Source organism: Falco biarmicus, chromosome 2 (assembly GCF_023638135.1).
Source record: "Falco biarmicus isolate bFalBia1 chromosome 2, bFalBia1.pri, whole genome shotgun sequence".
Classification (NCBI taxonomy): domain Eukaryota; kingdom Metazoa; phylum Chordata; class Aves; order Falconiformes; family Falconidae; genus Falco; species Falco biarmicus.
This window is the reverse complement of record NC_079289.1, coordinates 47,200,066-47,344,244: the sequence shown is the minus strand read 5'-3', so window position 1 is coordinate 47,344,244 and position 144,179 is coordinate 47,200,066. Positions and strand designations below refer to the sequence as shown.

At 38.5% G+C, this 144,179-nt stretch overlaps 1 protein-coding gene across 8 annotated transcripts; it reads left to right on the top strand.

Annotated features, from left to right (window-relative positions):
- The first annotated feature begins 47,891 nt into the window (after nucleotides 1-47,891).
- RBM26 (RNA binding motif protein 26) lies at nucleotides 47,892-122,448 on the top strand. 8 transcript variants are annotated; one of them, XR_008820453.1, is made up of 24 exons: nucleotides 47,892-48,385; nucleotides 61,282-61,400; nucleotides 61,942-62,078; nucleotides 62,965-63,053; nucleotides 64,107-64,345; nucleotides 65,961-66,221; nucleotides 68,838-69,077; nucleotides 70,559-70,726; nucleotides 71,074-71,214; nucleotides 72,223-72,334; nucleotides 73,116-73,275; nucleotides 74,598-74,762; nucleotides 78,851-78,982; nucleotides 80,556-80,627; nucleotides 83,763-83,891; nucleotides 86,081-86,155; nucleotides 86,788-86,958; nucleotides 93,088-93,192; nucleotides 95,658-95,867; nucleotides 97,876-97,962; nucleotides 101,303-101,416; nucleotides 105,957-108,790; nucleotides 109,151-109,245; nucleotides 110,608-122,448. XR_008820453.1 is itself a non-coding variant. In XM_056329874.1 (22 exons), exons 1-22 carry the CDS (start codon nucleotides 48,315-48,317, stop codon nucleotides 106,044-106,046), a joined length of 3,060 nt encoding a protein of 1,019 aa, XP_056185849.1. In that variant the 5' UTR covers nucleotides 47,892-48,314; the 3' UTR covers nucleotides 106,047-122,448. The 8 variants fall into 8 exon arrangements, 5 of the variants coding, with proteins under 5 accessions (XP_056185849.1, XP_056185847.1, XP_056185850.1 ...); XR_008820451.1 differs by having other exon boundaries at nucleotides 109,151-122,448; XR_008820452.1 differs by having other exon boundaries at nucleotides 105,957-109,245.
- The last annotated feature ends 21,731 nt before the right edge of the window (nucleotides 122,449-144,179 follow it).

The following is a 144,179-nucleotide window of genomic DNA, read 5'->3' as shown; positions in this document are numbered from 1 at the left end:
AACTACTTTAAGCAGGAAGTTGGCTTAAAGAAACCACTGGGACTGAATTTCTTAGAAAGAAACAGCAGGAGGTTGGCTTAGTTTTCTTCATCTATTCTCCTTTTTTAGACAGCATAGGAAATGCCAGAGCTATTAACAGGAACACTGGACAACTTTTAAGGTTTTGTAGCTGAATACAGAACTTCAATTATATTGTCATCATCTTTGTTCAGCGTGTATATACATGTGTATAGTTTTGTAAATCTGGTCCTTGGATATGTCCAAATACTATGTGGATATATCTGAACCAGCTTTAAATGCCATTACTGCAACACAGAGCTCAGGGTGGGAAACATCTCAAATATTTGCCTTAGTTTAGGATGGATTTTGCAGTCTGCATGGGTCTCTATACTGCCACAGCTATTTCCTGTTAGTCAGAGACAGTTTGAAACTAGTTCAGGTATATTCTGACAAGCGCGTCATAGCTGTGCATAGCTGTACTTTGTCTAAATTGGTAGCGTGGTCAGCTCCCTATGTCTTTGTTGTCTCCCTTACAACTTACACCCATTACCTTTGCTGGCCACAAGCACAGTTATAAAGCAGGAGACCATAGAAATGAAGGAACGTTATCTGCCAGACATAGGTGTCCTTCAGACAAATTCAAAGAGCCAGAGCTCACTTTAGCAGCAGTACAACTTCTTCAGTATAGCTTGGTGGTTTTGCAGGAAAAAAAACAAGCATAGAGAGCTGCCACTGCAAGATGATGGCTTAGCCAGTTTTGTGGAGTAAGCAATGAATCTAGAAGAAATGGTACCGACTCTATAAATAAAGGCTGAGGCAGCGTGTGTCACTCAGAGTAGATTCTTAAAAAGTTGTATTTCCATGTAATGTGACACAAACTGGATGTTGCTTGTGAAGAATGAATGCAAAGGCTGATGGTGCTTCACACAGGTAACAGAGGAGTGTATAACAGTGATTGTGAAGGATCTGCCAAGTCCCACGTCTTTGGAGGGGCACGTGTACTTTAAGATAAGTCAGTACAAAGCAGAAGAATCACAGGAGTAAACACATGAGTGTGTGCCAGTTTGAAATTGTTCTCCTTAGAACTAGTTTGTCCCTTTAAAAGCTATGAATTTATAACTGTTTTCTGAAAATGCCTTGTAATAAAATACAAACATTTAAGTATTTGTGTGTAACAAACACTGATGGTGGAGACTACCTAAAAAAAAAAACCAACCAAAAAAACCCCCCCAAAAAACCCAACCAAACAAACAAAAAACCCAATAAGTAATTACAATTTTTAACAATCTATATGGTGTAGTTTTTCAGTCTTTTTTCAGACACAGATCTGTTGTTAGAAGCCTAGTCTTGACAGGAACCAACATGTGCTGTTATGGAAATAAACAATGTTTAACAAACAAAAAAATCTCCATATGGCTTTGAAGTTTCCATTTAACAAATAGGGTTGAATGGAATGTGTAGAAGTCAGGCAAAGCCGATAAAACTGATGACAGTAAAGCAGAAATACAGAATAAAGAATGTAAATATATGCCAAACTGTGAAGGAATGTGGGAAATATGTGAGAAAATACCTCCAGCTGGAAAACAAAGAACAGAAAAAGAATCCCCAAACCCCTGAGATATTTTGGAAGTAATGGAGGCAATGGTAGAAAATACATAGGGCAATGCTTTGTGCATTAGAAGTCAGTACAGATGGATGCTGCAAGAAGTCGTCCATTGCCATTATGAATTCCTATTTGGACAAGACATTTCCACTGTGATTTTGGCAATACTTATCTTTTTTGTACTATCAATAAGGTATGATTAAGTAGAAAACAGTTTTAGCGTGTATTCCTTAGGAAAAAATATTATTCAAGATCTTCAACGAGCAAAAAATTGTTCAGCCATTAAGCTGAAAGCTACTTTGTTTTTAAATTGGTTGTACACAAAAAATCCAAACAGTTAAGGCCTGGGTGTTATCTGAAAATCATTTTGTTGTACAACTAGAAGAGGAAAGACCAAGTAATAGATGCACAGGTAAACTCATGCCCTTGTAGTGCCAATATTGCTTTAAAATATTAACTGCAATACATGGTCTCTGTCCTACAGGAACAAAGGGAAGCTGAGTATATATTCGCAGCAAATTACTGCTAGGTCAATAAGTCTAATATATTGGCATTTATCCTAACACTTATAACACAATATAAAAATCTATTTGAAAAAGCTATAAAATGAAAATTGTCTTTTCAGTATCAAAATTATGCTGACCATTCAAATTAGATATCCTGTGACACTGCACTGCACAGTACTGATAATGGTTTTGTTCTAAATAACTTCAGTCTGTTCGTCATTATCTATAATATATAGCTCTTGAGCAGGCTCTAAGCCCAAATCGATTTTCTTCTATATAAAAGAAAGCTCTGCATAAATTATAAGACTCTTGGGTTAGGAACCACCCTTTTATTCTGTGTTTGTAATACAACTGCAATAAAAACCACAGTGTTGGGCTGTTACAGTGACTCCCTGTAATGCTAACTTAATCTCTTTGAATGTATGTCAGAATATAAATAAAAATAGAGCATTACTGTGCCATTAACCACCATATCATCAACCAAACCTAACCAGCTGCAATGCTAACTCAGCCTGAATTCTGTCTAAGGCCCCCTGCCTCAAGTTTCCTGTTGAGTAAGCTTTCTGTATCTTGCAAAGCCCTTCAAATGACTTTTACAGGATTTGTGACATGCATAGTTTTTACCTATTAGCTAGAAAGCTGGTGGCAGTTAAAACTGTCTGAATATGACCACTTACCTGAACAGGTAACTTGTTAAACATGGAGAAAAACATTCTTCTTCCCTGGTCTAGCATGGTAACAGTCAAACAACATGTGTCCCATTGTCACTATTTCAGCTAGAGGCAGGTGCCTAAATTTTATCCAGACATACCTCAGGAACTAGCAAACACATAGTCACAACTGAAATTAAAAATTGCTCCTCTTTTCTATATTCTTCTTTTGAAAAGCATGTAGCCTTCTGGAAAAAATGGCTAGTTCTCTGAACCTGTGTAGAAGTATCCATCAGCAGCTGAGCTGATCTAGGACTGCAGTGACAGAAAGTAAAAATGAATTTTGAGAAATAATCTTCAATGACAATTTCCACTGAAGTTAGCTTTTGTTCAGTTGTGTGATGCATGTGTGTAGCCTCAGGCATGATATCTCAACATTCGTGTCAGTTTTGAGGCAAAAAAGACAGTGCTATGCTTGAGTGTCTTAAATGCTGCTGGGAACGCACAGAAGTACTCTAAACTGAGCAGTTCAGTAAGGGTTTGATCCTGTACATGGTTATGTGTTTAGCTAAACAGAAGGAGGAAGGCTTATCTTGAAATATTTGTCAGCTGTGTTGCCTAGATTTATTCCACTACAGAGCAGTTACCACACCTAGATGTCGATGTTTCTGCTACAGGTCTTTGCATCAGATCGTGATATCTGGGTGTTTTTTGTAGTGAGTGGAGAAAAACAGGCACTTTCATGATGCAGTTCAGCTCATTCTAAGATAAATGCCCCTGGGCACCACTGCAAAGCATCTGGCTTTTTCTACATTCTCTCCCTTGGGTTATTTATACACATGGATGAGATTCCCCTGAGCCTCTCTTCTTGCAGAACAATCACAGCTCTCTCAGCCTCAAGGAGCCAAGAAGGAAGAGTCCCCTCCTGGACTTGATACTTAAAAACAAGGAAGAACTGGTCAGGGCTATGAAAGTTGGAGGCAGCCTTGGCTGTACTGGTCATGTGACCACTGAAGTCACAGGATCCAGGAGGATTCAGAAGGAGAATGATCCTAAGAGGAGGAAGCAGGGTAAAAAGCAGGACCACAAACCTGCATTTCAGAACATCAGACTCCAACCTCTTCAGAGATGTTCTTGGAAGAGTCCCGTGGGATGTGACCCTGGAAAGAAGAGGGGTCCAGGAGAGCTGGTGATATTCAAAGATCGCCTCCTCCAAGCTCAAGAAAGGTCTGTCCCCACAAGTAAGAGATCAAAGGCAGCAGGAGTCCTGCATGGGTGAGCAAGGAGCTCCTAAATTAATTCAGACATAAAAAGGAAGTGCACAAGATGAGGAAGCTGAGAGGTAATCCATAGGGTGTGCAGAATTTATCTTTAATAAGGATATGTTTCTCAGAAAAATAGCAGAAGGTACTTCATCTCAGTGTTGGAGCTTTTTCTTTTTTTTTTTTTTTTTAGGATATCTCATTTGATTAGCCCTTTGTGGCTGTGAAGTTCAAGAAAAGGCCACTTAATGGCTGATTTTGCTCATCACAGAATAGGGGGGAAAAGACGGAAGAGGGAAAGTATATTCAAGAGCTTAATTCTAGCCATAAGAGACTGGTGTCCTGTACTTCTGGAACTGTGTTCACATGCCAGCCATACTCTCTTGGAGGTGAAAACCTTGTGGGCGTCAGCCACCATGCTAGTTCTGCAGTGCTGCCGTAACAGAAAAAAAACAACAGGTGCCCATCTCAGAAAGGAGAATGAGTGACTGAGGATCAGGACCATGGTATGGTCCTGCCATAAGTCTTTAACTTAGTAAGTACATTGAATAAGAATTAAGTGAGCTTATTTTCATGTCAATTGTAATACTCCATGGTGGGAGCTCCCAGAAGTGCCAAATCATGTACTGACAATACTGCTATTGTATTGACAAACAGAATAATGAGCAAGATGGTGGGAACTGAAAATGGAAGCCTCTGTAAAATCTGCAGGCAGTGTTAAGTCTCAGAAAGAAGAGAAGGCACCAGATCAGGAGAAACACATGAAAAATTATTTGCAAGAACCTTGGGAAACTTAGAAACCTACAGATGTGAGGAATCATATTTCCTAAGATGCTGGCTGATACTTTGAGAGCGTTTGCCTGGAACTAAGAAATAGTCCTTCGCTTCACATACTGAGACCTGAGATTGCTTTCCTAGGTCATATTCCTCTTGACCATATCCCAACTCCATTTGAAGGACAGATTCAGGCATGCATTATACCAAATGTCTTAGCCTTCAATATATACTGTACCAAGTTTCAACAGAAATGAAGTCCAGAATTACAATCTGAATGGGACCCATAATGTTTTCCAGCATTTTTTTTTTTCTGGTATCTACAACTGGAGATGAAGATCTGGATCCTATGCAAGAATCCCAGCAAAAGTGAATCTACATGTAGGTATAGTGACAAGTCAGCAAGTACTACAGGAATATGACTACAACTCAGGGGTCAACAAGCAACACAATGTTGTTCAACTCAGCAGACAAATGTCCGCTTGGAATGACATGCTGGTCTTGACTGTTTCTGCTCTGAGGCAAATGTCCCAGTCATGAAGGAAGTGTGGTATTTGTTGGGCTCATTTGGACATCAGAGTTACGAGTGATAGAAAAGTTGGTTTCAAATGTGTAACATACCATTGTTCTGGTGTATGAGCATGTGTAGATAAGACCAAGGTGTTCGCATTTCAAAACAGTTTTACCAAATGTGCCTTTCAGGATGACTTTTAGAAATGTTATTTGATCTTAGCACTATCCCAACTATGTAAAGAAAATGTTAATAATTAATTCTCATTGAAGATCAAGGAATACATCGCCAGGATTCAAAACATTCAGGACACTATAGGTAGGACTGGCTGAGTAGCTCTCCAGGCTCTTCAGCCTTAAAGCCCAATGTATACAGAGCTACCACTACAAGCAGCAGGCTGCAGGTTCTGTGTTAAGGTAGCAACAAAGGTATTAGGACATGTCAGGATTCATTTGGCCTTGTCTCGACCTGCCTAGAGGTTGGGTTTCGTTTGTTTAGCTGTAAGAGCAGTTGTCTGATAGACAGGTGACTGTTACCTGATTTGTTTCAGCCTTTGCTTAGCTTTGTAGAGTTGGTGTAAGGCTTACTGTAATATACTTCGTAATAAGTAGATACATGTAGTTCTTCTTTCTCTAGTGGTCTATCTCTGATGCTGGAATAAAAAACAATGTACAGAAGTACAGGCATAGGATGATAACTGGAGCCTTGAAAGTGCAGACACAGGATGATAACAGGGGCACCTGGGTCATAAACAACTCAACAGTAGTCAGTTACTGGCCTCCAAAGGAATGTAACCTTGGGCACTGGGTAAAACAACTTAGAGGTACAGGAGCAAAGAGCAGGTATCTGATATGTGTAAAACATAGCGTACATAGTAGATTTGGATGTAATATGGGATTGTGAACCAGTGAATAAGGAGCAAGTGCACTGCGTTAGCAAGTACATAATAATGACACTAAGCAGACTCGAGAGTGAGGAAAAAGAAATTATGAATACCAACATTGTAATTTCAGAAAAGAGGAAGAACACTGCCAACATCATACCTCTTCCATGGATGATTTGCCATGACACCCTCCCCTCTAAATAGAAGCCATCAACCCTAGGATGTGATCTCTGTGTGACCAGAGTGACAGTGGAAGGGTGAGTGTAATAGCAGAGAAAGGGACATTTGCTATAAAGTCTGGGTATTTTGGTGTTTGCTGTATCATTATTGGAATGAGCCCCATTGTTTGGAAAATTTGAATTATAATTGTTAGTATCATTGTGCACAGACTAATAATAATTCTTTGATTAGACTGTCAAGACTTTAATTAGACTAGCAATAAATTCCCAGTTCTGCATAAAATATGTGTGACCCACATAAACTGCACAAGTTGTAGCACACCAAATTGGTAGGGGTGACTGAAGCTGTAATTCAAATGCAACAAAATAATAAGAAGTTTGAGGAGAATGTGGGCAACCTAGACTCCTAAAATTCAGTGCAACTATCAACCCTATTGATTTGATTTCCAATGGCTGTAATGGGAGCTTGGGCATCTAGCTCACATATAGGCATCTAGCTATACCCTGTGTGCCTTCAAAAAACTAAGGAACGTGTGTTTTGACATTCTTATCGCATAACTGAAAAGATCCCAGATAAGCATGAGAAGGATTTGTTTTTCTCCTACCATGGGATTAGCAGTGGATTCCTGGATGCTAAATACAAAAGTCAGGGTCACAGAATCATTTATGTTGGAAGGGAGATGCGGAGGTCAGCTCATCCAACTCTGCTCAGAGCAGGCCTGGTTAGATCAGGTAACTCAGGCCTTGCCCAGTCAAATTTTGGGTATCTCCAAGGATGGAGAATCTGTTTCAGCTGGAGTACACATTTCCTGCATTCTCTCTGTTGGCTGTAAAAAGGGTTTCTTTGCTAGCATTAGACAAGGCTTAACGAAGTGTTGAAGTACTTGATGTATAATCATGCTAGCACAGTTGAATGTGTCATGTGTTGGTGATCTGTGTCAGAGAGAGGATGCTGCTCTAAATGTCCATGATTTTTATTGTCTGACTCAGTATAGCTATACTGCTTTTATAAACCCCAGTTTTCTTCCTCCTTCAGCAGTTTTCGAGATGCAGTCATAACTCTGAGCAAGCACTTAGAGGAAAGCTGCCCTCACATAAACTCCTCATATATTTTTTAGAAAAATAAGCCAATGGACACAAGAAATTTGGAATCCTACCAAGGCATGAATTTTTATAGCACCAGATATTTCAATGAACTAGAAGACCATCTGAACCAGATGCCCATAAGAACAAAGAGCTAAGAAAGACAGCTTTTCAGGCTATTTTCTGAATCATAGAAATGAAGATACCAGTTAAATAGGAGAGAGATATTTTTGTAATGGGAGCCTAGGGATATGTCACAGAATTAGCCTCCACTAATTCCGAAAAGGCTACTTATCACCAGAGCAGAGATAATGTAGAAAGTTCAGATTTAACAAAGGAAAAAGCAGTATAGATCTTTGCTGTAACTTGTTACTCTGCTGTTTCTAAACATTATAGCTAGCATTTATTACTGAAAAATGTAGTGATTCCTATGTTGGAGAGAATAACAGTGAATCAGTCAGTATTCAGGAAATCAGCACTGGTATCCTGTATCTTTTAGGACAGAGAGGCTGATACCACACTCTTTTATACTACTTTTGTCCAAATCTAGCTGGCAAATTAATATACCCAATATATCAAGTTGCTAATTCATTTCACCATTAGTACCGTTGCCACTAACAGCAAGTAATAGTATTTAGTGCCTGTGTTTGTAAACCCCATTAGAATTGGTTTATGTGATCATCATCTCACAGTCATGCTACAAGATCTCTTAAATCTGAAAAACTTAGATTAAATACCTATACCAGAAAAAACCAAATAAAATCCCAAACAAACAAACTGTCTATGCAAAAAAAAATTACTAGGGCAAAAACGTTGATGAGTCAGTCTCTCGATGGCCCCAATACTAAGTGACTGGGTTACTTCCCAACAGCGTGAATAGGAAATAAACCCACTAAGTGGTGTCTAGGCTTCTTTCATTCTTTGTGACTTCAGTACAGAAGTCTGGCAGCATTCAACACACAAGTACAATCCCAATGCATATTGCTAACTAGAATATGCCTTAAATATGTGCACTATGTACACCACAGCTGGAATATTCATAGTCAAGTGTTCAAACTTGGTTCTTCAGAAAAATAAACCACTATAGTTGACTTTGTATTGAACATCATGCAGAGTTCAAGATTTGGAATCCCTGACTCCAAATCTGTGATTGACTTATGCCCACAATAACCAAGAAAAGATGGAGAACCACAACTTCTCTCTGCTGTTTTCAGAAAACAAAGCAAGCAAAAGTGAGTGTAACAATTGCTTGTCAGTTCTGAATATTCGCTCTGTGACTCAGTATCTCTTGTAGACTGTAAAATATGCCATGACTTTATCTTTTTTTTCTTCAAAGTGCAAGGTGTAATCTAATTTTATCTCATAGTAACACAGAGACAATTATACAAATTGTCCAGTTTCCCTTTATGAGAGCAAAACAGAATAGGCATCTGATGTGCAGCACCTCAGCACGAGGTATCTCAACAAGAAGGAGACTACAGATGCAAAAAGACATAAATAGAAGGTTTTTGGTGTTTTATGAAAGCACATAAAGTTAGTTTTCTAAGGCCATAGGAAGATCTTAAATGTCTGTCTTGATTTTAAGACAGCTGAACACACACATATTTGACAGCAATGAGAGTTTAAGGTTATTTATGAATTGCAGGTAAATGAAGTGGAATTGCTATTGCTGTGAACATTGCTACAGAAAATTCATAAAGGCACAGGAATGAACTCTTCCTGAAGGACACCATTTCCTTCCTGTAAATTTGTATGGAACAAAAGCAAATTTCCTGAAAAAGATCTCATTTACCTCAATGAGAGCAGGATTGGGTACATAAAAAGGAAAGAGGATAGAAACAAGGTTACTTAGCAGCTAACTGTAGGAGGAACTATGTTTTCCCTGGCTACTACACAGAAAAGCTACTACATTGTCTGGCATTCCCCTGAAGCAGTGTCCTTGTCTGCACAGAGGTTGGACGAAAGCTCTTGCATCACCTTTTATCAGAGGGAGGCACAATTGCTAAAGAAGTTGTGCCAAAGTACACATTAGTATTTGATTTTTTAAAAATACCATTGTGTCCAAATGGTGAAGAACAAATACAATTTTATATTTTCCTGTCTCTTTGTACAATAACATGTTGCCACTTCAGCCACGTATGAATAATTCATTCAGTGAATCACTATAATTCTTTTTAAATTAGTCTAGAATAATATAATAGTGCCTTTTGCAACAACAGTTTGTACCACAATAGTAGAACTTCTTAAGGTTAAAACAAGCAAGGCTAAAATAAAGATCTTTGAACTGTAAGGGCCAGGTACTTTGCATGTCCCTAACTGTTTTGATAAGCACAAAGGCATGAAGCAGCTATTAAAACAGTATTTATAAATGTCTCTGAAATAAATTCTCAGGTGTCACCAAGCTGTTATATTGCTCCAAAACTTCTTTTTTTACTTTTTTTTTTGTTGTTGTTGTTTATAATTATTTTTTCGAATATGCTAGATATCCCATGCATCAGAACACAGACCACTGGAATTTAAAACAAAACATAGCTGTAAGACAGTATTAACTTATGGCAGTTATTAGACTTGTCCCAGTTCATGGAAAAGTGAGGCTCAATTACTGCAATTATTTCCTTTGATTGTCTTTCTTCACATCATAGTTGTACTACATAACTTTCCAAATCAACTGGAAATGCTAGATTAGAAACAAACAAACAAACCAACAAACAAACAGAAAACCCCATGCTTTTTCCATCATTTGAGACTCTAGGTGAGGATCATCTGAAATGCCTGGGTTACTCAAGACATCTTCATAGGGCTGGCTGAACTTGGGGGATACCTCAGCTTTTTGAGGTGTCAGATGGCATCTATCCGAGAAACCTGAGGGCCTTTGAAATGGTGACTGAAAGTTGAGGCAACTGAATCAATATTTTGTATCTTTTCTAATTCTCTTTCTTCTCTCCACCCAGCTCAGAAAGCCCACACAGCAGCCTCTTAAGAAATGAAGATGGAGCTCACAGTAGCAATTTGTTTTTAAATGATAAAATTATCAGGCAGAGTGGCTTAAATTGTCACAGAAACAAATCATTAGTGAATGAAACAGCAACAAGCTGACAACAAAGGCCCAGCCGATGAGTAAAATTCTGTATAGATACGTAACTATTTTGATTAACAATCTGCTATTACAAAAAAAAATGCCAAGGCAAATAATGGGTGATTTTAAATTATGTATCTCTTACATAAAGGAGAAAAGGTGTGTAGGGAGACATCATATCCTGAAAAAAGACTTCTATGCTTGCCTTTTTCCTCAGTTCTAGTGGTTATCTAATAAATTAAAATCTTTCTCCCACAGGTCTTACCTCATTTCTATTCTTGGACTATTATGAAAATCATAACACTACTTCCACACATATTTTATAAATTGAATAAATGGTAAATTTTAGAGGAGACAGCACAAGGAATTAAGAATACTGAGAACAGCCAGGACTTGAGCTGTCATATTCTCTTTCCTAACCATTATCTGGCTCTGTTGGAAAATACCTTTTTTCTGGGATTTGTTGCATAATAAAGTTTGCTCCTATAATATTTCTTCCTGGAATCTGACTGGGCTCCAGTCAACCATTAATGAAATGCAAAATCTGTGAACAGTAATTACAATAGTCTAATAGCCTCTTCCTCTCAACCATTTAATATTTAAGGAGTATCTTTAGCTTGCATTACTCGTATTGACTTCTGTTCTATATTAGATATGTAGAATTTATAGATATGCTTTACATATGCAAAATGATAAGTTCAGAAGATTCTTTGAAAAATTATGATGCCAGCTGGCGGCCACTTCAACTTTTCTCTGTCAGAATACTAATAAGGGAAGTTGACTGTGAAGCACTGAAAGGCAGTGAAAAAAAACCACCTTGGCACAATAAAGAATAGAAAAAATAGCTGATTTGCTCATAAAATACAGTGTTTTGGAGGATTTCAAATAAAGATAGAGATATAAGATAATATTAGTAAAACAGGCCTGTGGATTTTAAAACCATGTGAATGTTATGGCTGATCTTGATGCAAAGAAGGCCGTCAGGTAATATGGCAACAGTAATGATATGAACAGGATTTTGATAAAGGCTAGAAAAGAACAACTGTGAACTGGTGTGCTTCAGAAATCCTATGTCTTTGGAAACAATCTCTGAAAAATGTGGTAAGGCAGGAGAGAGGCCAAGGACGGCCTTTGCCTCTAGGTCATACAAAATGATCCCTCAGGATCTTGCTTCCAAAAGCTGCAGATGAGAGGGTAAGAACAAGACACACATATAGTGACACATCCCCAAAGTATTTGCCTAGGTCCCAGCAACCTGTTGCTTACAAACCATATGCACCATCTTTATATCTATCAGTCCCTGGTCAGATTTTCTTAAATAAATTTGTTCATTGCTTTTTGAACACTTGTGATATTTTAATATTCCAGTGGCACATGGCCCAGACTTCTATGTTGTGTGTAGAAGTATTTCCTTTTCTGGGATTTTGTTGGCTTTTTTTTTTTTAATGTCACCCATCACCTTTATTTGATACCCCTTGTTTCTTTTTCTTGAAGGGACAATGAGCAGTTGATCCCTATTCACACTCTCCACCCTACTGATGTAGACTGCTGTCATTCTTCTATTGAGCCTCCTCTTTTTCAGACCTCCTAGGTCTAGTACTTGAAAAAGCCGGTGAAGAGCTGGTGGTAAAAGCACTGCATATGTAGCTCTGTGAAGGAGATGGAGTAGGGCAAAAGGATTATGGAAGATATTATCACTGACCTGGAGAAGATATGATGGAGAATGAAAATGGGCATATTTTTGTTCAAAGAATAGCTCTAGAACAATGGAGAGAAGATTTGAGTGAGCTTCTTAATTATCTTAATAGCAAACAACTTCTTGAAGCAAATATGGTAGAAATATTTTTTAAGATAAACTGAAGAGGAAAGTAGAGTGGTTGGGAACAGCAAGATAACGGATACTGGTAAATCTCTTATTGATTATTAAATACATAAGATAACAAAAAGACTTAACAAGCTAGGTTTAGTAGTCTGAAGACATCTCAGTGGAACAGATAAATACTAACACATACCAATTTATGAGAAAGCATGATGAGATTAAATCAAAAGGTTATCATGGCATCTGTACCATTAATGCCATCTTCATTACATTATCCCAAAATCAAAAGAAATGAGAAAGAAATATCAATATGGGATTTGGAATGAAGGTACCCCTGGGGGATCAAATATTTTACATTTGTCAGCTACTCAAGGAAAACATGGAAAATACTATTAAATATATTGATTTTATCAAATCTGAAAAAAAGCACATCATAACATTCTGTAAAATAGCCTTGAGTTTTGATGAAAAATCTGGAATCTCAAAACATTTGAATGATAAAATTAAGTTCTTGGAGCTGAAAAACATAGTATGTAGGTAGAGAGGGAAGTCTCTCTTCAGTGTTGTATTTGTTTATAAGTACTCTGGGATATACTCTATCAACTTTAAAGAGACTACTGAAATAATAGTTTAATAGAAATTAAAATTTTCAGAATATCACAACTGCAGAAGAGTTCTACCATCTTTTTAGATACGCTAATTATTTACTTATGATAGGAGATACATAAGATGTAGCAAAAAGAATTATGGGATTATAGGAAAATGAAATTTAAGATCAACAGGAAGAAAATGAGACTTATTGTTATAAGCCGGCAAATTGTATTCACCACCAGCCTGTAAACATGAATATCAGTAAGTTAAAGCAATTTAAATGCCTACAAGCATTAATTGAGAATTATTTGGAAACAGAATAAATTAAGGCTTGGATGACAGGCAGAATACCTGTAATTATTCTTCAGATATTTTTAGCTCCCAAAATTAATTGCTAAAGACTCTTTCATATAAAAGATTCTTAAAAGTTTTGTTTTTATTTGAGTAAGAAAAGCAATTCAATACATTACAGAATAATGTACCAATTTATGTTTGGGTTAGTGATTTTTTTTTCATTACATTTATAGAAATGTAATTTTTGTTTGAATTTTTTATCCCTTCTTCCAGAATAGCTTGAAATAGTAAATAGGTTCAAAAGGAGGAACATGCTCAAGTGTCATTTTTGTGGGAAACAGGCTGATTCTTTCACTTTCCCTGAATGTTTTTCCACTGTGGGTTTTTAAAGGACCATCGCCTCACAATGAATGCTGAAGAATCTGTGTTCTTTAACAAAAGGAAAAATTTGAGACAGTTGTTCCAACCAAAAAACTAAAGTAGAAGTGTGTGATGCAATGCTGTAAAATACAACTGTTCCATACTACTACAATTTGAAGATTGATGAACATCAAAGTACTTGAGTGAAAGATAGGTGCCTCTTGATATTTTCACAGTTCATTAAGGCCAAAAGAAGGTGTGCACTTCAAGGAGTAAAATCTGAGCAGTGGGGTTATTTCCCCCTCTTTAAGCATCTAATATGAGGCTTTATTTCACATATTTGCAGCCTAAAAGGTTCATTAACTAGTTTTTAGACATAACCTGCTTGAAAATGCAGTGCTGTAACAAAGAGGGCAAAAGAGTATAAGCAAACCAAGTCAAGTCATTTGTGTTGCTGTTTTTGTCACAGATGTTTGCTGGTGATAAACTAAGTCTTTCTGTGTGCATAAATTATGTACAAATAGGCAATGGAAGGAGCATTTTGGGCATTTACTGAGCTGACAGAGGAGGGGAAAGCCAATACAGCACTCGGAGGGAGTGATCCAGCTGGCAGCTGGCATGTCTCCTAGCCATCAAGTTTCCTCCTGCATTAAGGAAGAACTCTTTGCCTTGTACTTGTTCAGTTATTCAGGCCAACATCTGTTTAAAATTAGGTCTATAATTAGCTCCTAAATCCATACAATCAACTTAAGCAATCGGACTTTCTGAATTGTCAGGCATCTGGAAGTTTCCACATCAGCTGGCTGGATTATATTAAGAAATCAGATGTACCAATGACTGTTCTCTGACGCTAAGTGCAACTGGCATGGAGCAGCCCCCACCCCAGTACCTATGCAGCTAGGCTTTCCAGAACAGGGTGGCCTGGCCTGACTTGCCAGTTGGGAATGGTCTCTTACCCAAGCCATTACCCAAACCATGCCTGGGAACTGTTAGAAAGCTGGGCCAAGCCCAGGCCTCTCTAAGGGATTGTACTCGCAGTGTACTGATATAAAGTGTTAAGTTACGGTGCCTGAGGATTCTCCCCAGTCTTTGTAAATTGCTAGCACAGGCATGGCTAGTAAGCACTCCCAAGTGCTCAGGATTTCTAAAAACAAGGCCTCTTGGTTGTTGTTTTTTTTTTCTTTTACTGTTCCAGTTTGGAAGAGATTAGCCTAAGCCACTTTGTTTCTTTACTAGTATCAGTGAGAAAAGACCTTCCATTTTATCTTTCCCACTAGGCTACAATGTTTTTCCCAGCTTTTCAACACCTCCCTTTCTTAAATACGGGGTCACACATTAACCTGTGAAAGTTAGACATGGACTGGTGCAGTATTTTGGAGATTGTCTCATTCCTTGTACTTTACTTTTTAGGCAGCCAGACTGTGATGCTCTTGCTTGTATTAAACCATATCTTACCCTGACTATTATGCTGGCGTCAGTGTGATTGCTTCTGGTGGAAATAAATAACAATGATGAAAACCACTGGTATATGTAGTTTCCAGGAGTCATTCCCCACCTTATTTTCCATGGGTTTATGATTTTTTCTGGTCACTGTCACATAGCAGCTGAAACTTGGAGCCTTTCACAACATAATAAATCAATAAAGGAATGGAAACATAGATCACAATGCCGGTTTAAAAGTTAAAAATTAAAGATGTCCATGGTAAGACTGAAGCTCTATAAAAAAGGAAGAAAGATCAGTCAGCCAAGTATTTGCATCCCTTCATGCCCGTTTAAGCTTTCTAGCAAAGATAAACATATAGTTATTTGGCTTGAAAGACAAAACATCATGAACTTTTCAAAGACAACCTTTGTGAATTGCTTGGTTTCACTGGTAAGCAGAAATGTATCCATAGTTCCTTGACTATCTTCAGGCTGATTATCACCAGCACAAGTAGGTGGCATGAGATATACTGATGGTGACTGTGTCATGTGAGGACAGAAGGACTAGTCAAAAGAGAACCGCCATCAGGATTATATGAAAGGAAACTTAGGGACAGGAAAATTCTTTGATTTAATTGTCATTAAAGAGTTGGGTCAGAGTATAATCATATGTTTTAAGTTCCAGTTGAGTTGTCTCAATACATCAACTGTGCAAACACAGATAGATAAAGAAGATGGAAAATATTTAGTATATTTTTCTCTGCTCTTCAGAGAGGCTTTTGGTCTTTTTTTTTTCTTTCTTTCTTTCTTTTTTTTTTTTTTCCCCTCCTAAGATGACATGCAGGGTAAAATTCATCCTTTTACTATGCCAGTAAAATAAGCAGAACTGAACTGGAGATTTTTTCCCCAAAGCATATAAATGTTTAATGTTTATACTGAAAACTTCCTTACAGACTGTATCATCATCAGTCAGACTAATGTGGATATTTCACATATATAAGATCTATTGAAATCTCAATTCCAATTTTTTCCTCTAGAAGTCTTCATGTTCAGGCTGTGCAAAGAGCTGCACATTGATTTTGAGGCTTCAAACTCCATTTGAAACTCTATATTATTCAAAATGTGTGTGTGACATCAGTAACACAATTACAGGAGTAAAACCTGGCAAAGTACAGCAGCATTACAAACAGGCGCATAAAACAGTTGTACCTTCTCATATACCTACAATATTAATTTTCTTCATTTTTTTGGGGGGGGGTAGGGGTGCAACAGCAAAACCAAAATTGAATATGTTATTAGGACATTTTAATGGAAATTATAAGTAACAATCACAGTCATTATCAAAATACTGTTTTTTCTAAAAAATGAAACAAGCAAGAATCAAGTATGATTTTATTATTATTCATAGCCATACAAAAAAATCTGGCTAGGCACTCCAGCTTACTGCTTAGTGAGCTTTTCAAATAAATCAGGAGTGAAATCTATGTTTCTAAACTTCCCTCATCTCTCAGATAGTCACAGGACTTGAAGTGGTAGTGTCCTGATCAACAGTCACTTTCTGTTTTATTATAGTATATTTTGCAGGGGAGGGATAAACAACAGAATGGGAGTAATTGTTTGCATATTTGAGCTTTAATAACTGCTTTAATAACTAAGGACATTAATATCAGTTTTACCAATCAGACGTTTAATGAAAAAATAGAAGGCTTGAAGAGAGCACATTTTAATACTATTTATTTTAATTTTTGTCATTCAGGTAGGTGATTGTTCATAATATACCCTCAAAAGTACTGACTGGTTCAACTTACTGGCAAGAAAAGCTGCAGAGTTCGGTATCTAGAGATAACTCAAATTAATCATTGAACTGAGTTCAGCAAAGATCATGAAAAAAGATAACAAAAGACTGAGCTGTGAATCCTGACAGTCTTTTCTATGAATGTCTACCAGAAATACAATCAGTTATTTAACCTGCTACAGTTGTAAGAAAAATGTAAAGGAGGAAGAGAAGTCTTTCAATCCTGAATGGGTAATTATAACAATACCAGCATGAAAAAAAGTAAACCTAGCCTAGCAAGACCTGTCTTAGTCCACTCATGGTCAAGACTCAAGATCTGAAAGAAAAATTCTGGAGGCATAAAAGTAATTAATTTTGCTGAGTGTTACATTCGGTTCCTATACAGAAAATGTGACTCCTCGCTTTGGCGGTCTTCAGGACAGTAACTAAAGCATGTTAGTACAGAAAGACTTGTGTATGGCAGATGTTCCAAAGAAGACCTTGCAACAGTGATAGCATCAATGCTGTCATGTAACAATAAAAAGACAATTTTGCACAGTATTTGCTTTCTACAACGGATCTGTGACATAATATAGAAGAAGATCTTCAGACATATTAAGTGTAGGTATTGAGTGAAGCAGGTAGGAGGGACATTTTTAAAATACAGGTCAAATATTCTTTCAGGTGATCCTTCAAGGCTTATCCAGCATGTTTTCCCAAGTGTAAAATTTACATGGGAACAGTACTTTTTAAACCATTCCTATTGAGATGTCTGAAACGTAATAACATGTATAAGTTTTCAAGACTGAAGACGAAAAAATAGGATGATTTGACTTCTGAAGGACAGTATTTTCACAAGGTGAAAAATGAAAGCAACATTATTTGGACGCGTATCTGAGATATAATTTTATCTACTTAGTTGTTAAAGATTTGGGAGGAGGTTTATGTTTACACTTGTGTTTTAAAACAGTATTTCCTAGCTTTATCTCTCTGTTCCTTTTCTTAATCATGAAAAGAATGTGTCCATGCAAATGCCTCCTATCTCCTTGCAACTTGATCCAGCATAAAATGCACTCTCATTTTAGAGGCACAGACATATAGGTCCAAGTACCATCCTAACCCTAAGGAAAGCTGAACATATTTGAAAGGTGCCGAGGATTCTCGCTTTCTCAATACTCCCAGGCAGTAGGGTTGTGTATGTAACTAGTGTTTAAAGCAATGCAAGTACTCAAACTAGCTAAATCATAGACATGTTGGACTAATTGTATTCTTCAAATTAAGCACCCACTTAATTTGTATGAAATTACAGGCATCAGATCTTTTCATCCAGTATTTTGGTTTAATCTATATTGTTTATACCAACAAATGTTATTTCCGTGGATATGGTTTTTTTTCCTAATTTTAGAATCAGAATCATTTAGGTTGTAAAAGACCTTTAAGAGTGACAAGTCCAACCATTAACCCAGGATTGCAAAGTCCACCACTAAACCATGTCCCTAAGCACCGCATCTATGTGTTTCTTACTTACATGGATGGCGATTCCACCACCTCCCTGAGCAGCCTGTTCCAATGCTTGACAACCCTGTCAGTGAAGAAATCTTCCCTAATATCCAATCTAAACCTGCCCTGGTGTAACTTGACGCCATTCCTTCTCATCCTGTCACTTGTTATCTGGGAGAAGAGACTGACCCCACCTGCCTGCAGCTTCCTTTCAGGTACTTACAGACAGCAATAAGGTCCCACTGAGCCTCCTCCTCTCCAGACTAAACAACCCCAGTTCCCTCAGCTGCTCCTCATAAGACTTGTGCTCCAGACCCTTCACCAGCTTCGTTGCCCTTCGCTGGACACACTCCAGCACCTCAGTGTCTTTCTTGTAGTGAGGGGCCCAAAACTGAACACAGTGTTTGAGGTGCGGCCTCACCAGTGCTGAGTGCAGGGGGACAATCACTTCCCCAGCCCTGCTGGCCACACTGATACAAGCCAGGATGCTGCTGGCCTTCTTGGCCCCCTGGGCATACTGCTGGCTCATGTTCAGCTGGCTGTCAGCCAACACCCCCAGGCCACTTTCCGCCAGGCAGCAGAAATTTTGTAATTTGTTACATTGTTATAAATAAAATTTCTTATTTAGGAGGTATTTTCCTTATAATAGGTTAGCAAAATAGACGCAAATCAGTCTCTAAATTAGATTTTTCTGTAATAGTTCGGTACAAAATTAATGTCAATACATATGAAGTGCACAGTTTGCAATAATTATGGAAACAAAATATAAATGCCTATGAATAAGATGCCAAAAATAAAAGAATGGTAATCAGTCCTTATTTCTGTGTTCAGAAATCTTAACTTCACACCCTGTTGTGAATTAGCAATGTAAACAAACTTCAAGAGGGAATACACATTCCTCAATCACATATGTGCCTTGGGGCACTAATGTTTGAAGACAAAATACACCATGTAGAAGCAAGAGATGTCAGGAACACCAACAGTTTCAAATGCAGTATCACATTCTTGCTTTGAATTAGTATGAGCAAAGATTTTGTTGAATGACAAAGAGAACTAACATGCAAAGTGATAGAAGAAAAGCATCATAAAGTGTCTTGGTATAATTAATATACGTGAAAAACAAGCTACAGGTCATAACACACAGAGATAGTTTTGAAAAGTCCAGAAATCAGAATGGCATTGACACACCATCAGATTTGTGGACTATTTGTAATAAAAATAGCCAAGAATAGAAAGGGTGCTTCTAGCCAGTTTAACTTTGGGATATTTTTCTCCTGTATAGGTGATCCACACATTGAAATTGATTGAAAAATACTGAACTTTTTCTGATTTATAACCTGAATAGGATATTCAAGGGAAAAATCAACAGTATTATCCCTATAAGCAATTCTCCATGTACTTAAGTGCATTGTTTCTTGCCAACATGGTATTGGTAACGTAAATATGGCAATATTTTTTGTCTCTATAAAGCTACAAAATGTAGGTATAAACAGATTATATCAGAGTTATTGTTACAATGGTAAAAGGGGCAAGATGCTGTGGTAGCATGAATGTTATTTCTGTAGCCTATTTAAAAATTGCATAAAGAAAGGTGTTCTTAAACAATTCAGTTTAAAAATCAGGGTGTGTCCCTTTGCCACAAACCAAAGTCCCAGCAGAAGCACCTAAATGAGCTAGTTATAATTTTGCCAGTGTTGAGACAAGCTAGTAATAGGCTTAATAGCAGCTGGACTGTTTGCTGAGGAACAGGGAGAACTGGCCCTGTGGTTTGTCCAGGAAGAAGCGATGGCTCCATGGAAGCAGAAGCACAGGGCAGAGGGCACAGCCCCAGGCAAAACATAAGGGGCCAGAGAGAGAATTGGGCAAGAAAACAGCCAGAATGAGCAGAGAGATGGAAAAATCCTTACCCTACACATTTATTAGTTTGGTATCAATGAGGATTTGGATTTAAAAAAAATAAGAATTTGGGGAGTACATTTCAGATTTCACATATCTTTTTGGGCAAGTGCTATAACTGCTATGATGCTGTACAGAGATAACTTCTTTCTTCCATCCCCGGTATCCAACTGGGCCCTTCAGGGATCACACAGACCCAGGATGGGATCCACCTGACCTGATTTTGGACACTTAACATGTTGATAATTAGATCCGAGTTAGCTGTCTGGACTACCTTCATAGTGAAGAAACAGTCAGTTGTATGGCAACATTCCTCTCAGTTAAAATAAATATTCATAATAAATAAAACAAATTAATCACTTCAAAGAGACATTGTTAATCATAAAGGGAGCCTAAGGTGGCTGAAAGACACACAGATCATAAAAGCACAGGATAATTAAGGCTGGAAGGGACCTCAGTAAGTCTCCAGCCCAACCTCCTGCTCGCTGAGGTTAGGCCAGGTTGCTCAGTGTTGTGTCCAGTCAAGTCTTGGCCACCACCAAGGCCAGAGATGGTATAACCTCCCTGGGCAGCCTGCTTCCCTGCCTGACTGTCCTTATGTGGGGAAAAAAAATAAATCTTTCCTGTACCCAGTCTGTTTCAGTTTGTGCATGTTGTCTCTTCTCATCCCACCATGCACTGCTGTGAAGAACAAGGCTCCACCTCCTTTCTCACTTCCTCACAGGCACTGGGGGCTGCTGTTAGGTGTCCCTGAAGCCATCGCTTCTCCAAGCTGAACAAGTTCTGGTCCTCAGCATCTTCTCACAGGCCAAGTGCTTCAGCCCTGACCACTCATGGCCCTCCACTGAACGTACCTCAGTTTCCTGTACTGCGGAGTCCAAAACTGGATGCAATATTCCTAGAATCATAGAAAGGTTTGCGTTGGAAGGGACCTTTAATCATCTGGCCCAACCCCTCTGCCATTGGCAGGGACAGCTTTCATTAGATTGGGTTGCTCAAAGCCCCATCCAAACTGACCCTGAACACTTCCAATGAAGGGACATCCACAGCTTCTCTAGGCAACCTGTTCCAAAGCCTTACAACCCTCCTTGTAAAAAAAATTCTTCCTTATGTCCAATGTAAAACTACTCTCTTTTAGTGTAAATCATTGCCTCTTGCCCTGTCACTACAGGCCTTGCTAAAATGTCTCTCTCCATCCTTCCCGTAGACCCCATTGAAGTATTGAAAGGTAGCAACAATGTCTCCCCAGAGCCTTCTCCCCAACTTGGAGAGAAAATAACCCCAACTCTCTCAGCCTTCCTTCACTGGAGAGGTGTTCCACCCCTCTGATCATGTTTTTGGCCCTCCTCTGGACCCGCTCTAATGGGTCCATGTCTGTCTTGTACCAGGGACACTGAGACTGAAGCAGTACTCCAGGTGGGGTCTCATGATGGCAGAGTAGAGGGAGAATCATCTCTCCCAACCTGCTGGCCATGCTTCTTTTGATGCGGCCTCTTTTGATACAGTTGGCTTTCTGGGCTGCAAGCACATATTGATGCCTCATGTCCAATTTTTCACCTCCCAATATCCCCAAGCCCTTCTCTCCAGGGCTGTTCTCGATCCCTTCATCCCCCAGTTTGTATTGATACTGGGGGTTGCCCCAGCCCAGGTGCAGGACCTTGCACTTGGCCAATATGAACCTCTTAAAGTTCAACAAGGCCCACTTCCCAAGCCTGCCAAGGTCCCTCTGGATGGCATCCCTTCCCTGTAGCATATTAACTGCAACACTCAGCTTGGTGTCACCTGTTGTCTCACTGAGATTGCGCTCAATCCCCCTATGTCACTAACAAGGATACTTGTCACAGCACTCAAAACTAGCCCGCTGCAACAAGGTCTTTTACCATCCCATACCAAGTTAACTTCAATAAGTAGTTAGCACACCTTGCCCTGGCACAGCCACCAATCCCCCACAAGGTCTCAAAGGTCCATCTACTGTTTGTGGTGTTTTTTCATACTCTTCAGGCCGGTCCCTTTGCTTCTCACCTCTGCTGCCTTCACCTCATCTCTCCTAATCTAGGACACACTCTCTCTCCTCCCTTTGCTTGTTCCACATCTCTTATCTTTACCTGCTCCCCTTAGAGCTATTTAACCACTTAACAGAATCAGCCACACCTGCACCTTATCTACATCAGCCAACCCACCGCCCCTGAAGCCAGCCCACAGTTGTATATTATCAATGTTAATTAACCCAGCTTCATTCCTCTACAGATACTGAACAGTATCTTTATTAAATCACGTCCCTCAGGGATCTGTATCAGTCTGTACTGATACAGACCCCTGAGGGACACTGCTTGTTACTGATCCCTCTTGGCCATTAAGACATTGACTGCAGCTCTTTGAATGTGGCCATCCATCCAATTCCTTATCCATCAAATAGTCCATCCATCAAACCCATAACTCTCCAACTTAGTGACAAGGATGTTGTATGGGACTCTATCAAAGGCATTACAGAAGTCCAGGTAGATGACATCATTTGCTCTTCCCTTATCCACCAGTACAGAGCCACTCCATCATAGAAGACCACCAGATTAGTCAGGTGTGATTTGCCCTTTGTGAAGCCATACCGGCTGTCTCTAATTCCCCCTCCTCCGTCCGACATCCTGTCATTTAGATGTGGTCTAACAAGCGCTAAGTGAAGCAGGGGACAGTCACTCCCCTTGACCTACTGGGCTCCCATTAACATTGCCCTGGATGCTGCTGACTGTCTTTGCTGCCAGGGTGCACTGCTGGCTCACATTCATCTTTCTGTCCCCCAAGGACTTCTTCCCACAGCTGCTGCTCCCCAGGCCATTGGTCCCCAGCCTGTATCACTCACTGCTGGAGGTTCTTCCTTCCCAGAGGCAGGATTTTGCATTTGTTCTTGCTGAATTTAATGAAATTCCTGTCGGTCCACTTTTTTTCCCAGCCTGCCTAGGTCCCTCTGGATGGAAGCCCTGTCTTCCAGCTTATCTGCTGGTTCCTGGACTTTGGCATCTGTCAGCTGAGAGTGCACTGCATTACCTCCTCCAGGCCACTAATCAAGATGTTAAACCGGACAGGTCACAGCATAGATCTTTACTGTTATCGGCCTTGAAGTAGAACTGCCCTCTGACCCCATCATCCAACCAGTTCTTTACTCATCTGGTTGTTCACTGGATCATAGCATCCTAGTGGATACAAGAAGATTATGAGAGACAGCATCAAAACCTTCCTAAAGCCAAGATGAGTGTCATCCTGTGCTCTTCACTTATTCCTAAGTCCAGCCACCTTATGAAGGTGACCCACCACAGAAGACAATCAGGTGGGTCAGGCATGAGGTGCCCATGGCAAATCTATGCTGACTGTTCCCAACACCTTCTTCAGGTTCATGTACCACAAGTTTGTTCCCAGAGGACTCATTCCATGATTTTCCCTGGGGACAGAAGTGAGCCAGACTGGCCTATAGTTGCCTAGATCATCCTTTCAGACTTTTATAGATGGATGCAACATTTGCCTTCCTCCAGTTATCAGAGATTTTCCCTGGTCTACATAGCTTTTAAAATATGATAAAAAACAACCTTGCAAGGACATCGGCCAGCTCTGTCAGCACTCAACGATGCAGCCCTGCATGTTGCATGGACTTGTTTAGCATGAGTCCTCTGAAGTAATCCCTGACTTCATCTTCAGCCACAGCTGACTGCTCCTCTCCTCCTTGAATCCTGTCTCTAAGCTCAGGGGCCTGGGAGACCTTGCTGGTGAAGGCTGAGGGAAAGAAGTTATCAAACCTCTTGAGCTTCTCCGTGTCAGTTGCCACCTAAATCACGCACCGCCCTCAGCAAAAGGCCCATATTTTCCTTCGTAAAGTCCCACAATTTTCTTGTTGACCATACAGACATAAAACTAGATATACTGAATCACAATTCTTGATAATGTCACTGCCTTTGGGGCAAAGGCAAGTTAGGAGTTAAGCACAGTATGCAAAATAGTACTATTGTGAATGCCTACATTACTGCAGCTTTAGTTAACTATTTCATTATGAAGAGAAGTATCTTTGATTACTGCGGTACTGAAGGTACATTTTTTTAAAAAGGTTTATTTAACCTTTATATTAACCCTATTTAACCTTGTCTAAAGTGAAAAAAAAAAATTTGTAGGCTCTGAAGTCCCATCTTGTGATGTACTCCATGATTACTCTGCACTCAGGGCCTGATATTCTTTGGGTCTAATGTCCTGTAAAATACACCGTACCGGTGCCAGCTCTGGCACATCTGCAGAGTAGATAGCCTTCCACTTTATTCAACTAAAACAAAATAGTTATTCTATCCATTTGACCCTTTCACCACTTAGTGAGGGGAAGCAGCAGTGGATCCTTTACTTGAGAGGGGCATAAGCTGACAGTCATTGGGGTGAAACACAAAGCTGAGGGCATTTTTGCTTAACGTCACAAAACATAAATATGCCATGAGAGTGCCATGGGTGTAGGAGGTTATGCAGAGCACTGGTCAGCTGTCCTTGGAGGGGTCCAGAACCTGTTTGCTTGCAGGACAGGAAGAGCTTAAGTTCACTGACTTCAAAAAATGTATTTACCTGAGTATGGTGGAGCAGCTAGCCGAGTCCAGGCTGAAGGAAACACTGTAAATTCATGGCTGTTTCATTATCTACTCCATTCTGACCAGCAGAGTCCTAAAGGGCTTAGAAATCTTCAGCATATTGAAAATACCCTAGTAAGCTGATCTATGGCTTTGGCAAATCTCTGTTTCTACTGTCACCTTTTCCTACCTTTTCTCTGTTTGCACTTTACAGCTTTATTAGCCTAAACTGTCACGTACAATATATTTGTTCAGAGCCCATAGTCATTTGGGAACTCTAGATGCTTTAAAATTATGACAGTGATCGATAATATAGAAAGTGTATGCACTGAATAAACTACTATCTCTTATACTACTTGTACTTTATGTTATAGTTTTACAGAATCCTTACAAATTTATGAAATGTTATGTCTAATTTATAGCACATGTACATACCAACCTCCATAGGCTAATTTGAGATGTAAGGTTAGTCTGGTACAGTTTTTATAGGTGATAAACCATTCTAAAATTAGCTTGCTTTTTAACATCTGCAGGGCAGCACTAATGCACAAAACACAGCATGAGATCCAGAAGTATTCTGCATCATGGATAATATGTCAGCATCTGTTCTCACATCTTCAATTTTAGCACAGAATATTAAGACAAAAAGTATGCAAATCTTTTACCTGTTGGAGGGCTTAGTTACACACAGTTATTAAACAAATCTGTTAGTTAATTTGCATTTAGTTGAAAGTCCACTGTATATGCTTAAAATAAAATGCGACTATAAAGCAATGCAGTGTTTCAAGCTAAAGCTGTGACCATTTGACAGTTTGCTCCTCTTGCATGATGCGCAGTGATGGTTCTTGCATTGCTCAGGATCAGGTCACTTCAAAAAAATCACTAACATTTTCTCACAGAAACTGGAGGGAAAGATCTGGGTGGAAATAACATCTAGGTGCTCTGTGTGGCCCAGCAATCACTGTGTGCAGCAGGAAGGAGCTAAATGGTAGTGGGAAAAACAAGGGACTTGAGGGTTAAATGACGACAGGAAATGCCTCAATTAAAAAAACGTTTCTGTTTAGGATAAGACTTTAGCAGCCATGTAAGTCTCTGTGTCTATGTCTAGCCTGACCTGCTGGGGTCATGCTGTGGGGTCCTGAACCCCTGATAAAACAGACATGGAGGCAGCTGTGGCTCTCTGGTTTCTGTCAAGTCTCAGTACCTCTTTCTTTCCCTCAGAAATGACGGCTTAGTAGTAGATATGGATGCCAGCATGGGCCCGTGTCTCATAGCTGGCTGTGCACCTGCCCCAAAGAACGTGGAAATGTATCTGGATCTGATAATGTAAACATTACCATTGCAGTCACATACCATTCCAAGTAGTGAAAATGCTTCACACAGTTTGGTCTGAGCACAGAAACCCTCCAGTACTGTCACCAGCTCTGTGTAATGGGCACTTCCAGATGGGAATATGCATCTGCTAGTCACCCCCAGGGAACCTGGACCACTTGTCAGCTAAGTGATGGACAGAAGGCTGGTCTTGCACAGAAATCATGCAACTGAGTTCAGGTCTTCTTGTATAACTTCGACAAAGCGCTGCTCCTCATTTGAAAAATGGATCTAATAATATTGGTATTTTCTGTCTAGCTTGTAAACTTTTCAACCACAATCTTTCAGTATACGTTGGCATTCTGACTGACAAAGTTCTCAGCATCAGATGGAATTTGTAGCTATTTAAAAAATGGAAACAGTCAAGGAGAAAACCAGCAACATAGCATTTGGCCATGTTGCTAGCAACAGTGCTGTTCCAATACTTGAGATGAAACATTGACTAATAACAAAAAAAACTGCAGCATACCATTATTTGGAATAATGCTGCAAGAATCCTTTCCTGATCCATTTGTCCATCATCCCAGGACCCCGACCATGGACTTTCCTCATCACTGTGGATTTGCCTGGAGATCGCTGGATGGTGGCTGACCTTGGCTGCTGTCACAGACATGATGCCCACCCACCGATCTGACTTCCCTGCACACCAGACCTCCCACATCCCCATGGACATATCCAGCAACTGGGACCGCTGCCTGACCCAGTCGCCATCACAGCTCTCCTCTTTCCTCTTTGTTTGGGTGTCATGGGACTGCACCCCGTTGGTGAGTCACTGCCCTGCCAGCCTCACCATCACTCCCAGATGCCAGCCACCCACCCACCCATCCTCCCCCCCCCGCCCTTGTGGAGCATCCTACGGTTGTTGCTTCCTGACAGAGCCTAGCTGTAAAGCAGTCAGCAAACACAGCTATATATTGAGCACCAGGAGATGCTTATGAGTACTCTTATTATAGGTGGTGCTACAGATTTTTTTTGGAACTGCTTGTAACTCGTTATGAACCAAACAACCCTCCCTCCTCAATGAACTCTCTTCTTAAAATACATATTTTCATTTTTTTACCCCCAATATGGCCTTGTACTTTACTGCTTTGTGTGTGCCTCAGAGTATTATAAGTAGCTAATGTTTTGGATAATGTTTGGGCAGAAACATGGCTACTTTCTTTGTATTTTTACAAAACCAACACACGCATTTGAGGATCAATAACTAACAGAAGTATGACCTCTAACTAGAAAATGCCAGAATTACAGTGGAAAAAGGCCAAGTGTAGTCAGTATGTCTGACCAACAACTTAATTATTGTCTAGCTATATGAAAGTCCTTTATCTTCTATTCCTGCTTTTTATCCTTCAGAAGAACAAACAATTATTGAATATATATTGGATTATTTTGGCTACATATATATTGGACTATATATAGCCCAATATAAACTTGGGCTATATACCCTTGAGAAAATCAATAGAAAACGCCTGCAGGTTTTTGTTAAATGTTAAGATGCCACTACTTTAACTGCACTTATTAAAATGGTTAGTGTGTGTGTGTGTGTGTGTGTGTGTGGAGATTAACTGTACTCTACTTAAATTACAGTTTAGTTAGCTTTATAACTTTTGCCAAAGAAAAATTAGATTATCTCTTTCAAAGTTATTTTGTGCCCTTAGCTAAGACTGCCCACTGACTCCAAATACAAACTGACTTTAATGGGGCCATATGTGAACTAATTTAACCCACTTAAATCTGGCTGGGCTTCAGAGCCAGCTGGTATTTTCCTTGGATGGCTTAGCTGAGAACTCCTCAGTGAAGCTGGGTCCTCCTCTTGCTCCCTCATAATTTGACACAGCATTTATTTGCAGGCTTTCCACACTGCCCACCCTCTATGAATAAATAGTGAGAACTGGTTTTTGAATCAACAAGATTATAGTAAGCGTTGATAGCAGCCAAATTCTAGAGCTGAAAGGAATAATAAAGGAATTATTTCTGTAGAAGTCCTGTTGTAATCTGTGACTGTAAACTGTATTTGCAGTATTTTTATTAATCCTATTATCCTTATCAATATTTTTAAGACTTCCAATACTATTTTATGTATTAATTTTGCAAAAATTCTCTGAATATCAAACTAATTTGTAGCCATCACTTTCTGGTTACAGATAAATATGGAAACATAAATAGGGTTATAGCAAGCAAATAAATTATTATTTATAAAACATTTTCTTGCCTCTAACTCCATGGCTTAAATTTTAAAATGTCACCAGTTATTTTGAATGAATTTTTGGGAGCCTCACCTGAGTTACAAATGTTCCTGGTTTTCAGAAAATGCTACGATCAGAAAATACTAAGCAATCACCCTGTGAAAATCTGCCCCTTTTCAGGTATGTCTGAGACAAAATTGAAATTTAGGTACTTGAAACCACAGGGTGATATTTGAAAATGTAAGATAAGCATAGAAGAAATTCTGTTCTTACTGAAAGTCTTCCTAAAATTGATTGACTACTTTAGGGATAGTATTTTACAGGTTCTTAATGTAATAGTTGCTCAACAAACAAGAAACTTTGTTAGTGCTGGTTTTTTAAAACAAGGCATAGTATTAAGGACTTTAACTAGCAGAGAAGCTTCCCCTGAAAATTTTCTATGCATCCTACTTCCTCCATTCAAAGCTCTGTCCTTCGGTTTGCTTACATTTTCTTCATTAGATTAAACTAAACCACATGTATCTTAGTATATTTATAGGAAATCTTATTCCCTCAAGGATACCCTTTGCTGATGATTGCAATTTCTATTTTTAGTTGAACAACATATTTACTGAGTGCTGGTGCCAGTGTTTAGTTTCAGATTTGTAACGCAGTCAAGGTTTCTTGAGCCAACAGCTTTATGGACATATTAGCACGGGTGATAATGGAGATGTCAAATACTTGCGCACAAATCGTGTTTATTCTAAAATTCTGCTAGCTTCACTCGTTATAATGTGCATAGGATTTCTTTTTGTTAACCCTTGTCATGGTTTAACCCCGGCTGGCAGCTAAGCACCATGCAGCCACTTGCTCACACCTGCCTGGGCCAGAGGGATGGGGAGGAGAATCTGGAAGGAATGTAAAACTCGAGGGTTGAGATAAGAACAATATAATAATTGAAATTTGAAAAAAAAAAATGAAAAGATCAACAATAATAATAATATAACAGTTATAATGAAAAGGAGGGAGAGGGGGAGAGGAATGAAATCCAAAGGGAAGGCAGGAAAGAAAACAAGTGATGCACAGTACAGCTGCTCACCCCTGCTGACCGATGCCCAGCCAGTCCCCGAGCAATGACTGGCCGGCCCCAGCCAAGCTCCCCCATTTATATACTGAACATGACGCCCCATGGTATGGAATACCTCTAGGGCTAGTTGGGGTCAGCTGTCCTGGCTGTGTCCCCTCCCAATTCCCCGTGCCCCTCCAACCTTCTCACTGGCAGGGCCCAAGGAACTGGGAAGTCCTTGATGTAGCATAAACATCACCCAGCAACAACCAAACCCATCCGTGTGCTGTCAGCATTGCTCTCACACCAAACCCAAACCACAGCCCTGCACCAGCTACTGAGAAGAAAATTGACTCTATCCCAGCTGAAACCGGGACAACCCCCAAGTAAAATATGCCTATATTAAAAAAATAAGCAATTACAGATATCCAATTCTTTTTTCAAAACCTGACAGAGTTTTAATTTCAATTAATTACATCGCAGGCTAGCCATTACCATGCTCAAATGGTTAATGTAAATGCCTGGTTAGGGTAGAAGAGTGTCTGTCAGTGGAACCGTCTCCCATGAGCATTTTGGGAGAGCCCTCTAGTGGGAAAAGAGAGGTTTTGGAAGAGGTTTTTTTCTGTCACGACTGAAATACATGATGGGCCTACACTGCAATTTGGGGAGAGAAAAGAAAAAAAGGGCATTTTGCTTGAATAATCAGAAGTTAGGTGCACAATATCCCATCGTAGATCAGGCCAGGTCAGAGTGCTTTATGGATCTATATGAAATGTGATTGTCGTCTTCTGCGTGTCTTCATTCCTCTTTTCCTAGAGGAACACACACCCCTCCTCAGTATAGGTTTCTTATATTAGATGTGCTGCACCTTTTTTTTTAATAGCAAAACACTGCATATATTTGCATAAAAAACAGGTATAAAGTGCTTGTATAGTTATTAATTCTTCTAGGAAGTAATTTATTTTCAGATTAGCTCTGAGAAAGTTCTGTGTTCTTGCTATATCAATGTTTAACATTTGAGCCTTACTAAAATCCAGAAAAACTACATCCACTGCCTTCTCTTCATCCACTATGATTCATCCATTCTGATATGCTTCATCCATTATGATAAGCTTCACCTTCCTCAGTGGCTGCAGAAGAAAATGTAAAGATTCCAAAAAGTGTTAAATAGGAAACCTTCATTAACCTCACATTACTATATCAGCCATTGACTACAACACTTGGAGCCCTGCCGTACAGCCAGTTCTTCACCCAGCGCACCACAAACCCACTCATCCCACAGCTTGACAACCTGGCCAGAAGAATGCTGTGAGGGACAGTATCAAAGCCTTAATAAAATCCAGAACAACTACATCCACCGCCATCCCTTCACCCACTAGGTGGGTGACCTTATCATAGAAGGATATCAAAGTAGTTGAACTGGACTCTCCTTTTGTAAACCCATGCTGACTATGCCTGATGATTGCGTTATTTTTTAAACACTTACCAGGATCACCCATTATGGTCTTCTCCATAATTTTTCCAGGAACTGAGGTTGAACTAACAGATCTGTAGTTTCCTGGATCTTCCCTCACACCATTCTTGTAGATTGGAATAACATTGGCTAGCTTCCAGTCAGCAGGCACTTCCCAGACTCTCAAGACCTTTGGCAGGTGATTGAGAGGGGTCCTGCATAACACCCGCTAGCTCCCTCAGTACTCTAGGATGTATCCCATCAGGCCCCATAGACTTAGAGTCACTAAATAATACAAACATTTAGGTTGTAAAAGACCTTTAAGAATGACAAGACCAACTGTTAACCCAGGACTGCAAAGTCCACCACTAAAGCACATCCCTAAGCACGGCATCTACATGTTTTTTAAACACCTCCAGGGATGGTGATTTCACCACCTCCCTGGGCAGCCTGTTCCAATGCTTGACCACCCTGTCAGTGAAGAAATCTTCCCTATTGTCCAATCTAAACCTGCCCTGGTGCAACATGAAGCCATTTCTTCTAGCCCTGTTGTTTGTTATCTGGGAGAATAGACCGACCCCCACCTCACTACAACCTCCTTTCAGGTAGTTGTAGACAGGGATAAGGTCTCCCCTGAGTCTCCTTTTCTCCAGACTAAACAACCCCAGTTCCCTCAGCTGCTCCTCATAAGACTTGTGCTCCAGACCCTTCACCAGGTTTGCTGTCCTTCTCTGGACCCACTCCAGCACCTCAGTGTCTGTCTTGCAGTGAGGGGCCCAGAACTGAACACAGCGTTTGAGGTGCGGCCTCACCAGTGCCCAGTGCAGGGGGACAATCACTCCCCCATCCCTGCTGGCCACACTGTTTCTGACACAAGCCAGGATGCTGCTGGCCTTCTTGGCCACCCGGGCACACTGATGGCTCATGTTCAGCTGGCTGTCAGCCAACACCCCAGGCCCTTTCCCACCAGGCAGCTTTGCAGCCGCTCTTAGCCAAGCCTGTAACGTGCATGGGGCTGTTGTGACCCAAGTGCAGGACCTGGCATTTCTCCTTGTAGAACCTCAAATGATTGGCCTCAGCCAATCAATCCAGCCTGTCCAGATCCCTCTGCAGAACCTTCCTAACTTAGGCAGACCAACACTCCTGCCCAACTTAATGTCATCCACAAGCTGACTGAGGGTGCGCTCAATGCCCTCATCCACATCATTGATACAGATATTAAACAGAACTGGCCTCAATACTGAGCCCTGGGGAACACCACTTGTGACCAGCTGCCAGCTGAGTGTAGCTCATGACTGCAGAAGTTACTGACCAGCAGAACCAGGAGGAAGGGAAGGGAAGGGGGACTCACCCAAATAAAGACACATCAGATATACATTTGCCACTTAATTTCTTTAAAGAGATTGTAAGACATTTTAGAAAGAAGGTCATATGAAGAAATGCTAAGAATGGCAGACAGTCCTTACAATGTGTTTCAGCAAAAGCAAGGAGAAGAGGGAGGTACTGGTCATTCAGCCCTATTACAAACAAATCACCATGTCCATACTCAGATTTGAGACAGCTTTGTTTGCAGATGGCTGGGATGCCTGCTATAGTTTCCTAATGGCATTTAAAAAATCTTTTCTTTAGAAGCATTTTGGTTGTGTCCTTGCTATGGAAAAAAGAATGGGGCACAACTTCATGTTGCAATGTGTTAGCAGAGACTCTGTGTAGAACACCAGCAAATAGTCAGCTGTGTGTGCAATAGCACCATTGCCTCTGGTTAGTAACTTCGGACCAAATGCTGATCCGCAGTTCTGAATTAACCACAAAGGCAGGGAAATGAATGGCAGGGAAATGGTAGGAAAGACCACACCAAATTCTCACCATCTGATGTTTCTCCCTTTTGAGTGTATAGGCATCATCTTTATTTAAAAAATGATACAGGGATTATTTTTTTTCTAAACCCCTTGGTTTTGCCATAATTCAGAGCTCCTAGCATTTATGAATGTAATTGGCTAGGACAGCGAATGCTGAGGATATCAGGTGAGCCTTTGCCCATAAAGAAAAGGTGACATTGCCTCTGAAAGACGGCTCATGCCAGCTAAAAGAGTTGCACCTCAACTTCCATGTCCTGAGGACTCATGCACAATCATTGCCAGACCTGCAGGTCTGCTGTGCAATGTCTTTCCTCTGTTGTGGCTGGCACTTGTATTTTTCCTTCTGAAAGGAGCTCAACCCCATTAGACGTCATGCAGGGCTCAAGTATCAAAATGATAGAAGCTTCTTAAGTATTTGGAGCTTTGGGAGAAGCTGGTTTCAAAACTCTGGTTATGACTGACAGAAAGGGCTGTGTTTGCACCAGTCCAGAGAGAACTCATCTGCCGGAGGAGAATGGAGAATGTTTCATATAGCTGATTTGGAGTTATTAACCTAATGGAAACTGCAAGCTAGTCACGTTTGAGCAAGAATTATAAGAAAGGGTATTCTGCTGTGTGCTGCATGCAAGTTCTTGCACTGACTGAAGAGCAGCAGTGGGTCTCCCTTTGTGTATTGAGCAAGTTGGTTCAGCATGGGTCTGCCAGGAATGAACAGCTGTAAATAAAACCAGGAGAGTTTTATTGTCCAGCATGTCCCTTGTATCCCTCTCAGATGATAAGACACTGCCATGCATATCATGCTTCATATAATCTGAAGTTCACATGCCAGCTCCACCGCAAGGAGATGTGGAGCTGGTGGGCATTTGCTGGAGTTGATGAGTGAGCCAGCAAGGTCTCCTGTGAGGGGTGGGATGGTGTCTGAGGTTGGGGCAGGGCTGCTCCAGCCTAGTGGGACATGACTGAACTTGGCTGGCTGGAGCAGGAGGGCATGGTTGGTGCCTCTTTCCTTGCCTCCGCCAAGGTGGTGCTGGGGCTGCATCGTGCCCCTCAAAGCCCAGGCACCAGAGCTTGTCCAGGGAATCCAAGCAGCAAAAAAAAAAAAAATAAAAATCAGCACCTAAAAGGAGAGAGTCAGAAAGCATTCATGAAACCTTGGAGATGGGAAAAGGCATGACTGTCTCCCATTCCTTGGGAATTACACTTTAAAAAAGGGGTCATTCCTGGCACAGGAGAGAGAACCCTTACTGGCAGTGACTACAGTGCTGCTTTGGCCCCTTTTCAGCCCGTGCCATACCCTCAGGGCACGGCAAGTTGACAGAGCTGTGCAGTGCCCCCTTGCCAGGCAGTGGGGCTCGGCTGGGAGTCCCCGGGGAGCTACGCTGTGGTCCTTTCCAAAACCCAAGCAGCAGCGTCCCTCATTGTCCCATGCTAAAACTGCAGTTTGCAGTCAAATACCTTTTCCAATTGCTTTTTTTTTTTTTTTTTTCCTCCTTCCCTCAACCATCTCAGGTGAAGCGTGAGCTTTTTCAGAAGTGCAATTTCTCAGTGTCTGCAGCTGCTTGGAACAGCTCCTTGCTGCGTCTGGGATTCACCCAGCACCAGCGAGCGCTAGGGTTGCCAGCTGACGTGAACAGAAAAGTGGGACTTTGCCTCTTACAGAAAGAGTAGTGGGTCCAAAAGCTCAAAATTGTGAGTCTTGTGACCTTGCTGGGGTGTCTGCTCAGCCTTGCACAAACAAAGCTTCAACAAGTGCAAACTGCCAATGCTGGAGTGGTATGTTTCTCCAGAGAGAGATGTTCTCCCAAGGGCAAGTGCATGCTTCCTGCCTGGGGTCATCACGGTGCATCTCAGAAATATTTCCTATACTCAGAGCAGTGTTCAGAGCTTTGAAAGACGGACAGCAGAGTCTGCTACACACCTGGGCTCCTTGTTCTTCTTGCCTGCTTGGATTTCCACAGTTAGCTCTCTCTCCAACTTTACCTTCTTCCTGCCTGGCTGCCCATCGCTCCCCTCTTCACAACCAGGGTTTCTCTTTCTGGTTTCTCATGAAGACCTTAGCAACCTTTCTGTTCAATAGTATTGTTAGGCATGTAAAGCCACAATGAACTTGAACCAGTTCTGCTCTTTATAAAAGCTAGCTCATCTTATCCTGTCTCCCTGGACAAGCTCTTCAGGTGTTTGTTTTCTGGAGTGACTGGAGGCACCTGCGGTGGAAATGTAGAAGTTAACAGGTGGCAAGGACCTACCTGCCCAATGGCTACCTTAGGACAGGGAGAAAGGGGATGCACCCTGGTGACAGAGTCCAGAGATGGAGTAGTCACAGAACTCCTCCATCTTTGTCATTTTTCCTTAACTCCAACATTCCAACACCAACTTTGTTCTTCACGTAATGCCTGGGTGAAAGGTGGTAGTTGGCACTGTCTTTTAGACCGCAATGTCCAGAACATCATAGGGAAACTCCAAGAAGCAAAGCAGAGCAGGATAGTGCAACCCAGGAGGTTGCAGACACGTCCAGCTCACTTCCCACTCTTCCTGGGATGCTTAAGACAGTCGGCAGAGCAAAGAAAGCTGTCCTTCTTCCTGCTTGAGCCGGTCTTGTGGTCTCTTTGGCTCTGAATGTGTGAAGCTAAGTCAGGAGAAGGTAAAACCCAAAGCTGTTTTGTGATGTTTTATGGGAAGAAAGGAAGGAACGGAAGGAGGGAGAAAGGAAGGAAAAGGAAGGTGGGAGAGATAGAGGGAGAAAGAAAGAGTGAGCAGCACTCCCTGTAAGCTCTCTTGGAGTGGTGGTAGGAAAGCATTTCCAGGACTGCAATGCCTCCACCTCACACAATGTATATTTGCAAAGATGAGTGTCTGAAGAAGGATGTATTGGATGGCTAAAAAGTGAGATAGGGGAGGGAGGACACACAATTTTATCATTGCATCTGCCATTGGCATTTTGCAAGGGTTTCTGGGCACCATATAACCTGGCTTTTTCGATTCCGCCTTCGCAACTGTCCCTTGGCATGTATTGTGCTTCAAAGCAAAGCATCGCACCATTCTGCTGCAAGAGCAAGACAACATCACTGTCGGGACCCAGACACAAGTGTGGACATTCTTGTCACTCAACAGCTGAGCGCAGGGGCTAATGGGAAGGCAGAGGGGATCAAGGGATGATTGGGGCCTGCCACTGTACAGGATCTCTGTTCCCTAATAGCCTGTGTGTGCTGTCATTAACAGCTGCCCTTTTGAGGAAGACAAGGCCTTGAAAGGACTTGAAATGAACAGGTTCACAGATGCCATCTAGGAGGACGCAGATACTTTTGGTAACTCCTATCGTAACTTGATGTAGGTATATGTAGGGGAAAACATGGTTTAAGTATGACCACAGCTTTTGCAAGTGATTGAGGGTTGCCACTGACAGTGAAAAAGCAGCCGAGCCCTCTTGCGTGTGACACCAGTGAGAGTCAAGCTCTGCTCTTTGCATACAAGCTACTTTACAGGGTGGTGACTGACGGTCCAAGTGACTTTGGACTTCTGGAAGTTCTGCTGCTCTCTTGACAGTGTAGACAAACCAAAGTGCATGCCAAAAAGCAGTCACAGGCACCTGTAGCTTCTCAGGAGAAGCTTCTGGCTGAGGTGGGAAAAGCTGCTCTTTGCCCTCTGTCCTGGTTTCAGCTGGGGTAGAGTTAATTTTCTTCTTAGTAGCTGGTGCAGGGCTGTGGCTTGGATTTGGTGTGAGAATAATGTTGATAGGACACTGATGTTTTTAGTTATTGCTGGGTAATGTTTATACTAACAAGGACTTTTCAGTTCCTTGGGTCCTGCCAGCGAGAGGGCTGGGGGAGGATGGGGAGTTGGGAGGGGACAGCGCCAGGACAGCTGACCCCAACTAGCCAAAGGCATATCCCATACCATATGATGTCATGCTGTGTATATAAACCGGGGGAAGAAGAAGGAAGGTGGGAGCATTATGGCGTTTGTCTTCCCGAGTAACGGTTACACGTGATGGAGCCCTGCTCTCCTGGGGATGGCTGAACACCTGCCTGCTGATGGAAAACAGTGAATTAATTCCTTGCTTTGCTTTGCTTGCATGTGCAGCTTTTGCTTTACCTATTAAATTGTTCTTATCTCAACCCTTGAGTTTTACATTCCTTTCTGATCCTCCTCCCCATCCCTCTGGGTGAGGGGGAGTGAGTGAGCGGCTGCGTGGTGCTTGGTTGCCGGCCGGGGTTAAACCACAACACTCTTAAGAGCTTCACAAGCCCAAATGTACACTGACATTTGTCCTGCCTCCTGCTACAGTAGCAACCAGGGTCCTGCAGCTTGAGGGGCTTCCCGTCACATTACTGGTGATAGTGGCCTGGGATGGAGAAGTGTTATTTAATGACAATTAAAGTGACCGTGTAAAAATTGTTTTGTGTGCTGCCTGGCAGTTTATTTTGAAGCCTTTTCGAAGGACAGCTAGAATGGATGCTGTGTTAGAATGGGACAGACTTGGTTCCTGTCACTGCTGTGCTTGCTCCTGCCACAAGTGGAGTGGCTGACCCAGCTGCAGTCAGTGGGGTCATCTCCTTTTCAGAGGGAACAAGTCACAAAACAGAAAATGGAGAAAATAATGTTAATGGCTGAGCATTTTGTTTATCAGAAGAACCTAGAGCTGAACTCCACCCCATGAACGCCTTAGCTATGTATCCTTGAAACCTGTAACTGAAAACATGTAAACTGTAAGCTGGTGAAATGTGGCTTTTTTATGTCAGGAAGAGATGGAGTGTAAATTAGTAAGTAGAAATTAGTGAAGCAAGCATAATTTAGTCTGCCCATCACCTAAAATTGTACCATTGGTTCTATATCACTAATATTTTATATTGTTCTATGGGTTGAAAGACTATAATTTCTGGGTTAGAGTATAATAGACTATAGACTATTTCAGTTTTAAGAGACCTGCAATAATCATCTAGTACAACTGCCTGACCACTTCAGGGCTGACCAAGAGTTAAAGCATGTTGTTAAGAGCATTGCCCAAATGCCTCTTAAACACTGACAGGCTTGTGGCATCGACCACCTCTCTAGGAAGCCTGTTTCAGTGTTTAACCACCCTGTTGGTAAAGAAATGCTTCCCAATGTCCAGTCTGAACCCCTTCTGGTGCAGCTTTAAACCATATCCTTTCACTAGAACGAACACATCCTTTCACTGGAATGAACACATCCTTTCACTGGATACCCAGGAGAAGAGCTTTGCGCCTCCCTCCCCACTCCCCCTCCTCAGGAAGCTGCAGAGAGCAATGAGGTCGCCCCTGGGCCTCCTTTTCTCCAAACTAGATGAGCCCAAAGTCCTTAGCCACTCCCCATGGGACATGTCTTCCAGCCCTTCACCAGCTTTGTTGCTCTCCTCTAGAAGCATCCAAGGACCTTCACATCCTTCTTATATTGTGGGGCCCAGAAATGCACACATTTCTTCAGCTGAGGCCACACCAGCGCTGAACACAGCAGGATAATCACCTCTCTGACCGGCTGGTTGTGCTGTGTTTGATGCACCCCAGGATGCAGGTTGCCCCCTTGGCTGCCAGGGCACACTGCTGACTCACGCTGAGCCTGCTGTCGACCAGCCCCCACAGACCCCTTTCTGCAGGGCTGCTCTCCAGCCACCTCCCCCCCAGTTTATACTTGTACCCAGCGGTACTCCATCCCAGGTGGAGAATCCAGTATTCGTTCTTGTTAAATTTCATTCCACTGATGATTGTTCAATGTTCCAATCTATCCAAATACCTCTACAAGGCCTCTTGTTCCTTGAAAGAGTCAACAGCACCTCCCACTTCAGTATCATCATCAGACTACTGGAGGTGCATTCAACTCCTGCATCTAGATCATTGATAAAAGTATTGAACATTACTGGCCCTAGAACTGAGCCCTAAGGAACAGCACTGGTGACTAGTCACCAGCCAGAGGTAAACCCATTCACTGCAACCCTTTGTAAGTAAGAAGTTGAATTGTTAATCATGGCCATCACTGTGAGACTCCATGATGCCTGGACTTGGGCCACTGACAATCTGTAGAGAAAAATGACTTCTGGAACAGGATCTGTTAATCTACAGATAACCATAGACTGGTGGAGTTAGCATCTGTAGTCTAGTGACACTGCATGATGCTATGCAAAGAGGGAAGGACCAGGGCTTGGTCTGTTGCAACCCATTGTGCTTCTGGGATGTTGTGTCTCCAACACATCTTCGATGACAATGACTTCTGTGCTGGCTGATAGAATATGCACTGCCATGTTCCATTCTGTGTTGAATTTGATAATGTTTGTGGCTATCTCTCTGGCCTGTTTTCTCTCTAGTGACAAATTACAGAATTACTGCCTGGGAGCTCAGCACAGTATCCAGTACTTCTCAAATGGGGACTGCTACTGGTGGGTCCTCTATCAAAGGATTTTACTGTGAGCACTGTATTGTGGGCATCTCAAAATGCCCACTTCTGCCCACCAGAAAACTGTCCATCTTACTGAGATTTAACAACTTATTCTCCATCTAGTAGCTAACAAAAATGTTCTTTGGTTACAGGGCATACCTTCACCCTTACAGTTCTTAACAGGCATTTACAAATCCTTTTCCCTGCTGTGGGGTTCTATGTGCGTTGTGTCTGTTTGGTTCTCTTTCTTTTTTTCTTTCCTGTTTCTTCTTTTTCGGTAATTGTTTAATTTTAAAATTTGGGAATTCTCAACTAAACTCAAATCACTATGGCAGTAGGGCTATGCTAGGGATGAATATGCTAAATGAAAAGACTCCTGTGGGCTGCAGTTTCATTGGCTTCAACACAACTATGCTAAGGTATAAACTTTTGGATTTGTGAATGTGACCATTCTGCAGTATCAGCACAGGAATATGTGCTCAAAATACAATACATCCAGTAGGATATCCAGAATACAGTATAAGTAATATTCTCCTTATATTATTTCAATGCCAACCACAATAATTCTGTTTGTGGAGTTTTCCTGAGTTAATGCCTTTAGGACCTGAAGTTCAAACCTAGTCAATAGGATCTATAAGATTAATTTAAAATACAAATAAACATCATTAATGATCTGGCCACCCACAAGAATTCTTCGAAAAACACTGACTTGAGGAAAAGATTTGAAGGAACACGTATGGTACTATTCAAAAGACAGCTGTTGGCATGAACAAGAGATAAGAAAAAAGCTGGTTTCATTTAAATCTAACACAAAATCTACTTACATTTTTGTGAGGCCACAACTCGCTGGTTAAGCTTCCATTCATTTACTGGGGTATAATTTATCTCACAGGGAGTAGCAAAAAGACCAATTTGAAGAGTAAGTGCAGTATTTAACTATGCTTATACAAGAGGACGAGATCAAGATCATAATGCCATACATCCCTTGCAAATGTCCACTTTTGGAAAGAGTAATCCATACATGATCTTGGGTCCTGCTCTCACATATAAGCCAGTTTTGACAAAACAAAAGGCATAAAAGTGAAACCAAAACGTAAGAGTGGTTTTCAGTACTTGCAGAGCCATCACACAGATGATACATACTAATTTTATTCAGGGAATTCTTAAAAAAGCTTTACACAAGTCCTGCTACAGGAAAGCAGCGTGACCCTCCAATATCAACAGATTAAGTAGTAGAAATTATCAGGTGCAACAAGGCACTTTCTGATGACTTTCTCTACAAAGTCAGAACATCTAAGTTGTATGAAAAATTGTAACAACTGAGAAGTACAAGAAATTATGAGAGGTGAGATATGAGAGATTCTAACAATTTCTGTTAAAAAGTTGGAGAGAATTTATGTATCCTTTGTGTATACCTAAAAATTACTCAGTAAATACATAATCTGAAGTTAGAATATAAATATAACAACATGCTTACAGACGCGTTCTAATATTAGACTGATGTGAATCAAGTTTTTCTACTGTATTTGGATTCTGATAAGCTTCACCTTCCTCAGTGGCTGCTGAAGAAAATTTATAAAAATACCCTGTAAAAGGTGTTAAAAATCTTTAAATACTATACCAGCCATTCATAAAATTACAAACAGATTTTTTTGCCTGATACAGATTGATGAAAGTACACCGTTCTTAATTTTCTCTTAATTAAATTTTATTTTAAAATCTTTTAAAAAATATGAGAAAAAAATCAATTACATCTCCTCTAAAAACAGATGAAGTGATTTTCCCCTGTGAAATAGTTTTCACTACAGAATGACCTGTAGTGAAAGCAAGAAGAAACAATGTCTGTGCTCCCTCTTCTGGCTCTGGAGCAACAGTGACCTAAGCAAATCCCAACCATACTGACATCAGGGCTGAGGCTTGTGAGCAACAAACAAAAACGTAAAGCACCATACTGATTCAGCTTCCTTAAAGAGAAAATTAGAAGTTGATTCAAATGGAAATTTGAATATAAAATATAAAAATATTTTATTTCCAAACTTCCTGAATATTTTTCCAAAATCTGACAGTTGAAAAATATAAAAACTCCTTGCACAATGGATGACAGCCCTCGTTCACTATTTGTAATACTGCAGTAATTTTTAATAATCCAATCAGTTATAGAAATCATGATCTCTGTGGCGGGCAATCTGAAAACTTCAAAATAATAGTTTACCTAATAAAATTTTCACAAAGAAAATTTAAATAACCTTTTCAATGCTAAAATTAGATCCTTTTTAATTATTTAATTGTAAACCCAGTAACTCCCCCAACACAAACAGTAACAGAAATAAAAAGAAGATAGCCTCATCCTCTTAGGAGCAATTTACTTGTGTATTTCTGTAGGAAGAACTTGTCCAACCAAGACTTCATAGCTTCACCTTATGTGATTCTGTATACAGTAGTCTATTGCAAAGAACAGGTAGTGTAAACAATTCAACTTTCACCTCAGATATGACAGACAGTATCCTTTAAAATTCTTTGACAGCATTTCTAATACATTTAACGCGAAGCTCTTACATCTGTAGTACGAAGCCATCCTTGCTGGATTAGTCATGTGTCTTGCCAGGGCAGCCTTTAATGAAGGCTGGGATTCAGTTTTAACTGGAAAGACTATTCATTTATAGTTAAAACTAAATTAATGGTTTCAAGACAAACAGATAAAGTACATTCTGCCACTTGTGATTATTATTTTCATTTACTACAAGTTCGATTAGATAGCTGAGCCATCTCAGAGGCAAAGGAGGTTTATACCATGGCTCAGGAATGCCTTACCTCCACAGCGTGGTGCATCCTGCACAATCACTGGTTCAGAAAAATAATTTTTCTCTACACTTGTTCAATTTAATGGGAAGATGGGATGGGCATAAGGGGTAGCAGGAAGGGCAAAATCAAGATTCTGCTCGTTTCTTCCTATGGTTTGTGTTTGACTGACATCTGAAATGGAACGAATACTGTGTTTTCTATTTCTGCATAGGATTTGCATAGCAAAATACGCTAGACAGCACTGACGCAAAATTTGCTACTCCAGGAGTCAACAGTCCACGTGTTGTGCAATGTGGCCCAAAACTGCAGGAGACTGCCAAAAATGGGGCAGAGCATTAGCTGGTGTATGAGACGCACCACCAACAGGAGTTTGGAAATAACATTTGGGATGGACCTACTTAATTACTAGGAAGCCAGCCTCCCTTCCCTAGCAGTAAATCCCACACAGAGAGCACGTGCTTCTCAACACGAAAGCTGAGACCACAGTGCTGTCATCAACATCACAGCTGCCTCCAGCCTCGCCCAGGCTCATGGAGCTGCTGTGTTCCTGCAAGGCATGGTGGCCTCACAGCTGCCTCCATCACAGCAGTTTGCCTGAGGGAACTGGGGAACACGGGCGGATGCCTATCCCATGTGCAGGCACAAATCCAGGTGTGGCTCTGTCCCGTAATCATTTGCTCACACAGACCAGAATGACACAGTTGGTACTTGCTGACTGCACTAAGAAGATTTCTGGAAGATGAAGCTCTGCTGGTTGGTGTCATAGGGGCAGAGTTATGAACTATGTCTTTCCTTTCCTGCTCCACCGCATTTTGGGAAGAAGAGGGGGTATTAATTACACCCTGGGCCCTTTCTCAGTCATCCTTCCCATAGACGCAAGCAGGGGTTAAGCTTAATTTTGCTGCCATTGTTAAAGTGAAGCAATCCTGTCCATGCATTAGTACATGCTAATGAGGTTCCACAACACGTACATCTTGTATTACAAAACTGACCCATTTAATCTTTTGAAACACAAGGCCATTTAGAGATAGATAATATAGACTTAGCATAGTGTGACTTCAGAAGCGTGATGTATGTTGTTACATATCGACTACTGGTAATGCCTCTATATTTAAACAATAATAAACCCCACAGAGTTTGTAGATAGGACTTTTGACTGCAACAACTTGTTCTGCCCTTGGCTTTCAAGAAAACCTGTTAAACAACTGTTATGTCAGTTCAGATAAGCAATGCTCAATTCTATGACTTGCAATCTCAGGCTAAATGCTACATGCACCAAATACAAATACTTCAAACACCTCTGGCTTTGGGACACTGCCAAAAGCCTTTCATAGAATCATGGGATAGAAAAGGTTGGAAGGGACCTCTGGAGGTCATCTGGCCCGATCCCCCTGCTCAAGTAGGGCCACACAGAGCACTTTTCTCCAGCTGTATCACATATCTTCTTCCTGCAGCAGCAGAAAACAGGAGAGATACACAATCCCATAGCTTAGGTCTGTTGTATAGAATGACGATGGTCATGGAAAGTGATCTAATGTCCATAGCTTATTTAATGAATAAGGTTTTGTGGTTTCAAGATTAGAGAAAGACATTGAGATCTCAAAGACCATCTGCTTTGAGAGGTTTTAGAGGTCCCAGTTTTTAAGTAGCAATGGCTTATTTTGATTCAATTCCTATGCAGGAGTCAACAGTAAAAAAGCAAAGGAGTAGATTTTCATATAAACATTGATCTTTTTGAAGCACAGTCATGTAAGAGTACTACAAAGCTGACCTGCTGCTCTGTTGAAGCACTAGTAGGTGTATTTATGAAGAAAGGTAGAAGTGCCTCAGCTCTCAGACGCTCAGGAATTGACAGACATTTGCTGTTTGTGAAGGGCAGAAAGGGAAGTCTTCAGGTGGGGATCCATTCTGTGACATTATCCTCAAAACTCATATTGATGCTGAGATGAAACTCACTATAGAGCAGACAAGGAGTATCAGGAGGAATATCATTTGACCCTTCTACACAGAGCAAAGACAGTACATATACAGATGTACAGATGTACATCTACACATATCTAAATAGGAACTAAAACCAAAACCCAAAACTCAATGAAAGTACAAAGGAAAAATCTGAACAACATACAAAAAAGGATTTTTTTTCCATCAAGCCATCCTGCTGCCATCCAGCTTCATCAGCCCTGCTGTTTTAGCCCATGTGTTGATGCTAGGGGGCGTGGTATGCTGCACGGATTGTGGAACCCCTGATCTCCAGACCACCCAGTCAGATACATCTGAGGACTGTACTGCTTAAATGCTTTTTCTGAGAGACACGAGGGGCCCCAACTCTGGAACTGGTGGATTTCATCTCTATGCAAAACCAGAATCAAATTTAACACTAGCAGAAAACCCGCAATCAGAGATGAATGTTTAAATCCAATTGCAAATGCAGTTGTGTTTTCCTAAATATAAAGATAAAGCATTAGAAGGATTGGAAAAATTCATAATGCCATAGACCATTCTGCAGCTTCCAAAAAATTAATCTCACTTAAAACAAACAAAAAAAACCCAAAACCAGCCAAAAAAAAGAACCTCTTTTCTCTACGACATAAACATTGACTGATGAAAGTAGGATAGGTTTGGCAAAAAGATGGATGTGCCCCAAAGTTATCTTCTACAACTAGTTTTTGTATTAAAAAATTAAAGGGAGTTAAAAAGAGATCTATGGACATTTAACAAAATGTGAGTTTTCAAAGGAAAATATTTAACACTTAAAAATTGCAGCTTTACATATTGACAAAGATTGTTTATGAGCACAAGTCCAATGGCTTTAGAGAGGAGTCAGCAGAAATAAAATCTCAGAAATCTCAGGAAGGATTGGTATCTCTGTCTTGGCTGGCAACATTCAGCTCTCACGTGAACAGGTGAAACAATAAAAATGTGAATAAATACAAGCCATTATTTTTAGATGTCAAAGGTCACTAAATTGAGTTGATAAGACAACCATAAACCAAGCGCACACCAAACCTATGAACTTTGGGAGTTACTATATGAAAGCACCTGTACTACTCCGAAGAACTTAGCAAACTTTTTATAAGCCAAAAGGGCTGTTAGGAATCTGTAAATCTGATGCATGAATAAATAAGGGAATTAGATTTTTATTTCTTTATTAACATAACAATTTATTTATATTTTAAGACTACTGATGCTAAAATGCACTTTTTATATTAATCCACAGAATATATATGTCTATTCTTGTATTTTTGAGATTTATATTATTTAGTTCCTATTAAATGTTTGGTGTTCATAGATCACATACACGATACAGAATATCACTATCATTTAGCAGCAGGAGCTGTTTTTTTAAATGAAGGTGTTAAATTGTTGAAATCTAAGAAGAGCATGCTCAATTCTTCTTTTGCTGCTATGCAATCTTTTAAAACATTTGGGTTTTTTCTTACTATCTTCTTCAAGGCTTTAAATGTACAGGTAAGGATAAAAATCAGCATGTATTTTATTTTCCCTTTCCCAGTTCATGAATTTTACACTGAACAGCTACAAGGGAAATAGGAATTTATTTGTCTCACAGAAATATGACATTGTAGAAGTTAATAATTACTTTGACCCTTTGCACAGATTCTCCATTATGTTGCATTAAATGAAATATGATCTTCAGGATTTTTTTCAGTTAAAGTACTGATTTCATGTGTGACTGAATTTTGATTTAAGTAAAGACTATTCCTTATTTTGTGTTTTTTAAATTGTTATTAAGAACCTAAAGATGTTGTGTCTTAAATAAAAATAATCTTCTGTATAACAGCACCTTTATATTTCAGAGGAAATGGTTTCTTCAGAACTAATAAAAAAATTTACTTTCTACTCCTCTAATTCCTGCTGTGAAATTAAATGAAAATCTCCTGAAAGATGATACAGACCGCTTCAGTCACTACTGAAAATACAGAATCTAAATATTTATAAGGCCTTAAGATTTCAAGTCTGCAAACTCTAGAACTGGGTATGTCAGCATTTATTTATTTACTTTAGTTACTCTGAATATCAGCATAGAAGTGTGACAACAGCATACTTCTATCAACAGTAACGTTCAAATATTACTGCATATAGACAAGTGCATAAAATGTATTTGTGAAATCCTTTTCCTGATCACAGATTTCATTTACTTACAGTGCTGTGCTTCTGAATGGCTGGAAAGCATTGTAGAAAATGAAAAGTCAAACACAGAATTTGCTACCATTATTATATCCATGCATTTTAGGTGGGGAAAGCTTTAGAGGCTGTGTTGTCTTGCTGGCCATTGTATACTCAAGGATCAAAAGTAGTTAAAAAGATGAGAGTGAAGTGGACCAACACAGTGCTTGCCTGAATTGTTTCCACTTTTTTGCAAAGGATTAAGGGCTAGATCCAAAAACAAATTTAGATTCTTATCACAATGCCTAATTTCTATGTGTCTGCCCCTTCAAAGACCCATGAGAATCCCAAGCTTAGTGACCCTTTTTACATGTTCAGGGAGGGTTAAGTTACCAGTTGGTGACTGTGAGCCAAGGATGTTTTGGATGGCTATGGAACAGTCTCCAGAGAATTTCAGGCTCTGGTGATTTTGCTATTCACTCTCCACTATGCAAGGAAACTGAAGTATATCTTGTAATTGGGAAGTCCTCACTGAAGTACCTACTAAGCTAGGAATTTATTTGGTTGGCTTGCTACACCCTCCAGTTTTCAACAAACTTTCAGGGATGATAATCAAGCCACAGATAATTGCGTGCAGGCAGCCTTAGCCTCCTCCAGCTCTTATTTAGCTGTTTCAGATACTGTATTTCTTGACTGTCTCTCTGCTCAAGTCAAGTGCTTCTTGGTGGCACAGAAGATTGCAAATAACCCTTGCTCAAAATAACAATTGCCAATGACCCTTGCTCCATTACAGATGCAGCAAAGTAAAGCTGAGATTTTTCAAACAGCAGTAAGTACTAGTGGTGGGTTCCCATGGAAAAGATGAAGCTCGGACAGACCTTGAAGGCATTCCCATGCTGGGAAAAGAGGCAGACATCCTACCTCATACCCAAACACATCTTCTCACCTTCACCCCAGTTCTCTAAGCCTCCTTCTGCTGTATCCCGACTCTGCATGACAAACGTAGGAGCTCAGGACGCTCATGAATCAGGAGGTCAGCCAGGACCATGGTTGCTGGCTAATATAAATTAATCACCTGAAGTTCCTCTCTGAGAAAACCAGGCAGGCAGTTGGAGAGTCATCCACTCTTCCCCAAGAAAGGCAGGGTGAACCATTTCCTTGAAATACTCGCCTTTGTTGATCGACTGTGCAAAACCCCTCACTTGGGAGCTCAGGTAAGACACCGGTCTTTCACAAACCCACCAAACCAACTGAGGTACATCCACTGTGGACATTTTCCTTCAGCACTGAGTTAATCTAGAGTACTGGCAAAAGCAGTGGCATATGTTAACTTTTCATGGGAAGGCCCCGCACTGGTGGGCACCAGGTTTTTGGGGGCCAGCCCTGGCACCCCCACTGTCTCTGGGCTCCGCTCCTTGCTGGGCCTGACCCTGCCAGGGAACCACCGCGTGTGGGCTGGTGCCCACCGCAGCGCCCCATACCGCCCCTACTTCCAGAGTACACAGGCCAGCTCCCAAGTCTTCGGCGAAATTTTTTACTCCGATCTTTTTTTAAATAAACTATATTTATTTTTATTTTGGCAAACACTTGTGTGAGTTTGAGCCACGCGGGAGGGAGCACTCGCTGTGTCTCCCTTTACGCTTCTCCAGGGCGCGTTTCTTTATTATGACTGCCCGGGAGGCCGGGGGAACGCTGTTCCCTCTCGGGAGAACGGCGGGCGGGCGAGCACACCGGCAGGCGATATCCTCTGGCTGCCGGCCGGGCCCGAACGGCGGCCCCTACCGCCCGTGCCTCAGCACCGCCGCCCTCCCCTGCCGGCCCCGCCCGGCCCCGCCTCCCGGCAGCCCCCGCGCGCCTCCTGTCCTCGCGAGACTCCTAAATCTCGCGACAGCGGGGCGCCGCCATTTTACCTGCTTGCTCGCTTGCTCCGTCTGGCTCTGCGGCTGAGGGGAAGGGGGGTGGTGCGTTTCAGAGCCGCGCTCGGGGCCCGCCGCTTGTGGGGCCCGTCGCCCCCGCTGCCCTCCGCCCGCCGCTGAGGTGGGGGGGGGGAACTGTGGAGCGGCCGGACCGCGCTCCTGGCCAAGGAGCGGCGAGAGCGGGGCCCGCAGGGAGCAGCCGTTGCTCGGCTGGGTCCGCCCCCTTCGTGGCGCTGGGCCTCCGGCCCTGCCAGGCGGTCTCTGCCGAACCGGGAGGCGGCCGCGGTCTCGGCGGGTGGGGGGAGGTGCGGCGGGAGCCGGGGTCCCGGCCGGCGGGGCGGCGCGGACCCCGCCGCCGTTGTTGCTGCTGCTGCCGGGGAGGCGGGGGGCCCGGGCCGCTCTGAATGGTGGTTAAAATGATCATAGAAAACTTCGAGGCGCTGAAATCCTGGCTCAGCAAAACCTTGGAGCCCATGTGAGTAGCCGCGACCCTTCCTCTTTCTCCCGCCCCCTACAAAATAAACCTTCCCCTGGAAAAGACGGGGATCCTCAGGGGAGGGACTGCGCTGCCGGAGAGGCCCGTGAGGGCATCCCGGGAGATGCCCTCCCGGCGCCCTTCTCCCCCGGCCCGCTGTGAGGGAGCTGCGTCGTTCCCCCGTTCTCCCGGCGGCGTCCTCGGCTGGGAGGTAGGACCGTCTTTCTCCGGAGAATGCAGCTTCCCCCCCTAGCGACCGCCTTCGTCCTTCCCTTTGTAGCCCAGGGTAAGCGGGAGATAATGTGCCTGCGTGTGCAGCTCAGTGGTCCCCCCGCGCAGGCCAAGTTAATAATCACTGCCTGCCGCCTGTCCAGTGATGTTCTCTGAGAGAGCTCTGGTGCCATTGGTATGTTTTCCAGGATCCTGGGATCTTCCCAGTAGCGCTTTCCATAGACTCATCACACGTATTCTCGGTTGTTTAGAATATTTGATGCACTCTTGTTTCCCTCTCCCCAAATAAAAATTGCATCAGCAGAGCGGTTGGGAGTAGGAGCCCCAGAGAATAATTTGCCTATTTGTGAATACCTGCTTGGCCTCTAAGTATAACATTCATGTGAGTAATTGGGAGTCTTCTGCAAATAGTCAGTGTCTTCCTTCTCTGAGTAATGTTTTAGTGGAACTGAGATGTGAACTTGGTTTTCAAGGTTTCCATCTTCTGGAAGTATGGTGTCTACAGACGTTTTAGAGCAAAGCGTGCACTTGTCATTCTGAAACTCCATTTTAACATGTCTGAATTAAATTGCCCGAGCTTGATTTGAGTCAGTAGAACTAGAACTTAAAAATTAATTGTAGCATTAACTTTGCTTCTGAGGTGTTTGGCCACAGTCAATTTTACTCCGCTATCAAATGTGGGGGGGGGGAGTCTGCTTTATGGCTTTGGTAGCCATTAGTTATGTATATGTATGTATGTGTATAGTTTGTATCACTTATGCTGAAATGACTTGAAACAGTTATAAAAAACTGGGACATTTTTAAGCGAAACTTGTTTGAGGGGGGTGTGCACGCTTTTTTCCATAGGGCCTAATCCAAACCACCCTGAAATAGATGAGTCTTAAACTTAATTTCAGTGGATTTTGAATTAGGCCTACAGCAAATGACAGAGTGCCTTTACATAAAAGGTTTGACCCTTAAGACTGTGGTAGGATTATTTTATTTGCAACAAGAAATGCATCTTCTTCTAAAGGTGTAGTTTTGGGAAGGTGAATTAATCTTTCTCTTGGGTCAATGTAAGGTAATAGTAGTATAACAGAGCACATTGGTAAGGTAATACTATCTTATTTTTTATTTGGTAATAGAATACCAAAGTGCTTTGTGTTCTGTGGTAATAGATCCAGCTAGTCCTCTCGTGCAGAATGCTCCCTGTTATTCTCTGGATAGTTTTTTGCATGAGTATTCTGTTAATGGCAATCAGGAGTTCACTACCAGTATTTAGTGTGCTTGTCAGGAAGCTTGGAACAGACAATATTTAACTTTGGAAAATCATTTCCAGAATACATGTTGGTAATTTGAAGTAAGTCATGCACACTTAAGTCTCAGTTGGTTAGCAGCTGAAGATTGATATATTCGCTTCAAACAGCTTGCAAGGACCATTTTTAAGTTGTGTGGAATCTGAAACTGGAAATCCACTAGTGGCATTTACAGGAGGGCTTCAGCTGACTTCAAAATCCCTTTATTAAGTAAATAGGTTAGGTTCTTTGGATTTTGCAGATCTGTATCAAAAACTAATTTTTACAGTTTTCCTGCTCTTTCTAGAGTATTATGAATCAGGAGCTGAAGTTTTAACTTTCACCAGTGAATAATAAAAGTTTCTGTTCATAATGTAAGAAGTATCAAAAGTTTGCCAGATACAATTTAGCTGGAGGTCAGTATGGTTCATAAGTCTTTCCTTTCAAGCTGGGTTCGTTAGTGATCTGTAGTAGTAACATCTTACACTGGTAGCAAACTCAGGTTATTCCATGTTTCTCTATTTGTTTCAATATTGAACTGTGTTATCTGCTAGTGATAGTCAGCAGTTCAAGGGTGAAATCGGGATTTTCAGCTTTTGTGGTAAGTGCAATTTTCTGCTTTTTAGCACTAAAAGGACCAACATGTTTCTGTTAAATGTGGTGTGTGAGCAGTTCAAATGTAGTGGTTGTGCTGGAAAAATGTGTCATTGGGTAGGGAATTGCTGACCTGGAGGATGTTGAGTTCTCTGAATTTTTACCTTTGGGAGGAAATAAGCCAGCAGAGACAGTTAAATTAAGTTGTCATTCAGTTTTTCACAGTGCCCTGTGTAACTGCATTATTCCATTAAATGTTGGAATTGGTGGAGAAGTATTGTCATTTCCTAGCAGTCAGATACTCTTGGAGCTGCTTCTGATCTCAGCTATCTGAAATGTGTGCCTACAGCCTTAGCTTCAGGATGTATGAAAGTTTTAGTGTGCAGTTACTTCTAAAGAAATAACTGCTTTTGGTGCAGTACTAGTACAATGGGGCCATAGGTGCTGGTTATCTGGAGGTGTTACCATAGTTTGAAGATAATTTTTGACTTGTCTTTTCCTTTCAATGAAACAAAAATACTTGGCATTTTTTTTTTTAATCTCTTAGCTCTTTCAGAAACCTTTAGCTGCAAAATAGGCAGCTGAATTTCCTGACTAGACTGAGAAAGACACCACTGTATTAGATCATTATGGAGGAGTTGTCTTGGTAGTTTTAAGGGGAGAAGTGCATTTAAGAAGACAAATAAATTCTATAGACTTATATAGGTCTATATTTATGTGCTAGTTATCTAGAGCTCAGTAATTAAAGATACTTTATTTTCGAAGTTGTCCATTTCCAAGTAGTTAGCAGGTTTTAATCAGGATGTATAGCTTGTTCCAAAGGCCATAACGTGTACTTCTGAAACAATGTTTTAGAGCTTGAAGATGGCAATATCCATAAAGATTGTTTGATTTTATCATGAAGTTTTATCTTTAAACTAATTTACAGCATGCTGACTTGTTAGTGTAATGAAACAAGTGTGTTGTGTAATTGTATGAACCAACATTAAGTTGTTGGATTGCTTTCACATGGTGCCCCTGGGAAATACAGTTCATAGACAAGAATGTTTGGAGGAGAGGGATGCTGGAGGACTTAAGTTTTGGAATTTTTTGTTTGTGGTAGGTTGTTGGGGTTTTTTGTTTGTTTGATTTGGACTACTCTAAGGCCTTTGGCAAAGCTTTGGTGATCCTCCATACAAACAGTCCTTATCTGAGTTTGGTCTTGTTGCAGTGAGGCAGAAACTGCAAATGCTACCATGCTGGAGCATTTACGCTGTCCAGCTTTGCTTAAGAGGTGGTAGTTCTCTAGTAACTTTCTACTGTCCTCCAAAGAGAAGCTGCTTTTACGGTTTTGGAAATAACTCTTTAAGCAGCTCAGTTTCGTGCGCGGAGAATTACTAAATATGCACACAGAACCGTTAACGGATACAGCTATGTTAATGTAGTGCCAGTGTAAACAAAGTGGCAAGAGTATTTTTTTGTGTGCTGTGGTTCCTCTGTATTTGAGTAGAACTACTGTGTATGTTCAACTCCAGTCGACTCTGTAAAGGACATCTTTGCCTTTGTCTAAAAGGACATTTATCAACAGTCGTCTTCGTTGCTTGCAAACAGCAGTATGCGTGGCTAAAAGTGTTACACACTTTCTTGTCCATGGCATGGCTCCTGTAAAGTGTTAGGAAATAATATTAAACTTGGACTATAACCTTATGTCTGTCACTTACTAAATTAGTACTAACAAGGTCCTCACTGAGCCATATCTGTTGTGATGGATTCTTTTCTGCAAGTCCATTCCAGGTCCTGTATAAACTGTGTATGTAACCCTTGCTGGAATATCAGGATCTGGCTTGGCAGAGTTCCAAGTAGGGATGTCTTTGTCATTTTTTTTTCTTGAGTTTCTTTGAATCTCTACCTGTGGAAAAAAAAATAGCTCTTTTGTACTAATGCTGCACTTAATCATTTTGCCTTGTAAGAGATTGTAATGTTCTCCCTCTTGCCCTAATTCTTTACAGTGGAAAATTTCTTGTTTTTAATTACTTTGTGTAAAATAAATTTAATTAAAATCTGCTGCTGGCCCACTGAATTTTATTTACAGCTTCATTAAATCTCCCATATCTAATTTTTTCCACTTTGCTGCATTTATGTTTTCATGAAGGTTAGTTCACGTACTAAATCAGACTTGCAAGGAAGATGAAAAAATAATCTAAACCAATGTTTATGCAGTATTTAGGCATACCTCGTTAGTATGGCAAGATTTTTTTGCATTGGTTAACCCTGTAAGTGATCATGATGTTGTAACTACTTAAATCAGAGGGAATAAAATCCAAAATGCTTAAAGAATATTTTGAGTATATTTATCATGGGGATATTTTATGGCAGTCAAGTCAGTATGCTCTGGTGTTCAGTTAAGTCTTCACTGTTCTATTTTTGTTTGTCATACTTATAAACCTTTCTTTGTTAAATCTCATCATATACTGTTTGGCTGTTTGCATCTTTGCTCAATTGTTAATACTGTACTGGTTAGTTACTTTTAGCCGGTTACTTAAGAAAGGTAGTGAATAAAAAAGGGCTTAACAGTGGTGTAGGGAATATTTTAATAAGCCAAAATACTGAAAGAATAGAAATAAACTAAAATCTAAAACTTTGGCATTCCTTTCCACATACATGTGGCATACTAGCCTACGAATAACACTCATCGGTCCACTGTGTTTTACTCCTTTCCCATGAAACTTCCTAAGAAGTTCAGAACAATAGATGTTTCTCTTAAATTTACATACTCTGTTAACACTTTACATTAAGCTATTTATAACTAAGGTAAATAAAACACAAATACAGGCCATTGGTATGTCACTGTCTTAACACTAAATGAAGTTAGTCTTCTCTGTTATGAAACTTGATAGTTTGTTCACCTGACTCATGGAGAGCTGTTGTACTTGAGAAACTGAAGTTCCTAACTTAAGTGCTGATACTGCTAAGCTTCTGTGTAAAACATACTCTTATAGAATTAAAATGTTGGTATTTCAAGCTGTAGTTGAAAGCAGAAAATAAAGAGAAAATTATTCCTGTCACAGGAAACCTTTCTTGTTCTTGTGCTGAACATCAGCAGCAAAACTGAACAAACCCCTTGACTGTATCACAAGTCATATAGACATTATGATTTTTTTTGCTTTCTGCATTGAATGTGTATTGGACAACCAGCAAGCTGACAGCTGTTTTGCCTTATTGAGAGCTGTCTTGAATTTAGAGGTGGCATTTTAAGCTGCCAGTTACTGGCTGCAGCTGTATGAACGTGTCAGATCTGGGTATCTTGATAATTTGAACTGTTGTAATGACATCAGTAACTTATATAACAGCACTGGAAGCTGTTGCATTCCTCCATGTATTTCTATTACTTTCATTAACTCTTTAACAGTAGTAAAAGTATTATAAGGGTGGTCCTTCTCATGTACACTAGTATCTCAAAATAGAAGTTGGATCTTGCTGAGTGAGTCTCATTCATTTTACTTATTGAACACTGTAGCTTTTTATAGGTCTGTTGTAGTTGTTTTAAGTAGCAACACAACAGAATGGTACAACTGCTTAAATTAGACTAGCTGCTCTGCCCAATACACAACGTACGTACGAAGTATTTCTCTCAGCCTTGAAACATAACTATGTCCACCTTGGTTAATGTCAAGAACTGAGGACTATTCTAGAGAAATAAAAATATTAATCTTTAGGCAACAAAACTATTGAAATTAAGGTTGTAAAGTCTCAGGATCAGAGTACAAGTAACATGCACCTACGTGTTATTTCTTTACTTGTATGTCCTTTCCTTTACAAAAACCATTCACTGCGTGGAGAGCTTCAGATATGCTTTTGTGGTTTCAGTGTATTGTGGTATCTTAAATCTGTTGAACTAGATTCAGCACTTGCAACACCTTTCTGGTCTGTACATTCATTTAAAAAAATGAAGGACACCCCCCGCCCCATGTAGTTTCTTTTACCATCTTAAAGTAGTGTGTGCATGCTAGCTGTGTCCAAAGTGAAGTATAGATTTGGGGTCTTGGCATCAGTTTGAAATAAAGGCGATGAAATATATCTGAAATGAACAAGTAGTGTTTTTTTGCAAGGAAGCTTCATAGGTTTCTTTTCTGTCCTGCTCTCCCTCCCTGAAGAATACTTTTTTCCCCTCTGAGTAACTGTTCATTTTGTGAAAACTGTCAGATGGGAATTGTTTTTTTTCCTCTCACCCCGCCCCCCCCCCCCCCCCCCAAAGGTAAAAAGGTTAGGTACCCTATAGTTGAACACTACTTATGCAGATATTCCCAAAGGGCAATACACATGTTTTCTAAACATTTTCACCAGAGGGTAGACTTTGGAATACTGGATTATTTTTTTTTGTAGAAAAGTGTAAATCAAACTATATTGCCAAAAAATTTAAAAACAAGTTAATTTTCTATGTAATGTTTGCGTTTTTGTCTAATAACTGTGAATTTAAGCTACAGTTTGTTTTGCTGTGCCAGTGAGATTTTTACTAAAGGATTGTCCTCTTGTTAAACTGGTGTCTGTATTGTACAGCACCGTTGTACCAGGTCTGCACCAAATACTGTAGATACTACTTCTTTAAAAATTTGCCAGAAATAATTACTATTTTAAGGCTCCAGATCACAGTGGCTACTTTGCTTGTTAAGAACAGATTAAATGTTGAATTGCTGCATGAGGAACTTGGCACTAGAGATGTGGACTTTTCTGTGATGAAAGCATTTGGGTTTAGATATTTCAGACCTTTCCTTAAGCTAAGGAGTTCATACTTTAAAAGGCTTCAGCTTGGTATATGTGTAGGAAACCTAATTCTGTGCTTTGTCATGTTGGAAAACATTACTTGAGGAAGTCAGGCTGGAGTGCAATAGGCAATGTTAACCAGCTATTTAAAAATGTGATTTCTTCAGATACATGATCACCTTCACAACAATCATTCTTGAGTCTGCTTGCCGTTTGTTATTTCCTTGCATTTCTTCCTCCTTGTCTTGGTTGAAGAATTCAGCAGGTTTGTGGGGTTTTTCTGCTGTCGATGTGAGTATTCAAACAGGACTCCTAGTGGCCTTATATTCGGTACTTGGTTGGTGGAGAGTTCAGGGCCCTGTTGAGGAGACATGCCCAAAGTTCTCAGTTGATAGTGGAGTATTTAGTCCAACAGAGACTTTCAGATCTGCCATCCCTTTTGATACCTTTCATATTAAAATACTCAGCATATTTTGTCTTTCATTTGAATATGTATTTTTGTACTGGTGCTTAAACACGTCCTTAGGCACTAACCTGGCAAAATAGGTTCTCGGCATACTGTATTCAAAGTTTGTGTTTATTCTCTCTCAAGGTTTGAAAGATACCTATTGTATGCTTCTATTCAGTATGCTTTAAAATGGTTCTTCTGAAGTATTTGTGTACAGAGGTATTTTGCTTGTTTAGCTTATCTGCCTTTTTAAATTACTTTTAGCTATTTTGGCAAAGTCTTTCTAAATCAGTATAAGCTCTGTTGTTAATAAGGGGATTTTTATGTACAGCTACACCAGTTAAGATTTTTTTTGTGAAAAAACTTTAATAGGTGTTCCACATTGACTGCATTTTTAAGTTATGATCAACATCAGGCATCAACCTTAAAAGTCAAACTGGGTTCTCGGAACATGTTTAGTACTTTTTATTTTAGAATATTTAAATCCGAGTACTGGAAATGGATAGATTGAATGATATTTAATGAATTGCAAAGTATTCAAGTAATAATAATAAAAAAGACTACAGAGAAGTGAGTCTTCTTCAGCCAAATTACTTTCCCCTTTCCCAAACGTTCCTTAAAGCTTAAACTTACTCTAACAACTTCAGCTTTCCTCTTCTGCCTTATTTGCTTTATTTGAAATGGTAAATAATGACGCCAAAACCAGATGAGATCAGAAACAAGATTTTGAACTTTCCTGTGAGGCTTGTTGCAATTGTGAGTTCTTGCTCCTGCAGTTGAAAAAAATACATGATTGGGTGTTCCTTTCCTTTTTGAAGCTTTTCTCTGGTGGTTAGCAGTTGGAGGTATCCAGATCATTCTCTGAAGAACATACAGAGCTCTAGCAAGAGGATTCTTCCATCTGTGCCTGTATATTAAAGCAGGATTACAGGAGCAATCTCCCTTGTTTAATACAAAGCAGTAGACACTGCATATTCTCTGACTGATATCAGAGTACGGATTCTGCAGAAAAAGCCTGACTAGATGTAAAAAACATTTAGGTTTACTAGGTAGGATCATATATTCAGAAAATGGGTGTAAAAAAGCATGCTGTGGTGTTTAATTGTAGCAGGCACTTGGATGAACTTGCTGCAGTGGAAGTGAGTTAAAATTCCTTGTGCCAACTGTTTTTTGTTTGTTAAAGAAAACCTGAAAAAAGAAAATGGGGGGAAATTTATTACTGCCTGCAACACATGACTACAAAAAGTCGAGAGGATGTAAATGGTGGGATTCAGAGCTGAGAAATGTTTTCCATGTTTCAATGCATGTGAACATTAGTCCAGTTTTAGCATAAGAATGAAGTTTAGACATAAACTTCTGTCACACTTTTAATGCACAGATTCCATTTATGCACAGGTCTGTGGTGTACCACACTGTATTCAAGTTGAGCTGAGGATTCAAACCTGCATCTAACAATTGAAATTATGTATTGTTCAGTCAACACTAGAATTTAAATATAGTTTTTAATTTTGAATGCAACTTAGATTATTTGAAATGTGTAGGTGGTATTCTGATTTTTCTCACTTTTCTGAATTGCCAGTTCAGGACCTTTTTCTATTAATCTTACAATCTGGTAGAATATAGCATGATATGTAGCATCATAAATCCTTGTGCTTCACAGTCTGTTTGCTGCTATTAGCATGGGTGCCTTTCCTGTTTTCTTTGAAGTGGCATCACTAATAAAGTCATGCTGATTATAAAAGCATAGAACAGAAGACAGAGGTGTAGAAAAACTGATAAAGCTAGCCTTATGGGGGAAAAATCCATGTAAGCACAAAGATACAGCAAGCATATTGCATATTATTCACACACAAAGGCTGCTATTCTGTAAGAAAATACTGTGAAACTACAGAACATAAGAACTTGTTTTTCAGAAAAACTCAAGGCCCCTATAATCCAAACCAGCAGATTTTCACTAAACCAAAGAATGGAGAATTTATACACAGCAATTCGGAATTCAGTTTGAGTGAAAAAGTAGATAGGAACTGCTTTAAAAAAAGCAGCGCTCTCCCAAATCGTTAATGGTAATATCCAGAACTCTTAATAGCTATAAATAACAGAATTTTTCATTAAAACCTCCTGTATTCGCAGTTCTGTAAAGTTTAAATTCACTTTTTTCTTCGTGAGACCAGTTACTCTCTTCCACAACTTCAGGTTGCTGGCAGTTTAATTTTAGCAGCATCTTAACAAACAAAAAAAACCCCACCCAAAAATCCCAAAGCATTTTGTAATTCTGAAATGCAGTAAAACATCAGGCTATGATGTTAAAGCTGTCTAAAGTACTAGCTGCAGAAACAAGCATGGTCTTCATAGTAGTGCGGAGAAAACATCATTTGTTTGTGATCAACCCTTGAACAGCAGATATAAAAGAGGAGACTTCTGTTTCAAGCAGTACATGAAAAAAGAAGTCAACTTTCAGCTGCGTGAAGATCATTTGCAGTTTAATTTCAAAAAGTGAAATCACATAAAATCATACTGTCAGTTTACAAAAACACTTTCTCCGTCTCACTTTTCCACAAAATGTGTTGTGTTCATTATAGCTTAGTTAGCATCAGTTTGAAGTAATTAATCTCCTAGTATTCTCAAAATACAGTATTTGTCGAATAACCAAAGTAAATACAGTTTTAACTTGAAAGCATGTAAGTTCTACCTGTTGTGTACAGGGGAATTTCTACAGTTACATATTGAATAATAGTAAGAGAGTTCACTATGATTGTTTTGCATTGTTCATATGTGGTTGTATTGCATACAGAGTGATAAATGCGAAGATGGTGCCACAGGAGAAATTGATTCTGTGTTTTGGAAACTAGAAGTACATTTATGTACACTTTTATTGAGGGTAGTTTCTTGAGAGTATCTTGGAGTTAGGTGGATGGATTCAAATTCTGAAGACATTCTGGGACAGACTATATTGTTAAGATTTCCAAAATCACTATGACAGGGAGGCGTGAAAGCACTAATTCATTTGTTAATTTTTAAACGTTTTTATTTCTTCGGGTTTTGTATGTTTTGGGGTTTTTTTGTTTGTTACATCTTTTGGAGTCTAGGTGGCTTTCCAGACAAGATTTTTCCATTTTCTGCCCTGCTTATGACAGAGTAGTCAATTAAACTGAATATGAGGGTGTTGTATAGTTACTTGAATTCTCCAGCTCCTACAGTAGTATGTTGCAGTAGCTAACAGCAGTGGGGTTTTACCTTCTAGACTGACTCTTGGGGTTTTTTTATTTTCTTTTACTTGGTTTTCCCCCACTAAATATTGAGTCCATGTGTTGTCATTTAAATCAGTTGTAGCAGATTTTGAACAGTGACAGCTGACTGTTTGTATTATTAGATGAGAACCAAATTTGTGGAAATTGATTAAAAAAATTCAGCTAGTAACTTTATTTTATTTTTGTGGAGAATAGAAAGGAGAAGAAAATAATTGAGGATTATCATATGAAAATTGTTCTGTCCCTCCCAATTGTTTTCCTGTTATGACTGTAGATAGATAATATGAAAATAGCACAGTGACTTTGAGGCACGATTCTGCTTGAAACTGGAGAGGACTGAAAATATCCTTTAGTGACACTGAAGTTGCATTAAGTGACAGTAAAAGAAAAAAATATCTTTGCAAATTCAGACATTGAGAAAACCCTCATTGCAGCCTATGATGAACACTCTTCAACATGTGGCTTTCAGATAATCTGCTTGGATGATGTGCTCAGGTGCTAGCAGCATAGAACAGACTGCAGACCTACCAGTCTTGCAGTCGGAGATGTTATGTGCCTGCTTCCAAGATGACTTGGTGCTTGGACAGCATTTTCTTCTGGATAAAGGATTGTTAAATCTGAACGAGGGCAAACCAGATGTGATAGTTAAAGGAAAACATTTCTGAAGCATTTTCAATTGGTGTGCAGTCTGTTTTTCAATTAATGGCATATATTTGCATTTTGTCAGTGTAGTGTGAAGGTTCTTCTGTAATGTAGACTGATTGTGAACTCCCATCTCCTCTATCTATAAATAATGCAGACTAACGCAGAATACTGTGTTGTGTCCCCTAGCTGCTCAAGTTGCTTTTACAGCATGAAATTCTGCTATTGCTGGCTTTCTGGAGGATGCCATGTTTCGTTTGATGCTAAGTTATGTTTGAAGCTGTGACCTTTTAACTTCAGGGCAGTTTGTGCTGGGCCCAGGCTATCCAGAAGATCTCCTGAGGACGGCTGCCAACAGATCTGCTTCGTTTGCTTAGTGGATATGTTTGCATAGAGGATGTTGCTTGCTGTGCAGGAGATAGTTTCTTTGGGGAGAAGAATTAGGTAGTGTGATATGGTGATGGATTTGGTTTCTTCTGTCCAGTGACTGAAATACATGTCATTTAAATGATCAACATTCGGATTCATCATAAAGCTTCAGAACTGAAATTTCATTTGTTTTAATGTGGAAGAGATTGGGAACTGCTGTTTGATACTCAAATTCAGTGCAACCCCATGACCACAGTTTAATTTTACTTATTTCTCAGCTGCTTTTGTTAGAGAGAATGTACAGTGAATTTTGCTTTCTTCTTGTAGTTCTTTAAAACAGTAGTATTAACTTTGATCACCACCCGAACAAGCTAGCTGTCCAGTGTCTTAACACATGACCAGTGCCCATGTGTTAAATCTTGCCTAGTTTTGTGGGGTCTGAGGTCTTTCTTTTGTCTATGCGAAATAATGGGATTAAATGGTTTAAGAAAATCTTGTTCTGCCTGAAAAAACAGCATCTCACCATTTCATTAGTTACTGACTTTGAATTAAGAAGTATGACATGTTTTCCTGCAGTATTCTCATTTGCTTTTGCAGGTTTTACTCTACTACCCTACTACAAAGCTCATTGTAGATTACTGTTTGTGAAACATTGTAATAAAATTGTATCAGTTACGTTGAATAATGTTCCACTTTAGTGTGGACATAGAGTTTACACAGTTCTTTGTTGATGTGCATGAGACCATCGGCATCTATGCTGAAGTGCTCAGTACTTAATTGTGGATTGAATTTAGATACCTAAAATGGATAGTGATCTCCTACATTTCCTTTCATTCAAAATTAAGTTTGTTCAGTTAATCTTGCTTTTTATCATGTTCATATGTAGGTAGTAGTTAGATCAGTTCTGTGTCGCTGTATTCATTTGTAATTAGGTAGACTGACTTTTCCATGTTAATAGTCACTTAGTGTTACACTCGGAATTACTGATTTCATCATGGGAAAATTATGGGACTATTTGTTGTGTTTGCAATTTTTTTAAGGCTATTAGGCAGTTGAGGCGGTTTCTTTTTGAATAGTTTGTTCTAGTTTGCTATGAGGCGCTCTGTGCAATATTGTTTGGAAATATCCTAGGCAATTCTTTTCTGGAGAAGAAAGGTTATACTCGGCAATCTTACGAATCTGAACTGTGTCTTAAAAAATACCCCTCAGTGTTTTTCAGTTACTTGGGTAGGAAATGTTTTGGTCCCCTGTATGTATTGGTCATACCAGTTTCAGACATTAACTTCTGTATTTTAATTGTTTGGTTTTGGTTTTTTTTGTTTGGTTTTGTTTTTTTATTAATCTTTGTAGATGTGATGCAGATCCATCTGCCCTAGCTAAATATGTTCTGGCATTGGTAAAGAAGGATAAAAGTGAAAAGGAACTGAAGGCATTGTGTGTTGATCAGCTGGATGTATTTCTTCAGAAAGGTATGGTCTTTCTAAAACAGTTAAGCTTGAGTGAAAAGTCTATCTTGTTTTAATTCATTTAAACAATCTTTTACCACAGAATCGCGCATTTATCCCTCTAGCTTTGTTACTTTGAAGTTTGTAATCCAATTTTGCTAAAGTAATTTGTTCTAAAAAATGGGTGTATGCATATATCAGGTATATGTTTTGTGTCGGTTGGTATTCCTGGAAGAAAATTATGCATGTTGAAGAGTTTATTGCCAGGATTAGAAGTACTAGAGCTCTGTACAGATATATTCCAGTAATATTTTCTCAGCTGTTTTATTAAGAGACATTAAATAATTCAAGAATTTAAAACCTTTGTGAAATGTCATTATTGACATGTTTCTTGACTCTGTAAATGTTCTTTTTAAATACAAAATTAGCATCAGAGTATTTAAAAAATACTCTTGGTTGTTTTAACTATTTGGTGAATGTTGGGTAGGTTTTTTTTAATTACTTGTTTTTAAATGGGATAACTGACATTTTGAATGACGGATATTTGTACACTCTTTACTTTTAGAAACTCAGATATTTGTGGAAAAACTGTTTGATGCTGTGAATACAAAAAGCTATCTACCTCCACCAGAGCAGCCATCATCAGGAAGTCTAAAAGTAGAATTTTTTCAGCACCAAGAAAAAGAGACAAAAAAGGAAGAGGTAAGCATTGATTTTATTTTAAATGTGTGTCTTTTTTCCTCATTCCTATAGTTTGCTTATGTGATTCAACTTCATCATGTTAATTTTTTTTACTATAAATAGTCCCCAAACTTACACTACAGCATTAAAATGTCAGAAGATTTTTGCCTGGTATGTTGAGTACTGCTGCACAATTTTTCTAAATGTAAGTGGGTGCTTCAAAGCTAAACCAAAGCAGTTCTGACTCAGCAAATGTAAATAAAGTTATTGAGTAGTGTAGGAGTTGCAGTGTCACCTACATTGGTTCTTTACTCAGGATTGCTGTTGTAATTATGCTGCTGTTGAATTCAGCATAAATCCAGCCTGCCATTCCAAATGGCAGTCCTCATTCCTCCAATGGCTTTACCCAGATAACATCCTTATTCCAACAGAAGTGTTTATATTGTTCTTTGAGGCAGAAGAGTAGATTTGTCCTTTTCAACAGCAGCCTAGGTTTGGCTGTGTGAAAGTGTTTAACTGTGATCTGAACCAGCTAATCTGCTGATTGAAGAAAAGACCTTATGTGTCAGTTGTTGAATATTCATGTCTTCCCAGATGTGTCACTGCACCGTAGTATGGATTTTTGTCTACCTGTAGACATAACAGATGTGTTTTCAGTGCAGCACTATAAGGATTGCTTATTCTGCTTTATTGTCTCCCAACCCATGCTTTGATTATTCCTAGAAATAGAAATCTAATATGTTATGAAGATTTTCTAATTGCATTAGATGCAAAAATGTTGTTTCAGTTTTCAGTGTTACTGCTGACTTTTCTCAGCCTTTTGAGTTGTTTGGTTTTATTTGATTGTGCAGACGTCTCCATTATAGTGTAGATGTGTTTTGATCTAATGTACATACTTTAAATTCAGATAGTTAAAGAGGAAGAGCGAGAGAAAAAGTTTTCTAGAAGACTAAATCACAGCCCTCCTCAGTCAAGTTCTCGCTACAGAGATACCAGGTAATACCATTTGTTTAACCTCTCGTATTGTATCAGTAGATGGATTTGGATTTTTATGTGTTACTAGATTATTTTCTTTCTGTATGGTCACCTAAAAAGCCTAAAAATAAGACTTTTATTGCTTTTATGCATATGTAGTTAAATGGCAGCTGTGTAAGTGACAGTGTAAACAGTTGTGCACAGCTATCACATTTGAATTTCATGATTAATTTTTATGTTAGATCTGTGGTTTATATTAAAACACTCACTGCTTGGTATTGAGGTTGGACTGTGATGAGAGAGACAGGGAACTACTGGAGAAGGTCCAGCAGAGGGCTGTGGAGGTGGTTAGGGGACTTGGAGCATCTCTGTTATGAGGAAAGGCTGAGAGAGCTGGGCCTGTTTAGCCTGGAGAAGACTGAGAGGAGGGGATCTTATCAAAGTCTATAAATATCTTAAGGGGGAGTGTCAAGGGGATGGGGCCAGGCTCTTTTCAGTACTGCCCAGTGACAGGACAAGGGGCAGTGGGCACAAACTGAAACACAAGAAGTTTCTTCTGAATATGGGGAAAAACTTCTTTACTTTGAGGGTGACCAGAGCACTGGAACAGGCTGCCCAGAGAGGCTGTTGGAGTCTCCTCTGGAGACATCAGAATCTGCCTCAATGCAACTCTGCAACCTGATTGAGGTGAACCTGTTTTAGCAGGGGGTTGGACTAGGTGATCTCCAGAGGTCCTTTCCAGCCCTGACTCTTCTGTGATTCTGTGAATTTTAATTTAGAAGCCTTCAGTAACTGTCACCTTTTTGTTGTTTCCAGCTTGGGGAAGGTGTGGTATTAGGCAGAAGCAGAATTTTATGTATGTTTTAAAATCTTATGCATGGTAAAATTAAACTATGTAAACCAAATAAAATAATTTTTCAGATATTCTGAGAAGAAAGCAAGGGCCATAGTTAAATTCCATTTGTAGCTTTTCTCTAATTTTCATTGCCATTTCTTAAGGTTTTTAATGGTAGTTCAAGTTTTAAATTATGGCTTCATAGTTCTTGTAATTAACTTACAAAATTACATGTTTAGAAGCCGTGATGAAAGGAAAAAAGATGAACGTTCTCGGAAGAGAGATTATGACCGAAATCCTCCCAGAAGAGATTCTTATAGGGATCGATACAACAGAAGAAGAGGGAGGAGTCGGAGCTACAGCAGGAGTCGAAGTAGAAGTTGGAGCAAAGAGAGGTTGCGGGACCGAGATAGAGACCGGAGCAGAAGCCGGAGCAGAACACGAAGCAGAGGTACCAACAGTTGGTCTCTAAAATACGGTGAATGTTTCCTACAAAATTTAGACACTAAACTTAAACACTATGTTCAACATGTACCAAGATTTCCTCTATTGTTCTTGTTTCTTTGTTCAAATATAGCTTGCTTTTCTGTGGAAATAAGGGTTATGTGATTATGTTTTCAGTGCTTGTTTTGCCCTCTTTCCCACCATTCTTCTCTAATGCCTTTGACTGTCTTGGCCACTTCTAAGCAGTATTACAAGAGAGGCAGAAAAGTCAAGAGTTAATTGCATTTCATTACATTTTAGGAACTCAGAATCTGGTTTGGGAAGATACAGAAATTAATACCCATCTACAGAGGTAGAACTGGCAGAAATTACCTGTTTGGCAGCAAATGACTTGTCAAACAGAACAGTATAGTTGTGTTCTTTTTGTCTTGTCCCCTACTTGGTGTCATAGGGAGAAGCTGAAATTACTACGGTAAATATTTGCATTTGCACACATATCTGTAAGCCTTAAAACTTCAGTACAGTAGTTTGTCAAACTTCTTTAAAAACAAAGCTGTTTATTCATCTGAAAGGAATGCTTTTCCCCCCAGTAGCTGTTACTGATAAATTGGACAAGAGCATTGAGAGTCACTTCATATCTTTAGCCTGTCTTAGACAATGTAGAGGTAAAAGTAGTCTGGTTTAAGTCTCCTGTGTATTATTTTTTTTCCTGTAGAATGGGCCTAGTTAACTCAGCCTTAAAAGTAGGAATAGAGTTCCTGAAATTATGTTAGCAGATACTTTACAAACGACTTATGAACAAGCAAGTTGAACAGCATGCAGCAGTTTAACTGAAAGATTATACTGTGATTAAATCTTAAATTAAGGATTATTTTACATAAATTGCAGTGGAAATATAGAAAATATAGTGAAATCTTTATTTTTCTAAGCACATTAAGAAAAACCTGTCTTACCTACACTTACCTGCCTTCTTTTAAGACATTTTTATTAGTATTGCTTTAATGCGAGGTTATTTGAGTCTACCAACTTACTTCATAAAACAACACTTTTGTCTTAATCTGGATACTTACTGTTTATTTGATGGTGTTATTAGAAAATTCAGAGAATAGTTTGCATGTATTCATAATAAAACGTCATGTTAGTGCTGAATAACTAATACAATAACTTAAAGAATTAACTTTCCATCTGAAGTTCTTAAAATATATGCATCACTACAGAAGATGTACTCTGCAGTTAGGTAGGGTTTCTGCTTTGCTGTGGGTATAGCTGTTACTGAAATACCCCAGTGGCTGATTATGTACTTGTAAGATTATTATTTTTCTGATTAAACCTTTGGAATGTAGAATCATGGAATAGTTGAGGTTGGAAGAGACCTCTGACAGTCATGTAGTCCACCATCCCTTCTCAAAGAGATAAACTGGAGCAGGTTGCTCAGGACCCTGTCTAGTTGGGTTATTATACATAGCTCCAACAGTAGAGACTCTACAGGCACTCTGGGCAACCTGTAGACTTTCCAGTTATGATTTTCATGTTTTGAGTTGATGTGGAATAAAGATACTTAACACAGGTTGATGGCTGCTTGTGGTGAAAATGTGCAGAAAGAATCATCCAATATAACTTTTTTTTTTTTTCTCTCCCAATATTAACAGAAAGGGATTTGGGAAAGCCAAAATATGATATGGATAGAACAGATCCATTAGAGAACAATTATACTCCAGTTTCTTCTGTGACAAATATTTCGTCCAGCCACTACCCTGTCCCTACGCTGAGCAGCACTATTACTGTTATTGCTCCTGCTCATCATGGAAATAACACTACTGAAAGCTGGTCAGAGTTCCATGAAGAGCAGCTGGACCACAACTCCTATGGAAGACCTCCGCTGCCAAAGAAGCGCTGTAGAGATTATGATGGTAAGTCTGTATTTTTTTTAATTGCTTCCAGCAGCTATGATCAGCCACTTTCTGAAAAGGTTGAGGTAGTTTTCCTTTCTTCTCCTGATCTCCTCTCTTACTGTTTTTTTCTTTCCACTACACAATTCTTGAATGCAAATTTTATCCCGCTTTTTATTGACTTAGATTGAAAAATAGTGTATTTAATATATATAATGATATATTAATATTTAATTCATAAATAAAAAGGACATTTTAATTTATATTTGCAATACAATGCATATAATTATATAATGATTAATATGCATGATATATGATTAAATGTGTATAATAATTATATTTGTTTCAAATAATGAATAGTTGATTAAATGAAATATATTTTATAATTGTATTTAAAGTTATTAAAAAATCTAATTTTACCCAGATTTTGTCTTGTTCAAGCCGAATACTGTATTTGATGGTTTCAACCATGATTAGCACCTTACTGACCTCATCTTTTTTTTTTATTACATCCTATCTAAGATAATTTTTAACTAGAAAGTTCTAGAACTGCAATTTCCCATGCTTATGTTAACCTATTTTTTCTGTGTAGCTGTTGCTTAAAATTGGGTGGGGTTTTGTGCTTATTTGTGTCTTAAGGTTTCATTTTGCATGTCTTGTGCCAAAGTCCACACAAGAGGCTGCTGCAGTTGGCAGCGTCTTAGCTAAGTTCAGCCAGTCAACCTGTTAGCTTGGAAGAGATTAAATTTCCCCTGTAGTTTTTTTTTTTTTTAGTTTTTTTGTTGTTGTTGTATACCACAGGGACAAGTTCAGGATGTAGGCCAGTTTACGTTCAGAACTCTGATTAGAAATTTTTTTTTTAAAGTAACGAGCTCTGAAGTGTTGGCAGACTTGTACTTGTGAGGAACAGATTTGCCAGTATACATCACAGCAATATTGTGGAGCAGGTAGAGTTGTAAAAGTGTAGTTTTGTTGTGGAATTATCTTCTGATGCAAGCTGAGCAGCAGAATGTTGTGTCATGCTCCCAACTGTACAGATCTCTTAGAAAGGAATGAAACGTGCAGGCTAGTATACTTCTGAAATAACATCTCCAGGCATGACACTGGGACTTTGTGCCTATAACAGTCTGTCTTCAATAGCAGCCTTATTTCCAGTTTCTGAGTATGAAGCAAGTTGTAGGGTGTTTGAAAATTGTGATACAGTTGTCCTCAAATGTTTACTTTTTGTTTGGGTTTTTTTCCCTATGTTTCTGTGTGTTACTAAAATCTCTCAGTAGGTGTCTCTTCCATTTGCTTTTCTCATGGCTTTTTCGTGTCTTCCAAATTTATTAAGCTCACCTCTTCAATGGCAAGCTGGTTCCCACATATGGCTCTTCCTATCTGTACTTTCATGTTTTCTATTTGACCCTCTGCAGAACTTCTGGTTTTCCTTAATGTTACAATTTATATGTTCTGTAACTCTTCCTGAAGATAAGGTAAAGCAGACTGCTTTTCTGCATCATGTTTTGAGGAAGTGGACACTTAGCTTTCTTCCTGTTTTACTAGAGGATGTTTTGAACTTTTCCCCCATATTAATTGAATTTTATTGGTGGTTTTGTGGGATCTGTTGCTAAACAGGAAATTGTAGAATGGTTTGCATTGGAAGGGACCTTAAAAGATTCATCTAGTCCACCCCCCCTGCACTGAGGAAAATCTTCAACTAGATGAGGTTGCTCAGAGCCCTGTCCAGCCTGACCTTGAATATTTCCAGGAATGAGGCATCTGCAGCCTCTCTGGGCAACTTGTTCCAGTGTTTCACCATCCTCACAGTAAAGAATTTCTTCCTTAAATCTAATCTGAATCTACCCTCATTCAGTTTAAAACAGTTACCTTTTGTCGTATCGCAGCAGGCCCCATCTTTCTTATAAAAGCCCCCCTTTAAGTACTGCAAGGCTGCAATAAAGTCTTCTGAGAGCCTTCTCTTCTCCAGGCTGAGCAACCTCAATTCTCTCAGCTTTCCCTCATAGGTAGGAGAGGTATTCCAGCCTTCTGATCATGTTTTTGTGGCCCTCCTCTGGACCTACTTCAATGTTTTGCTTGCATGTAAAAGAAAATAATTGGATGTGTGTTCATTTTTATTTATATGTGTGTATTTTATATTTACATACGTATATATATATGTAAGTAACAGAATTTTTGATCTTACATGATTGCATTAAACTGGAAGAATATTCTAATTCTTCCTGAAATAATTGCAAGAGACAGAAAAGAATTGAATTTTCTCATGTTAGAAGTTAATCTTATACATTCCAACTTTAATAGGGGTTTCTCAATCCTGGTATCTACACTTTTTACTTAGAAACACTGGGTTTGTTTACTGTGATGACATCTAGATTTTATTCTTTGCTTTCACAGTTTGTTACGATTCAGTGCAGAATTAATTCTTCAAGAAGAAAGTCTTAACTCCTGTATTTATTCTGCTGGACTGTTAAAAATAGAGTTAAATGGTCAATTTCATTTTCTAATGTAAATTTCTGCTGGTATGTGAAGCTCTTAATATACCGACCGCTGCATTACCTGTAGAATGTCTCATATCTACTCTGAATCAAACTACAGCTGTTGAATACTAACAATTCTTTTTTGGATTTGATGTTTCAGAAAAGGGTTTCTGTATGAGAGGAGACATGTGCCCTTTTGATCATGGAAGCGACCCAGTAGTGGTAGAAGATGTGAATCTTCCTGGCATTCTGCCTTTTCCAGCACAACCCCCTGTTGTTGAAGGACCACCTCCTCCTGGACTTCCTCCCCCTCCACCAATTCTGAGCCCTCCTCCTGTTAATCTTAGACCTCCAGTACCACCACCAGGCCCCTTACCACCTAGCCTTCCACCTGTAACAGGTAATTAAAAAAATAAATCTCATTTTTTAGTAGAAAAGCCTCAATGTTACTTGGGTTGTATACAGCGCAAAAAGCTGTTTTAAGACTGCCAGCTATATTTTAGAAAGTTGTAGTGTGCTCTACAATGACATAGCTTACCCCAGAATTACTCTTTTTTTTTTTTTAATAGTAATTGTTGCAGAGTTGGTGGTTGTAAAATTTTCATGTTAAATGTGAATCTTGAACATGCAATAATATTTTAATTGTGTTTAAGCAAAAGTATGGCATGGCAAAACTCAATTCCTTCAGTTTTATAGAAGTTGTGCAACACTGCTGTTAGAGAAGAGGGGAAGATACTGGAAACAACAGATATTTGGCATTTAATTTGTAATAATAAAGTTAGAAAATTCATGACTACATCAAATTTACACCTGAAAATGTCACTTGTGATTAATTTTGAAAGTAAGCTTGTAAAGTAGCCAAGAAAGAAAAATCTCCAGCTTGTTCACTCTTTCATTGGAAAGGACTTTGGCTGAGGCACTACAAATGATATGAAGACTTGTGTTCCTGGCTCTCGTTTATAAAATAGCAGTTTAGTATTCAGTTCCCTTGTGTGGTTTAAGAACTGTTACGTTAGCTTTATGTGTGTATTTCTTTCTCTTTTTTTATTAAATTAGATGTCCCACTTGGTAAAATTATTCAAGAAAAATATATATTTGATATTGCTTGGAAGTTTCTTAAACTGTTTTCACTTCCAGTTGATAGTATATTTGAGTAAGATCTGAATGGGTTTATGTCACTTAGTATAGAGAATAACTGTATTGCTGGGATGATGAGTTCTGCCAGACATAGGATTTCCAGATCTGTGTGGAAAGTTCAAATATCTTACTTTGTATCTTTTTCCAAAACATGGTTTGGCCAGTGATTACATTCAGGGTCAGGCTTGACTGTCCCTTTTGAAAGTGACATGTTACCTGTTGTAAACAAAAAACCCCAACAAAACAAAAAAAATATCAAACCATCCAACCAAATCCCTCAGTTTTAAGAAGGATTCCTTTGATTTTTCCACCAGAGTTGTAGATTGTTTCTTGGACGTTTGGAAACGCAATTTTGGTCAAGTTAGTTATTATCACAGAATCTTTTTCTTACAGACTATTTAAAAATAATCTTGTTTCTTTGAGAGGCATTTATAAAGCATTAAAGATCTGTTAGTGAAGATAAATACTGGGTTAGCAATTAAGTTGTCCATATAGAAAGAAGGTGTTTGGAGAAGTGTTAAACTATTCAAATGCTTTTCTCTGTAGTGTTAAGTTTGGAGTCATTTGCTGGTAGGGGTGGTTTCATATGAATGAATAGTACATTATCTTGTCTGTATACATACCTCTCACCCCTTTTATTTTAAATAGCCTTAAAAACATTTCAGATCCATTTCCATACGAGTTGAGTGTAATGTAATCTAGTGGATAATACATTAATGCAGTGTTTTCCTTTGTTTTTGACAGGACCACCCCCTCCACTTCCTCCATTGCAGCCTGCTGGCATGGATGCCCCCCCAAACTCAGCAACTAGCTCAGTTCCTACTGTTGTTACAACGGGTATTCATCACCAGCCGCCTCCTGCTCCACCCTCTCTTTTTACAGCAGGTGTAGTACTGAGGCTTTGCCCACAAGGTTTGCTAAATAGAATAACATTGATTCATATTATACTGTACTTTTTAGAGATTATAATTTCATAGTTTGGGAGAATAAGTTGGCATAATTTAGCCTGTGACAGTAATTTAACACTTTTATTTCTGATTTAGTTTAGGACAGAAATAAAATGTGAATGTAAAGCATGAATCTTGACTGTGAACTAATATTCTCATTGTGTTTAAGCAGAAATCTTGGCATGGCATTTTTTTAGGATAGTTGTTATACAACTCTTCATTGTAACTGTATCTTGTAATTAAATATTATATTTGAAACCTTAGGAGTTTCAACTGCAATTTATTTTAATTAGACAATTTCTTTCTTACCAGAAACGTATGACACAGATGGCTATAATCCAGAAGCTCCAAGTATAACAAATACTTCAAGACCTATGTATAGACATAGAGTACATGCCCAAAGACCAAATTTGATAGGACTCACATCAGGTGATATGGATCTACCACCCAGAGGTATGCTCTCAAAGCTACACTTGCTTAGTTTAGCTGGGTTTCTTACGTAATTCAGGTTGAGGCAGTTTTCAGGTTGATGTAATGCTGGAAAACATTACAATTTGTAAAATCTTTCGAAATTAAGGAAACTTTTAATTTATGCTCATAGTTGCTTTGTGTGTGCATTTTCACAGGTAAAATGAAATCTCTTGATGGAGCATTGCACAGTTTACACTTAGGTGTAATAACTGGTCACTTAGTATATCTTTTATACAGAAAAAAGTTAATGTTGCTGTAACAGAATCTTAGGATGATTTTTGCTGCAGAAAGGAGGAAGCCATTTTTATCTGGTGGCAGACAGTTACATATGAGTAATCTTAACTTCATAATTCCTGTGGCCCTGAGAAGCAGTAGCAGCAGCATACAAAATGAGAAGAGGAATAAACCAATTTTTTTATGTGGTTTTGTTTACATTTGTATGTATTTGTATTTAATCTTAATATGTTTCTGTTGGTGTATTTTCAGTGAGGAGTCCCTCAATATGATTCCTGTTCTTCAGCAAGAGCCACTCCTCTCCCACCCTATCCCTAAATCTTGCTCCTAGGTGTTAGTGCTCTGGAGTACTGTAACTTTCCTATCATGAGCATTTTTATGTGTGTGATCTAATAGTAGAATAGAGATGTTAAATAGTGTGAGCCTCAGAGTATTGTACAGGACATCGTGAATCAGTGAGTGTAGTCATCTTGAGGCAGATGCCTTCTGTCACACCTCTTTTGTTTTCCTTGTGTGATGTTACTGTGACAAAATGAAAGCTATTAGCTATTTTGATCTGTCACTATTGATCAGCATCTATTGATAGTAAAGGAGAAAAGTCTGTGACCAAGATTTGATTCTGTTGAAACAAGGATCATAGTAATTTCAAAATGAAACAATTGTGCTTTTCAATGCAAATTCAGCGTGAGCAGAATACCTTTTTACTATACACAGAAAATACAAAAAATATTGTGAAATCTTTTCATCTGTTTACAGAAAAACCTCCTAATAAAAATAGTATGAGAATAGTGGTAGATGCTGAATCCAGGAAAAGAACAATTGGTGCAGGGGATGGTGGAGTTCCTACAAAGAAGACTTGGTTTGACAAGTGAGTGATCATTAACACAAGGTTGGCTTAATAGTTGGAATTCTATGAAGCTCTTTCCTGTAATTTGAAATACACAGAAATCTATATAAACTGTAAGCAAGTTAAACTGTGAGTTGTACTAAAATCACACTATAGAGTGATCTGTATTTGACTATCTTCTCTTAAAGGCAGTACAGAGGTAGCCGAAGTTGCTTTGGATGATACCACGATCTACTCTTTGAGAGCTGGAATGATCTCAGCGAAGCTGCAGTGGGTTGTTCGTTAGAGATGACTGATTTTAGTTTTGAAATGTGAATTGTATCATCGCTATTTTGGTTTGAGTTGCCAAGTATTTAACTGACAGAAAATAGAGGGTGAAGCGCTTAGTGTCCAGATATACCTGGGGTGATAAAAGGTCAGAAGGGATTTTAAGAGATTACTAGGACTGAGAAGAGCCTTGAAGTAATAGTTGTTTGAAATGTTAGTGGGGATATTCTGTGGAATAGCAGAGAAATAGTTTTTGAAGATGTTGGAAATCAGGACTCACTGATACATGCAAATAATCGTGAATTACGGATTTACGTGCTGCAGTATGCTGGGAGTATCTGTGGGGAAGACTGCAGGTGTATGAACTTGTGTGCCTTGTGCTCTTCTACATTTTTTTTAAATAGCTTTTTTTTTTTTAAGTCCACAGATCTTTCTCTCAGTATCTCATACACACATGCTTCTGTGAAACTATGTAATTTCACATTGTCTTTGCTAGCTTGCTATGGATTTCTGGCTTGATTTTTATTTGTTGCAGGCAAAATTTTAACAGAACAAATAGTCCAGGTTTCCAGAAGAAGGTGCAGTTTGGGAGTGAAAATACAAAACTTGAATTGAGAAAAGTTCCCCCGGAACTTAACAATATCAGCAAACTTAATGAGCACTTCAGTAAGTTTGGAAATTTGGTCAACTTGCAGGTAAGAGTCAACAAAGAGAAGGCAGTATGCTTTGACTTAATGATAGAGGTAGTTACTGCAAGGAGAATGCCAGTTGTTTTTTTAACTGGTTCCCTGAAACTGTTACTATTTTCCTGATTTGTTTCTTAAGCATGATCTCATTGTTTTTAATGAAATTGTCATTGAAGAAGCAGAAATAGAATGTTCTAGTCTTTTAGGTTTTGAACAAGTGTTTTCATCACAGGTAAGACTGTTAAGATACATTGTTTAAAACATTGAAAATTGATTGTAAGTCTTTTCCCTTCACCCCTTTTCATAAACCCTTTGTCTCTGAGATAAATTGTAAATACAGAAAACCTGTATTTCTCATCCAGAAAGCAACCCTGTGATATAATTGCGTTCTGTTCCCACAGTAGTGGTGGTTTGTCCCTTATAATTACTTTGTGGTGTATCTGAGTGACCCACATATATAAACAGAAATAAGCAAACAGTTAAAGATACGAAGTAAATACCAAGAACTAGGACCTAATTTAGGTTGATGTTACATATTGCAGACTGTATGTGTTATGTCAGTATTTTATATCCAGTCTCTAAGCTACTTAGTGTGATCTTTCATCAGGCATCATTATCAACAAGTCTCAGATGTTAGCTTGTGATTTTATGTATGCTTTCTTGTTTTTACTGAGAGGTTGAAGAGGTGTAATAGAATGGTTTTGTGCATACTGATACTGTACAGAATAAAGCTCCTGTGCCTGTCTGAACATGGAGATAATTTAAATCCTTCTTAATTGCTCTTAAATATTTCTTAAGCCTTTCCATAGTTTACCTAAGAATATGGGTGTATTAGCAGGCAGTACGATTCAGTAAGGCAAGTAAAATTGTGTGTGGATGTATATAGAGGCAGACTGATGTGCAGATAGATATTGCAAGCTATGCTTTTCTTCCCAAAGTTGTAATTTTGTCCTTTGAAAGAGTCTAAAATAGTGTGTTAATGCTCAAAGGAGGAAAACAAAAATTAACTTTGTTGTCTAGCTCTGATACTAGATAGGACACTTATTAACTGACCCATGGTTTTTTTTGTAGCAATTTTCTTCAGTGATTCTTCCTCTTGTCTTTTCAAAGTACTCCTATTTACAATTAGAAATACTGTTTGACTGTTTATGTATTTTACCTCAGTTTGGTTCGTTGTTTTTTTAACTGTTGTTAAAGTTAGTTAGCTTATTCTCAAGGTTGCTTCTTGACACCAGGCACTTTTAACAGAATCATGAATGATTTTACAATAATTGAGAGACAAATGAAGATCTTACATGTAGTAAGTTTTGTTCTTCTGTTTTAAATCTTAGGTTGCATATCAAGGTGATCCAGAAGGTGCCCTTATTCAGTTTGCCACACATGAGGAAGCAAAGAAAGCTATATCAAGTACAGAAGCAGTATTAAATAATCGTTTTATTAAAGTTTATTGGCATCGAGAAGGCAGTGCACCACAAATCCAAACTACTACACAGAAGGTAGAGGGTCTAAGTCTATTTTATCTAAAATGTTGTCAGATACAATCTTTTAAACATTTTTTAAAAATGTTTACAGAAAGTGAACTAGGTACTTCCGAAATAATGAACACTTCATGTGAGTCTTTTCCAAAAGTTACTCTTTTAATTGTAGATTCTTTGACCTCAGATACAAAGTTCAGGAGTTGATTAGCAAGATAAGACTGAAGGTATTTAAAGAAAGCCCTTCTGTGACTTACAGAAAATTCCACTCTGTTGTCATCTCATGTGAAGCAAGAATTGATGCTTCTGTCTGCTGAGTAATATCTATTCTGCTTTAAATGGTATAGGCTTTTTCTTTGAGGAGAAGAAAGACAGCAGAGTTATTTTTCTTGTAAGATAATCTCTATTTTCTTCCAAAAGGTGCTTGTTTTATCTAGTCCTTTCCTTTCTCTTTCTGTTGAGCATGCATACTGCTATAGAAAGTACCAGTAGAATTTGTTCTACATAAAGGTACCTGTATGTATATACAAATATACATGCATATATATGTAGAGAGAGAGGACATGCAAACAATGTAAGAGGAGAGCTGCATTAGAGAGACTGATTTGTGGGAGTGGTTCAGGGACATTTTACATTTTTAAGTGGAGAGGAAGGTGCTGATGTCCCTGTCATACAATGACAGGATGCCTGGGAATGGTTCAAAGCTGCCTCAGGGGAGGTTCTGACAACATTAGCATTTTTTTACAGAGAGGGTGGTCACACACTGCTTGCTAGAGGTGGCTGCTGCCCCAAGCCTCGGAGTATCTAAAGAGGCATGTGGATAATACCCTTTATAATATGTTTTAACTTCTGGTTAGCCCTGAAGTGATCAGGCAACATTGGACTAGATGGTCATAGTTGGTCCCTTCCAACTAAGCTGTTGTATTCCACATTTTTGGAATGAATTGCGTGGAGCACCTATTGGTAGTTGTCATGTGCATAGTAGCACTGGCAACTTTCTAAGAATATGAAACAGCAACTACTGTTGTGCAGCTTAGATTTGTAACCTGTGGCAAGCCAAATCAGATTTGTTAGCAGGAGTAGTGGCTCTGCTCAAACATAAGCAGAAGCTTCGATTCTCCGAGGTCATCTGGGTTATTGAGTAGAGAGTTTTGTCAGTTAGCTCATGGTGTGGCAAGTCTTTCTAAATACTTGTGTATCCTGCTTTATTGGATTTGCTGTTGCTGTGGAACAACACAGTCTATGCTTAGAAAATCTGAAGCAGGCTCTGTAGAAGAAACGCTTATTTATATATGCTGATATAATGAGTAAATGAGTTGTTAGAGGATTCTTTCAATTGCTGCTCTGTTTCACATTCCTACTTTGGATGGTGTATGTCATCATCATTCAGAAATAATGACCCAGTTTTCCATAGCAATCCTGCTATAGGGCGTTTTAACAGTTTTCCCTCCTCTTTTTCTTTTGTAAGAAATGCCCTGCTTTTTATCTACAAAAATGCAATTTTAACGAAACCCATTTCACCATCTCCTCAGTTGTCATCCTTTAGATTTGAGTTTTGAATTAAAATTTATAAATTTCCTTGATGCTTCATCTGAATTAGTGCTACTCAAAATGTGTTGTGGTTTAACCCCAGCTGGCACCTTAAGCACCATGCAGCCACTTGTGCACTCCCCCCATAGAGGATGGGGGAGAGAATCACAAGGGTAAAAGTGAGAAAACTCACAGGTTGAGATAAACACAGTTTAATAAGTAAAGCAAAAGCCACCTATGTGAGCAAAGCAAAACAAGGAATTGATTCACCACTTCCCATGGGCAGGCAGGTGTTCAGCCATCCCCAGGAAAGCAGGGATCCAGCACACCTAATGGTGACTTGGAAAGACAAACACCAACCATCACTCTGAAAGTTTCCCCCTTCCTCCTTCTTCCCCCAGCTTTATATTGCTGATCATGACATCATATGGTATGGAATATCCCTTTACTCAGTTGGGGTCAGCTGTCCCAGCTGTGTTCCCTCCCAGCTTCTTGTGCACCTGCAGCCTGCTGGCTGGTGGGGTGTGTGAGGAAGAGACAAGGCCTTCCTGCTGTGTAAGTGGTGCTCAGCAATAACGTAAACATTCACCTGTTATCAACGCTTTTTCCAGCACAAATCCAAAACACAGCCCCTTACTAGCTACTATGAAGAAAATTAACTCTACCCCAGCCAAAACCAGCACAAAATGGTATTTATTTTCTAAGCTCAACTTACATCTCATCAGCCAGAAGAGGGCAGTGGAGTATGTCATTGCATTCATAGGAACATTGCCTCTCTTGAGAAGGATAGCTTGAACAGTTTCGGAGTATTAACTGTGTGTTTCCAAACAAGTATCTGTATATTTGTGATTTTGCAAAATATCAATTTTAAATAGCGTTAAGTTTTTAGTGATGTTACTAGCTTCCCAGCATACCACCTTCGGCAAGTTAACCTTGATGGTTAGAGAATGAATTCCCCTTGCTACCAGGTGACAGTATTAAGGGTTCCCACTTCACAAAGAACAGCTTTTCAGCCTGTGTGAGGAGACTGCAGTTTGAAGTCTGTTACAGGCAAAAGAGGGCACACAGTGCTAAGAAAAATTTAAACAGGAAGTTAAACTTTTAAGTGCAGCGCTTTCATGTTCTTCTATCCCAGAATTTAACAGTTATCAAATTGTTCAGTCTGTAAACAGGTATTTGTAATTCATAATCCTTTCAGGAACCTGAATTTTTTCTTCCCTTTTCATTGAAATCAGTATTTGATATCATATCTACAAGTAGTAGGGAAGCTCTTTTCTTACAGTACTTCACATACTATATGTATTTGAATTTTTATCAAGATTTCTGGTGTATTAATTAATTGCAGCTGAATGAATTTTACCTGTATTTATACTGGTTTCTGGCCAGTTTTTTTTTTCCGTCAGGCACTAAAGACAGGCTTTTGGATTTTTTTCAACAAGAAATGAGTTGGCTTTTAAGTCGCCCCTTCACTAGTATCTGGTCCTGCAGAATTTCTTGAGCGTTGATGTTTCCTCAGCAGGATTACTTTGGAAATTTCTTACTGTGGAAATCCTGAAAGAAGTGGAAGTATTTAGTAAAAGTGGTGGGAGTCAACCATAATTAATCCACAAATAAAAGGCTTCTGCCAAGAATCAGAAATAATGTGTTCTCTACATCTGTCTGTAGTAGAAAAAGCAAGAAGTACTGGGCTTTAAAGGCAGCAGAAGAGATTTACATTAGATATTAAAATTTTCTAATGCTGGGGGATGCTGAAACACTTTTGCCTAGAGAAGCGATAGGACCTCTTTCATTAGAAATTTGTAAGAACTACATAGGTATATACTGTAAATGGTTTACGTATAGCTGACTTTGTCCTGGAGTGAGGGAATGGATTAGGTGACCTCTTGAGGGTCATAAATATGACAGGAAGCTTGCTTGGAAGCATGGTTTTTTGGTCTTAAATGTGTTTAATGTTTTTGTCAAAGAAAAAAAAAAAGCAACGTGCTAGCTGTCAGGGCATATCCATGGTAGGTTCAAAGATTAGCTTGCTCTTTTCTTTTTCCTCAGCCCCATGAGTGCATGTCTCCATATCCTTCCTTCTGTTTTCTCCAAGTTAAATACGTAGGAGATGAAAAGTGACATATTGCTGTAAAAAACAAGAGTCTCTATGGTACAAGTTTGTATTCTGCCTTTCCATAATCAAATGCTTGATGATGAAAGACTTCTGAAGGGAGTCAGAAGACTGGTTATCACATTTTATTCAGTTCTAAAAGGTTGAAATTAAGGTAGTCAGAGTAGACATGATTAATAGAAATAGATCAGAGTTGTTTGATCACTTCTGTGAGCTACAAGTGCAAAATAGATATTATTGCTGTATGCACTACATAGCCAGTATAACATCCTAAATATCATGAATTGTGTATTTTTGCCATCAAGTGAAAAAGTGAAAAAGCTTTTGAATGATAGAAGGGAAGTAATGTAAATCTAAATGCCATTACAGCAATTTCGTTGGGTATTTATTGAACTACATATGTAGCAACCTTTTGTTGTTAATATAATGATGTGCTTTTTTTTTTGGCGGTGTGGGGGGGTTGTTACAGGTTATACAACCCTTAGTTCAGCAACCTAGTTTACCAGTAGTGAAACAATCAGTCAAGGAGAGATTAGGTCCCGTACCTGCAAGTAATATTGAGCCTGCAGAAGCACAGAGTGCCAACACAGAAGTCACTCAGGTATGTTACGACTGTCAAAAAATCAGTTGGCATGTTTTTCTTTCTTGCATGTAATAGGTTACATAGTGTATGAATGCTCATACATTACAGTTACTCATGTAGTGCAAGTACACATTTACTACTTACATGTACATCTCATTTGATTGTGAATGGTGTTTTGACATTAAAATTTTCCTCAGTGCAATGAAAATTGGCTTTCTTACTGTTGTGTTTTAACCCCCACCAGTAACTAAGTACCTGAAGCCACTTGATCACTCCCCCGTCACCCAGAGGGACAGGGAGGAGAATCAGAAAGTTATGTAAAACTCGAGGGCTGAGATAAGAACAATTTAATAACTGAAATAAAATTTTTAAAAAAAACACCACCAATAATAATAATAGCACTTACAGTGAAAAGGAGGGAGAAGGGGAGAAGGAGTGCAGTCCAAAGGGAAGGGAGAAAAGAGAACCAGTGATGCACAGTACCACTGCTCACCACGGTGTGGAATACCTCTTAGGCTAGTTCAGAGCCAGCTGTTCTAGCTGTATCCCCTCCCAAGTTCCTGTGTCTCTCCGGCCCTCTTGCTGGCAAGGCCTCAGAAACTAAATATTCCTTGACTTAGTGTAAACATTACATAGCAACAGCTAAAAACATCAGTGTGTAATCAACATTGTTCTCACACCAAATCCAAAACACAGGGATGCACCAGCTACTAATAAGAAAATTAACTACCCCAGCTGAAACCAGGATGCTTACCCAAGCATGGTACTTAATTTTTAGTATCATAGTTTTTACTTAGGTTAAAGAAAACCCAAAACCAGCAGGCTCTGAAACTATTTCAGTATTGTTGTCTTAAAGTGCAGTGTTCAGATTTCAAAATAAAGTTGGGTTTTATCCAAAGAACTAAGAGCTGTCCTTTTTTTAGTACTTTATCTGTTAAGCGGTTAAAATCATTAGAGGCCAATGGTCAGCATCTAAATCTAAGGGTGTTTTCAGTATTTGTATGTAACCCTTGGTACAAGGAACAATGCAATCACAGTACCAATATGACTAATGATAGGATCTGGCATGTTAATCCCATTAGAAATAACCTTTAGTTTTTTATCATGTTAAAAGTATTTCATTATTAGCATTGTGCCACTACTTTGGTTTTATTTCTGAAAAGGAAGACTACCACACTTCCGAAAACATTTGTATTTTAAATTCAAACAAAAACTTTCTGCAATTGACACCTGCAAATAGCAGATTTAAAAAAAAAGAAGGTTAAGTGTATTTAAAAGGGCCTGTGTAAATGATCCTATGCCAGCTAGCATGTCATGGACTTCTTGCAAAAAATATAAAGCATAATCTTTGATTCCAAATTAATCTTTGTCTTATCCAATCTATTTATAGATGTATGGTAACTGTAAAATCAAGTATCTAAAATTCACTTTATCAGCTGCTTTAATATTATTTTCTTGTATTGTTTCTCAAAAGTCCATGGTTTTATCAGTTAAATGTGTTTTTTCTAAATTCCTAACATTTGAAATTACACAGGAAACAGTAAAATAATCATAAAGTATATTTGAACTGTATTTTGTTTTGTTTTTTTAGAATGTGACTAAATTATCTGTGAAGGATAGACTGGGTTTTGTGTCAAAGCCAGTTACTCCAACAACTGAAAAGGTAAGAGAATGTCTCATATTCTCTTTCTCTCACATTTAATTTTGATAGAATTAATAATATTATAAACCCCCTTGTGTCAATATTTTGTTTCAGAACTACAAATAGTTACTTGTTAAAGGTTAGTTTTATCAAGTATAATATATTGAAACTTAGCTTAGCAGATGGCTAAATTATTATAAGAATACAACCACATAAGACAGAAGCTGCTATTCTGTGTTTTTCATTTTAATGTAATAGGATCCATTTATTCAGTCATGAAAATAACTAGTTATGTTCCAGGATCCTGAGTTGTTAGAAGAATGCAGAAATAAGTCTTAAAAATAAATGAGTTTTGACACTACATGTGAATCTATGAAAAGTCTTCCTATAAAAACTTTTTTGGGCTTTTATGTCCCTTAAAGAGGTGATGCTGTAAATGTTTACTCTCTTACCTGGTCTGAAATCTGCAGTACTTGTGGAAAGATAAAAGTGGAAATCAATCAGTGTAGGAAGGACAAAGAGAGATGAGGTGGGAAAGGTGTGTCTGAATTGTAGTTGTGAGTTATGTATTTTGCTCAGTGGTTGCAATTTTCATGGAGTTGTTGATGTGCTTACTTTAGTAGCAGAGTTCATGAATCCACATCTATTTAGCACCTTAGAGGACAGGCTTCCTCAGTGTTTATAACATTCATTTGAGAATACTTTTGGCAGAAAGGCAACAAGTTTTACCTGGTAACAAGATTCCTCTGCCTAGGTACATATCTCTTCTGTTGGAAAATTTACGTGACCTGAAATGAATGAAGCATTCACTGCATTTCCCCCCTGCCCCCTTACAGTATGGTAGTTAATGCATTTAGTGGAATCAGACAAGTAAAATTCACTCTAAAGATACTATGGTGTACTTGGCATACAAAGGTAACAATACTTCATGTGGAGTTGTAATTGTAGAGGATGTCTCCAACTCATTTCAAGCCAAGCAGTCCACCTAAATGCATTGATCTTGGCTTCTTGCTTGCATTTTGTTGTTCAGTTGATCAGTTGCATTCGTGTTGCCCTAAATTAGTTGCAGATAAATTTCTTAATGTGTATTCCTGAACTATGTTTTACATAAATACTGTATACTTTAGAAATAGGAAGTCTGGTTCAGCTTGAGTGGAAATACTTTTTTTTCTTTTTGCATTCCGTAAGAGTTGAGTTATCCTGAAGCACTTTTCTACAAAGAGTGAATTCATGCTAAAATAGTTTTCCGCTTTGTTGTATTATAGTAGTGTTTGATTTTAATGGGCTGCTCGGGCTGATCAACAGGCTGGCTGTGAAGCAGCCGTTTCCTTTGGCAATTTTAGCAAGACTCTGAAACTTGGTTTGACCTGTTTTTACCTACTGCAGTCCCTTTACAAGGAAATACCTTGCTTAGTTTGCAAGTGATAATGCTCTATAACCATTAGACATTAAATGACTGACAGCTGTCAAAACCATTGAAGTCATGTCCTAGATTTTTGTTTGCTTCTGAGTGCAGGATTTGACAGAAACTTTACAGTAAGAGAGTATGTAGCTATGCTTCCCAAAGAGCAGGAGGAAAAGTAGATGAAACAGTCATTGTGAGGCTTTTTAAGATCTGTATAGGGATTTGCAATTTATGAAATTGTGAAGATATTCACACTGGTCCTTCTCTTGAATAGTACTAAGAGGTTTAGAAGACATCAGTGTGTTGCTTCTTGCTCTTCTGTATTAGTCGATGCAGATACATCTGCTTTGGCACCTGTCCTTATATTAAGAGATGAGGAAGCATGGTTCACTCTGCCTTGAAGACAGTTCAGGGCAGAAGGAGTGTATCAATATTTCTGTCTTTACGTGATCCTCGGTTTGTGATGTAGCCTGTCCTAAAGCTACTTTGTAATAGGAACTATATGATTGGGATGTGCATATATTAATGTGCTTTAAGGAAACTTTTAAAAACTTATTAATCTCCTTTATAATGGCCTGCTTAGAGCATTTTAATATACCCCATAACATGCTTTGCTTTTTTTTGTTTTCCTCTCCTCTCTGCACTGCCTACTCTAGAAAATACTTTACTATGGGAAGAAATAGTGTAAATAGCACAGCAAAGTGAAAAGCTTTTATATGAAGCGTTCCTGTTGTAAATTATTCTGATCTCTGGTTTTTTTCCTTCTTTCTAATGTTTCTTGGCTGTCTCTTTATTCTTCTGTTGGTGGGCACTGTATCTTATTTTATGGAGTGCATGGTGACCAATAGACTCTGCATGCATCTTTTAATTTTCCACATATATATATATAAAGTATTTTTAAACTCCTGAAAATTATACCAATGGCATAATTGCTGTGATTTGCTAACAAGGTAGACAAGATCATGCTTCTATTATCTCCAGCACTTAGCCATGGATTTTTCAACATTAACATGGCCAAAAAGTCCTTTAAAGAATGTGATAAGAAAACAGAGTAGTCCCAATCCTCAGGTATTATGGAGATGTACACAGTATACTTTAGAGAGATTGTGAAGCAGGCGACTGTGTTTTCAGTAAGTCATGGAGAAATTTCATACCTCATTACAAATGTAGGAAAGAGAACAGAGAGACATAGGAGTCTCTTCCTTTGCTGTATGATGTTGAAGACTTCCCTGTACTTGAGTTGCTGCTTGTTGATTGTGCAAGCTCTGCTTTGCACAAATGGCATATGAAAACTGTTGTATCTATTTTGGACCTTAATCTCTAAAATCATGTTGAATTTTTGCTCGGAAAATTCATGCCGTCATGAAAAATCAGATTTTAAACTTCAAAATAAAAAAAGAAAAACTTTGGTTACTCTTGGTAAAATCTTAGTCTTATGTTTCCTTAACATACTCAAATACATCAAATTTTATATATTTGAAACTTGGAAGTACGTGTGAAATCTCTATGGAATTCCATAGGGAAATACGGAATAATCTGGTGTTTATAATTCTTATATATCTGATGTGGTGCTGCCTCTTCAAAAATGGTTTCACTTCAGCAACTCCAAATATAATTGTTACACCAAATTTTTATATTTCATATCATCAAAACAGACAAAAGAAAAGACATATATTTTTAAGCACTTGTGTTTTTTTTTTAAAAAAACCTGAAATTCACTGGCAAAAAAATAAAATGATTTCCTCCTATAGGTTTTATCCACTTCTACTGGCTTGACAAAAACTGTGTACAACCCTGCTGCTTTGAAGGCAGCACAGAAATCTTTGCCTGTTGTTTCCACTTCCGTGCTAGACTCTAATGAAGCACAGAAGAAAAAACAGGTAAATTAAATATGCTTCTTTATAAAATAGACCTAGATCGGGAACTTGTGACCACTAGAGATAGTGCACTATGTATATTCATCTCCAGAGCATAGATGAAACTAGCTATAAGATTAAATTCACCATAATTTCTCTTCAAAGGACAAGAAAATTCAGCATTGTTTTATTATTTTTTCAGTGTATATTCAGGCAGTGTGAGCAGGTTTAAAACACTCTGGAAGTTAAAAATGTGAAACACTTCTTCCTGGAAGCAGAACCTCTGTGTTGAGGTAGTAATGGTTTATTGTGAGCGAGAAGGGAGTATAGTATAGTCACTATTCATCTCTCTTAAGCTTTTATGGAACTGGCATTTATTATCATCAGTAATATCAGTGTATTTTATACTTGTGACCAAAATTGTTTCTTTACTTGAGAGAACTGAGAACTGTATGACTATGCGTTTTATTGTTTTCAAACTATAGTTGTCCTGCATATAGCATTAGGTTATCTATCTCTCTCTCTTTTTTAATGTTAGAGAGGAAATACAACAAAAATGCATTTGGCCTTGAATAGGTTGCTCAATTGTAGTTTAGCTTGCTTAGAATTTTCAGAAGAGCCCAGTAAAGCTCCTTTTCCAGTTTTATTCTTATCCTTAAGAAAGCTAAATAATAGAACAGTGTTTATCTTTCTGGTTTCAAACCACAGATTAAGAGGTCAATACTAAGTTAGGTTCAAACCTAAGTATTGAAAGTTGTGTAACCATTAAAGTAGGATTTTTAGCCAATTTGGTAAACTTCTGTAACTGATGTCTAATATAATTTGAAATAACAGTTTGTAGCTGCATGTCAGTTGTGGCATTGGTCCAGACTTCAAAGAAATCACTTCCAATCTTGGAATTTCATTTCATATTTGTCCCCTAAAACATGTTTTTCAGAAATAGAGCCTTTACCTTTCAAGTTAAGATGCTAAATGCCTGTGAAATGGCAAAAAGCTTGTAATAAAATTGACTCATCATAAACAGCTGTAGGTTTGGGTTTTTTTGAGAGAAGGACACTGAAGATGTGTGAAGGGATTGGCTCTTTTTTTCATGTGCTGTTGTGCTCCTTCCTGTCTTCAGAGATTTTTATTACTATATACTAGTACTTGTGGAAAAACATGATTTTGTGGGACTCACTCCCTTCTTTCTTCCTGTCTCCCTAGTTTTGCTTAGCATTCACCCTTTTGTCTTATCTTCCCTTTCCCTTCAGAAAAATGCACACTGTATTGCAAAACTAACATTTCATGCAGTAGAATTTCAGTATTTCAGAAGACACAGAAAAACCTTATTACTATTTCTTTTTTATGGCTGTTGTACATTTACACTCTTTATATAAGATAATTCACTTGCAGTCTGATCCCAGTTGTTTGGTGATCTAGAGCTGCAAAATCATCTTCTACCTCTCAGCTTTTATCCCATTAAATAGCTTGATATCAAAGCTCCTTAATTGTTTTCTGCAAGTGTCCCAGTGTTCAAGACTTACACATTCTGTATCTGAGAGCAAGAACCAATTGCTTTCTCTCAAGCAGCATGAGTAGGAGCAAAGCACAGCAGCTGTGGCATTTCCTCCTGCTTCTCCTTCTGAGTTCAATATGTCAGATTTTATCAGTTTCAATTCATTTTGATTTTCCCATTGCAATGTCAAGATTCTCTTTTTAGCAGATTGAGCAATGGTACTTCTCACAAGTTATAGCAGTCAGACACAAGAGAGATGTGTTTCTTTGTGTAATGCTTTAATTTTAGAAAACAATATGTATTCTTTTTGCTTTAACTGTACTGGAGAATATGTTTTAATTGAGGGACTTAATTTAGACTGAATTCAATATACTGTCCTTGCACATTTAAACTCTTATGTGTTGTACCTCTTGCAGTACTGTATTATATTGCTTTCAGTGGAGTTGTGTAAGGGGTTACTGTGTACGTAAGTAGTAATGACGTCTTCCCAGCACAGATCTAACTAAGAGTAGTCATTAGATCCTTTACTAATTTGGAGGTGCATTGCTTTCCAAAACATAATCTGAAATACTGCCTGTTAGTACCTTCAGTTTCTGTTACTGATTTTTTCCTTGTTATTGTTAAGTTGCTACTGTATAGTTGTCAACTATAATTTAGTATTCTTCTGTCATTTTTTTCAAAATCTAGAAACTTTCTGTCATTTTTTTTATGCTTCTAGGAAGCATTACGACTTCAACAAGATGTAAGAAAAAAGAAGCAAGAAATCTTAGAGAAGCACATTGAAACACAAAAGGTAAAACATTAGCATTAAAGAAAGCAATTCAGTTGTAAAATCCCATTTCACTTTAAGACATTTTAGTATTTGTAAGTATGAGCTACAAAACTGGCCTGTAAAATAAGTATTCTCTTAGAATGGTATTATCACATTATTTTAAGTTTAGAGTTTTAATCTAACTTGTCTTTGTCAGTTCACTTAAAACTACAAGCTTATGCAATTTTAAGTGCAGTTGTAGTTGAAATTGCCTAATTTGGGTGCAACACGCATGTTTTTTGGGAGAAGTGAAAGCTTGAGAGTTCTACTTGACAAGAGCCGGGGAGATTGATATAGAAAATGTATGTACTGAGGCTTTGGAGGAGAAAAAGGCCAAAACGTCATTTAAGTTGAATAAAAGTTTTGTAATTATTTGAGTATCTTTAGCAAATCTGTCCAAATGAAATGGAGATATCAGATGCATTAGCAAATCAATTAGAGATTCAGACAAAGGTTTTATTGTAATGTAAACTAATAAAAGCTCCGTATGTTGAGTTTGAAGTTCACAACAAAAGAAATGCAATATTCTGTTTTTCCCTTAGTTGTAATGTCTACTGGAAAACAGATCTGTAATAGTAGTTGCTAAACAAAAATTGTTTTTTTACATTGAACAGATGCTGATTTCAAAGCTGGAGAAGAATAAAGCTATGAAGTCAGAAGACAAAGCAGAAATCATGAAAACACTGGAAATTTTGACAAATAGCATTACCAAGTTAAAGGATGAATTAAAAGGTGTATCACCAGGAGGAGGGGTTCCTTTAAAAAGCCTGAAAACTAAGACTCAGGTACTCAAGTTTTGGTCAGCTTTTTAATAAGATGAATTCACATGCTTATGTCAGCAGAATAAAAATACATAGCCACATCAGCAGTATTTAGAACCGTAGTGGTTTAATTTTGAAGTTGTCTTTGAAGTGAGGTTGGTTTTGCCTTCTTTTTAAAGGAACATATTTAATTGTAAAAAAATGCTTTTGTCTGAAAGGTTTACCCATTGTTACACGGATATTGCATCATCTGGAAAATCAAAAAGCAAAACAAAAATCATAGGATTTTTATGTATAGTCTATTGCTTGCTTAAATTTTTAATAGAAATCATGAAAATAGCATTTCTCATGCAAATGGATTGTCATTATGCAACGCAGATATCTTCTGGTCAGGTTTAATACACAAAATGCTTCATGAAATTAGTTTACTACTGTACTGATACATAATTTTCTGGGGCTTTTTATGTCACTGAAATTTTTCAATATTTTAATTTTATAGATTGAAGATTGTACTGGTCACTTTTCCTTTGATCTAGCTTCCCATGTTTGGGTTGTACTTGTGAGAGGTGTTTCTCTGTTACCATTCTTGTTAGTATCAAGCTGTAACCAGTTTGCCAACTGCTTAAAGATGTAATTTATATTACCTTTTCAAAATGCAGTATTTTGGTTTTTTATATAAAGTATTTGTTCCTAAACAGGTCACACGGTGATTAAAAATTAGGTGAGACATTGAGAAATAATGTTTTAAGAAATTAATAAGTGTTCTAGATATGACAAGCTTTTCTTGCTTTATAAAGTGAGGCAGTACATAATAATAGAAGAGCAGATTTTTGTACTGTGGATTTTCCAGACAAAAAGTCTTGATCTTTTCTGGCTGTTTTCATTCAGTTTTTAAATCTTCAGAATGCGTAGTCTTCTCTTCTAATGTTTGGGATTCTGTTTTAAAAAGATGGTGTAATGTTGCAACCTAGGTTTAATCTAAATGGATCAATAGTTTTCAGTTTGAAGCAGCATTTCTACTGCTTTATTTTACACAGGAATACAGGATTTAAAAGTAACTGCAGTGTAAATTACAGTGATGTACAATGTTGAAAAGGAATATCAAGAAAAAATACTGGAATGATGTGTATGTACTCACTGTAGCTTCTTACATCATTACAACAGTCTGGAAAAAGTTGAAGCAGTGTATTTTCATCCTGAAAATGGGCATAGACTATAATTTCTGGAAGTTAGTTCATACCTGTTAAAACAACTTCAGTTGCAGTGGAATATTCTACTGTGTTTTAGAGGGACTAAGGGTAATAATCCCAGAATTCAGGTTTTTAATCTTTTTGGAGATAAGAGATTATTTTTGATGTGATCATGTTTTTGAGAGAGAGTGGACATTCTCTGGTGAAAAAATTGTTAGAGGTCTGAAGGAAGATACTTCTGTAGGGTGAATTTGAACCATAGAAGTCCTAGAAATTGGACTAATATTTTTAAAGCTGCATTTGTTTGTTAAAGCCTTGTGTTTTTGACAGTCTTCTGCTGATGGTGTACAGTGCTTCATAAATTTGAACAGGAAAAAATAGTTTATATCAGTTTGATCCAAGAGTAACAGTGGGTTGTGGTTTTTGTCACATGCAAGGAAATTAATCCAGACCTATAGAAATGAGGAAGCAAGTTGCATTATGAAAACTTGGTAAATTCTTGACTAGAAAACGTCAGTGCAGCATTTTAACCCATGACAACTTATCCTGAGAGCAGTCCAGTAAATTCTTGGAGCGGACAAGAAAATAGTCCAGTAACACAAAATTGCTCAAAATTTTTGAGATTGGAAGGGGTCTCTGGGCATTGTTTTATTCCATCACCAGGCACCAGTAAGAAGAGTCTCTATATCTTCTTTACTCATCCATATTGAGTATTTATATACATGGATAAGATCTACCCCCAGCCACCTTCCTGAAGTTTAAACAGTCCCAGCTCTGTCAGTCTCTGCTTGTATAGTAGATGCTTCAGTCCCTTAATCATCTTTGTGGCCTTTTGCTGGACTCTGCAGTGTATGTCTTGTGCTGGAAAGCCCTGAACTGGACACAGCACTCTGTATGTGGTGTCAGTACTACAGAGTAGAGGAAAAGGATCATCTCCCTAGACCCTGATGGTGGTGCTCTTCCTAATGCAGTCCAGGAGGCTGTCAGCCACCTTTGCCAGAGGGACACATTGCTGGCTCATATTCAGCTTTTTTTCTGCTACCAGGACCCGTCAGGTCCTCTTCATCTGGACAGCCCCCAACCTGTCCTGGTGGCTTGGGGTTATTCCTTCCCAGATGCAGGACTTGTCATTTTCCATTGTTGAAATGCAGAAGGTTCCCCTTGCCCCATTTCTCCAGCATATCAAGAGCCTTCTGAATGGAAACACAACCAGCTGGTGTACCAGCCACTCCTCCAAATTTTGTATTGTCTGCAAACTTGCTGAGGGCACACTTTGTCTTACCATCCAGGTCACTAACGAAGGTGTTAAACAGCAGTAACTGCTGAGCTACACCACTAGTGACGGATCTCCAGCTGGACTTCCTGCCACCGATCAGAAGCCTTTGAACCCAGAAGTTCAGCCATTTCTCGGTTTATTTCACTGTCTACCTATCTAGTCAGCGCTTCACCCTTCTGGCTGTGAGGGTGTTGTGGGCAACAGTATCAGCAACCTTGCTGAGGTCAAGATGAACAACTTCCACTACTCTGCTCTTGTCCGCCAAGCCAGTCATCTCATTTTAGACAGTTGTTAAGGTCAAGCATGATTTCTCCTTCCCTGTCCCCAATCACCTGGTTCTTAATATGCTTGTAAATGGTTTCCAAGGTCATTTACTCCTTCCTCCTCCCAGGGATTGTAGTGAGACTGATCAGCATGCAGTTCCCCAGATCTCCTTGCCCTTCTTGAGGATCAGAGTGATACTTGCTTTTCTCAGTCCCAAGGAACCTCCCCAGATGCCATGAGCTTTGCAGTGACTTCAGCAAGCTCCTTTAGTATTTAAGGGTTCCATCCTGTTGGGTCCCAGGTTTTTGTGTATGTCCAGTTTGTTTAAATGTTTCCAAACTTGATTCTCTTCCAACAAGAGTAAGTCTTCTTGCTTTTCCACTAGTCTCAGGATCTAGAATTGCTGAAGGGTGAGTCTTTCCAGTAAAGTCTGAGGAGTGGGAGTTACAGAGTACCTCAGCTGTTCCCATGCCCTCTATTGCCAGGTCCCCTTTCACATTCAGCTGTCAGCCCACATTTTTCACAGCATAGTGTTCCTCTTGCTGCTGACACATGTGCTGAAGCCCTTCCTGTTTCTTGCCCCCTTTGCCAGATTCAACTCTAGGTGGGCTTCGGCTTTCCAAACTGGTGCCTGCATGCTCAGTTAGTTTACATTCCTTCTGTAATCTGACCCTACTGCCACCTCCTATACATCTTAGTTTTGGATTTAAGTTTTGTTAGGATCTCCTCGCTCATCCAGGCAGGCATCCTGCCACCTTTGCTTTATTTCCTACGTGCTCTGGAACTTGGAGGATGTGATTCTTGAAAATGATCCTGTCTTTCCAGCAGATATCCAGGCTCAAGGTTGTCAAACAGGAGGGTTCTTCCAGTTGTCTGAAGAAAGCCTCATCTATTTCTTTTACCTCATCAGTGTGTAGTACACACCCGCTGCAACGTCACCTGCATAGGTCTGCCATCTTAATCCTGATTCATAAACTTTGGTCTGGTTCGTTATCTGTCCCCAGACAGAGCTCTCTGCATTCATACTACGCTCTCACTTAAAGGGCAACTCCTGTTCCTTGCCACCCTGGCTTGTCCTTCTTTAAGAGACTGTATCCATCCTCTGCACCGCCCCAGTTGTGTGAGTTTTTCTGTGATACTTCTGTAGTCCCAGTGAGATTGTAGCCCTGTAACTGCACACAGATCTGATCTTCCTCATTCTTCACTTGTTGGATGTATTAGTGTGTACAGGCTGTTCCCAGAGGCACTGATTTCCCTGAAAGAATTGAGATCTTCACCCATGATGCTGTTCTGTAGGCCCTCCCTCATGTATGTGGATTGGTATGTGTGTGCTTGAGGTGGTCCCCCTTCAGCTTGGTTTTGTTGATGTTGAGGTCTCTTCTGCCCATGTCACCCTCTGCTTGGCAACCTGGTCCGCTGCTTCCTTGTGTGATTGTTGTTTTTACTTAGTAAAGCAAGGTGATATGCTAATTTGAATTACCGTTTTAATGAAGTTCTTCAACTGGTTTTTCATTGCCTTAGTAATCTGGAAAGTGAAGAAACATTCTAAGCAAACCCATTTTCTAACAAACAAATAATCTGAACTGTAGAAAAGCTGATGTTATTGATAGCTTTCCTCTCAGGGAGATTGTGCTTTATCTGTGAGCGTTGTTTTGTTAACATCTGAAAGAGAGAAAATCAGTCCCATCTGACCTTTGTGAAAGTGGGGAATTAATGGAGTCTTCTGTTAAAATTTACAATTTTGACAATTTTCTGAAAGGCTTTGCTCCAGGTTCTCTTGCATTTTCTTAGCGTTTAAAACCTGGACAGCTCAGAAGACCTTGCAAACTTGAGGCCCATGTAACTGTGCCATTATCTTTACCTATTTTTGTCATCTTCCAGTTCATGCAGTTTACAAAATACTCTTGCCTCCTGAGTGTAGGAACCCTTGCTGCCTCTTGCTGTATCTTGAAGGAGGTATTTTCTTTTTGAAACCCGGCACAACTCTATAAAAGAGAAATTTTCATTAAAAGCACTAGAAATAAACCTCAAAAGTCTTTACGCCACCAGTGTCACAGGCTGCTTTCTGAGTTCCAACTGGTGGTTATTATTGAACTTCAGAAGTGGATGTTTTGCCTTGTCATTGCAACACAGTGGGATCTGAGAGAAACACTTTCCAATTTTGAAAACTTTGAAAACCATTATACAGGAGATAATGGATTTTTTTCTGTGGTCGCTGTAGGTAAGCGGAAAATGGGGCTGAAAGGGGTTCAGGGTGAGGTTGCCAGTTGAATAATCCAGTTTTTTTCTTTTAAAGCTTTCAGGAAAAAACAAAGAAACAAAAAAACCCCTTTCTTTGTCATTCAGTGATGATACTTGGTTTCCAACTGTCACAACTGCAAAATCTTTGTCTTTTGACAGCCAGCCTTTGAATACATGCGGTGGTTTTGAATCAGTGGGTGTAAATGCAAAACTGTTTCACAATCATCTGTAATTTTATTCTTCATTTGTGATGTTACTGGAACATTGGGCTGCTGTTTTTCCCATTAAAAAAAAAAAAAAGGAAAATAAAAAAAGAAAGCTTTTAGTTTGGAACAGAACTTCAAATAAAATTTTCATGCTCGCATAAAGTCTTTCCTGCACCTGTACATGCACCTCAGTGGTTGCAATGAACATGTCTCAGTTTTGGTTCAGAGACACGTTTCAGTTTCATATATATTTTTGAACTGGCCAAAAATTTTTTTTAATGTACTGTGTGCTGGAAGACGACTCTGGGTGCATCAGTGACCAACCTTTTGTTAGCAGAGTCTTGTCACTGTGCTTTTTCTACTGTGGTCTGAACAGAACTTGGATAAACTTGGATGCTTTTACTTGATACTGATTAGAGAATGTGTATTCATTCGTAACTGCACTGCTTTTTTTTTGTGTGTGTCCGTTTTAATCTCATCATCACTACCATATGCTTTTGCGTTTTCTATTTTGTGTATCTGTAGTTCAGAAAAAGTTCCATTGGCCTTGGCTTTGTAGTCTAAAAGGTTTGACATCACCAAACTCAGATCATACTACTACACATTGAAGTTTTGTCTTGCCAAGAAGACTCCTAAACTTGTACTTGGTTTGGTTTTGAAGGTAAAAGCCTAGCACAGGAAGCAGTATACCTGCAAAGTTATATCTGTGATCTGAATTCATAAACCACAACATGGTTAAGTTTAAAATTCTGCTACAGCTTCTAGGTTTCAAATTTGCTTTCCTTAGAGTTTCTAGGAATCTGTTTTCCAGATAGAGGTGCTGTGTCAGACTTTTACCTTACCTGGAGGCCAGCGCTGGCCAAAATAGCCTGCTGATGGGAGTAAAGCAATAGATTCTTGGGTTTTATCAGAAAAATGTTTCCTTGGTAGAGAACATGAACTGTGGAACTAATAATTTACCGTAACAATTTCTTAGATGCAGAAAGAGTTACTAGATACTGAACTGGATTTATACAAGAAGATGCAAGCTGGGGAGGAAGTTACTGAATTAAGACGAAAATATACAGAGCTACAGCTGGAAGTATGTTTGTCTCTTCTTTTGTAGCAATTAACTTTTAATCAGAAATTGTCATATATGTTTATTAGCTTGTGTACTATATCAAACTTTGGAATTTTCCAGAGTGCGATATTAAGTTGCATGTAGATGGACACATTAAAAAAATCAGTTGCTGAATTCCACTGAAGTAGAGAAATAGTATTGTCTTTAATTTTGATTGCCAGTCTATTTAAATTCTGTAACTGTGATTTTTTTATAGATTTGTGGTAGTCGTACTTCCTTGAGAGTGTGGAGTGCTTTTAAATTGTTACCTGTAGGTGGTGTTGTGTTTGATACAGAAGGGGTAAAATACACTTCTTGATCTTTTATTCTTAAGTGTTAGCATCCTCCTGAGATTAACCAAAAAGGCTGAAGTGCCAAAAGTAATATTATTACAGCATTGGTTTGAAGATAAGGAAGACTTATCAAAACCAAATACAGTGTTCCAAGTAGTATTCAATGTATAGAAACATGCTTTTTCTTAAAGTACTTGTGCGTAAAGTAATTGAAAAGGCTGTGCAAGGTTCTTCATACTTCTGTCTTATTTTGAGAAACTGAATGCTGTGGGTGTCATTCTGTGTTACACTGCACTGTCTTGCCTATATGATTGTATAACATCTACTTAATCGTATGATAATCTTACCCCTTTTTACTGTTAAGCAGGCTGCTGTGTCGCTTAAAACCCTCTTGTCTTTAATGAAGTTTGGTCATGTCTTATGTATAACTACATATGAACACAGTGCACATACATATGGCTAAGTTGCATTAAAATATTACTTTAAAACTAAGTTGTTATGCAGCTTTGGTAATTGTGAAAATAGGTTTGTTAATAAGCCAAGCCAATTGAATAGAGATGATATAAAAGGTTATGTTAGCAATATATATTCTGATGTTGAGTAATATTTCCTAAGTGTACTGAAAGCTTATTTAGAAATTGTATGTTTTAGAAAATATGTGAATTGACTGATATGTAAAGTAGCAGTAGAAAAGTAAGTACTTGTTCAAGATAGTTACACTGTAGTTGAGTGTGCTAAACTTCTGCCATCTCATTGGGTCTGGAAAAAAAATGTTGCTCTTTCAGGAAGATATGTTTTGCTAGAAAAATGAATATTCTGAAGCCTTTAGCAAATACTGATCAAAGTAGATGCAGAAAAACAGGGTTATTAATAAAGCACACAAGTATGTTTCAAGAAACAGCATGAAATCTATCCCTTGTGTAATTTAAAGGAGAGATACAGATTTGTTTTTTCCCTTGGTGTTTGATTCTTCATTATTCTTAAAAATTCTTCACAAAAATTTTTATTTGCACATTGTCTTCGTGAGTTTAACTCTCACAATATTCATGTGTTGCTTCTGTGGCTCATAACCTGCTGTTCTGCTCTAGGTGACCCTGATTTTACTGTGAGAAAACCTGGACAGTATACAGCATAATCTTTAACTTTTAACCATTTACAAATGTTTTAAAAAAACAAATGCAAACCTGCAGGAATCTCATTACAAAAACTAAAAAGTGAACTATATGCTATTGTAAAATTTCATGAATAATTTCATGAATAAAGCCGTAACAGATTGATCTCTTCATGAGTGATATCATTGGCAGGTATTTAAGTAGCACTGTCACTGAGTTGTAAACACTGTAGGGTATGTTAAAAACATTGTTACGGTGATTTCATTTACCATTCATTTCCTACATCAGATCTATTTGGGTTTGAAAAGATCATTATTTTTTTTTCTTGTTCTAAATGCTGAAATTAAATCCTGGAAAGTGCTTTTTTAAAACATAAAATAACTTTGGCAAATTATTTTTTAAATGGCTGTCAGAGATACTGTCATAAGCCTTTTTTGACTTTTCTTGGAGAGTGCATGCCAGTTCTTTAGAAAGGATACACAGGTATTGTGGGAATGGAAATTAGTATGTAGAGCCAAATTTTTAGCAAATACTTTGTTATTGGTGGTGTTCATTAGAACCTCTGTTTCATACCTCACAATTCTGTGGCCAACCGGTGTTATGCTGTATTAATTCTGGTCAGAATAAAAAGTCCTGGATGGACTTTCAGAGACTAATTAAGAGACAAGTATGAAGAGACAAATTAAGTAGTTAATCACATCAAGAAAATTTGTCAGTGAAATTTCAAATGTTGTACTGCAATTTTTTTCTCCCCTGAGGAATTATCCTCCTAGATAAGGGCTCTTTTGATACCTGTTTTTAGTACCTGGTTCTCTTTTCCTATTTCCATCCTATTTTTGATTTGTTAATAATTAACAGTATTAGCTTTTTAGTGTTACTAACATGTTCACCTTTTATTATTTTAAGACCTGTAAGCTGCTCTTTCTGAGGCTTGTGTGGGATTGTGTTTTTAGGAGACATTGGAATATGTGTTTGTTAATTTTGTCTGAATACTTAGATTATGAATTTTAATACATCAATGTGTTATGTATAAACATCTTAGGCTGCCAAACGAGGGATTCTTTCTTCAGTTCGTGGTAGAGGGGTTCATGCAAGAGGTCGGGGTGCATCACGTAGCAGAGGTAGAGGAATACGAGGCCGGGGTAGAGGCAGAGGAGTTCCTGTGCATGCAGTTGTGGATCATCGACCTAGGGCATTAGAAATCTCTGCATTTACAGAAAGTGATAGAGAAGATCTTCTTCCTCATTTTGCGGTATGTGGCAATTTCACCTTTTCTGTTCTTTGGATGATGTTCTTCTATTGAATGACTTGTTTTCTATTGATTCAGTTAATCTGGAAATATTATTTAGGAATGAATCTTTAACATGATAACTGTTCATGGAAAAAGAGGATATATCCGAAAAAGGTAAAACAAAGCAGTTAACACTGTTTATTTGACTAGTTGAATAAACCAGCAAGACTAATTGTTTTGGTCTTAAAATGAAAGGAAATTCGGAATATAAAGTAATGACTTAAAAGTTTTTGTTTGTTGAGGATATATGTGAAATTGTTACAAATATTTATGTAATATATAGGCAAATACAATAAAGTGAGAAATCAAGATAAATTTATAAAAAACTTTACCCTCCACTAAAGGTTAGAATAAAAGGAAATTTGTTTATTTTGTGGAATGAATACTAAAAACATCTAGTGGCATAAATTGTGTGAATCTTTTTCTGTGTGTCCCCCCACCCCATTGTTTTTTTTCTTCAATATTGAATTGAAGTGATTCTCTGAAAGTAGAAGTCCAAAAGCCAGTAAGTCCAGTAAATTCTACTCCAGTCAGTGAACTTAATTCCTGTCTGGCAGCCATGCAAGCAGCTTTTCAAAAGAACAAGAGCCAACAAGGACCTGTGGCTCCTTTTTAAAATTAAAAATCTGACAACAAAAAACAACCGGAAAAAAACCCACAACAAAAATACCTCCACCATGATACTGGTTTTTTTAAGGTTTTGTGTTTTCAGGAGTGCTATAAATATATATATACACACATATATATGTATATGTTTTGTTCCCCTTAAATACACCACACCATACCTATATAGGGGAACAAAAAGGGAACCATCATACCAATAAGGGGAGCAAATGTACTTTCTGTAGAGATGTATGATGGACTGAACATTTGACCAATGACTTAACAAATTTTAGTTGTAAAACTAAGAACACAGAACTTCTAAATGAAACTGTACAATCCACTTGGTCAACCACTGAATGTTTCTGAGTCCAGTTTCAATGATGGAGTATAAGAAAAAACTTGGTTTTGATCTACAACGTTACATTGTGATGTAGCCTGCATTATGAACATTGCTAAAATAAATTTTGCTGGTCCCCTTTCATGTTTTTCATTTCATTATGTATCTCTTACTGCAAAGGATATAAAAATGAAGACAGAGAATCTGCCACTGTTAAGTTTGCTGTGTAGTGTCAGTTTGTTTCATAAACATAACTTAGTCTTGTTATTCTTTGGTTTTATTGCAGGTAGTATTAAACTTACTATCTTGAAGGAACAAAAATATTAACCGGAAACCTCCCTTAGTAGTGTCATTAAATAAGTTCTATTCACAGTGTTAGTAGTACAACACTGAGAAGAAATGTTATTTCATTTTACAGGTTGTGCATTTGCTGTTTTAAACTTGCTCCAAATGCCATTGAAGTGCACTGAGCTGTATTTCTGTTTCTGTGATATGATGTCACAACTCTCTGCACATCAGCAGTGCATTCCACCTGAGTACAAACGTTAGGCACTGCAGCTTACCCTGGTGGCAGCATGAAAGGTGGCAATACCATAGAGACCATTGCAGGAATGGATGGGTCAGGTTCTTAAGATGGTGTAATCCAGTTGATTTTGAAACTTTTTCTACAGTCCCTACATCTAACAAATATTTTTGTTGGAAGAGTTTCGTAATAGACTAATGGAATCATCTCAAGATCCCTTCTTTGATCAAAAGAGAAATATTGAAGCAGAACAACTTTGTTTCTGTCATAATTTTACTTCATACTTGGATTTTCTGATTGTAAACATACAGAGACTACAGCACTTTTTTGTTTTAGAAAAGCAAGTAAGAAGTAACAGTATTCATTGCAAAGACACATACGCTGATTGGCATTAAGGCTGTGAAAAGTATACTTCTAATGTTACATGACTTTTGAGAGCATTTGTTTTAAGACAGCATTTTTACAGGTGAACTGTTTCTCTAAGCTTTTTCTTAATTTATTAAAAGCAATATGGTGAAATTGAAGATTGCCAGATAGATGACTCTTCTCTCCATGCGGTGATTACTTTTAAAACAAGAGCAGAAGCTGAAGCTGTGAGTATAGTCTTTGTTGAAAATACTTTGCAACATTTAACTACTTTCTAGCTATATGATAATTCTATATTTGATTAAATGTAATATTACCAAGTATTTTAAAGCATTTTAAAGGAAATCTGACACAAAAGTTTAATTCTAGATAAAACAAATCTGGCAGTACTGAAATCCTTAGGAAATGAGGATGCTTCTAGCAAAAAGTACAGGATGTAAGAGAGAAATCAAGAGAAACACTTGGGAATTGTTGGCTGGGTGTCTTGTTTTATCTTTATTTAATTGCCAGTTTTTTTCACGTGAAGATTTGGTACCCTCACAGGCTTCCTGAAACTTCACTGACATCCTGCAGAGTGACCCTGTATATTTCATTTGGGATTAGTTGGATTTACCTTTGCCTGAAAACCTGTGATACTGTAAATGTGATTTGATGTGATGGGATTCTCTTTCCTGGGTTTGTTTTTTTTTTTTCTTCTCTGCTCCCCTTCCTTCTTTTTCCACATATTTTTTTAGGAATCTTTGTTATTATAGAGGTAACTTTTAGAAACTAAAATCCAGAGTTGACTTGTGTTGTAATTCAGCAGTCTTACATATGGTTCATTAGGGCTTATTTGGTTCAACAGGTCTCCTGCCTTACTCTGTCCATGGTATAGGCAGTGTGTGAAGCTGTGCAAAATAACGTATTTTCCTGCAAATTATTTTGTTTTCTTTATAATACTTGCATCACTGTTGAGAGTGGTATTCTGAAAATGATAGGGACTCCAGAAAGAATGGTTTCATATTTACAGTATAGTTATGCGGAAAGATTTCATTTTATGTTTACATTTTGCACAAAATTTCTATTTTTTGATAGTTAATCTTGTGGAGTTTACTTGAACACAGTTTTCATACCTGGCCAGGCACATCCCTTCTTGTACACTTTATCTTGAGATACCAATGACACAATTGACAGAAATACTGATGTTTACAAAGCAAATTGGGCCAATGGGTCCAATAGTTTTGAACACTTACAGTATCATTATGGTTATATATTTTGAGAAACAATTTGATGCATGTGCCAAAGATGCTTTGCGGAAACACAGAAATTTGGTTTGTGAAAGTCTTAGTTACAGCAATGATGAGCACTAACTATACAGATTGTAATTACTCTGTGAGAAAGGAAGTGTAGTTAATGGTACATAGTATGTACTGACTGGTAGGGAGAACCAGTAATTGACAGATGTATTGAAGGAACACAGTTCAGTGAACAGAAGTTCTGAGAGAATAAGAAATACCTGCTTGCAGATAAAAGCTGTTGTGATTAGTATACTCACAAGTAGACGGAATTAAGGTTGTCATTTCAGTTTTGGTGCTTCCTGACACCAGGTACCTCCTTTTTCAACTTCATATTCTCTGACGTTGTAGTTTATGTAAGAAATACTCTTTAAGTATTGAGCAGAACTTCTACTTCCCTGAAAATAAAAAAGGTCACCTGGAATAGTAATCTTGTTTTTAGAAAACTTAATTGAAGTCTTTAATTCTGTCAGGTGGAGTATGATTCACAACAAGGATCTTGACAGCGTTTTACTACAGATAACGGTTTATCAGCAAAATACAGTTTTACTGTTACAACTTACTTGTTTTGCCTAAAAATAGGTATGGAGAATCATTTCAGCCGTAGCTAAATTTCTGTACCCAAAAAGCAGGGAATGGAAGTATTTTGCAGTAACAAACATAGACGTGTAGTGATAGGAAGCACTTGAAAAAGAAAGTAGTGCAGAGAATGAAGAGAGATGTGGGCAGGGGGAAAAGGGAAATAGGTTTGATGGAAAGATTGAAGTCAACATTATCTGTGCGGCACACACCCCCCCCCCCCCCCATGTAACTGCAATTAAAAATCAATATGTTTTTCCTCAATCACTCTTAAATAGAATGGGTGGGGTTTTCAAGGTAAAGTTCAGAATATGTTCCAGAAAGTGGGGGTATATATTTTAGCTGGGTCAGAATTCGTGATCAATGTTTTAGATTTCTACATTCTAGATAGCACTGAAACTTTTGTCAGATGACTTTGTGTCTAATAGCACCTTCATTTTAAAATCAAAATTTTATGAAAACTGTTTGATCACATATAATAAAATCTGTATTTTCCTTTAAGATATTCTTATATATTAAATATATTTCCACTGGAATTTTGTGTTTACTACAAAAGCAGACTTTAAGACTGGCAGTTGGAGAAAGCTGAAGAAGGTAATCATTAAAAACCTCTGTTGAGGCCAATTGTGAAGTAAATGCAGATAATATTTTACCTTCTTAAATGAAAATAGGCCTAGGCTTTATGACTGTGTATGTTCTAGCCTGGAAGGAAGAGGAGGATTCCCTGTTGCAAAATGTTGCATTTTTATGTAGTGGTAATTTCATCCAAAGATTACAAGTTGTTTCTGGACCTAAATGTCACGTATAAGTACTTTTAAAAATTCTAGTTGTGTGACATTGTGATGAGACCATGGACAAAAAGCTCCTGAGCTGCATTTTAATAAGCAGGGAATCTTTTAAATTTATCATAAATTTATATGTACAGATTTAAAATTTATACCTGGGGACTTTAATATCACACAATTCATGTTCAGATGTCATTGAACATGTAATTGTTTCTACATTTCACATTATGCTGTGCTTTCAGATTGTACTATAAATCTTTTGTGACCATGACGGTTATTTCGAAATGTTGCTAACGCTGATTTATGCTCATTCATGTTACTTTAATTTGAACATACTATTTCCAAAGCAGCCACTTAATGCAGCTAGTACTTAGAAAGGCATGAATATCCCATAAGTTAAAAATTTTTACATTTCAATTACAACAGCTTTACAGGAAGTGGAACGTTTTCCAGGAGGTTAAATTGTAATCACAGAGGGGCTTTTTTCAGTTGTTTGGGGTCTTTCTTTGTTTTTTTTTTTTTTAAATATATAAAATGATTTGTATTTGTGGGGTAACTTCTTCCAGTAAGTTATGCATTAACAGTTTTGTGTCCATCTTTGAAAGGTGAAGAATCCATCAAGATAACGTTAAAAACCAGGAAGATGTTGCTTGAGTATGTTACCCGCATCACCAAATGATTTATGGTTTTCCAAGCTTATTTTCTTCTGAATATATTTTGATTATTTTCCTGAAAGGATGTGTGAATTCCATGTGCAGTGAATCAAGTTGTTTTGTTTTAACCTGTTAACAGTAATTCAACATGATGCTACTTGGATTTTCTTTTGAAAAAAACAGGCGGTTGGTTTATTTCTGGCATTTAAGTATTACTTTAATTAATTTTTCCCCTCACAAAGAAATATATAACTAAAATATTCAAACTTGTTTTAGGCTGCAATTCATGGATCTCGCTTTAAAGGACAAGAGTTAAAGTTGGCATGGAACAAGCCTGTTGCTAGTATGTCAGCTGTTGAAACAGAAGAAGCTGAACCTGATGAAGAGGAAGTAAGCTCGCTTTTTCTTTTTCTTCTTTCATTTTTCTTTTCTAAGATGAAATAACGTAGTTTTTCCAAAAGAAAATGAACTATTGGTTCATACTTCTGTTTTAGAATCTCACTCATTTTGACACCAGAAAGTGGATTTATCTATAAATACATTTCTTGTTTTCTAGGCTGTTGAAAGCCCAGGTGCTTTGTTTTTCCTTGCAGAAATATTTGATTTCCTGCACAACAAAAAGCTCTAGAGGATGTATCTAAAAAATGGAAGGAGTGGGTTTGAACTTGCATGAGAGAGCTTGATGATTTTGTCCAAAACATGGTTTTGTACCATCTGATTTAGGCATTAATTTCTTAGATGATCAAATTTCAGAATCTGATTTTCCTTTATAGAGAGATATGACTTGGTACAGGTGAAGGAATAATTTTAGAGCCTTTTCTAACTTCATTCAGACATCTGAAGTACCTCTGCTGAGTGTTAGTCTTCATCATGGTACATGAAAGATCTTAAAGTCTTGTCCAAATAACCTTAATTGGTTAAGGTAGGAATAGCGGGGCCACATTTCTTGATGCATTTAACTCCTTATACTCAAAAAACTGATGTTGGTGAATTTTGAGAAGTAAATGCCACTTGTGGAAGAAGTCAAGCAATCTTTTTTTCTAATTCATTTACTGTCAGTTAACTGTGTATAAATAATTGTCACAGAATAACTGAAGTAGAAGTACACCTTGACTTACTTGGTCATAGTATTTTGTCGGTATCTTTTTCCTATGATGTTTTGGCAGACCTACCATAGAACCAGCTTCACAAGATTGTTTTGATATAACCAAATTTTATTAGTATTTTTTACACTACATAGTATTCACTTTCTAGTTCTTTTTTCTGAAGAAAGTCAGTTTGCGTATTTGTTTTCCATCTCAAAAAATGCTGATTTCTTTTTAGCATGTCAGCTGAAGACAGGTAGACTACCTCCGCTACCATGTATTTATATTAGGCATTTGTGCACTCTGACTTATTAAATACTACTTCTCTTGGATACACAAACATCAAGCTTTGTCAGATAGTAATGAGCTGTGAGTGAACAAGAGGATACATTGGGGAATCTTGAGAGCATCTTAGGTATTTTGTCACTTCAGAGATGTGTTGCCTGTGAAGATCAACAGCAGTATTTGTTACTGCAAGGAGTCTACCTTATTGAGAGGTCTCATTGAGTAATGACTTCACTGAGACTTCTTCATTTTGCATAATGAAGGAAGGGTATGGAGGGATATGCAAACACTTCAACAGAGTAAATTGGGAAGGAAAGTACAGATTCACTAGTAGGTGAACTACAGAGAGATTCATCTTAACTCCACCTAAAGACACTAAGTGTAGGAGGGAGCCTCTGGGGTATAGGTAGTGGGGAAAAGGGAATGAAGATTGTAACAAGTGACATGCGCTGGCTGCCCTGGCAGAGGGAAAGGACAGATTTACAAACTCTAAAAGACCTCAGGCCCAGATGTGTGATGACAGCTTGTCAGCTGAGAAGTTCCTGTGGTAGTGGGATACATCTGTTCTAGGTGATGGTTGTTCTCTTTAAAGGGAGTCATCAAGTATGGAAAGAAAACTCAGGGAAAAGACTGCATGGTGTTAGTTTTTTGTAGTTCATAAGTTGATGAACTCAACTAAAACTTCCCAGATTTTGAAAATCTAAGGGGGAAGTAATGTTTTTTTATAATATTTTATATTGGGTTTAGGTGTCTCTGAACTGTCTCAGCAGTCATTCCTTGGCTAATTATTCATGTGGAAAATGTGTAGGAGTTGATCTTGGATCAAAACCCCTAGCTGATCGTTGCTTTTTTATGCTTGCTGAAATCTTGGTGATAAGAAATGTGTAATACAAAAATACTGAGTTTACCTATACTTAAGTGTTGCTGGATTCTTACATGGCCCAGTGATTACAGGTTTTTTTGGTTTGGTTGTTTTTTTTTTTTTTTTAATTTAGCATGATTGATGTACTTACCTGTGACCCTTGTCCATTTACAAAACAAGCTAAATACATGTAATTCTTTTGTCTTTTTCTGTGAGAGATTTGTTTTTATTTGAATTTTCTTCAACTGAATTAGTTCTCCTAACCTTCACCAAATTTCTTCACACGAGGGATTTTTATTCAATAATCCTTGGAAAATTTTGCATTTAAATGCCATTCTTTCTTTCTGTGCACTTTGTATTGCTTTTAGCATTTGGTTAAGGTAGTATTTGAAGTATATTATGATCCCCAGATCCCAGATAGATGAGTTCAAGAACTGCGTGTTCATGAACTGAAGTTCAACCAATTGCATAAAATAAATTTTACACAATTTTATTGTTTAAAGTTTGGGACTTTCTCAGGATTAGATTGGCAGGTGACGTAGGTTATAGTCAGTGGTCTGAGTTTCAGTCACACATTCTTTATATATGTAAAATGTCTTCTTGAGTTTCTGCATGCCTAAAATTCGAGCAATTTATTTAACTTCTTTTTATAGCAGCTGTTGGAAACACATGAAATAGGTTTCCTTCATTTTTCCATGTCTAAACGACCATTTTAGTTCAGCTGAGTATTACTGTGTTAAAGAGGGATAGCAGGCTTAAGACTTGAGTGAAACTAGATGTTTGAAAAAAGAAAAAAAGGAGCTAGGTCATTCAGCAGAATGACATTCTTAGTAATGAAACAGGGCTTCTAGACTATTTGTCAAAATATCAGGTAGATCTTTTGGACTTCAGTGCTTTAGAAAATCGCTGGTGAGCAGCCACTTAATTACAAAAGCACCTAAGCTTCCTAGATGCCTTGTGCTCTACGACTGGTTGCCTAACAAAAAAGTCGACTACTGAGTCTGGGAAGCCTGGGAAGGTGTAAGTAGAGATAAGCTTTTAATCATCAGTGGTTTGCATTTCAGGGACCTGCTGAGTCAGAGAAGTGGTGTCTTTGTAGTTGAAAGCCCTTGATAGGTGTTTAGTTTATGAATTTGTCTGGTTTCTTTGGAATCTGAATAGCATCTATAATAACCCACAACAGGGAATGGTACTGTTCAACTATGTCTACCCAGAATAAGTGTCTTTATATTGGACCTGCCAGCTACATGTTTAATTTTGATGTTCCCTTGCTCTTGCATCAAAAATAAGACCATCGTTCTCTCTTGACTTTGAGACACTCAGTACCTATGGACTCAGGTCATACTTGCCCTCAGTTACTTTCTCTCCAGGCCAGAGAATCCAAGCCCCTCTAGTTGTTCCCCTATGTGGAAGTTGTTCCAGGCTTTTTGATCATCACTACTGCCACTCAGCCTTGTGCACCGTGGAGTTCTGCATTGTGCACTGCCCAGGATGCCCTCCTTTTTGACAGCACTGTTATATTTCAGCCTGCTGGACATCTAGATGCCAGGGGAAGAGGCTAAGTCCTCGGAAAGCTTCTGTGTTTTACTCTGGCTTAAAGTACCCAGGCATACATTGACAGACAGGTTGGATGTCAATAGAGCTGCTTTTTAAAATGCACTTCATATAGACAAAAGTAATGAAGACGATAGTTTCTCCCTTTTTGTAGAAGAGTGTACTGGAAAGAGAGTAGGCTTAGTTCTAGGCTTTCTTCAGTCTAGAGCCTCACATCTCTCCAGAAGGCTCCCTAACTTCATAAATCAACCTTCATGCCTCCTGCTGAATTTTGAAATTCTGTAGAAAAACCTACAATTACTGGGACAAGAAGAATACGCAAGCAAGATCATAACTGTTATCTTAACACCTGGGAGGTTTTGCTAGGGGAAGACATCTTTGTGGTTTAGTCCATCCTTCAGGTAGTGCAGGAATTGCTGTGATAGGTGCAATCATCAGAAAAGTTCTGGTACAGGGAATAGCTTAGGTTTACACCCCCTGTGTCTATACGTAGGTGAAAATCAAATCAACTGTTTATCTATCTTTTTTTAACTTTACCTCCCTGAAGCCTGTAACTGTCAACCTGAAATGTTCAGGGTTTTGTGGAGTCTTATCAAGTTATTACGTTGTTACTGAAAGGAATTGGAAATAATATATTTTGTCAAAATTTCCGTGAACACCTGTCCTGGTGCCCTGATCTTTTAAATCTTTATATCAGTTTTACCTTTGATTAAGCTGTTAAAATATCTCAGATTCAGCCTTTTTGATACTGTGGCACAGATGGATGAAGCTCTTGGATGAATACAGGCATAGTTACTGTGAATGTGCAAAAACATTAATTTTCAGTATAGCACCTTAAGTTTCATGGGAACGTTGCAGCTTGGGCATAAATGCTATGCTGAAGAATCAGAAGAGCTTTTTAGGTATGAGGTGCATTTGTCCTGGTTATATTGAAGTCCAAAAGAAAGAAATCATGTTTCATTTGCTATTTATCAGTATATGTACCCAATATTTATACATACAGTATGTTTCATGAAAGTGTTGCTGTTTATCAGTTAAAAAATAAGTTTTCTCTTTAATAAATTCCAGATATCAGAGATTTCTGTTTTGTCTTCTGATCTTTAAAATTTTCTGACCTTAACAGTATCACGTTTTTGTCTTGAAGTTTCAGGAAGAATCCTTGGTGGATGACTCGCTGCTTCAAGATGATGATGAAGAGGAGGAGGATAATGAATCTCGTTCATGGAGAAGATGATTCAACTCATCAATGACAATGCTAGAACTGCACCTGTGTTGCATTAGTATTACCTAATGTACTTCTGCATCTTTGTATTAAAAGGGGTTTTGTGATGAAGTTGGATTCGGATATAGACTAAAAAGCAGCTGGTCAGTTATACGTTTTGAGAGATTGATGTTTGAGTTACATTTCAGTAAATGATTGCTAAAGACATCATACTAGGAACATATGCAATGTTTTTATTACATAGTTCTACAGAAAGTTACAGAATTCTTTGGGTTCTTTGTAATTTACCGAATTGGTCAAACACAAATGACCAAAAGTTGTTATAACATAGATGATTTTTGTTCTATTCCAGATACGGAATGAAAATTTGCATTTAAAATCTTTGTGAATGTTTTCAGAAATGAATAGATAACAGTACTAAACCGAAGTCTCTGAAGTTATGTATTCATAATATTGCATAGTAGTATGCTTAGGCTTTACTATGTACTAGCCTTTTGTTGGATTTGTGTACGTATTTTACCTATGGGTTTTAATGATAAAGTGTATGACTGCTTTGCATATAAGTCCTTATGACTTTAAGATGTTAAAAAAATAAAGAAATGGAATGGTCTTAAAAAAAAAAAAAAGAGGAAAAAAAAAGCAATAACCAAAAAAGCTAAGGCAATGGTCCTTCATAATGGAAAAAAAAAAAAAAAGAAAAAAAAAAAAAAAAAAAGAAAAAAGACCGTTCCAAATGGCAACCCCCACCCCCATATTCACAAAAGGAGCTCTAATCACTGTCACTTATACTAAAGTTGTATTGAATATAAAAAAATACATCAACATAATGATGTTTCATTTACATTAACACACAGGTATACTCTTGCATAAAAGCCTTTGGATGTTTTCTGAATTTTAAACTGATTTAAGTCAAAAAGTAAATATAATATTTCAACAATAAGGAATTTATTCTGTATCCATGCAGTCTGCAACTGCAGAAGAAAATTTGACCCCACAAAAATATATGCAGTACTGAAATATAATTTAGAAAAACACATTAGGAGAAGTGGAATGTTTGGTAGGTATTATTCTAAAAAAAATGTGCACACTAATGCACCTTTTTTATTCCTGTGTGTCTATGATCATATTTTTCCTTTTCAAAAGTAACACTTAGCAGAGACTAAGTTGACACTATAGTGTATAATCACTATTTAAAAATGTACATACATGAAATGTATACTTCACAGAAATACTTAATTGGCTCTTTCTAGTGGGGCATTCTGTTATGAGAGGTCTGAAGTTTCTCCTCTTAGGAAGGAGAACTGTGTATTCCTTGGCAGTAAGGGACCTCTCTTACCAGAAAGACTTGGTTTTATTACCATTTAGTGACGTTTTGCTGGTCTGTTTTCAAAGGAAAATGCATTTATTAAGTATTAGACTTACGGGGTTTATTTTTGTTTTGGTTTGCCACCCCAAACTCATTAATGGCTGCAGCATAAAACCACCATCTCATTCAGCAAATAGACGCAGGGGACAGTACTTTAGTTCACAGTATATTTTCTTTAGTCTGTGTTTTTGGTTTTTTTGGGGGTTTTTGTGGGTTTTTTTGAGGGGGAAGAGGGAAGTGGAGGAGAACTGTTGTGAATTGTGTCCCTGCCCCCTTTTTTTTTTTTACATTCCAAAATCGGAATGGAGGAATGTAGAAGTAGTAGTATCCCAGAGAGAAGAGCTCTGGCTGTAGAATTTTTGTTCTGTGCTTTTCAGTTATTTGAGGGTTTTTTGAGACCTGGATCCTGCCTGGGTTTAGGTTTTTTGTTTGATGTTGGTTGGTTGGTTGGGTTGTTTTGGTGAGGTAGGTTGGTTGGTTGGGTTTTGTTGGTGGCTTTTTTTCTCCCTAGGTCCCTGTATGTATGCATATCTTGTTGCAAAACTATGCACTTAAAATTTTCTGTATAGTCTTAGTTTCACATTGAAATTTAACAATTGACTGCCATGCTTGTTACAGTAAGTTCTAACTCTTCATAGGGAATTGTATTTGGGAAATCGATTTCCTTTTACGCTGAATTTCAGGCAAAATAAAATATTTTAAGAACCTTTTTATCCAGTGCTCTGAATGAGCTGCTCTAGTTCACTGAACTAAATACAAGCTTTCCTACTTTTCTTTTTTAGTAATATACTATATCTGAAGGGTGCCAGATTGACAGTCCGGGAGATGGAAATTTTTAGTGTCTTACAGAACAGGTACTTTTTTTGTTGTCTTACAGAAAAGGTACAGCACATGAAAGGACTGTGCATGCTGACTTAAGGTGGTTGCATGGCACGCTTTGGTGCTCAAACATGCCTTTTCACTGCAGTCAAATCAACACAAGTTAATGACAGCTATTAGTGTGTTCTTTACATGGATGCTTCTAAGGAATAATCTGAAATTGCTGTATCACATAATTTTAAAATCAGTATTCCAAGTTTGCCTGCTTGTTTCGAATTCAGCGTGGTAATACATCCATGCAAGATTAATTTGTTAATAACTGTTTGCACTCTGGCCTACCTGTAAGGGGCTGAAACATTCTTTTTATCACCTACCTCCTCCCAAACTTCCATCGTTGAAAGGCGACGGGGGAAGTCTTACTGGTGTGTATTTTGTCTCCTGCTATTATCTTGTGATGCTCTGAAGGATTGAAAGCCACCTGGATCAGAAGGGCTTGGTTTACTGTCACTGTAGAAACAACCCCAGATGTTTGTTTCAGTTGAAACCAATCTGTGATCCTGTGCCATTCAGGGTAAGAAAATGGTGTGCTATTTGCAATCTAAATGGATTCTGTATGTGTTTCTGTCATTATCAAATTACTTTCTTGATTTGATTTCTTTTTGGCTTGCTCTGTTCTTCTCTAGCGCTGCTCTCCCCTCCCTTTTTGCTACTACCTTAGCCAAATCTTGTCATTTCATTTCAGTCGGATCCTTATTAGCATAGCCTTCAGTGAAATCTGTTGTCACCTCGAGCAGCATACTTCCTTGTTTGAATCAACAAACCAAACATCCTGCTGACTTTCATTCCCTTCTGTACTTGGTTGATCCTTGTGAATGCATTCCCAAGTATGCCTCCACTGTGATTAGCTAAATCATTGTATTTTTTTTAACAGTTGTGCAAACGGAATTCCCTAGTGTGAAACACGGAGAGCGGGGTTACCTTGGTTTTCCCCAGACAGCTTTTCAGAATTTCAATGGAAAAAAAAAGGTAAACATTTAAAAACTTATTTCATTTTCCAGTTAGATTGCTATAGGGCTTGAATAAGGTTTGATCTGACGTGCAGATCAATGACAGTATTGTAGTAAACCACATTTGGTTGAATACAAAAATTTTAAGTAATCGGAGTCAGTAATTCAGACTGTATTACAATCTGTCTGAAAAAACAGTAAAATAACAAGAATACCTTTTGTAAGCATTACTTACGGCCAGTAGTATTTGTATTTTTTTCTTCTCTTAAAACTCAGTTATTTCAAAGCAGGAAAACCACACCTTACTATTCTTGTCAGCCCTTGGATAACTTGTTTGAGGTTTCTGTAGGTGTAATGTATAATTTGTAATTGTCAGTTGTCACATGAGCATAAAAGAGCGCAAAAAGACGCGCAAGAATTTGGTTTTGACTCGGGGAAGTGATTTTGGATGTTCCCTGTATTTTTTTTTTAAACTAATCTGTGAACCAGTAGGTCCCACCAAAAACAGATGGGGGGGAATGGTGGGTTTTTTTTTTTCCTTCCACCAGTCATACACTACTGTTGTACTAATACACAACATAAAGGGATATAGACCTTCTATGAAGCACCTTATTTACTGTAAATCAACAGTGGATTTTTATGTCGCAGCTGAAGTCAGTTTTAATCCTATATTTTGTACCTTTATTACAATTAGCAAATTAAGTTACAGTTAACAAATTAAGATTAGAATAACTGGAACAAAAGCAGAAAATTGAGGGGTTTGTGGAAAAAAAATGTGTATGAAAATCAACAATTTTTACTGTGAGTGGAGCGATTTCTTAACTGTATTGATGTTATAGCATTTGATTTCTTCCAAATGAACCTGTTATGTCAGACAAAGTAGAAGTTCTTGACTGAGAGTAAAAAGAAAAAAAATAACCAATCGAGCCAATATAGCTGCAAACTGATACTTGGTGAAAATGAACCGTTAGTTTTTGTGGACTCATGTAGACCACTATGAACACACTAGTATGGGTGTCACACAGTTGCCTAAATACTGTAATTTCATAAACTAATTATTTTTTGGTTTTATTTTAATATGCCTTTGCATGTTTTATTCTGAACAGTGTTTTAAATCTGTAGACATCAAAAATATTTGCAACAAAACCAGACTTCTGTGATTTTTGGTCTTTTATTTGAATTCTCTTCAGATTTAATTGGAACACTAATGAGAGGGGTTTCAAGAACATACTGCACAAGAAATGTCTCTTATTTTTCCTAATGGATCTTTATTTCTAAAATCCTTCTGTATGTGTTAAAGCTAAAGCTTATCTGAATGACAATACTTTGATCTTTGTCCATGTGAGTGAAGATTTTTATCTATCTTTTTTTCTTGTTGCAGTAAGTTTGTAATCCTGAGACCAGTTGATGTCTTTGAAAATCACCTCATCTGACCCTGTGGTATTTTATAATTTTGATGTTACAGTTTGAATTCTTGAATTCCAAGATCCTTCCTGCTTTGTTAGCATGACAGACTAATTCAGTTTCTCACCTTTCTGTGGCAAAGACTGGAATACCACATTCAGCAAATCTGTCTCTGCTAGCTGTTGAGTATTTCTGTATCAGCAACTGGGAGAAAAAATTTTTGAGGCATGTACTCTTCAAAACTCATTTTTCTGAGAAACATCTGCAGTAGATGTATTTTTTTTTTTATTTTGACCTTTTGTATGTAGAGAGGGTAAAATAGTTCTTTTAGTATTTTATGCTGTTTTACTGTTCTGTGTCAGTTTCACATAAGCTTTTTTGATAGTTATTTCATAGGTAAAAATTCTCTTAAAAAATCTGATGTTTTAATATCGTCTAGCATACACTTTTCTTTAAAAAGGGAGGGGGGGTAAAGCAAACTGGTATTTACAGTTCCTTCTGACAAACTATGAAGATTATTTGAAATCAGAGATGTTATTTATAGACCTCAAAACTCAGAACGGTGCAGATGAACACTAAGCCTAAAAAGCAGAAGTCATTCTTTAGCAACTGGGAAATGGTCTTTTAAATGCAATAGAAAAAAAGGAGCACTAACTTCTCCAAAATGTTTTCCTAATGATCTGCAGCTAGACGGAGTATTTCCCAGCTGTAAGGCACACTAACTTTTCTCTCAATACAATAATTTGCTCTCTAGGGAAATGAGAAAAGTTTCTTAGGTTTTAAAGGTAATAATTTATTCTTAATCTTGCACAGAATTTTGTGCAATAAAGATGTTGGAGCCAAAATGTTTCCTCCTTGCAGAGAAAACAAAGATTTCACAAAAATGTGTGTTGATCTATGCATGTAAAAACCTACATCCTTTGGCCAAAATCGTGTGCGTGTTGCTAATGCGTGTATGGTGTAGGTGAGATCTACAGAAGTACAGAAATGCCTTTAGGGTATAAGAACTCTGATTTTACAGAGCTGCACAGCTCTGCAGAACTCTGCTGCATAAAAGCAGAGATAAGTGTCCTTTCCATTAAAGTACCTTGTTTTAACGTGAAGAAATGTTCTTCACGTTTGCACACTGTCCTTTCTCAGCTTAAAGAAAAGACAGTTCTGATTTTGTGCAATTTTTTTTTCCTTGAGGTAAAGCCCTGTATTTTCTCTTTCGACTGCTAGAGGGCACTATGGCTACACAAGTGAAACAATAACTGGAAGTCATTTGCTCCCATTTCAACATTTCTGTGCTATTTTTCCTGTTTCAGTTCTCATGCTAATATTTGCATTTCTTGCAGAAACCTGTATACATCTCTACCATGTCAGCAGAAATTCTATTTGTGTGAAGTGAAACAAAGTATCTCTCTTTGGATTTAGGTGCCAGTGATAAAACATGACTCCAGGTGTTTAAATCTGAATAAAACAGAAGAACATTTCTGTGTTGCAGGAGGCATATATCCATCTCCTTTTCTGCTCTGGGAGTTGAATTAGTTTTTGATAGATTACTGTTGAAGTGATAGAAAACTTAAGGTAGCTACGTCCAGTCTGTGAAAGCTTTTCATAAGAATTAATCTCTAAAGCCTGTGTTTGTGCTTTAGAATAGGGCATATGCAGTGAAAAGCTAAAACTTACTGCTGGAAAGCAGGGGGGCAGAAATGGCAGGCAGTATTATGTTTTTCTACAAACTACATAAGAAATTGCCAGCCTAACCTGGTCTAAGAAATTTCACCACTGTAGCCAGTTATCTTTGCTTTATGGTATACTCATGTTAAATACATCAAGGAATTACTACTGTGGCTCCACCAACTGGTGCAATGTAAGTACACAGAACAATTTTTCAACTACGATATTGAATAATTCCTTATCCTCATATGTTTGATTCACCGCCTGTTGCTGTCTTGCCCAAGTGCATTGGGAAGCTACTGGTAGCCTGTGTGCCTTTGCACTTGGAACTCTGAATGTGCAATGTCCATGCACACAAATCACGTTTAGGCCAACAACATGCAGGACGTATTTGTGACTCATTCTGTGTCGTTTTCTTTTCCCTCTGTCAGTAGTGCAATATCAGAAAGTGCTGAGGCATCATAAATTTTGTTAATGCTCCTCCTAACTCACAAATTCAGCTCTGCGGATATTATTATTATGCTTGCTTTTTTTTTTTTTTGGCAAGATGACAGCTGTATCATCACCTGTGCATAGACATTTTAAAATGCTGGAAAACATCCCAGAAGTCAGTATCTTTGAGTTCACTTACAGATGGAAACCTTGCTTACCAGAAGTGACTGTGAGAAGATAAATTCTTGTTGAAAAAATTATTTGGTTTTCTTTATTACAATTGTCTCTTTCATTCAGATCTTATAGATGATTAACATTCACCTAGTGCTGCTCTGAGAGGTAACAGATAATGTTTAAAATCATATATCTATCCCCCATGTGCTGTTTCTACCAGTTTGGTAGCAAATGAGAGATATACTATCTTTATATGTATTTTGATACAATTTTTAATGATACTTTTCTATTTACATTCCCCGTGGTAATATTTTGTCTTAAAAAACAGAGAAGAGTGGTTGCACAGTTCTACAATCTTAAACTTTCACATTGCTGCTGTTTTGAAAACTCCCCCGTAGGCTGTACCATCCCTCATGTATAAGACAAAGTTCTGTAAGGTTAAGTTCTGTAGTTCTGCAGGTTTTATCAAAACACAAAAATAGAAATACCCAGTAAGCAGCAAGTGAGCAGGTTTAGAAAACTTTGCTGCAGTATAGAATTGTGCAGTACCAATCTTCACAAATGCGTACTATCCATACCTGAGTAATTGAAATCTTTTTCAAACAAATTCTTATAATGAAGGGAAATTTCACCTGCTCATATCTGATCAAGTTGCTTCCAAGAATTATTCCAGTGATTGAATGGGCCTGGATATGGAACTGTAACTGCTTGTCTACTGGAACACCTTTTGAATTGGTTAATCTTTCTACAGTGAGAATAGAAAACTTCTGCTGCTGCTAGAACCAGGAGTACTTATTCAGTATCTTCCAGGGAAAAAACCAGAATCTGTCTACTTGTTAAATACTAAGTCAATAATTGATGAATATTTGTTCTGAGGGTCCTGCAAGCTACTTCTGTTGGGGCTGGTTTTGCTGGTAAAATTTCATCAGTCACTTTGCAGAACTACCTTTTGGAACCTGAAAAAGGCATTTTCTTGGTTTAGAGTTTGGAATTCTTTGTTCCCAGAAGCAACATCTTGTGCATTGTGTATTTAGATGTATTATTGTGATGTAGTGAAATTTATCAGTGGGAGTATTCTGTTACTGAAAAATGTGAGATTGAAGAGCAAAAAGCAATAGCAGTAGCTTTCGTGGTGGAAGAAGCTGAGAGATGGTTAATGTGCAAATTGCTGGTCAGCAGACTTAGTGCCTGACCTGAATTAGAAAATAAATTTTCTATTAGAAATTATGCAAGGATATTGGCAGTATAGTAGAATGAAATGGAGCACTTTTTTCTGTCAATATGTGGTGAAAAATTGAGGAACGTAAGTCACCATTAGACATGCTCACTTCTAACAGGTTAATGCTGTCTGTATTTGCAATTTTATATTGGTGAACTTCCCACTATTATTTGTATGTCTTCAATAAATCAGTTTTGTTAACTTTAATATTAAAATAATTTAAAATACATTAGTTTCTTCTGTTTCTGTGTTGAACTATCTGTAAACATCCTTTCAAGTGAGTTTAAAGTAAGTGCTATTTCTTTTCCATCCTCATTTACTGTAATGCTTTCTGTACTGAAAATACTGATGTGTTTGCTCTTGTACTGACTCCATTCTGCAAATTTACTATATATTGAATTTTTTGAGAACACCTTGCTGGGAAAACACTGGAGAAATAGCTTTGTTTTAGTAGAATAAGTTATAGAAACTGGAATCTGAAATAATAAAAAGATGAACCAGTAACATTTGCTACACTGCCATTTTTAAGATGGCTGTATATCATGCTACAATACTATCTGTAGATAAGCTTTTGTTAAACTTTTAAAATAATTTGAGTAGGTAATTACCAGTGTTTTAGTAGTCTAAAGCAGGATTGATGGCAGCTTGATTGGCTGTAGCAGTTACTAAAGTTCACATTTTATGACCTCCTTAAAAATATTAATTTAGAAGCTTATGAATTACTCTCTGGAGTCACCCTGAATTAACAAATACTGAGCTGTCTTTTAGCTTTTGATTTTTTTTTTTGTGAAGTAATTTCTGTTCAGTAGTGAACTTTATAGTGTTTTTCAAGAACTGATTTTCTAGATAAAGCAGTAGTAGTAACTCTTTGATGGCCAGGACTAAGCTGTCTAAAACAGGTTTGTTCCATCCCAGCATTAAAGACCGTGGCTGGTCGCTCCTGCCCATCTTTTATGCTTGACAGGGAGGTATTTGTGTGATAATGTAATTGAGGAGCTGGGCTATACTTTTAAAAATGTGGTGGTCCAATGGAATTACTTTCCTAATCTACTTCACCAGGTGGCTGCAAAGATGTCAGTGGTGGGGGATGCTGGGGTCAGTAGAGCTCTTCATCCCACAGTTGTGGTTCAACCCATGCTACTTCAATTGGAAACACAGAGGCACCATTGTGCTATTCTTAGTTAACATGTGTTCGGCTTCAGCACTTGGGTTTTCTGTTCCCCTGATTTACAGGAGCCAGGGCAAAATGTTTCACAAGTGTTGAGTGAGCAGAAGATTAGGACAATTGAGAACAGAAGCATCACACTTGCACAGGCTCCTCAGAAACGCCAGGCGTGCTGTGGTTACAACAGTGACCTGCTAAACTGAAAGCTCCATGGCCCTGCATTTCAGCTGACCCTCCGTACCCGTTTGGAAGTCCATGAAAAGGTGGTATGAATGGCCTTATAAACAGGGACTTTGCTGTGGGAGCTCTGGCTCCTTTTGGTGTATCTCAGTGGTTCTGATGGGTTGGCGGGGTGGGGGTGGTGCGGGGTGGGAAGGCAGTCGCGGATGAGTCAAGGATCACTTCCAAAGGAGGTGTGAGAAGCCTAGGAAGAATTTTGGCAGACCTTTTGGATCTTCGTTTAGCCTATTGTAAATATAGCAGGTTTATGTCAAAGGCTGTGTGGCTTGTGTGTGTCAGTGCAGTGCTGATGCAGTAGCAGCGAGCTGCTTGGGAGGCGCTTCCTCCCCATCACCGTTGTGGTGCAGCAGGGCCATGGTGCCTGCGCTTGTGCTTCCTAGGAGAAACTCTGGTCTGCCAGCTGGGTAAAGCAGTCCTTGGGCTAGGCTGGAGCAGGAAGAGATCATCGCCTCTAATGGATCTGTGTAGACCAGCTAAACCATTAGAAGGGAACACAGACAGTTCTTGATAGCATTTAGGGACCTTAGCCGGTCAGGGAACCAAGCAGGTGGTAAGAAAGCAGAATAAATACAGCAATGTACCATGCCCTATAGGTTTTGCAATTAGGTTAGACATCATCAGAGCTGGTTTTGTTGAAGTTTGTTGGTGAAATCCAATACGAAATTGCTGGAGGCAGATAGAAGCTGGATTTTCAAGTTCTTGGCCAAACAATAGGGTATGTGCATGCTTCCTTTCCTGCAATCCATGCACTGTCTGCCACACCTGTGGGTTGGTCTAGTTTGTTGCAGAAGTCAAGCTTGTTTGCAAGAAGAGTTGCTATAAAAGATTTGGGACATACTACTAAATCCATGGAACTAGGGCTAGGAAATACTGCTGCTCTGCCTTGTGCGTTCACAGAAACTTCCATCTGAAACTTCAAAGTAGCATCCAAAATACCAAACAGTTTAGAGAAGCCTCACTTTAGTGATTCCTTCTGAATGCCTTAGGCATTGCGGAACTCGGTGTTCCTTATTATGAATCCCTATGGAGCATGTTAGTATTGTCAGTCAGTTGCTGTTTTGAAATACTGCTTTTCCAGTCAAACGGGGTGTGGGTGTTCAAACCTGTTTGTCCATGTTGGGTTAGCATAAACAAATCAAGTAATGGATCTTTCCTGTGATTTAAACTGTTTAATCCTGTTGCCTGAAGGAACAAGTTAGGAAGAAGCAGTTACATGAACAACTTAATGGGCAGATCATAATTTCAGGTGGGAAATTGAGTGATGATGAGCTGTTATGACAGAGGAGTAGGGGATCTTCTTTGGTCATCATGGCTGCAGAAAAAGCTGGAAGGTGCAGTTCTAAACTCTTAAGGGTACATTAACAGGAGCTTGTGTCAATTGAACCTTTAGAAGTGGAGACTTTTGCAGTGCAAAGCATTTTAGTGCCTAAGTCCTCTCAAATGTTTCTCCAGCTGTCCAAAGAATCAATGGTCCTACCGTGCCCTTCTTTCTCTGAACAGATTGTGAACTGATGCGAACATTTAAAGTATTAGGAGCCATATCTGAAAGAGGTTGTGTATGCTTCAATGACTGCTTTCTAAAATTAAGTAATCACAAACTTTCAAAATGAAAATATTCATATGAAAGGAAAGGTAGACTGTAATCTTACATCTTTGCTGGAGTCCAAACATCACAATGGAAAAGGCGTTTTCTACTTTCATCTCTGTGGATCCACTGGTCAATTTAAAGAGTTCTCAAAGCTGACAGTAGCACATACACAAATCTCTAAATTGTATCCAAATACTATATATACTGTTGCTTGCAAAAATCCATGTTGCATTTTGCAGAACTCAGCGGTCTGATTCCTTCCGCATGTTCGATCAAAAAATGAGTAGTCTTTTCTAGCCACTGTTAGTAGTTATGGGATTAATGTGTTAGGAACCCTCAGCAGGAATTCTGCAATTTTGTTTATGAAGATACTCCCATAATTTTAAATTGCTTTCAGTATCTCAGGTGCTTCTGAATTTTACACAAAACGTTTATGGGACAAATGATTACTTTCAACTTGCACTTCTACCCCAGCAGTCAAATGAAAGGTGAGGAAAACCCATCAATGTTCCTGCAACACAAACCACTCCTGCCTGAAGATTTTGCCGGGTGGTAGATTGTGGTGGCTTCCAAATGCTTTGATGTCATGCAGATGTGCTGTGGTTTAGTGTGGCGCTATCATGTTTCAGCATGGCTTTGTAGCTTCTGCTTTTAGCAGAACGCACTGGAAACATAGGTGGTTTCAGTGTCTTGTACCTCTCTGAACGTTGGTGCTCAGCCTCTCAGTCTACATCAATATTAGTAAATTAAACGTGGCTGGGACTTCTCTGATGCTGAGGCCAACTGGTGTGCAACAACTCTCATACACGCTGTTAGGCTTCAGAACGGGACAACCACATCCACATTCTCTGCTGGGAATGATTTCTGGCTTGGGGTAGCTGATCCAGGTCTCTGTGGTGCTAAGACCTAACAGTAGTACCAACAATAAAGTTTTGGTGCCTATAATCTATGCTGGGCCTGTTTGTTTTACTAATTCAGATACTGTCTCTGAGTTGTGCGGTATCTTTAAATGCTGAGCTTTGTCCAGCTGCAGCAGGTAAGGGGATTTAGCTCCCCTGGTAGATGGAGCAGCCTCGAGGAGAGCGTGTTCTTTGGAAAGGCAGTGACAACTGACAGTGCAGTTCTGCAGGGACACTGTCCTCCCTAACGATAAATGTCACTAGGTAAAAGAGAGAAAGGGTACCTAAAAAAAGAACCCAAGTACTTTTGCTAACATACAAATAAATGGCAATTAGCAATCAAAAATTTATAGACTGTAGTACCTCTTGAATTTAATGAGAAGTGTAAAATACATGATAGTCTTGTGGCATACAGAGTTACAAGAAAATTAATTAATATGAAGGAGAAGGATGAAGAAGAAGAAAATGAGTAAGGATCTCAAAGCTGAAATACACATAAGCTGTTATATTCAAACTTTCCTATCGTTAGTAAGGTTTGGAGGTCTCTTGAACTATTCACTATTATCAACAATCTTGAAAATTAACCTTGCAATGGTGTAATCAAAGGGCCAAGATGTGCTACTGTTCTGGCAAGCCTACCTATAGAACTGCATTTTCCCGTCAACTGTCAAAGGGGGAGCCGTGCACAGATAACTCATCCTGTAGCCCTTCATGTGTAAGTATGCTTCCTAGTGCAGTACATCACCTTAATTATTATACCTTCTGCAGCAGAATAGAATTCTCTGACCTGATCATTTTTGTTGCTGAATTGCTTGCACATACGTGGTGAAAATATTTTGTGTCTGTAAATGTGTTTCATCAGGCACGCTCCCACCCGTCAAAGCGGAGTGAATGCTTTAATTGCCTAATCGGCTTTCTGGGTCTCCCATGCAGGCATAAAAACACCACAGTGAGTGATATAGGTACATGGTGGTACATAAGCGATTATTAGTGGTAGTCTTCCCAACTTTTGTGTTCTAGTAGGCAAGAAGCATGTTGGATTTAGTGAGATTATAAGCATGATTATTTACTGGCAGAAGCTGATGTTTTTCTCCCCTCTGTTTTTACATTTGAGGATAAAGTACAATTCATGTTCTGGGCATCATCTTGTGGAAGTTCTAAATCACTTCATGAGGCTTTCAGCCGGGCTCATGTCATTTATCCATCAGCACTCAGTCCATTTAATCCAGGCCCCTCAGCTGTACAGACCCAGCTCCTGTTGTGAGTGATCGGCCTGCTTGAGTGCTCCCAGCTTCTCCTGTCACATCACATTTGCATAAAAGAGGACGGATAACCAAATTTGAGCACACAAATGAAAATGCTAAGCGCTGAACCTGTCACAGTTGTTGTTCAACTAATTGTGAAAAATTTGATTTGCTGGCTTTTCACTGTTTATCATGTGGACCCCCTTCTCAAATTTGCCTTGGCTTCTGCTTCTGTACATGTAGCTTTTAAACTCCCTACACAAGCAGCCGACCCTGGGGATTACTTACCTCTCCTACCAGCTTTTAATGTTGGCTCATCTACTTGACTAAATTAGGCCACCATGGCAAACAAACACATAATTAAAAACCTGGGAAAGACAACTGCAGTTGCACTTCTGAAATTGATTTTGCAGTCTATTACTGGTATATGCCTTTGCATTTTGCCATTTTATCTTGTCCTCCTGTAAACTCTGAAAATGTCTTTGCTTTTGATTATATATAGGAGGAATATATATTATTTCAGATTGAGGACCAAGATTTTCTTCTCAAAAGGGAACAGTGAATAAAAACACTTTCTTATTTCTGGGTGCTTTGTGGCAGCCTATTCCAGAGGTGCTGTGTTCATTTGAAATTAAGACCCATTTTTAAACTGGCATTGAAAGCTCATAGATTAAGTATTGTTCAAATTATTGTGATTTTTCAGAATTCTGGGGCTTGACAGCTTTCCAAAAGTACTTACAGCTGCTGACATGTTTCTATTTTCGATCACCTTCTCTTATCTGTATAATTTACACATCACTTCTTATAACGTATACCTAAAGGTCACCAATTAAAACGGTGGAAGGTCATGTTGCTTTTTTGTGAGTAGAGAAGGTGCTTCAGCCAAACAATTACCTATACAAAAACACAAAAAAATTTCATCTGCATAGCCAAATCATCCATCTTTTTGGTATCTGCATTGGTTATACTCTGAATGCCTGTGACTATCATCATTTAAGAAGGTGGATGATAACACGGACATAGTGGATACAGATCTCTAAAGACTGTTGAAAGCTTCTGAAAACAACCTGGTAAGAGACACTGGTATTTAGGTGTTATACGCAATTGATATTTCTCTAGCAGTTCTAAAATATCAACATAATTATTTTCAAAATAAGACAATAATTTGTCAGCAGATATAACTGAAATAATATTTAACAAATAAAATTGAAAACATGTTGCTTAAAATCCTTTTAAAGTCATTTCATTCTGTTGGTGAAAGGGGAAAAGTCCCTGTTCACATCTAGTAGAGTCCACTGATAACAGTGGTAGTAATACGGCATAATCCCTTTCATAAACTGTTGAAGATGGGTCTTAAAACTGTAAGGTATTTTCATATGTTTCTCTGATAAAGGCCTACAAAAAAAAGGCTTTTTTTGTTTTTCTGTTGGTTAAGAATGATATAATTTGTAGCCTAAACTGATTTACATCCAGGTTGACTATGGTTAGTCATCCTTTGTTTTAAATAGCTTTTCTCCTTTCATGATGTTTATTTCCTTGATAAGTTCATGAACAGCTGTCATGTTGTCACAGCCTTCATTTTACTAGGCTAAGCGGGCTGAACTTTTAAAGGGCTTTGATAAAGTCTGATGTATTTAACTGCAGCAATTTAAGATATTAACATTTACAGCTCAATGTGTTGGAGATCACTGTCCTTCTCCATTAAATTTTGCTCTTTTCCTTATTTTTATGACTGAATTCTACTGTCATTAAAAATGTAGCTGGAAAAATAACTCGTGCTGTACTCAATGCTCACTACATTTTGCTTGTTTGATCACTAGAATACTATCAGTTTCCTTTTTTCACATCCTTCCTTCACACTATGTTATCTCCTTCCTCATTAACAGCTTTCCGAAGCTGACCTCCTTTCCTGCCCTCTTTCTCAAGTTTGCCAGCGAATTATACTAAAACCAAAAATCATATCTGCAAAATAAAGTATTTGGAAAAGAGGAATACAGACGTGTTTGGAAGAGACTATTCTTTAGCATGTCCGGCCTACAGCATCAAACTGAGGAGCAGCAGATATCCAAGAAATTAGTTAGCTAACAAAACACTTTGCTCTGTACTTGGCAAACTGGGACCGTATTGCCAACAGGTTTGATTCTAAAAATCAATGAAGTAGCAGCTTTTGGTCCAAAGCCAAAAAGATGGCTTGTAAATTTCCAGAATGTTGTTACATCTCTTATGTGCTCTGAGTAACCTTCAACAAGGTGTTCCATAGTGATTCTAATATTGCCTCCCAGCTTCACCCATTTGCAAAATACATCCTGATAGCTGGAATGTCCTGAGGTATCTCTTTGAAGGTTTATCTACTCAAGAACATAGGTACCATTTTCAAAACCAATTTTCTTCATATAAAGAGAACAATAAAAATTTCAGTTACCCTGTTCTTCAATAGTGGTGTTAATATCTATTGATAAACTGTTATCTCTTTTTAGCATGCACTGATTTGATCTGGAAATCTTATAGATATGTTAAGGATGGTAGAACTGAATTAAATATTTAGGCTCATGCACCATATTTGTCTTAGGAAGAGCTATGCTTACAGGTAAGATTGTCCTCTGCTTTTTCTCAGATTTTAACAAGAAAACAAGACATTATTTTCTTGCTTTATTTCTAGTTTAATTTATTGGAACATGGAAAATTTATTGTTAAATCCTGGAATTATTTTGTTCCTTTAAAAAAATAATCCTCATCCCTTGTTTTTCCTCCTTTACCTCTCTCTGAACTTAGACTTAATAGTGCAAGAAAAGGAGAACAGAAAGGAACAACTACAGCTAGCACAAAAAATCAGCTCTCAGAGTTAAGTTTTGCAGTAAAAATACTTGTGACAGTAGGACTTGAAAGCAGTTTTTTAAAAGGGAAATCAGATTCTAAACTTTCTTCATTAAGTTTATCAATCTCCAAAGTAAATGTGAACATGCAGTTTTCCAGATGGGGTTCTTGATATAAATGCATGATTTATAATTTCAGAAACTACATTGCAAAACTTCTTTGCGTTCTCTATCCTTCAATATTCTTATTTGTAAAATGTTTTGCTTAGGCTAGTCAGAGAAACAACAGAGTGAGAAATGTGTTTAAAATTTTGAACAAGTACTAATGGAAAATGTTTTGCCTTATTCCCTCAGCTCTAATAAAATGTATACTTTCCATTTATCCTTCAACTAGATATCTATTGATGTTTGATTAAAAACAGTCTCCCCTGCTTCTGTAAGTACCTTCGTGTAATTCATGGGGATTTTCTCATTTTCCCAGGTCTGCTTGGGTAAATAAAGGTTTCTCCTCAGTTCAGTCTCTTAGGTTGGATGTTAGAATAAACAAACTTCCATTAACTTGATTTTTGTTTTGCTTTAGATTGCAAGTAACTTCATCAGCATGTAAGAGGGACAACTGTTCCCTCTCTCCCTATATATTTTATTATACAAAGCTGACCCCCTTCCCATGAACTTAGCTCTTGACTATAGCTAGATGCAAAAGAATACAGAAAGGATTGGCACACAGAGAAAGGATTAGCAGGTTACACATACACATCTCCATGGTCTGTGGGTATATGCAAAGAGAGACATGTTAAATTGCCTGTTCTTTTTATATAAAAAAGAAAACTTATTTACCCTATGGGTAAAATGTGTGTTGACCTACTGCATTACAGTATAAGCATGAACAAGGTTACTTTTTCCCCCTTTCTGCTAAATAATAAGGCAACTCATGCTGAGGGTGCACTTAAACTATATCTATAACTCTTGGAAATTCATAGATTGTAAGGCCAAATGGGACCGTTATGATCATCTTGCCTGACCTCCTCTATAGCACGAGCCATAGGGTTTCGACAACATAACAGTATTTGTAATTTCATATGCATTAGAGTGCTATTTATAGGATATATATTGTATCGAAATGGCAGAATATTCATCGCTCTGAAATTCTGCTAGATAATTTTACTACTGTAGTGGCATCTACAAGACTCTCGGTACGTACTAATAAAAAAAAATCAGAATTTCAAGCAATTTGCTAAAAATGTGCCTACATCTAATAAGCAGATTGCCTGGGACAAATGCTGCAAAACCATATATTTAATGTAAAAATACAGTTAATACAAAATAATCCAAGTAATTCATTAATTACCAGGTACTGTGGAATCCAAAGTCTAATTAAGAAAAGAAAAATTATGACTGACTCTTCCATTGCACTAACAGAAGTATTTTAGCAAGAACAGAGAAAACTAAAACAAAATTTGTGTACCTTTCACAAGGCTCACTCTTGTCCTGTGCTAAAGCTCTTTTTCTTTGGACCGATATCAAGAACTATGGTGCTTGATTTTCATTTTTATGGAACCACTGCTATAAATGACTGCTACAACTGGAAACTGATTTTAAAGGGTAACTAGGACAGAAATAGATGTCTGCACTGTTACACATGTAAAGCAAACTGAACTTCATCCCCCGCCTTGCTTGTTAAAACCACCACTCTTTATATGAAGTATATTTAAAATTAATATTTCCCTTTTTAAAAAAAAATATAATTAGTCCTCAAGTTACATTTCCTACCTCTCTGAATACCAGAAAACGTTCTCTGCCTTTTCTATGGGAGTCACTGGTGAAACGTACGACATTGAACAGTCCTAAATGTCCCAATCAAACCAAACCAGTTTCACTGCTCAAATCTTGGGAACAGATAACATGCCTGATTTTTAAAGATAAGAATTCAGATATCACCCGTGTTTGTATTTGCTGCTGGAAAGGGAGCAATAAAAGGGCAATTAACATTTCTACTGATCATAGGTTAAAATGATTTAACCCACCTTTTAGCAAAGTAATAGTTCCTTGAAGTAATTACATCATTTTGTTAAACGCTAAGAATGATGACATAAAACAACATGGATATCATTGGTCTAAGATGTTTATCTGTGCATATTAAAAACTTTTAAACATGATTGTGTAGAAAAGACTAAGCCGTTCAGATCAGCTCCTTCTTCTGCCAGTCTTCTCTAAAATTATACCAATTTAAAGACATACATGAACAACTGTCCCTTAAAAAAAGCAGATAGATGAGTAAATATATCACGTAACAGAAACTTTCAGGAATTAGTTATCAGTAAAATAATGTGCTTTTGTAAAATCTTAAATGCTTTGTTCAGAGGCTGTCCCTGCTATGCAGAAGCTTTGACGAACTTGTGACAAGCGCAGGAGGAGGGCTGTGTCTCGAGGTTTGCATTTTGATCCATTCGCTAGCAAGTTCTCTGAGAGCATAGGTAATGATAACATTTAGCTAAAAAAGGCTAGTTTAAAAGCAATTTTTAAAGGTATTTCAATGGAGGGAAAGAAAGCAGGGATGAAGAGACCAATTAACCAATTTTTCTTGGCCTTTCCCTCACACACAGACACATTCTGTACAAACCACTGTTTTGATGTATTATTTTAATTAATCCCAGTCTTTTGATTTCTGCAAAAAGAAGGTTAGCAAATGTAACAATGCTCGAGAGTTTCTTTATCGTAAAAGACACATAATTTCAAGCATTTAATAAGGTAGATTTATTCTGGGTAGTTTAGTTTGCACATTCACTCAAACAGCCCTCCCCAAAGACAACATTAAAAATGTGATTAGTTAGCTGCCATCAATAACACAAAATAGGAAAACACTCTCTGAAGGGACAGCTTTGTGGAGGGCACTGCACAGTGTGTAGTAAAAATATATGGCCTAATAAGTTTACATTTGCAGGCTCATTTGTTAAAACTCTTGAATTTCTAATTTGTGTCGGAAAGATAAATGCATGGGGCCTCAGTAAAGTGTGAGATTAATACTGATGGATGGGGATTCAGATTTTTGCTAGCCTCTTACTTCTGTACAGCCCAGTAGGCAGTTTATGGGGAAAACCAAATGTAAATAAAAAAAGAGGACATTATTTACCTTGGTCAAGGCCAATTACCAGTTATATTGTTCTTTTCAACTTTATTGTTTGGATATAAATTATCCTTATCTAATTATTGTTTAATGCATTTTGGTAATCAAGCCCTCACGAAGTGTAATTAGATGCTAAAAAGGACAGGCACCCGATGGTTACTTTGAAGCACTGCAAAGAGTCAAATGGCAGAAACGGAGGCCGCTGGGACCTTTGGGGCTGTAAGGTGGAAGAATAATAATAAAACATATTATAAAATAATATCTGCCTTATACCTGAATCAAAATACTCACATAAAATGAAAATGAGCTGAGGTTAATAAGAATAATAAAATAAGTGGGATCTGTATATGCCATACACAGTTGATTTCAACAGCTTTCCTTCCACACACAGTGCCAGGGCAACGCTACCGTTGTGCTCTAAAGTGACAGACAACAGGGGTGACACCAGCATTTCTTACCTGTCCCCCAGAACGTACCTCTGAACTTGGATGAACTTTACCAGTGTAAATAAAGAGGTCCTTATGTTCTAACACAGTAAGTTGTCAGATATCGTTTCAAACTAAAATACAAACGTGGATGTGGCAGAAAGGCAGGCATTTGTAAAGGAATATAAAAAAGGGACATTTCAACATGAGTGAACAAAACGAAGTTTGCTGTTGGTACGCTTCTGTATGTATAGTACCTTTAGATCAAAGGAAATCCAGAAGCCTTCAGTATTTGTAAAACAGCATACCTCAAAATGTCAGTACAGGTTCACAGGGGTTGCCAAATGTGGCAGCCCCACCAAGAAAAGGCTGCCCACAACTCCAGGCACCCAGGTTCAACCAGTGGCGAGGCTAGGGGTGTATTCCCAGTAGGCATGTGAACAAACGCATGTGTACAATACATGTATATAGATAAATGTACCTGTCCGGCCACACAGATCAACACAGGTTGTGAACACAAACAGCACTCACGGCTTCATCCCGTTCTCCTCTGTCTGATTGGGATGGAGGCCTGTTTATGGGAAAAATACAGATATATGTGCAATGTAGAGCTCTCCAGTAGCTGGGCTTAGACATGTAACCTGTCTAGCAAATTGCCCCCGGATCCTCTTGTCTCCAGGTGCCTCATGTACATCGACACATGAGTCTCTTGGCCAACCCCAAAGCCCCCAGATTTCTCCAGAAGTTAGACAGGTCTCTCCTGGTGCTTCTAGTAGCCAGCTTTTCCCATGGTCTTACCCTCAGACACCCTCCAGCTCCTGGGCCACTTTGCTTACTCACCAGATAGTTCTTCTGCTGCACGTCCTACAGTAAATCCTGTGCAATCCCCAAACATGCCTTGCATCCCATAACATGCCCCATGCCCCTAGGCAGTCAGTGACTTCCCTCAAACCAAAAGAGAGCTGCTCCCCTTGACTCATGATGATGGTTTTCACTCCTGAAGCTGGCATCTCTCCTGTGATGGAACTGGAAGTCACTAGACAGGGTTATAGTTGGGTTACCCCACTTACCGTTGCTCATCTGTGCACCTTTGCGTCTGGGGAGGTGAGATTTTTATCACAACCTAACACAAATTTGTACCTTGATGAGCAATATGCTGAATGAATTTGGACAGACATCTTTAAAGAAGCAGGCAAAGATAGAGCGAGTATTTGTAGGGAAAATTGGTGTCCTGAAAAAAATGGAGACATTATCAAAATTGTCTGTTTAAGCAGCTGCAACTTAAAATGTGGTTGCGCTCAGAAAAGTTACTTATATTTGGTTTTCCTTCACAGATGTGTAGTGGAATAGATGTTTTCATATACTTCTTATACTTCATATATACTCTATGTATATATATACACACACACATATACAAGTATACTGAAGTATACTTCATATACTTCTTCCAATACTTGTGGCATTTCACTATTTTTTAATCTGTGTTGCAAAATAAATATAATTACAAAACTTGGAGGCAGGTGCTCTTCAGCTTCAGCATCATCCATTGCAATTTACATTGAATTATTACTGTAGGTACTTCAGCCTATAGCCTTATTCCACAGATACATGGTTCAGGGTATCAGTGCTCTGTGAACCACAAGAATCAAATCCCAGGTCTACCTTGCTTTCTTGCATTAAGGGAGGGAGTTAGTTTTCTTCATAGCAGTCCATGTAGTGCTGCTTTTTAGATTTGTGACCAAAAGAGTGTTGGAAACTCACCAATGTTTTAGCTGTTGCTGAACAGTGCTTGTACAGCTTCAAGGCTTTCTCTGTTTCTCACTGTCTGCCCCCATCCCCACCAGCGAGCAGGCTGGGGGTGAGCAAGAGGTTGGGAGGGGACACAGACAGAACAGCTGACCTCAACTGACCAAAGAGGTATGTGATACACTGTGTGATGTGCTTAGCATTAAAACTGGGGGAGTAGTCTTTCTGAGGTTGCTCAGAGATTGGCTGGGCATCAGTCTGCTGGTGGAAGGTGATGTTTGAATTAGTTACACTACTTGTTTTGATTTGGGTTTTTCTTTCACTTATTAAACTGTCTTGATCTCAACTCATGGGCTTTCTCTAGGTTTGGCTCTCCCAGTTCTCTCCCCCATCCCACTGCAGAGTGAGTGAGTGAGCAGCTGGTGGATGCTCAGTTGCACCATAACAGTTATGGCAATATATTGCCAAAACAACAACAAAACTGAAAAATATATCCTATACAGACAGATGTAAGTGGTTCTTAGTTTAGCTAAAAAAAAAAAAAAAAAAAAAAAAGAAGGTGGAATAGCGACTTGACACAGTCTATATAAAGAGAAAGCTCTTCAACCCTGTGGGTAAATTTAGAACAGTGAATCACTGTCTAAACTATCATTGTCTATTACATGCTTAAATTAGGATTTGATGTCTTCTTAAGAGTAATCCCCAGCCAATTCTCTGTTTAGTGAACTTTCATACATGTGCTCCACCCTTGCGCAGAAGCATTTTCAGCTCCTGAGCTTGGAGTTTTGGAATAACCTGCCTCTCTGCCTGTTTTGCACTGAGGACCTTGAAGGGCAGGATGCATCTTCTTCATGCAACCCTTCTCTAAAAGCTGTGCTGTAATTCAACTGTACATGATGCAGAAACTACTGACTGAAGTTCTACAGCCAGTATTACTGTAGAGGTCAGAACAGATGTGCTCATGCTGCTCTTTACTACCTTTGCAAACTGAATCTGTTAAAATGAATGCTTGTGTCTCGTATACTCCCATTGTAACTGGAGAGAACTGACAGCTGTTGTTACTACACAACTTTAGCTCTGGTTTCTGTATAACTCGTGTATTGGTATGAGTGCATTTTCGCTGTATGTGCATGTGAAAAGGTCACAGAACAATCATGGCTCTAATGGCAGAACAGCCCTTTTGTTGTGAATCAAGCTAACGCCTTATTTTTAACTGCATGCAGCTCTACGTTCTGGCTAGATAAAGGATCCATTTGTATTACAGAAGCTCACGGCTTGAAATTTGAATTTTATCACTGGAAGCAATTACAGTATCAGTGCAGTCTCTGCACGTAATCCCTCATTTAGTAATTTAATTAAAAACAAGTAGTACCATGAGCACCAGAACTAATGAAGCTTAGTTTCCAATGGAACTGTGTCACATGGTTGATTGACTTTAAACTGAGCTACAAGGAAGCTTCAGTGTGAGTCCCTCCTCTGTTTCCATCATTTCAGAAAATATCTAACTTCTACTTCAAAACCATTCCACTTTTTGTATCTTCACTGCTCCTGACATGATTCAGAGTTGCAAGAAGGAAGCAGTTTGTTTGTGGCAAAAAAAAGAGGCTTCTCAGAAAAACTGGGTGCCCAAAAACCCGACCACCACTGCTTCAGCATGACTGTTTGCTTGTGATGGAGAACTTTAAATTTAGAGAGGAAACTGTTGATGCTTTTTTGTTTGATTTAAATCTAGTGCTAATTAATCTTTTATTCTAGACACTTGAGTTAATGGTTACTGATTACAGAATTTTATTTGGAGATGCCTCCAAGAATATTTTACTTTATCGTCTGTTGAGACAGTTGCTTCTGGTAAACTTTTTTATCGATCATAGCACATTGGAAACAAAACTACACATCCACCAAGTCTGTTGTTTTGTAACGTAATTACGACTCTTGAGAAAATAATTGAAATAATGTTCACATTGATGCCCATGTTCAGAAAGGCATGCATTTGAGTCCATATATATTCAACAAAGGATGTAGTACATCTGTAACATTATACATGGATTTTAGCCTCTATGGATTTCACCAAGATTTAAACAGATTGAATGCTTAAATATAAGCTTTCTATCTAGCACTAACAGTATAACAAGTGCTGCATTTTCAATCTATTAACCACATTTAATAACAAGTTTTAGTGATGGTAAATGCATGTTTTCAGATCTGGCAAGGCAGAAATCTGTATCCCTCATTCTGTATACATCATTCTAGTCTTGCTTGCATGGGTTTTAGCAATTGTTTATTAAAATTAATTCTCTACCTGTTCTCTGTGTGACCGATCAAAAATGTAGTTCTTTAGATTAGTTTGAAAGAAAAAAAATTGTATTTTGTATTACATAATTTTAAAATTCCCTAAACCATCTATAACAGCAAGCTGTTTAAATGGGATACCAGAGGTAAAAGGGATCTGGTTTTCCATGAAATAAAATAGTTGTCATTGCTATGAATTATTTCTACGTCACTTTGTTCAATGAAACCACAGTGCACCAAGACATTCAACCGTGGAAAAAAATTTGCACCTTATCCTTACAATTTAGATGAAGTCATATATATAACATTTACCACACAGCAGGCTACGTCAAGTGTGAGTTTATAATTAATTCTGTTGCCTAAGTCAACAGAAAACTATTTAAACAATCAAATTACTCACAACTAAAACCATTCTCTTCCTTGTTTTCTTCTCATTTTGTCAGCCACTATTTGCAGTGACAGAGTGAAATGTTTTTAGGAACTTTTCCAGATGTCATCCATACCGAAAGTTTCAGCTCTGATAGGACTTTTAAGTACTCTACTCTTGACTTTTATACTCCAGTGTAATTTTAGTTCTTTTTTCTTCCATGCACTGTTCAGCACTTACTTGGGGTCAAGAGTCTCAGCTGTTTAATACTGTACAGCATGAGTTTCTGCGATAAAACCAGTAACAACCAGTCTTTCAAGAAATTGCAAAGTCAGTGGAAGCTCCCATGTGATGCCATTGCAATATGCAAGATGTAATAGTTTCTACAAAGCCCATAAGCTAGGTTGTGTATTCCCCAAGTTCGTATGGTTCCAAGCTATCTCTGTACGCAGACTTGGTATGTATGCCCTATTTATAAAGACCTCTGGCTGCAGAAACCTGTTTGTGAGGCCTGAATATGGCTTGAGGAGACTTGCCTTAGGCTCCTTCTTGAAAAGTCTATCACTATACATTAACTTCAGACTTGCATCAGAAATGTGTGATGAAGGGCTGTAGGTTCCTGACTTTCAGCAACTAAAGGGACAGGAGAGGGCAGGTACAATGACCCTGGCTTTCCTGCATGCCTGAACGGCACGTTAGCTAGAAGATGGTATCCTTCTCGAAAGTTAAACCAACTAAGAGGCAGAACTGAGGCTGGCTGGTTACATTGTTCTTCATGAATTTTATGCAGAACAGGTATAAGTTCTGTACTGAATCCACGTGCAATTGCTTTCAACTCTTCTCCAAGCGGATGACATTCCTTGTATGTTCATCCATATTTGCTGCTCAGAGGGATCACTGTGTTTGACATTTCAAAGACTAAAAATGAACTAAAAAGTAAACATGCTGCAATAATTTTGAAGGCTGATCAGCCTTTTAATGTGGTGTCAGTTGACTGTTATTTTGTAAATTAGGCAGCGATTTGATTCTTTATCAATTTTTAGTGGTGTTTAACATCACCTAACTCATGAAGAAGGCAGCATCGGTAGCCTGAAATGTAATAAAGCTTTTATCTACTTGAGAAACAATGACAAGTCTTTTAAAAAATTTGGGATGACTTAAGTACTTTCTCATGAAAGAGATTCTGATGGCATTAGCTAACACAGATACCGTGCCAGCGTGCCTTGTGTGCTTCCAGGCACAGCTCTGACAAGTCCCCTCTATCTGCTGGCAGCAGTTGTCGTAAGGGGCATCTGTTCGATCAGTAAATCTTGTGAAAAAGTGGGAACTCAAACCAAAAATGTGATGCTGATACAGAGTTCCTCTGGATCTGGGACTTACTTCCTTTTCCTCATGTCTCTATTAATGGAAAGAGCACTGCCAACACACTGAACAGAGAACTAGTTTTGGTGGTTTCAGTAAAGGGGAACTCCTTAAGTCCCAGTTTTGAGGACCGAATACAGTTTTATGAGCGTGACTCAGCCATTAGTACCAGTAGTCAGAAGTAAAGCAGTTGGGTTTTTTCTTTTGAGGCTTTACACAACATAATAGAATTTTAAAATTATTTTGGGGGTTTTGGAGGGGTTCCAGATCCCAATACAAAAACATGTAAGCCATCATGCAGTAGATGTACTTACAGAAAAGAACATTGCCTAGAGAGGGAGTCCAGATGTCATTAATAAAAGTGAGAAAACTTTGTAAAGACTTCTACAGAGGACCTTCACTCCCAGGGATATTGAATGCTTCCTTCAAAGCTACCCTGACAATTTTGTTGATCACTTTTAAGAAATTTTGTCAGTGGCAGAACCAACTTCACCCAGAGCTTTCAACAAAATACATTAGTAGTAAAATTGCTGTCAACATATTTTTCTTTCCAATCTTGCCTTCTTGGACTTAAAGAGTGTGTTTTGGATTAATTTAATTTACCATTAAATTTATCATTTCAATTACTTGACCAGAGAAGAACTGTTTTGTGGGAGGCAGCCATGTCCGTGGTGGAGTGGAAACAATCTGGGTTGCTTAAATTGATTATAATTTAAAACAGAAAAGGTGGTTTTGAGGTCTGTGGAATGGGCAAGCAGGTACAATATGGATTTGATTAGAAATACAGTGCACAATCTATTCTGCATATAAGTTATAGGTGATTATATGGTTGATTATTCTACGGTAAAATGGTCAATGCCAGCTGTCACCAAATGAATTAACTGTTCTAAAAGATCAAGTTGATAATCCTCCTTATTTTTACAACATTATCCTGGAAATGGGAAGTTTAAACCCTTTATGCTTGTGCTGTCAAAATGGTTTTGTGGCCTCTCCTTCAGCCTTTGAGTTTTACTTTAAGACAGAAAAGTTGTATATGAGCTCTTACCATACTGAGTAGGAGTCATCTGGACAAAGCAACTGAACCAGAACAGGTTTTCTGAACCAAAAACTCCCATGTAATTGATGGAGACCTATAGATGCATTTAGGACACGATACAAAAAAGGCAGGTTCAGGCCTCTCTTACACCTGTAGGAACCCAGAGCAATTCTACTGAGATCCATCAGGGATGAGGAGGCAACTGAATGCAGGTCAGTAACTCCAGGACTCGTGGTCTGGATTGACAGTGAATCTGATGCTAGTCCAGCATGTGTAACAACATGGCTACTTTGAGTATGCAATGCTGGGGCGATGGTTTGCTCATTGCGTACAATTCTTAAAAGTGCTAGAAAATAATTTCAAATGTACTTTCTCTTTAAAACAGTGGAATAATTACCTGTGGGTAGTGAATACTGGGAAGTATATGAGTAGCAAATAATTTACTACTAGCATTATCTAATAATTATCTCTAGATGAAATTGCAAGACTGCAGTGTTTTTAGAGCCCATTTGTGACCCATAAAATATTGGTTAAAACCTCACATTCCACCACTTGGTTTTGCAGTTATTACTGCAAATGGTGGGAAAGTATGAAGCAATCACCAGGAGAAGAGTTCTTTTAACTACTGTCATTTCTAAAAAACTAATCAAAGAGATAGAAGAACCTGCCCAAAAACTTGATACCTAATTCATTTTATTCACCAGCAAGACAACATAAAATGTAACTTGTAGTAGTAGCAATCTCTCTTTCCAAATCAATCTTCTGTCAAAGTGATAATATCACTTTTCTATCATAATATAAGAGACAAGAAGGTGGGTCTAAGGTCACATTTAGAAAGGAAATTAAGAGACCAAAGTAAGGACCAAAACAGGATGAAACTGCCTTCTAGAAGCATATCAGGGTAACTTCTGGGGAAAAAAGGAGCCAAGTTCCAGCCATGTCATAAAATAAGTTTCGCTCATAATAACTACACAAGAGATGACAGTAGTTTCTTCTATTGATTACAGCAGCAAGAAGAAACTCTCCCACATGAAAGATGGGGCAACCCCACCACCCACCAAAGGAACAGTTTTAGTGTGGAGCTTATCAAATTCACGGCAGACACTATGTGTGCTACCCAGTCACCCTTGGTAATATTGAACTGGATTGGAAGATCAGGAAAACCCTATTAGTACTAAACTGTTTATAATTAAAATAAAACCTACAGTCAGGGAATATTACATTTTTTGTGACTAAACCGAGATGCATCATTTTATCTCTTGCTCAGGACTATACAAGAAAGGGGAAATCTTACATCAGTTGCAGTGCCTCCTACAAGGGATATTTGATCTCTTGGAAAACTCATACAGGGGTAAAATCCAGAGAGTGTATCTTGGGAGTCAAGACACAAACAAGAAAAATTTAGGAGCTCAATTCTTCTGCCCCATTTCTGAGGTGAATTTTTACTGGATTCAGTAAGATACAGACAAGCTACATGTCAGGTCCAAAATCAACTTTAAATACAAGATGATCTGCAGACAAACCATGGAGAGGTATGTCTGGAACAATGAAGAGAACGTGTAAATATACAGGTAAAAGTCTTTAACCCAAAAGGCATGTTGACCTCAACCAGTAATAGCCTTATAACCTCTGATGACTGGAAATAAAAAAATTATCACCAAACATTTGTGTAAAAATGAAACCAAATGCAGTCAAAACCAAACTCTTCCTCCCCAACACACCTAATAGAGTGAAAATAAACGAGCTGATTTATGACAGATGTCTACTCCTTCATGGAAGCCAAGGGCAGCTTCTCTTGCCATACTGCATTCCTATCACTAAGTGGCAGTATGTTAAAGTACATAGACAGCACCTATAGTAACAACTTGGGAAGCCCGTTCATGTTTCCCATAACCTGAAATGGCTGCATGCCAACGTCATTTCTTTCCCCAGCTGCACAGAAAACTACTGACCTATTGATTCGAGACAAAGTTTCTCATGTCTCCACCTTTTGAGATCAAAAGTAATGAGAAGAAACTGGCTAAGTAGCATAGCAACTTTACAAATGGATCCATGCTTCTTTCTTTTCCCTCTAAGACCTTCCCTATAACTCAGTATAAATTTTAGTACAAAGACCCGTGTTTTTGATTAGTACCCTGATTCAATGTTCCTGCAACAGCTTGACCTCTCACAAGAAATTCTGGAAGAGGAGTTAACAGAAAGCATTGAGAGAGTAGAAGCATTGAAATTACTTCTTGGAAGTAATGATGACATGTATTGAACTTACTGGGAGTGTATTTTATGATGGGATCCCAAATTAATCAGGTAGAATGAGCCAGGTAGACTCAGCAGGGCTTAATTTGTGTAGCAGTTGCTTCAGTGGAAGAGCCTTGTGCTAACCTGTGTTAGAAACCATGTCCTCTAGGCTCTCATGAAAACATATATCTTTGGCACAAACCCACCATTTTTATGATGAAGCGTATAGGAGTAGGTACAAGCAGATTGGCACACTAGGAATTTTGATATTTCACACCCACCTCCCCCCCCCCCCCCAAAATCCATGTGACTAGATCACTTAATGAAGGGGCCCAGTTATAACTGAAATATCCTTGGAGTTCTCCACAGTTTCTCATCTGATCGTATCTCTACCTCTTTTCTTGAAACCTCTCTGGTTTGAGCCATAGCTCAGAGGAAGGCGGCCCTTTTGTTATATAGCTCGGTATAACAAGCAAGCTTGGCAGAGTAACACCCGTCTGCAGCACTAGATAGCAGAAACAGTGGATACAGTGTCTTCAAGGAGGAATTTTGCCCCACAGTGATGAAGAGGGAAGCAGGAGGGAAAAGAAAAGAGGTGGCATCCCACAGTTGTGTCTGAGACATCGATGAAGCATGAACAGGGATCTCAGGCACGTCACCTGCAGCATCACGTATGCTTTATAAAGACCTCTGTTGAGGCAGACCTGCCCAAAACATTCACATTCAATAAACGCTCTCTCTAGTGTCATCAGTTACTCCATTACTCTTAAAGACATAAAAGGAGTGATATTACCTGATTAAACTACATAGAAAGAAAGTGAGATGAGGCCAGGGATCCCTTGTCTCTGAACTGTTGTGATAACAAGTGCAACGAAAACACAACATCACTGTCCATTCACCATGGTCCTCAACTGCTGGTCCTATAAAGAATATTTGTGGTGCCTCATGTTTTAAAAATTACTTGCCAGCGGTAATTTGCTACCGGTTTTTATATTTTCCTATCCATAGCTTCAGTAGGATAGGAAAAACTCCCAATTAAGCTTTCTGAATAAAATATAAACATTTAAAAGCAACACTACTCAAGCACTGCTGAAACCTGAAACAGTACACACAAGAGAAAACTGCTGCTCTCTGCTTGCAAGCTAAAGTGCCAGTTGGCTGAACATGTTTGCATGGGGGAGAGAGGGAGGGAGGAAGTGAGCCTGAGATGGATAACAGGGGCTTTAATAGTCACCCTTTTCCACCCTCCTCTCCTGCAATGCCTTTCTGTCTTTCCCTGTCTGATCTGGCTCTCACAGGAAGGATGATTTCTAGGATCTCTATCAGTTTCAGCAACTCCCACAACTATCAGGCATAAATTCCCACAGATGCTATTTTTTTTCTCCACACACATTTGGAGGGAAGGTAAGGAAGGGAAATGGAGAAGATGCTTTTTCCAGAAATGATGGTGTCTTGTCCACCTGTGTAAGAGGACATAAGGAGCCTGCAGCATGCCCTTGTATGAAATCTCTATGGCAGGAAGGCATCCTAATCCCCCAGTCTCCAACTGCTATACCATGGCATGGGAGAGAGGAAAAACTGTCTATAAAACTGCATCCATTGTTGAGGTTCTTTTGTTCCTTTCTGAGGAAGATTTGAGGGGTGTTTTTTTCAGATTTAGATATATTTTTTCCACTGAGGTTTTGGAATGGCCTGAGAACCACAAAAGTTGGCAATGCTAAGGTAATCTTGCAAATACTTTAGGACAAAAAAAGCCTGAAAATACTAGAATACACAATTAATTTCCAAAATTCTTGATCTACTACAACCTAATTGATACTCAAACAACTTCAACTCTCAACCTTTCAGATCAACAAAAGACAAATGTAATTACTTAGTTCAGCCTGAAATGCTATAATTTATCTGGTTTCCCAAGGATATGTAACTCACGGGGACAGTGCTCTATAATCATCTAGGTATGTATATGTTGTCACACATGTATGCCTATGTCTGTCACCCCTACCATAATAATTTCAAATATGTTATGCAATTTTAACTGCATTTGATAAGTTACATTTTTACAAACGTTGTAGAATTGAGTGGTTATAGGAGTTCCTATTCCTGCCTCAGAGAAGGGCTACAATGCAAGCACTGGCACTACAGGCAGTTCACATGGGAGGTGAGCCTGAAGATGTAAATTCAGAACAAATGAGGTATCATCTACTCTGCTGATGGAAAATCTACCAGATTTTGGAACTGCCAGAAAACCAATAGGTCAGTCCTTTGAGAAACCAGTCTTGGCTGTAAGGTATCTTGATACCATTTCATCTTTCCTGGACATGGCTATCTTTCCCATCCAGACCACCTAGAATGTTACTTGGGTTTGGATTCCTTTTTGAATCAGTAAGATGTCCTTTTACACACACAAAAAAAATAAAATCCCATTAGCTATGCTGAAAGGCTCACTTCTTCCATATTCCCCCTACATCCCTGTCTTTTATTCCAGTTCTACTCCCAGATGAACTTCTCCCACAACAGGATTACTGATCTGCAAAATGGTAGCAGCAAAGAATAATAGTTCCAGATGGAAGTCTTCCAGTTTGAAGCTCTGCCTCCTACTTCAGCTTTCCTGTTTTCTGTAGAATTGGTTTAAACATGCTTCCTAAATATAAAAGTTTCCAGGCTCTGTGTCTGCATGAGCACCACTACTAAAATGTTGACTACACTTCCCCATGGCCACACCTCAGCAGAGACCAGCTGATGCTTTACACCAGAAAATTCTTGAATGCAGAAAGAAGCCTCGTGGTACTAAACCAAATAGTTTACCTGGGGGATGGAGGACATCCTCTGACTAAAACATTTCAGTACACTGTCTTGAGAGAGAAAATGTCTTCCCTTGTATTTCTCACATTTCTAGTCCCTTTGCTTCACATGCTCTTCTTTGCTTCTAACAATTGACCTTTTCTCTTCCCATTCACATCTCTACTTAACAAGTCTCTGTCCCTCCCTTTCACCACCAAAGAATGTGCTGCCACTTGGCAAACTGCTCACCATCAAAGCTGTGCATGTGATTTAGGGAGGTCTGATTTCCAGCTCCATGAGGTCAGCACAGACTCATTTGATATTCTTCAGACACCAAGCTGGCTCACTGTTCTGCATGGAACTGGCAGAGAGATGTTCCCTCCCTCTCCTCTTCATTTTATGTGCACATTAGAAGTATCCATGACCAAATCAGAAATTGTGCAGCTGTTTCAATAGCTGCAAAACTGTTTAGAACGGAGAGCCCAGAGTATAGAGAAAGAGACCTTTGTGAATTGAACATTCTCTGAACTAACTTGTTTGTGAAAACCCATGTATAATTAAAACCTCTCTTGTTAGTGAATGGAGCCATACTTAAATACACACAATGTATATCTTTATTTCCAGCTCAAATCTTTTTTGGGATGTTTTCCAGCAATGTGTATTATGTGGCTTCAGCAACTGCAGTGCATCATCATAGTCATTCAAGCAGTGGAGCTCCCTGCTACATTATGAGCATGTTTCCCCTAAAATACTTTTTGATGGACTAGAGTATAGCCAGTCTAGACCTGAACTGCATAATAAATGGATGCTATGATTCCTTTAATGGCAAGGTCCTTTCCCCCACTGCAAATGGAAATGTAATTCAGATGCACACTATCTCACCCTTTGCATGCTGAGAGACAAAATAAACAGCAACATTCATTTGTCTTTTTCCATTTCCCTTACCAAAAAGTCAACTTCCAAAGAAAATGTTTACCAAAACATTTCCCTGAACAATCTGAGTAATATTTTAATGGACCACTTACTTAGTTAGTATCTAATTAAATTTTGCATCATGAAGAGCATGTTCAAGTCACTGTGGTATTGTGAATAAGGCTTCAATAAAAAATACAGGATAAAAGAAATCTGCAAAATAACCACCATTAAACTAATGAGTAAAAATTCAGCAGCTATAATAAAATCCACCAGAGAACAAATAAACTGCAAACAACTATATTGCGAAACAATATTAGTCGGGTTACATCTTGTTCCCTCATGCATCCCTGCACAGAATAGGAAAAAAAAGAAATACTCAGAGGAGAACATTTTGACGGGAGGGCCAAACAGACATACACAGAGAGATGCAGTAAACACTAGCAGCTGCGTGGCTTAAGGTACCAAATACTATAAAATCTCTTAATTAAAAAATGAATTAATTGTTGTGAGCATATTTCTCATGACAGAGCACATTTACACTTCTGCAGAACACAGTTGTTAACACATTTAAAAAAAAAAAAAAAAAAAAAAAGCTCTCTGACAGTTGTACCTGTAACATAAGGGGATAATATGAAGAACAAGGAAGCAAGCAATTGGTCTCCCTCTTTCACTTGAACTTGGGCTTATCACACCCCACCTGGATGCTATAAATATTTTCCTAAAGGTTGCTTGGTTTCTGCACTGCTCCACAACCCAGTTCAGCAATACACATCCATAATACTAAGCTTGAGCTGCTCCACTGAAATCAATACTCACATGCCCAAGTGCTTCTCTGTAAAAGGGACTGGATGGCTCTAAGGCCACTGCCCTGTCAATCCATGTAGAGTGATTTCCCTGCTGTGCAGTATAACTCTGTAAGTGTAATCTGTTCAGTATAGCAAATAAATACCTCTATTGGAACATCCACCTAGGGCTTATTTGTGACGTGTGTGAATGTTATTTATTAGAAAATTTAAACATTATTGGAGCCAATTAGAAAAGCACTTTTTTATTACTTGCAGTGCCCCACATCCTCCCCCTTGACACCACCGTTACATACTAGCTCACTTAAAAGGCACAGTGAGCAAGTGTGCCCATCTCTGCAGACACGGTCTGTAACTGAACTCCAGGTGTGTTAGTCTGATTTCAGCTGCGCTGCTTGTGCTTCAAATCAAGCAGGCAGGAGCACAAGTATCTGCAGGATGCAAGTTTGTATGGATTTATAAATTAGGAGTTCAATCGGCATAAGAGGGGATTTCACTCCTCTGAGCTTCTGCTTCAACCAAACTACATATTTCTGGAAGACCGACCTCCTGTCCTCCATGTTCCAAATTTTTGGGATGCTTTCCAGGTCACTTCCTCCTGGCCCGTGTTCGGGCAAAATGCAGAATACTGATATTGGAAACCTCTCCATGTATATTGATTTGCTGCAGGCAAACCAGCACTTCCTGAAGAATTTCACTTATGTTGCTGTTGGTCTGAGCTTTCTTTCAGTCGCTGCTCTTTGAAGAGATAGGGGAGGCTGTCAGTTTGTGAATACCTTGTTGTGAAATCCCATAAAGAACTGCAGACCAATCCTAAAATTTAAATACACAGAACCTATACTTTGTTTTGCATATCTAACTTTTAACCTCAGACATATGCATAAAAAGGGAATTTACATAGTCGGTTTTTGGAAAACTTTTCAAAATCAAGTAATTTGGATGAACCCTTGACCTAAAGAAAATATTTTCATACCATCTTCATGCATATTTATAAGCTCCTCTGAAAGGGTATTCTGGTAGCAGAAAAAGGTACACATATTTATATAACAGAAAAGAATGAAGGATGAATGCTCATCATTCCCCAATCCTGAATTCATACTGCCTTTAATTATTTTGTATATGTTTTCTTTAGTTGTTTTCTTTTTAAAGGAGAGTTATTTAACTTAAGTTTAGTTGAGTTTTTCAGTTGAATTTGATGATTTTCTGTAAAATGTACTATACTCATATGAATCACAGTGCGTGTTAGCTTTGTTATAATATGTCTACAATCCCCTAAAACCACTCCCCAGCAGTGCTGAGCAAGGGCAGAGGCAATATTATAAACCTCTGTGTACTAGTTCTCATTAATTGTTTTTCAGACATGTAGGTCTCGCTCTTCAAGCATTCTCCTGAGCATACTTTACTTTGAAGTAAACAAGGGTGAAGAAAAAGAGGAAAGCTGGTGAACTCTGGTAGGATATAATGGCAGAAAAGATGTTCCTCCTTTACTTAGCAAGCTGACATTTGGGACATGCCAGGATACGGGAGCCCTGGGTTCAACTCACTTTTCTGTGTGACGATATTTGACTATTGTCTCCCATCACCCCTGGGACTGGCCTGACAGCACAATGGTACCAGGTTCTTAGTTTCTCTTGAGATGCTGTTTTCTTTTGTATAACCATTAAACATTAATGTGAAAAGGGGCTGGCATCCAGATCTCTCACACTCTGGATGCATGCCTTAATCAATAAGGTACCATAGAAAAGGACTAAGACTCTTTCTCTGCAAATCTATCTTTTCACGTCCTTGCTTTTCTGCTAAGCTCCTGAAATCAAGGCATTTTATTCTATTCAGCATTTTCCTTTAATGGAAAACTTAAATTAAACTTCAAACTTAGTTTAATCTAAACATTTATTCCTGTCACCACAAAAAATCTCTCCTCCCCCTGTACCTCAAATCAGGGTCAACTCAAGACTAGAGAGTAGATGCAAACAGCATGGGAAATGAGGGGCAGCAGCCTAAATGAAAAGGCCGTGAACAGAGCTCCTGCCCAGGTTTATGGCTGTGTGTATGATATTTCTTAATAAAAAAACCCCACTTTCTATCATCTGTGCCACTCATAGGAAGGGAAAGGTTACACTGCCGTTGACTTAATAAGAACTGACATGAGAAGGGACTGCTATCACTGTCACAAGAGCGAGGCATCCTTTGATGAGCTCTACAAACAACCTCAGTTGAATGTTCTTCTCAAGTAAACTGTGTTCCCAGGTGAAGCAGGCTGGAATATATCCCTGCGTCAACATGACTGTTCCACTTCTGCTCCAACTTTGAAAAAAAATGTTTACTCTTTAGGCCAAAATCAGGCACAAATAGTACCTACCAAATATCAAACTGCTGGAAAGAGTTCTCAACTACAGTAGAAGAAAGGGCCAGAACTGCTCTTTTTTTAACCAACACTGTAATAAACACTCTCTATGTCTACAGTAAAACACTAGGAAATTACTATGTTTAAAAATTATATGTGTATGATATTTTCATGTGAAGACAACCTAAAAATTCAGGAACTTTAATTCTCTCTTTTTAGAACATTCTCTCTGTTAGGCTTTATGGTATGCTAGTACAAGATTGCACTTGTTACTGTACCAAAAAATGGCAGTTACTAAAAAATCAAGAAGTAAATAACTGTCCTTAAACACTTTTGCAGTGGTTGGATTTGGCTAATTTTGCCATTACCGTGTTAGATTTTGTATATGCATGTATAGTACAAGAAGAAAGCTCTTATGGTTTATGCATTCAGCTGAGAATTTGTCCACAAGGTATGCCCTTGGGCGTATCACCCATCTTCGATGAATATTAATCTCTGCAAATTACACACACACACGAGACTGCAAAGAGATAGTGATAAGTGCAATATGGACTGTGGAGTCCCAGTCTCATATGAAATCTGAAATTGTCCAAAGCAGGTGAAGGGCAACAAGATTTCTCTAATCAAAATCATTCTTATAGCCACCATTAAAGTAGAGACATTGAATTGTCTCAAATAATCTGTTTGAGATAAAAACTATTGAGAGGAGGATGTCAGATATTCCAATAGGGTCTCAAAGTTCTTTTTATGTCTTCATGAACTCACAGAGTATATATCACTTTGTGGGCTATCTGAATGGACACGGGTTTTTTTAGGAGAAAAGGCGGCACAGAACAATAAAAAAAAACATGTGGAGGAAAAAACAGCTTTGGTGGAGAAGGTACTGAGCCTGCAGCACTCACTCGGGATGCCAAGGCTAACTGACCAGAAACAGAAAGTAAAGGTGAAAACAAAGGTGTGGGAGGTGTTTCTGGGGAAGAAATTGGGTGGAATGGTACAACCAGCAGTGGGACAGGGCTGGCAAAAATAGGCAATTTGATGAAAGCAAGAAGCAAAAGTGGTAATGGGTAAGAGAAAGGTGGAAAAGAAATAGCAGAATAATATGAAAAAGGAAACAAACCAGGAAAAGCGGTACAATTTGGGCATCACAACAAGAGGGAGAGTCCTGGACATGTAATGACAGAAGTTTTGCAGGGGCAGGGGAGAGGAGGAACTGGAAGGATGTGAAGAGGGGAAAGTGTTTTGAGGGCACTGGTGTCTGTGTTGCACCAGCAGAGGAGCAGGGCTCTCTGAGACACCAGACTGGGAAGCAGTCTTGCAGCAATTTCTCTGGGACCATCTTTCAATACAAGTATGACACAGTCACCTCTAGTGTCATTCCTCCTCTTCTGGTCAGGCAGAGGTGAGAAAGCAGGATAATTAGAAGCAAGATGCACAGGACAAAATTTGAAGTTCCCACTGGAAGTATGTGACTGGATATCCATGTCAGTGGAGTTGTTTGACATGCTTTTTAAATGGGTGAGAACTGGCTCAACTAATTCTATTGCATGTCTTTTGGAGGGAGAGGAGGAATCAGGATTTTCAGACTTTTAGATTTAAATACTCAAGCCCTAAGTGAAATCTTTTCCACATTCTGGGAAAGCTGTGGCTGATGTCTTTAAGGACTGAGTGGCTTCTTCCTCAATGACTCCGCCTGCAAAATCTGCACAGTCCAATATAGTAGTAGAAATCCTGCATCACTCCAACATAGAAATCAGCAAAAAGGGTATATCTTTTTTTCTGCCCTAGCCCAGATTTTGAAGGTCTAAAATGTTTTCACCCCTGATTTAAACGATTTTGGCTATTGGAGGACTTTTCCAAGTTATATAAAATTCGTAAGTTGCCATTATACATGAACAGCAACCAAACTGAAAAGTCAAAATCATTTTTGCTCAACACAATTCTTAGGTCACATGTATGGACTGCTTGCTCAGAAAGGTTGCTCAGAAAGTCCTCACTGGGAGGACAGAAAATGCAGTAGGTGTGTACGAGCTCTTACAGATTCTTTCATGCCAAGAAAGAGGAAGAAACTCAGTTTTCACATGCACCAACACAGAAATGTGCTTTTTACTTCCACTTAGCAAGCATATTGTAATTACTATGATGTAAAATCCTAGTGAAGACAAGGAGAGCTTGCCATTTTTACAGACTAGCAGATAAAACTTTTTGAATACGACTGGTTTATCTCAATCTTCTAGAACAGGGGTCCTCACACTTTTTAAACAGGGGGCCGGCGTGCGGATGCAGTGGCAGGCAGTCATCGGCGGCTGCTTGGTTTCCCCCCCCAACCCCCGGTGCGGGAGGGGGCGGGGGGTTCTGTAAATACGGGGGGCCAGATTGAGGACCCTGGGGGGCCGTATCCAGCCCGCAGGCCATAGTTTGAGGACCCCTGTTCTAGAAGACCAGAGAAGCTAAGACCTTATCCCAAACAAGTCATATTTTACGACAAAATAAAAATATTTATTTTTATAGAGTTGAAAAGAATTTCACACAATCATAGAATCGTTTAGGTTGGAAAAGACCTTTGAGATCAAGTTCAACCATTAACCCAGCACTGCCAAGCCCACCACTAGACCATGTTGTTAAGCACTGCATTATGCATTTTTTGCAACACCTCCAGGAATGTTGATTCCACCACCTCCCTGAG

What these genes read in the sequence shown, in the direction of transcription:
- RBM26 (XM_056329872.1), top strand. Translation starts at nt 48,315, where the DNA reads ATGGTGGTTAAAATGATCATAGAAAACTTCGAGGCGCTGAAATCCTGG. An exon ending in CAGTTGGTCTCTAAAATACG is followed by an intron (nt 64,346 to 65,960) that starts GTGAATGTTTCC and finishes CAATATTAACAG; the next exon opens with AAAGGGATTTGGGAAAGCCA. An exon ending in GCGCTGTAGAGATTATGATG is followed by an intron (nt 66,222 to 68,837) that starts GTAAGTCTGTAT and finishes TTGATGTTTCAG; the next exon opens with AAAAGGGTTTCTGTATGAGA.